The 130,796-nt window shown below is 34.3% G+C and overlaps 7 protein-coding genes across 10 annotated transcripts in view; 4 read left to right on the top strand and 3 right to left on the bottom strand.

The window, feature by feature from the left end:
• The window catches only part of LOC128233878 (uncharacterized), a 21,449-nt gene extending 14,996 nt beyond the window's left edge, over positions 1 to 6,453 (bottom strand). For both annotated transcript variants that reach the window (XM_052947746.1, XM_052947747.1), the window contains exon 1: positions 6,325 to 6,453. The gene's annotated coding sequence lies outside the window, so the exon portion shown is untranslated. The remainder of the gene's footprint in view (positions 1 to 6,324) is intronic.
• An 8,508-nt stretch (positions 6,454 to 14,961) lies between these two features.
• On the top strand, positions 14,962 to 29,890 carry LOC128233527 (uncharacterized). Of its 3 annotated transcripts, XR_008260715.1 has the most exons (11): positions 14,962 to 15,153; positions 22,892 to 23,006; positions 23,217 to 23,264; positions 23,746 to 23,880; positions 26,811 to 26,835; positions 27,514 to 27,599; positions 28,344 to 28,420; positions 28,595 to 28,624; positions 29,159 to 29,220; positions 29,624 to 29,648; positions 29,861 to 29,890. XR_008260715.1 is itself a non-coding variant. In XM_052947235.1 (8 exons), the coding sequence occupies exons 2-8, from the start codon at positions 22,955 to 22,957 to the stop codon at positions 28,616 to 28,618; spliced, it is 447 nt and encodes a 148-aa protein (XP_052803195.1). In that variant the 5' UTR covers positions 14,962 to 15,153; positions 22,950 to 22,954; the 3' UTR covers positions 28,619 to 29,359. The 3 variants fall into 3 exon arrangements, 2 of the variants coding, with proteins under 2 accessions (XP_052803195.1, XP_052803194.1); XM_052947235.1 differs by lacking the exons at positions 29,624 to 29,648; positions 29,861 to 29,890 and having other exon boundaries at positions 22,950 to 23,006; positions 28,595 to 29,359; XM_052947234.1 differs by lacking the exons at positions 29,624 to 29,648; positions 29,861 to 29,890 and having other exon boundaries at positions 27,517 to 27,599; positions 28,595 to 29,359.
• Positions 29,891 to 33,326: 3,436 nt separating this feature from the next.
• Positions 33,327 to 39,484, top strand: LOC128235731 (uncharacterized). Its single transcript, XM_052950533.1, has 3 exons — positions 33,327 to 33,482; positions 36,567 to 37,034; positions 39,342 to 39,484. Exons 1-3 carry the CDS (start codon positions 33,377 to 33,379, stop codon positions 39,482 to 39,484), a joined length of 717 nt encoding a protein of 238 aa, XP_052806493.1. The 5' UTR covers positions 33,327 to 33,376.
• An 11,261-nt stretch (positions 39,485 to 50,745) lies between these two features.
• On the bottom strand, positions 50,746 to 52,401 carry LOC128235730 (putative nuclease HARBI1). The gene is made up of 4 exons (XM_052950532.1): positions 52,295 to 52,401; positions 51,935 to 52,042; positions 51,619 to 51,791; positions 50,746 to 50,753 (listed from the first exon to the last, which is right to left on the bottom strand). The coding sequence occupies exons 1-4, from the start codon at positions 52,399 to 52,401 to the stop codon at positions 50,746 to 50,748; spliced, it is 396 nt and encodes a 131-aa protein (XP_052806492.1).
• Positions 52,402 to 57,921: 5,520 nt separating this feature from the next.
• On the top strand, positions 57,922 to 80,276 carry LOC128235729 (uncharacterized). The gene is made up of 16 exons (XM_052950531.1): positions 57,922 to 57,985; positions 58,914 to 59,015; positions 64,893 to 65,360; positions 67,783 to 68,193; positions 68,666 to 68,707; positions 69,694 to 70,161; positions 70,869 to 71,282; positions 71,569 to 71,622; positions 71,954 to 72,088; positions 73,273 to 73,297; positions 74,013 to 74,095; positions 74,622 to 74,646; positions 74,983 to 75,059; positions 75,232 to 75,259; positions 75,758 to 75,819; positions 76,457 to 80,276. The coding sequence occupies exons 1-16, from the start codon at positions 57,922 to 57,924 to the stop codon at positions 76,468 to 76,470; spliced, it is 2,472 nt and encodes an 823-aa protein (XP_052806491.1). The 3' UTR covers positions 76,471 to 80,276.
• Positions 80,277 to 81,456: 1,180 nt separating this feature from the next.
• Positions 81,457 to 91,059, top strand: LOC128233449 (uncharacterized). The gene is made up of 9 exons (XM_052947128.1): positions 81,457 to 81,519; positions 85,755 to 86,222; positions 86,406 to 86,822; positions 87,170 to 87,232; positions 87,480 to 87,617; positions 88,447 to 88,474; positions 88,950 to 89,047; positions 90,300 to 90,324; positions 90,725 to 91,059. Exons 2-9 carry the CDS (start codon positions 85,961 to 85,963, stop codon positions 90,756 to 90,758), a joined length of 1,065 nt encoding a protein of 354 aa, XP_052803088.1. The 5' UTR covers positions 81,457 to 81,519; positions 85,755 to 85,960; the 3' UTR covers positions 90,759 to 91,059.
• Positions 91,060 to 100,509: 9,450 nt separating this feature from the next.
• On the bottom strand, positions 100,510 to 117,808 carry LOC128235178 (uncharacterized). Its single transcript, XM_052949923.1, has 17 exons — positions 117,795 to 117,808; positions 116,733 to 116,852; positions 116,257 to 116,319; positions 114,831 to 114,863; positions 114,231 to 114,418; positions 113,131 to 113,290; positions 112,564 to 112,672; positions 111,558 to 111,643; positions 111,166 to 111,330; positions 110,345 to 110,423; positions 108,865 to 109,022; positions 108,394 to 108,556; positions 106,402 to 106,628; positions 104,580 to 104,688; positions 103,671 to 103,800; positions 102,125 to 102,257; positions 100,510 to 100,802 (listed from the first exon to the last, which is right to left on the bottom strand). Exons 2-17 carry the CDS (start codon positions 116,843 to 116,845, stop codon positions 100,676 to 100,678), a joined length of 2,043 nt encoding a protein of 680 aa, XP_052805883.1. The 5' UTR covers positions 116,846 to 116,852; positions 117,795 to 117,808; the 3' UTR covers positions 100,510 to 100,675.
• Between the last annotated feature and the right edge of the window lie 12,988 nt (positions 117,809 to 130,796).

Below are 130,796 nucleotides of genomic sequence, written 5' to 3'. Positions count from 1 at the left end.
CGATAATCAGTTTTGCGGCTCGGGCCTATTATCGATTATCATATTCGGGCCGTAGAACGTTCGCACTTGAATCTTAAAATCAAATTTTATAGACTTTAAAATAATGTTTTAACTAAATAATTTCAATTTATTGATCTGCTTGAACAGATTAATCATTAAAATTGTAATGGGAGGCAAACACGAACGCAGTTTAGGAAAATATCCTAGTGTTTCATAACCAGTGTTGACAATTAAGGCGGCTTTTTTATTCAGCGTTGACATTCTAAATACAAAACAAAGGAAGCGACAAAATTGAATTAACTTGAAAAACAACAAACATGTTTTATCAATTATACGAGGAATTCGTTTATTTAAGTACAAAGGGTCGTTCTACTTGCTACATGTTCATTTTTAATTAAATTGATTTGTGACATTCAGAACAAGAAAAGATAGATAACAATGATTCGTACAAAATTTCGAATAGACTTGCTGTAGAATTTTAAAGTTCAACAATTGAAATTGATGGTAACATGAAATGCCAACAAAATGTTGTTTGCCTTTTTGGCTTACTTTCAAAAACTAGATTTAATTTGAGAGTGAGTTTATTCGTCGTAGTAAAGCCAGAAAAAAATAGGAATGCACAACTGGAGTGGACGTAAACTTTAAAGCGTAGTCATTAAACGTATAAAATAAGAAAAACAAATATATGTATTAAAGAGGTTAATACACGGCGTAGCCGGGCCGTTCAGTGATTATTGGCCCTCGTGCTCATAATTTACCTCGACTACGTCTCGGGCCGTAATGAGTCACTCGGGTCAATTATCACTCAACGGCCCGGCTACGCCTTTATTTACTTTTGATTAATATTTTATTTTGGTAATATGTTTTTGCTGTTAATAGTTATTTTATACAATTAAAAGAGGACTTTACTCCCTTGTGTTCACCTTTTTCATTAAGGAGTCCTTTGTTTTTATCCATGGGCGAGGATTCCATCTCTATATTTAAGATTGAGAATGCTACTTCAGATTGATATGTTGTTTATGTCCTAGTGATGCACATACTCTTTAGTTGTTATCCTTTAAATACTTCCAATACCTGCACCCAGAGAGACAAAAAAGGCACAAATACCTCAGAGATTAAATATGTTTTGCTGGACCAGAACATGTCTGTCTTCCGGCCTGAAGCAACATGAATACCTTGAATTATATACGGTGCTATAATAATAAGTGAGTAAATTTTCCTAGGAGAAACGCTACATTACTTATTCTAGTAAAATCAATTAACTATGAACTGAATTTAAATGAAATGTGCGGTTGTCATTGAAATGTATTGGGAAATAAATTAGTGGTGTATAACCATAATGCAATGTATCACCGTGAGCAGGAGTCTGCTACTGCATTTCCACCTGACAACTTCTTTAAGATATCAGAGTATATTCAATATGAACTTCTTTTACAGAACTTGCTGACAGTATCAACAACTCAAAAATACTATATTAACCAGAAGACCAGAATACCTTACCAGAAGAGGATCAACTAACCAGAAGACCAGATAAAAAAATGCCTTACCAGAAAAATATCATCTTAACCAGAAGATCAGAAAAAGAAGATATCTACACCAGATAATAAGAAGGAGATAGCTTTACCAAAAACATGTATACAACGGCTTTCTGCTTCCAAGAAAATATTATTTTAGTCGGTCCTGTTGACCCCTTTAGTAAACGGTGGTATACGACCGATAATTGTAGCCTAAATAGTTTAACACTCAACATCAGTATCACTTCACTTTCACGAAGTTTTAAAACTGTATGAGCTTGAGACACTTTGGTGTTGTCCTGCAATCACTTAATTCACTCTAGTTATATTTGGCTTTCCCACCTCCGACTCGTTTTGAAAATATCATCACATATTCATGTCTTAGTTTCATTTGCTGTTATGATCACTTATATTTTGATTCAGAGTTTTTACTATTTTGAATGAACAATAACCTTAATTTAATACATTGTGGTTCACCTTTACCTTGCTGGTTGTGTTTAGCGTGTGACTCCAGCCTGTCATATTTAATTCGGTCAGTAGGTTGCATTTATAAGCAATTCATAAATTAAATAGTATTAAATCATATTTATTGTAACTCTTTCTGCGGCGTCTCATTTTTAACAGAAACTGGATACTTTATTACACTACGCCTTCTTATCGAAAATAATAAAGTGTTTCACTGTAGTCATTTGGTCGTTGGGTCCATTTTTCAAAAATGATTAATCATTTCACTTCGATATTTTCTCTAAAAACTAAGGAGTGAAAATATCAACTTTAAGAACAACTTTTAAAATCAGCTGAAGTAAATACTTCACTTTTATTAAACTGAGTACCTCAGTTCTGAAAACAGCAAATATAAGCGAATTTGTCATTTACATTTTTGCTTATGCTTATGTACGTCACTTTTTTCTTTCTTACTCTTTCCTCTGTGGTACAGGTCAGTTCATATGTCAAATTCCTTCATATAATGTTGAATCTAAGTATTACCAGATTTTAAATGTCTATTGAAATATAATTATTTTTTTTCAAATGAGAGTTTAATTGTTCTGTCCCTGTTAACACGCACAAAATTGGTTAAACCGCTAAATCACTTTGAACTGATTTGTTTGCTTTCGATGCTTTAACTTTTTTCGGATGACCATCATGAAAATCCACGTCCCCCATCATCTTTACCGATCCCCTATTCTTATATTTCTACTGTTATTGATGGTATTTTAACTATTGTTCGTACTATCTGCAGAGAGTTTTCAGTAAAATAGAACATTTTGTGTGCAAATCTATGTAACCTTGACATTCTAGCTATCACAGAAATATCGTTGACGCCTTATATTTGAATCATCCCCAATGGTATTTCCCACATTTCACATTCCTTACAGATTAGATTCCTTATAGATTAGATTTGATGCGCATAGAGGTAACATAGTTCGTATTTCAAAAGTCTGATATATATGTTTTGGAACGACGGGATATAAAAGTGTACGATATAGAATGCATTTGGCTAGAATTTCGAAAAGACGTCTTCCATTGGGTATCGTTTACAGTCATCCATATTCTAAACCGTGTGCTCTTGAATGCATCAACACCATCAATAGAATTGGTGAATAAAACTAGTATAAATGATATTATTCTCAGACGATCTCAGCCTTGACATGAACAAACCTTCAACTTGTCATAAGGTAGAGTCTGTTTGTAAGAATTTTAATCTGTCACAAGTAGTTTCTTACTCAACTCATTTTACTAACATATCGGAGTCTCTTGTGGATGTATTTCTTTGTTTCATCGCCAGATATTGTCTTGGTGTGGTGTTGGTGAACCATTTCTGGACCAGTTTATTCTTTATCATTGTCCTATTTATTGCATACTTTAATTAATAATGGCTATCGGACCACTATTGAAACGCAAAATCTTGATATTTCCACACAAAAAATATGACGATCTGTGCTTGCTTGCTTCATCTTTTGTGTTGAATTCATGTTTTCATGCCAACATATTTATGCGGACAAATTTACTAATCACTTGATGAACTTGTGAAATATGTATACCTTCAAAGGCAGTCAAGATTCGCACTTAGGACCCACTATTGTTTCATACAGCAATTCAAAAACTACTCTGACAGGGAAATAGGGCAAACGTTAGTGCTAAACATTCGAACAATGAACATCTGTGGCGCATATCTGACAGATACGTAACAATATTACCTATCTTGTTAGAACTGCTAAACAAAGAAATTTGACCAGACTTATGGAAAACTATTAAGAGTTTGGCTAATCAAAATAATGCATCTAAAGACCTCCCCCTTTCATGCACTGTTTATGAATCAAACACTGATAAGAGAAACCTTCTGAAAAGCTTCTTCAAAGCTCATACTCATTTAAATGTACCGAACAGATCTCTTCTAAATTCTAGTTATTCTAATATTCCTACATTGCAGGACAGTTATATATACCACCTAGACGTTTTCGTCTCCATAAACTTACTAAAAACCTGCTCATGTCTGCGCTATTTATAAGTAGTCTGATCTCAAAAACGCTGGTAATTACCGTGCAAATTCATTCATGAGTAATCAAAGCAAGGTTTTAAAATGAATTTTGCAAAAATATATTACATAATATAACTTCTTACATAGTTATTAATTTCCTAACTTCTTTCAAGCTTGGCTTTATTCCAAAAGACTCAACGGACAGTCAGCTTGAATCGATCTTTCAATCGATCTGTCTTGCTTAAGATGAGGGAAAAGAATGTAATTTTTGACATCTCGAAAGCCTTTGATTGGCGATGGTACGAAGTCCTTTTTTCGAACTTCGTGAAAGTGGCATTTCCGGATCCTTATTGTTGGGATTACGCAGTGCGTCATTCTGTCTAGTACTAAGCCAGAAACCTTAATAATCTCTGCTGGGGTACCTCAAGGCTCAATTTAAGGGCCCTTGCTTTTCATTATTGACACCAATGATGTTCGTGAAATACAATTACCCCTTCGTCTTAAGCGGATGACATTCTCTTATAAAGTGTTGTCGATTACCCTTTCATTGCTGCCTAGCAACTCAGTGATGAAATGGAACGGATTTATGCATGGTCTGAAAGGTGACTTGTATCATTACATCAATCTAAAACAGAGACACTGCTTTTTCCACCTATATTCATAAATGACGTTAAGTTAGCAGAAGTTTCAACTCACAAACATTTAGGTGTCACACTTTCTAGTAACTGCTCATGACATGAACATATCTAGTCAGTCAAACAGAAGGCCGGGGAGTGTATCATGCAATCATTCATAGACGTCCTTGATCTAAAATATGAAGTGCTTTACATTCGGAAAATAACATGTAAATCACAATTACTATATACCTCTTTTTAACTATCTACAATATCTACTTGAAAATCTCTATCAGAAACACTTCGTTCTTCTCCATCGGTACTGTACCCCAGTTATATCGTGATACTTATTACAAATCGAGTGTTTATCACGCGGGCGTATTAACTGGAACAGTCCTATGAATGATATGTAGCACTTCTTTCGACAAACTAAATGATTCTGATATCTTACCTAATTTGGAACTAACTTGAATCCATTGACTTGCACCGTTTTCTACGTTTCTTCGAATGTATTATATTGTTGTTATTACTAACTCTACTTCCATATTATTCATCATATTATCTCATTTGGTCAATATTTATTTAAACATAACAGTCTCTATACCATTATACGAAGCTTGACAGGATGGCAGAAGCATACTGTGTACATTTGAAATTGTAATTATACCTAAATAAATCGCGTTTAAACAAAACAGCCAATTATGCCAATACAATTAATCTGATATTAGTAAAAGATTATATAAGATTAAATCAAGATTTTTTTTCAAATATAACCGTTTGTAGAAAAATGGTGATCCTATTTGTTATTTTTTTTATTGGAGCTGAATGATCAAACCTTTGCTTTCGTACCCGAGCGCTCTAGTGAATAAATATTCGGCTTTTATAAAACATAAAAAATATTGTACTAGACTTATGGCGGATGGTTACACATTTGACTGTCAATCCAGGGATCGCAGGTTCGATTCCCCGCCGCACCTCTAAAAATACTTAATGTCCTCCTGGAGGTATGTTAAATGGGGGTCCCGTGTGAACCAGGGAAGCTCTAACCAGGTTAACATTATATCTGTGCACTATGCTCTAAAATATAAAATGGCTAACAATTTTATCAGAACACTTGCCGAATGGACAAGGCCCGAGTGCAAATATAAATAAGCTTACAATAACACTCTAGACTTACTATAATTCTTATTATTCAGTTCTCATAGAACACAGAAACAATCAAAATTTCTGAACTTCAAGTATTGTTATTGTTATGATTCATTCAATATCATTGGAGTACAAAAATACACCAAATTTGCTGTATTAGAATTATTAATCTAAGTATTATTCAATCCTCATAGTTTATAGAAAGTCCAAATTTGCTGTAAAATAATTATTAACCAAAAATTATTATATCCTCAAAGTCTATAATAACACCAAACCTGCTGTACTAGAAGTATTTTGATTCTTATGATTCAATCATCGGAGTATAAAGAAAGATCAAAATTTCTGTATTGAAATTATAAAACAAAGTTTGATTCAATCCTCAAAGTTTGTAGAAACACCAAACCATCTGTACTAGAATTAATGCAATTCTTATGATTCAATTATCATAGTATAACACCAAACATAATACATAAAGTCGTCGTATATAAAAACACCGACACTGTTGTATTTTACTTATTGTTTTTCTTATTATATAAGCCCCAGTGTTAAAAGAAACACAATGGTTACTTACCCTGAGCATCAACAGCAACAACGACAAGGAAACATTACTTTAGCGGAAATAATAAGGAATCCATATTCGAATAAACGTATGTGTGAGACATATTATGAACACTGTATACAGCATATTGAAAGCTTGTTCTTTCAATCAGGCAGATACGGATGCACTTGTACAAGGAAATCCGTAGCAATTATCAAAAATAATTGCAATTACATAATTGTGCTAGCTCAAGTCAAGTGTGATGAATGAATAAAATATATTAAAATATCAACCGGATCTTACACTTGTCTAGTTAAAGTTAACACCAATACAATGACCTACATTAAGGTATTCCCTTATCATTCTATTGTCACCTGCTTCCACAAAACACATTTTCATGCACACAAAATAAAAGCAGTTCGATAAAATAAACGAAACAGTACTTAAGTTTAAGTTTTTTTTTAAAGCTGTCATTGCGGTTAATCATTATTGTAACTCCGTTTGAATTAGTGTCTTACATCGAATTTTGTTTTAATTTCACATACTATATAACATTGTTACATATACATATTAAATATTAATAGCAATGGATTACAACTAAAAGAAAGAATTTCTGTTCCTATTTTTATTTTCAGCTTTGTCTCGTTATCATGTACAAAGCTGAAAATGTTCAATTATTACAAATGAACAGTAATCTAATTTGTTCCATCTCGCATGTGTACGTTTAGACGTTTTACATGGAAAAAAACAGACGCATTTTATCATCTCAGAGCAGTGCAGCTGGGTCATAAATGAATTGTGACTTAGATTCTACCGTTTATACAAACTTGTATACAACAATTTTAACGAATCCTTTACTAATGAGCAATAGCAGTCCGATAATTGTGATGTATATGGTATTTTAAATAACTACAAGGTGTATTTAAGGTATTTCAACCAACTTTTTAAAAATAATAGTCAGCACAGAGCGTACAATTCAGATGTATGTAAGCTTGGAGGGAAATAATATAAAATATACTTTTAAAATAAGAACACTTGAGATTTTGCTTCCAATTAATTATTTTAGACGGTTTCCTGTTAGTGTTCGTTCTCAAGGGTCTCAATTTTCTCAAAACAGTGCAGCTGAGTCATTAATAAATTTTTGACTTAGATTCTACCGTTTTTACAAAATTGTATACAACAATTTTAATGAATCCTTTACTAATGAGCATAAGCAGTCGGATAAGTGTTTGGTATATGGCATTTGAAATAACTACAAGGTGTATTTAAGGTATTTCAACCAACTTTTTAAAATAATAGTCAGCACAGAGCGTACAATTCAGATGTATGTAAGCTTGCGGGATTCAATTAAAATCTACGTAAAAATATACTTTTGAAATAAGAACACTTGAGACATTGCTTCCAATTAATTATTTTAGACGGTTTCCTGTTATTGTGCATTCTCAAGGGTTTCGTTTATGTTAAATAATTAAGACTTAATGAGGAAAACATGTGAAGATGATAATGATTAAACACCATCTAAAGTAAAAAATAGAGCTATGTTGTCAATTATTATTTCAAACATGTAAAAGGAAAAGATCTATTTTGCTGAAAAGACTTTGATTTATCAACTTTTGTTTAAATGAATGTCTTTCAGTTGCTGTTTTGTTTTACTTCATAAATTACAAAACAGAAATGTAAAAAAAAATATCTATCAGTAGGGAAATATCTCTTATTCTTTATCAGTAAGGAAACCGTTCTTGGTGCATCCAGCATTGGTATGCATGTCTTTTTGAAGTATAGTAGGAGCACTTCTGAAAGAAAGTAGTTCTATTGTGATACACGTTTATAACTTGAATAGGACACGGCCGAGCTTTGCATGGTTTTGTGTCCGTTTTATTTAGAAATACGTGCAAGACCAATGTTGTCCACTGGTTCACACTTAATAACGATGCTTCATATCAGAGTTATATGTAAAAGCGAGCGGTTTTCAATAAGACGTTTAAACAGAAAAGATAAGTCCATCCGATAGACTAACATTTACCCAAGGGGTACAGTGGCATAAGCTTGGCATAACAACTATAGCTGCATCTAACATGTTATAATTATACGAGTGTATCTACGCAAGGAAGCTTTACGCCAAGGTTAGAAGAAATCGGGCTCGGAGTTCGAGAAGAGGGGTAATAAAAGAAAACGCAACAATTTGACGGAGAACTACACACAAAGGTAACGTAACTTTTGAGTTCACGATAGAAAAGCAAGCACTTTAACCACAAATGGTGTAATGAAATAATACAGTTAAACAAAACATAACATATCTTTGACATTTTAATAAATATTTTTTTTATAAATAAACCCTCATTGACCGCGAGTATATATCTTCTGAAAGTCACAAGCAAATAATACTTATACAAGATAGAGGCAAATGTATCCTACATTAGTAACTTACAATTGTATCTTGTACTTTATGTCACCTGATATGAAAGAATAAAACACATAAATTCAAATATTTTTATTTTTTTATAACAATACAAATGCAATACAGTTCATATTGTTTGTATTTGTTTATGTGGTATTTAAACATTTTGTGTCTCTAGTTCATTATCATTTGGGTTCTTGCCCTGTGTCTCTAGTTCATTATCATTTGGGTTCTTGCCCTGTGCCTCGAGTTCATTATCATTAAGGTTATTGCCCTGTGTCTCTAGTTTATTATCATTTGGGTTCTTGCCCTGTGTCTCTAATTCATTATCATTTGTGTTCTTGCCCTGTGTCTCTAGTTCATTATCATTTGTGTTCTTGCCCTGTGTCTCTAGTTCATTATCATTTGTGTTCTTGCCCTGTGTCTCTAGTTCATTATCATTTGTGTTCTTGCCCTGTTTCTCTAGTTCATTATCAATTGTTTTCTTGCCCTCTGTCTCTAGTTCATTATCATTTTGGTTCTTGCCCTGTGTCTTTAGTTCATTATCATTTGGGTTCTTGCCCTGTGTCTCTAAACAGGGTTTATTTATGAACTTTCGACTGGTTGGTTTGTACCTGTTTTAATTGAATTATTGAGTTGGGCACGTTAATCTTTATTGAAAACTATTTACATTTCAATATTTTATTTCCCAAATACATTCGTCCACAACTATTCGTTATTATGAAATACACATATCAGCGATTAGCCATATCCCACTTACGATGGAGTTGCGCAACAACAACTACTAGCACGGTACTCTAACACGGGTAAGCGATGTTAACCCGAGGCAATAATAGCATACAACGTTGATATCTCTACTGGTAATATATTTCCCTGCATCCCGGATCTATTAGCATGGAAAGACCTTATTAATGCACATTTGGATAAGTACTTAGTAAAGTAGTTTGTAATGTATTCCACAAAGTTATTCAGCATAGATATTTGTTCAGTTGTTGAAAAGCATAATAACGGTCCGTTTTTTGGCACACTTCGGCTTGATGTCTATTTGTTGTTTTCAAAATGTCATTATGCAATTGCTACTCATGGTTTGCTATCAATAACGCTTTTTTTTGTGAATGGGAAAATCATTAAAACTACAAGCATATGCTATGCGTTGTTTATTTTATGTTTACGTTCACTTTCCCAAACAGAAAACCAACAATGCCGATTGATTGAATGGTATTCGGTCACCTTAAATATTAAAGTTAAAACCAGCAACCAGTCTTTGCTATTTTTCAATTTTTGAAATTGCCATGTCGCTGATGTTTTTTAAAGAAAAAAATGAGCTGAAAATATCAAACATTCATTGATGAAACATGTTATTTTGCAGACGAAGATGGCATACGGTCGTATGATATGGAAACATTTTCTAAATTGTGTGTCATAAATATGAGATATTTAATAGTATGTTAACTGCATATGGCTATGTTCTGTTTTGTATAGGTACCATAGTGACCGTTGGTATCGATTTATTTCCAACCCTTTAGGGATATTCTTAATTAGCAATCGTACATTATTAATTTTTTACTACACAGACACTCGCACATTAAGCATACTATTGTTTATAAAGATACTTTGCAGTGCTTAATATAGTGTATATGAACACTACAGAAACAAGCCCAGTAGCTTAACTTTTGAATTTTAATGTGTGCATTTTCGTTTAAAGAACTGAGAATAATTAATAAGTTTTGTGGGCTTTTTTTTATAAATTCAATTTCTATAATATTTAATCAACAAAAGTATACTATATTCTGCTGTAGACATTTGTTAAAAAAATAGTATTATAATGTTACAGCAGGTGACATTGCTTGTATTGCTTGCATATGCATATTATCTATTATACTTCAATTTCATATTATACAAACATATTGCCACCAAATGATCATTTATATGTAATTATTACTAAATATTTCATTTGATTTGTGCTGGTCTACGGAGTATTTCACGGAGCTCTTTAAAGCTTTATGTCAATGGCTTTCTTGTGCAAATAGAACTGATCTCTTAACTGATGCAAATAAGAACAAGCTTAGTACACTACTCTGTATAACACAATCTGCATGACTTGTTACATAACAAGTTATCTGTGTGTGACCTTAATGAACTAAAACAATATAACATATACATAATGACGTGAATTAATTAAATTATTATATTTTACTTATATGCATTATTTGTCCTAATTTTCAATTTAAAAAAAAACAAACAAAGATATAAACAACTATTGTACAATGTTGTTAACGAAGATCCTCGATTATGAAACAATATCCTAATTATGTTTTTATTTACCTGTTTTCATAGATAATACACAGATCAAGGAAGTTACCTTACATTTGAGTGTCACACTTTGAATATATTCAGTCGGTCGAACAAAGGCCTTGAACATATAATGAAGTCTCACCAATTCCTGCTTAAACGAAGATGATTAGAAATATTTTATATCTAACCTTTTGCAGACCCTTAGTCGCGTACGCTGATGTCGCCTTGGACAATATCTCGCAAGTGGAAGAAGAAGAACTATAAAACAATTCAACACGAAGCCGCTAGAATTATTTCCGATGCAACATGTCTTATGTTCTGAAACAATCCTTACATGGAAACTACCCTAGAACCATTAAAAGACAGAAGACGCAAACAGAAGCTCATCATATTTAACAAGATGTTTAATTGAATGGCTCCACCCTACATGGCAGCCATGATACCCTTCCGTGCTAGAAATACAACCACTTATCACCTTCGTAACTTGGGAAATATCCACAACATCCCATGCAGATCTCAGCTATTGTCCAACTCTTTTCATATTTCTGCTATATCTTCGTGACAAAAATCGAGCATTCCCATCCCTTCAAGATTTCAAACATAACTTGAACAAAACCAACAATATCGATAAAATATATAACTCAGTTACTGAGAGGTAAACATGTAAATTTTAAGTATCGGTGACCTTTACCTTAATCTTACATACCCGAAATGCTTTAGCAAAGCATTCCTCCGCGCATGTGGCCTTGAAACATACTAAGCTTTATTCCTAGACGTCAACCATTCCTACTGTTAATGAGTGGACAAAGTACGTTGGCTTACAAACACACACCCTGCCATGTCAACGACATCTTTAGTGTTATTACCTGCTTTCGTTGGGAAATCAATTTGATTCGTTTCTCTCGGTGTTCAGTTTTGAATATTGTCAGAAAAAAACAAGTTAATCCGATTCTAGTTGCTTTCAAAAGACTGCTTTGTTCGCATATATTTCCGTGCTTTGTTTTTAAACTTTAATTATCTGTGATCATGAATCCTTTAAGGCAATAGGTAAAACAAACTTTTTTGGTTCACTCTAAGAATGCAACAATTTTCGAGGTGAACACCAAAAGTGAGTGAACATTTCACATGTTGTATATCTATTGATCGCAAATGAAAAATAAAAAATAGCAATTTTTTTCAGAAAAAAAATGTTTATAAAAGTTAAAAAAAATATTGTCAGTAGAAACGACTTAATTAAACAGAGGATTGGTTTCAGTTTTTTTTCCAAATAATACCGCTATTTTACAATGGAAGCAGGTTATATTTACAATGTAATCCGATTTATTAAAATTACATGCAACTAATTAGATTACAGACACTGGTTTAATAAAAAATGATACAGATTGTTAAAGTGTACTTTGACAGACTAACATTCATCCTTAATATCACTGTACAGATCAAATGATGTTGAAGTTCATAAAGCAATAAAGCAATAAAACAGCCAGCGGTTTAAAAGCAGCTTTTTCCGCCATTTCAACTCTTTTGTTCAAAGCATCTGAAACAGAAGTGTATAAAAATATCGTTAAAAAACAAAATGCGTAATTAACGGACTGATATTTTGGTTACAAATATCTATAATTCGTTTAAATAATGATACTTTCTTTAAGCATCAAGTCATATTTAGTTTAAAAAAAAACTGATTTTTTTTTCCTGAAATCCAACATTTCTGTTAATAATCATTAACAAAAAACTGCCTTTAAAGGTGAAGGCTTATTAACAATTGAATATAATTTCTTACAGGATTACGACAAGATTTATTTACTTACCAGAACAGAAATGCTCGTCATCGACATCACAGCAAAAAAGTTAGCTGAAATCTAAAGACAACTCAGGAATTGGACAGATAAATAAAGCATTTTACAACAGTATATGTATACATATCAGGTATCCATACGATGTGTGTATTGAATACAATTAATTTAACTTAACTTTCCGGCCTTTTCCTCAACTTCGTTCATGAGAGTTCGGTTATTTTATAGGGAACCATTACGCAATAAAATGACTGTGATATGAGTATATGGCAGCAACATTATCAGCTTTAAAAAACAGGTTAACATTCGGCCTCTTGATACGGTTTATATTTGATTTTTAGACTGCTGAATTCGTCGCTGCAGTTTTCATGCTCTTATTAATAACAAATAAAGTACAAATAAAATGCTAAATAAATATCAATCGAATTATCAATCTGGAAAAATTAAATGTATGTCGCAATGCATAAATTGAAATGAAAAGATCTTTGAATAGTTATCACAGCTGCGTTATCACACCATCTGTAGTTTTTTTCAAACCAGTATCTGAAAAATGTAAAATGTGGTCATTATATTGAGGATTATATGATTATCGAACGTTATAATCATTCAAAAGCATAAAAATAGCAGTATCGTTTGATAGCCACTATGCATAAACTTTAATTGAAATGTTACAGTCCCATGCAACCGACCAGGACCAGTGCGTCATTGAAATTATAAGTTCTCATTTAAATCTAAGTGTTTACTCTATCATCTAGGCACGCCGTTTTATATACCACGATGCCAAGAAAGAATTCATATACGATTGCCATTTTGATATATTATTTCTAAAATAATAGTGTGATGTTTTATATGTTGAGCAGTTGATATCTATACGAAGTTGCTTGTTTTTGTTTAGTTGTTGTTGATTGTATGTTGTTGTTTTTTGTTGTTGTTGTGTTGTTGTTGTTGTTGTTGTTGTTGTTGTTGTTGTTTTTTTTTGGGGGGGTCTCAAATGAGATTTAAGGGTCTAACAGAAATGAACTTTGATTAACTATTCAAATAACGAGAGATATAAAGATTTACACGAGCCAAATGGAAAGCATTGATGTTCATTTTTTTTAATAATGCGCTTGTATATTGACCGAACAGAACGTCTAATGACGTCATTTCAAATTGAGAGCGTTTGCTAAATTATGAAAGTTGTTAATGTCGACTATTGACTCCATCTTGTCCAAAATATGCCAAAATAGGGGTCATATCTGGTATGAGGGCCGACCAAGGTATTGATATTAATCAACTGATTCACATTGTTCGCCCTACTCAAGACCTGGAATTTGTCAGTACTTGAACTGTCAACCTATAATTGTTTTATTTCTTCCATCCGGAAGTGTCCTTTGAAATTCAATCTGAGGGCCACTGTCTAAAATGAGTTAAAGAAGAACATACTGTTATTATTCCTCTTATAAACAGTTCTTATGTGCATAAAACCACCATGAGTCTCTATTTGTTTGGGGGGGGGGGGATTTAATCTGCAAAGAAAGCGGACATAAACAAAACAAGTGCCGTATTTTCGTGGATATTTTTACCTGATAGGTGATGTTCACAGACTATTTCAACAATATTTCATAACGCCCGTTTGATCCTCCTGTGTTTATCCGTCACTCGGTATTGATACCAACTCGATAAGTCTCAGAATAAAGAAATGGTGTGATGTAGGTGTCCTTTTCTCTAACAATACATGCTATGTTTAATAGGGAATATTATGTCAGTCGGTTGAACCGTGGTGTTGTACCTAGAGCTGCTTGTGAAAGAATCTCGTGCAATACGGATTCTTCCACAAACAGCTCGAAGTGATACAACACCATGGATCAACCGACTAACAAAGTTTTCCTTTTATATACCTTCAAACTATTTCTGAATATGAACAGCAAACTATGTTTACGTTATAGTTTCATCGAATCAATAAAAATGTCAGCAACTAGTCAAAATAGTACCAAAATTACATGTACAATACAAAATATGAATGTCACAGTAATATAAATAATTCACGCGACTCTGTCGTCACTTATGAATTGACTAAAACGCCAGTAAACGTCCGCAATCTTAAAACAAGTAAACGGTCGAACTGTTGAACTGGTAAATGTGAGTTTTATTCATGGAACGAATAACTTTAAGGACACTCGGTCACTGTCACTGGAGTGACGAGATTACACGAACCCTTCACAATTGTTTTTCTGTGGCGATCTGTTTATATTGATGTTACAGTTGCGTAGCCGAGCATTTTGAATGATACGTCCCGAGAAAGTGTTTCAGGAAATTTATTCGGACATGTAGTTTGCGATATTGGATTGTATTTGGGCGGCGATGTCATCCGATCGAGCCGGTACTGCCAACGACGAGGTGTGTCTGGCTATATTTGTTTTTTGTTTGTTTGGATTGTCTGATAGAATGTCTGACATTTCTTTCTGCATTTCCAGTGTTGCAATGAATGGCGGAATTGCGGAAACATGTATGATCGAAAAATGTAGTCCCGGTCTAGTGTGTACATGGAAACAGAAAGCTGCATTGTGTGATGCAGGACTTTTTGACCGATCATTTGTATTTTTCAGTTAAAAAATACAGTATTTTTTACAGAATATTTAGGTATATAATAAATTCATCTATCATATAATGTTGTGAAATATTCGTTTTGTTATGATGGACACCAGCATTTATTAACAAAACATGACATTCATCGAAGGCTTTTCTTTAATTATATGTTGTTCATCTGCCTAGAAATGTGAAATACAAATATAGATTTTAATTCAAAACAACATACTAGGTGATAATAACCATAGAAATTGTCTTAATATTTTTTATTTGATCGTAATGTTTCTACTCATTTGACTTTATAGATTAAAATAAAAGCATATAATTCATGTACAGTTAAAAGATATATGCCTCTATAAAATAGTTTTTTTTATAAATGGCCACGTGGCCACGTATTTGAGCATCTGTAAACAAATTATACCCCGTTCTGTGATGACGCGATCATGACAGTCAAATGAGTTAAATACAACAATGCATAATTATCAAAACCTTTAGTTTTTCATCAACCTATAGTGTGTCTCATTTAGTGCTACAGTTAGAAATATAGATAATGCTGTCTGCAGTACATATCATAAACGTCTTGAAGTACCAAATAATTGAAACTTAGTATAACTTGTTTACAAAATTTGGCACAATACGAGCACTCCACGGCACATAACAAAAAGAAAGACATGAACTAGTAGATCTAATATTTTATGATTGTCTCATTTTTACTTCGCTGTAAAAATGGGGATCATTGTATTGTCGTTTTAATTCATTTTAAACCTTATTGATAGCAAAACATTATAACTGTCTTTTACACGATTGCAAGGGATTACATAACCCAATCCTACATATAAGCATTTACCTTCTGTTGTCGCACTATCAGAACCGCCTTCCCTTGTCATATCTGTCAGAACATAATGTAAATTAGGCGGATAATGACACATACATATTACCGTTTTGTCAAACATTAATTCAAAGTCAATCCAACTGATAACATACCTAAAATAATTTGATCAATAACTGCGTGCCACAAAGATTTATGATGTTTACCATTTTTATTCAATTTTACTTGTCTAATATTTTCGGTTCCATTTCGAGTTTTTTTTTCTGCAAATGAAGCATCTTGCATTGAATCTAATTACACTTCGAAGCTTACCTACCATTGAAATATAAATTCATTAGGTTACGCAGTCACATGTCATTAAGCTTGATGTACTAGTCTCTTTTTCTTAACTTTACAAAAAAACATCTGCTGTTTATATTTATTTATTTAAGCAAACGTTACTTGGTTATATCTTAAGTAATGAAAACTGTACCACTGGTATTCAGGAAGGTAAAAACAGGGTTGACAGGTTCGACCTAAACCACATCAAGCTAAGCGTACTTACAGACAATGAACTTTTAATTCGGTCGTCGGTCTACATGTGTTTCCCAGTTCATGCTAGGAATGTACACTGAAAATGAAGTCGGCCGTTCTAGATGCATTTTGAGGTGTTATATTATATGTCACAGAGTCCGTCTGCTGATAAATACAGCTGCCTGTGGTATGTGGATCACCTAGATCTGTATCAGGACTATATAACGGAGCGAGGGGACTTACAGAAACAAGGTTGCTTTTTAGCCTGGATATCTGGGCGCTACTGTTGTAGCTGATGTTCCCACGTAGAACGGCTCTATGGGTCAGTGAGGTTATTTGGGAAGGCGCAACTGAATCGACTGATGTTGAAAGCTTGCAATGTGAGACCATTCGGTAAAACTAAAATAAACATGATGCTAGGATTAAAATATATTTCACTTTTAAGACAAAGTTATATTAGGGATATACTTTATTTCAAAACAAAGTTTCATAGTCTGCACCGAATATAATACAATTTGAAAAAATAATACAGGTGAAATATACGTAAAAAATATAACAGAATGTTGAAGCAATCTCTCCTCGTTCTATGAACTCATTGTTAATTCATTTAATAACCCCAGTGTCACATAGTTGCTTCTTAACAAAACAGTTACTTCCCCTGCTCCGCGTGCGCGTTCGATGATCAGGGACAGTCATAGTTTATATAGCCTTCAAATCAACGAATTCTCCATCCGCGGTCTGCCACGTTTCGCAAAATCCTACAATGTCATATGTGGTACAAAAAGCAAGAAACTCTTTGTTTCCGCCAAATTTTCTAAAACTTATATAGTATATTTAATTAACATGTGTATACTTATATCATAAATAGTATTACGTAAACCATGTCAATGATTCTTCAGTTTTTATACTGCAAAATTGAATCATTAAAGTACTTTCCAAAGTCAAGAGAGCTCTTACAAACAGGATGTTTACTGCTAAGTTTCCTCTTATCTCAACAATGCGATCGCAAGAACAGCTTGAAAAAGGAAATATAACATATAATTATTGAAGTGGCATTTTTAATCAGGAAATTAAATAACTGAAGTGTACACGTGATTTGGAGTTAACTTTAAATTGGGGGTTAGCTCAAAGTTGCAAATGCAAATAATAGCAAATATTTTGACACAAAAGTCATAGCCTTATGGATTTTTACCGACAAAATTAGCACAGATATGTAAATAACTATAAGACGTGTTCATGATTCAAATTAGTTTCGTTTGAGTCAATTAACAAGGAAGTTAATCACAGCTGTTTCGTCATGGTCCCCTGTACACATTCTTTTCCTGATCTGTTGGTTGAAATAGTATAAATAATGTATTCAAAGCGATCGATGAAAGAGACAAAACTCAAATTTATCCAATAATTTCGGAAAAACTACAGCCATAATGTTCAACACGCACGATGACAGTATAGTGCATGCCGGCTATGTACCTTTCCGGGCATTGCCAGATACGTTTAGGGGTCAATTGTCTTCTTTCTTTAGTCCTTTGATAAATACATCTGTTACAATTTCAAAATTTCGGGCTAAGGTGTATCAGTCATGTTTCAGCGATGTACAAACTTATTATGTCAGTCAATGCCACACCTCAGACATAGAGACGGACGGTCAGTGTCGTAAATAAAAATGGTAATATTTCGAATTAAATTTTGCATCAATGTACATAACCATGCCATTTAGTCTTTCCCAACCATGTATCTTATAGATCATTGTCTTATATCACGCATTATCATTAGTTAAAAGGTAGAATCAAGTCTCGGCGTAATCATAGTCTAATAATGCATTATAGCACACCGGATAGGCATTTCCGGTGAATTCAGCCGTGCTGGAAAACTCCATCTGGCATCCCCCCATGCCAGATGAGTCAGGCGCTGTGACGTATTAATTTCAATTTCTTTTATAATACACGTTATGTAATCATAATTATGAAATTTAAATAGATGAGTTCCATTAACATTAACTTTACAAAAATTAACTTTAAAAAAACAAAACAAAAAAAAAACCCTTCAAAGACGTAATGTAGAAGGAACTTATTGACGTATGCAGTGAACACAAATCACTGCGCGTCATGACGTCAGTAAACATCATCGCACGCGCTTTTTGGTGGTATGTACAAAAATGCACATTTTTTATATTTTCTTCACAAAATATGTTATTTAATGCATGCTAGAAAAAATATCTATCATGTGTGTCCGTTTCGGATAGAAAAATCCGACCCGAGGGCACCTGAGTTGCCAAGTTACGAGGCGGAAACACATGACATATATTGTTAGTGTAGGTAGGTTGATTAAGTTTTAATTTTAGGCTTTAAATATTCTTAATGTTGTTAATTAACTGATCAGTATTTCCAGAACTCACTGTCTTTTTTCCAGAAGAAGACTGTTTACTTATTTATGTCCCTTGATCGGTTAAAACAATCAAGCGAGCTTGCGGTGCTTTTGATGGAGGTCATATTAAGATCACCTGCTTTCGCCGGTGACAATGCTGACTCTACAAGTACAAACATATACACAGAAACCAGGTTTTACTCTAAATGCACCGTACATGTACGCGAACATAGAACATAACATTTGAGCAGATAAAAATACATCATGCGAAACTAAGGAATTCTAACGATCCCATTTAGTTTATGTTTTGTTCCATTTCAAAATTTGGCAGTAACGTTCTTTTATTGTATTCTATTGGACAAATCATAACACGAAGAACCCACTTTACTGGCTTAGTGACCATAAACCAACCAAACATAAGCTTATGCCGGGAATCGAATCCTAATGCGCTAAACACTTCAGAAAATGCGCAACAAATCACGTTTAATTATAATATAACGTAGTTCAGTCTTCCAAGTGCTACGATATGAATTTTTTTCATAGTCTATTGAAATAAGTTATTTCAAAGAGACACACTTCATCATAAAATAACGAAAATAAACTACCCTTCATCATAATTAATAAAAACAACAAAAAAAAAACTATCCATACATCAAAACATTTATTTCAGAGAGACACCAAACGCTGTAAAACAACGACGAAAAGCTATCCATAAAATAATTCAAAGATACACACAACGTTATAGAACAACGAAGAATATTAACGAGTAATGCCAAATGTGTCTCAAAACCACACACGATCGAACATTAGCGTTCGCTCTACGGCACTCAATTAAATAACTGGCTCTCGAATCGAAGAAAAATAACACCATTAAGAGCGTCGCAGGCGAGCCCATTAAGCACGTTATTTACAGTGTCTCAAAGGGCATAACTAAATAAATAGTTTATCAAGATCTTCTGGATACGAAACTTGCTGTCTTGTTTCAAAATATATAACAATATTATCGTTAATTTCCATTTTGTATCTTACTGTCTGTCTAACTGAAGATTCTGAAGTAATTTACTACTTGTAACAAGAACATTAAATACAAACGCCTTTTTGATAGCATACATAAATTCGACATATCTTGATGTTTGAAACACAGCAAATGATAGAGAAATCATTAATACAAGGCTATGTTCTAGTTTAAGTTTGGCGATTTACAGAAAATAGAGCAGTTGTATTTAGTAGTAGTATCAGAGAATCAGCTTAATTGTAGGTAGGATACCTTACGTTCGTGTTTATTTTCTTTAATTCCGAAATCAAAGATGGCGGACAAAAGGGTGCAAACGCATGGTTTCTGATGACATTACCACTATGTATGTTATGAGGCATTACAATTTATATTTGATAAATATGCACTATGTAAGTCCTTGCTCGTTTTCTAAAGAAAATAGTTAAAATGTATTAAATTCCTGAATCGTGTTTATATTAACGAAAGTGCACTAAATCATTCATGCGATTGATCTAAGACGTATTTTCCGGAATTGTTTTCGGAATATATGCAGTCTCGTTAGTTTAAACTTAATGCAGTGCGTTTAATCATGGACTGATCAAAGGAGTCATACAATACAATAAAACATGTAAAGACAGGAAACGTTTCTGACAACCTATTTCCTGTGGTTGTCGGTGTATTAACATCATATAAGCATAGTTCCGTCTAGACCGCTACGCGGTCTTGTTACGCGATTACAAACGGAACTCGACGTCATACAGAACTTTAGAAATGCGTCCTATCGTATTATCTTCTATATATACGAGTAGTGTCACAAAATATCGTAGACAAGTTTAAGACATTAATCTCAAAAACTCACTTTAAAATGCATCAGTATACAAAAGCCAGGGACACGCCTAAGTAAACTCACGAGTCAACGTGACCATTTCAAATATTTTTTGTGCACTTGTATTTAACTACAATTATTTAACTTCACCAACGACGCATGAAATGTATATAGTACTCTTTGGAACAAGGGGTTGTTCCTATATAAAGTAAAAGATTGATATGTAAGGGTCAAATTTCTGCTGTTGTCAATTAAGGTGTTTTATATTTCCTTATATTGGTTTTTGTGTCCTCAGAATCCGTTAAATATGAATGCTTTTTATACTTTCATCCACCCAAAAATACTGCAAGGCTGATGAAAAGGTGAAATAACAATGAAACATTTGTGCTGCCATTAATTTAATAACAGCATTGAATCATGGCATTTTGCATACATTTAAATTAAAAGGAAAATTTCACGTGGGCGCCGTGACCTGATCACTTTTAACGTTGTTTTATTTGTTGTTGTTGTTGTTGTGTTTATTTTAACTTCTGTAAATGCAATCATTTTAGAATTCTTATTTATAAATTAAATTTTGTGTTATTACTTTCTTATTAATGACGCAAACCTCTATCAAATATACTGCCGAAGTACCAACCATTTGCCGAAATCAAATAATTGGATACAAATGCAGACTTTACGGAGTGCACATGTCCACATTACTTGCTTTTAATGATTTTTCATATATAATAACAACTTTGAAACTTATCACCTTTATTTAATTACACATGATAATTCAATATCCAGTTAATGGTCTGTAGCAATCGGACGTCAACAATTTAAAACATCGCATTTGTCCAAGCTTTTTGGGTCACTGTTAATGAAAGAAAGTATTGCAATTTTTTGTATTCAAGTCTTTTCAGATAATGGCTTACATATAGAATTCCAGAGGGTACTGGATGCTGCAACTGAAACAGTTACACAAATACGGGTTGACAGTACAAGCACTCACACGTTCCAGATTACGTGTTAGGTTAACAATGTGAATGAGTTGTTAAAAATCACATCTTTGAAGGTTCAATATAATGCAAGTGCAAATGACAAAGACTTTACAGACCTAGCTATACTACATAATATTAATGAAAACAATGCAAACACGTACCGTTAGCCTGTACTGGCACAGGGTGCAGGCTCAGGTTGGACTCCGGTGGGAAGTTTTGATACAGCAAGCAATAATGAAAGAGATACAACCTTGGGTGTGTCTCGAGCAGTGTCGACTGTAACCTGTAGTAATGCAGTGGAGTACATGTGTAATCTGGCGTACACAAACCCTGATTCTTCAAATCATGACAGTGTTGCAAGTGACATGTCTAAAGAGCGTGATTTCAAAGGTGAATTCATCCAATTAAGCACTTATCAATTTGGCATTAACTTAATTTATGATGAGAATCATAACACTCTATGGACTGACGCAACTTCAACGAATTAGGAAGATAAATATGTAACATCTGTTTCTCTTTTAGTGTTGCATCCAGTATCACATCGTGTAAAGTTACCACAATCTGAAAAGCTTTAGAAATATACAATGCTTGAACTCTTTTAAAGAGTGTATGGGCATCTGTATACGATACTCCTTGATATGAACCATATATTTATTCTAAATACCAACTTCTCTTATAGATTGTACTTTAACAATAGCATATATCTTATGATCTACCGCTATCTATGCATCTTTTCCACTTCAGTTTTGCTCACTACTATAACAAGCCAAGTTTTCAACATAAGTGGCTTCAGTACCTTTCCGATAATTCTCTATGACCGAATTGAGCCCTTCTACGTGGGTCAAACAGTCAAGATGGAGTGCTCGGCCGACATTGGCTCCTACAACGGTACCGCCCAGATCCGCTGGTTAAAGAACAACATTGTTGCAGGCAGTCCCCTTGCTCAGTACTACAGTTCTGAAACAGTCTTAGACGATCCCCGTGCCACGAGCAATTGCGTATATCAAAAAACGGACTCTATGACTTACAATATTACTTTACAGGATGCTTTCAGAACGGCCGACAACAGACTTCATTTTCAGTGTTATGTGTACATTCCAGGGAGCATGGATTGGGAATCACCGGAAAACCAACGTCAAAATTTTGTATTCATCGTCTGTAAGTATTCTTTCTAGTCAAAATGCGAGTTGACAGTCGTAATTATAGATACTTAATAAATAATGACTTTGCCGTTTGCATTGTTTCAAGTGTGTTTCATTTTTAAAATTAATCTTCTCTCTTATCCATTACAGACTAAAATATAATGAGTTTGTGTATTTCTAAAAAACAATAATCCTACCCAAGGATTATCTAAACCTGTATTCACAGATTCTGTGGGCGATTCCTCTGCTGATGACACAGATGGTGTAAATAAAGGTTAGTAGTAATAACTCAACTGTTCCCCTTCACAATGGTGTCCCAACTGGTAGGAATGCGGTGCGCGTTGAGTAATGCTACGATATTCCTGTTAATGCGGTTCCCCTTCACAATGGTGTCCCAACTGGTACGAATGCGGTGCGCGTTAAGTAATACAACGATAATCCTGTTAATGCGGTTACTCATCATCCACTGCACCATCCTTTCCATTGCCCTTCGATTATAAAATTAGATATACAGTATGATGCGGTAACCCTATTTTTTAATAAAGATATCTTCAAGAATATTATATGTATGTGTTGTAATGTGACGTCGTACGTCTCTCGTTAAGTGTCTGCTAGACCTTAAAAAGGGTGCCTCTAAATGGGGTTATGGTTTTAAAATCCTATGTATACTGATCTTTGCATTGTAGTTTCCAGTGCTTTAGTAGCGGATTACTTTGTCATGACTTTTGACGTTTGTATTTTAATTAATATTACAGATATTAAGTCAACGGGAACAGTGACAATCGAAGTCTTTTGGGGAGCTGCTGGTGGAGTTGTTGCTCTAGCTGTCGTTATTGTAGCTATTGTTTTCATTAACAGAAGATATCGGTTGCCTGGTAGGCACACCTCAGGTATGATAGTCATCTTACTAAATTCGGTGTTGCCATTAATGCTATTACAATAAAAGAAAGAAGAAAACGCAGTTTTGAGTATTTAGTCTTTCACTCAGACCAAGACGTTAGTGAATTTAGACCCCGTTTGTATAGTATACAAACGTTCATATTTCATACCAAAACAGATGTGAATGCATTTTTTTTTCAATCGACTTGACTAATGTATTGGCTGCTTTTTGAGATAGGCACACGCATATGCATCGATAATCCTTAAAAGAAATACCTGGTCGCTAGCAAGTGTCCATTATGTGAGATTGATTAAAACAACACTAATGTTTAAATTCAATGAATAAAAATGGCAGTCTTAGTTCGTTTGGAAATTCTACACAGTTACTAAAGAGCAACACTGCTGACGTCCCCTATACCTACAGTGAGCCTACGACCCTATGCCCAAAGTAATAGTGCCAATGGCTTTTAGGACTACATAAATACTACAAACGTCACCTAGGTTTACGTTGAGCAACACTGCCAATGCTCCCTAATCTCAATGTAAGCAACATTGCCCCTATGCTTACTGTTAGCCAAACTGGCAACGCCTACTAGGCCCACTGTTAGCGAGAATGCCAAGCCTCGAATGCCCATTATGAGTACACCTCCACCGCCTCCTAGGCCCACTTTATGCAACTCTGCCAACGATCCTAGCCAACTCTTAGCAACAATGCCAACGCCTCTTAGGATCCACTGTGAGCAATTCCTCCCTCACCCCCTTGCCCTTCGTATAGCAAAACTTACTTCGCCCTATTTTCTCAACGGTCCAATCTGTTAAACACTGCCGACGGTCTCCAAGGCCATTGTGAGCAGCAATTCCAACGTCATCTAAGCTCATTATTAGCAACACTTACAGCGCTCCCTATGCTCACTGTTAGCAATACTGCCAGCGCTTACTCGACACAATTTCAGCAACACTACCACCTGCCCTTTGGCCAATTGTAAGTAATATTGCCAACAATTGCATAAAATGAGCAGCACTGCCAACGTCTCCTATGCCCACTGTAAGCAACTCTGCCAACGCTCACATACGCCTTATATGAGCAACACTGCCAACTGCTCTAAAACTCATTGTAATAAAAAAATGATAATGCCATATTCGCCCACTTTTAGCAACACTGCCAACACATCCTTTAACCCACTATGAGCAATTCTGTTGATATGTTTTATTACAATGGTATTCAAAGAAACAAAAACGGGGCGGTAGTTGAAATTTAATTTATCATTTTCTTAAAATAATTTGCGGTGTCAAAATTGGCTTAGTCATTCAATGGTATTCAATTGCTTTCCACCACTTTGGCACATTTCAGAAATATGTGCATTAAAATTAAATTAACCATCTACCTCAACGCCTAAAAATAAATTTGCTCTTTATAAACAATAGTGGAAATGGACCTTGGAGCCAACATAAATTGCTTCAAATTTGTCAGGGTAGGCCTGCATTAGAATCGAGGTAAACCAGTTTATCTGAAGCTTACTTCCTTCTTCAAGAGTGGTCTTAACAACATCAGATTTTTTTTATCACACACGGAAAGAGTATTGTCATCTGCTTAATTATACAAGACTGCCTTATAAATGAAGTAAAATATGTCATTGAGAAACATGTTAAGGGCCAGAGGCACGCCTTTATGATGGAGTCCCACTCACTGGTCCAAGATTGACCCGTTGTTTGCTATTTGTAACATAGCTATGCATTAGTTTGCATGCCTGAGAAAATATATGCATTAAGCTTGTCTTAGATAAGGGTATGGGGCAAGCAGTAGAATGCTTGTAAAAGATCCACAGATCCCTTAGAACTGCACCTACATATTCGTTCTCATTTAGGGGTTTTCCAGTCTTCTACCAGCCTGAACAGGGTAGTATGACATTTATGAGCTGTTCTGAAAGCTGCTGGCTTAAAACATGTTCAAATCATTTTGACATTGATGGTTAATTACTGACCGGTCTATAGTTCTTTTCTATGAATGGTTTATATTTATTGACAATAGGGGTAAGATGTGATAGCTTATGGCTCTTTAGAAATGATCCTTGGCTTATGATTCCATTGGCCATGTTTCGGATGATAACTTTTAAAGTATCTTTGCCAGCAATGATGATTAAGGAAAGAATCAGTTATTTTCCAGTTGTTTTTACTCATCAATATATTTTCCTATATCTTTATCGGTTACCGGATTGAAATGAAAATCAGATGACATTTGGCAATGTTCCTGTTTTGTCAATACTAGGGTGTTTATCTTCAAATTTAGTTCCAGATATTCCGAAATTTTCCGCTATACTGATGTACAAGTTTATTTTATTTGCCACCAGCTTTGGATTAGAAACTAAATTTGCTATGTTGTCTTTGAGTATTATTGGGTTATCATATTAATGTGTAGGTTTCTGTGAGAGAAGATAATCAGTTGATGGCTAGCTGTCTTTAGATTTCAGTCCTCCACTAGGCATCAAGAGTTTGGATTAAATATTCAGAGTGTAACGAAAATGGTATGCAGTTATAATATAATAAAAATAGGGATCTTAGCTTCATCCTGCTGATTTGAAGAAGTGGATAACTTGGGGTCATCTTTGAAGTTAAATAAATAAAATCATTTAGGTGGAACAGAAAATAATAATTACTTTTTGAACGTCAATGAGCGAAGGTTTTACAATTGACAATGGTATTTGCCAAAATGTTGTCTACTTTATACGTTCCTGTATGATACCTTGTATTATTGAGAAAAGAAATAAATTATTCATAAATGCGATTTACTAGTTTTAAATAATATTCCGTAGGAAAACTATTGCGAACTTCTATATTTCAAATAGAGTATAAACATAAATTGATGTCATCGATAATCGATTACCATTTACTGTAAAATTCAAATTTGAAAATGTGATACGATAGATGTTTTCTCTTTTTTCAGATAAAACAAAACATACCAAAATTATGTAAGTATGAGTATCCAACTCAAGCAATGACTATGATTAAATTTTATTATTTTAAGTTTGTGTTTCATGCGTGAACATAAACTTAATAATAGCGCAACGGACTCTTATAAAAGTCGGAGATATGCCCCTTACAGCACATGTTCATACTGGCTCTGGTAAGATGTCTACCAATGCAAAGTTTAAAGGTGTTGCAATATATTAGGTTGAAAAGGGAACATTTCTCAATGTTGTCCGGTTAGCGCAGGGTAGTCATCAAACCGGACTGGTGGGTTTTCCTCGGGTTCTCCGCTTTCCCAAACCACTCGATGACAAACCCCTCACCCAGCATTGTGCCAACGGGAGTGAATTTAATTATTATAACTTTATTTACAATCGTTACAATATAGATTAAGTTTAAACACAACAAGCCCGAGTGACATGTGGCATTATCTCTGCCAATTTCTTTTGAATATCTTGAACGGTTCTCGTGTTATTGCCATGGTTTAAGTTTTTGCACGACGCCGACGAGAACGACGATATCATGGCTTTCACAATACCATTGAAGCTCAGCATTTTGCAAATGTGAATATTTTTTTTGTATATCAGTTTATGAAATAATAAAAATGGAACAGAACAGTTTATTAAGATTTATATAACAGATGCAGCGAGGTATGATGATTATAGCCTTTATGTGTTAAGTAGATCAAACCCAGTGTTTGTGAGACAGACAGCGCCAACTTACGACCACCTGACTTCTAGAGAGCAGACGGAATACACAGAAATAGGTAATGTATCTAACAAGCAGAAATGCTAAACACAATTTCTTATACCATACAAAACATAAGCCTGTTTATTGGGTTTTCCAATTACACTACCAACTAGAATGTTTGTTTAAACAGTTTGAATGTCAACATTTTGCACCAGTTTATTTATATGTATGCATGAAATGTAATTATTTGGTTGAATCAGGCCTTTTGTACCTTACTTCCTGAAACCAAGACAAAAAGCTTGAAGAATTCACCTACAACAATGTCAAACATTTAAAACGAATGCTGCTTTGCTGAAAGGTTCACATTTATGAATTTCATTTATCACGTATTAATTTTGTTGGATATTACCCCTTGAACGCAAATGCCCCAGTAAATCAGCGGTAACAGCTAGGCTTTCATATCCAAAAGAGCATGGTACAAATCTAGCTGTCGACGGCAAGCCGTTCAGTATAGTTTTCATCTTTGATATGAACTTTTTGTATCTACATTGTTCTGTTCAGGCATGACGGCTGTTGGAAATTCTGGGTAACTAATTAATATATGTATCTGTTGTTATATATCATACATTGCCGAAGTTTATGGTGAACATTTCATTGTTATGCTTTCCTTTTGCCATTATAGCACAAATATCTAAACTTATTAGTTAGCATTTTATGCCATTCACGATTCTATATCATGCTGATACCTGAATGAAATCATTAATCATAATTCACGGAGAAAGGTGAACCTTTCTTTTAATCCTCTATTAAACATTTTCAGTGCTGGCAGTCTACAAAACCAAAGCACCTCGTATGAGCGTCTTCACACCAGAGAAAAAGCCGTATACACAGAGTTGGGTAAATGTACTTTCATATCTCTGTTTATCCGAAATTGATTTATCAAAGTTGCACGAGTAAACATATGTACATATTAACAGTAACACTATAAAAGAATGTTCATATGATCAATAATATCAAAACATTGACCTCGTTGTATTCTGTCCTTATAAACATTGCTTGTCTTTTCTTCAGGAAGTGTTTTTTTCCAGAGAGTAAGACGCAGTGAGTATACATCGTCGTCACAAAAACTAAATATGCACTTATCATCTTAAACGTGGATTAGTTTTTGCATTTACTGATTGTTCCAACGTGATTACATTTGTTTAACAGAAAAGACTTAATGTTGCATAGGTATTGAACGTTTGTGTTTCGTCATGTTTAAATATCATACAAACTGTGTCAATGTATCATACCCTCTTCGTGTCATATTCTTGTGGCCTTGTGGTCCTGATCTTACAATGGAGACGAACCTAGAAGCTAATCAACTAGCGATGATAATGAATAGAGGAAGGATATTCAAGGCCAAACACACTAACACACAACATCAGAATGCAACAAACATATAAAAACTATTCATACCTTAAAATATCTGTATTGCTAATAGTTGGGGTTACTGCCTCGAAACGGCCATGGTTCTATGTTTATTGCCATGATGCCTCTTCAATGTAGGATATATTTTGCTACTTTTCATGTAAACAAATATCATGAAACCTTTGGAATTGTCTGAGCCCTTTTGTGTGTATCATATATATTTAGATATGTGAATCAACAGACAAACTCGTCCGCAGCAGGCACTAATTATGAAGTTCCTGAAAACCGTAAGTCTTCCAATATGTTTCATTCAATCGAATGCGAATAACTGTGGACTATACTTGCGGACAAAAGAAATTGTACGTGTTTAGAAATTTGTTTTTTTAACCAGAAGTAAATCATCTCAAAAGGTACAATATCTGGAGTGTTTTTAGAACTGCTATATTTGCATGCATAGTTTCTTTTTTCATGTTTTATATATCGAAATGATTCAATAGTGTTTCATGTATTGAATTTGGGAAATTATATTTATAAAAAAGACTGAACTATTAAGACTATACTATTAATGCATTTAACAAGACTTGTGATTCAGGTTTATAAAATTAATATCAAGATGATTATTTTATTTCTCCAATGTGATGAAATAAATTACAAAAAAAATATCCTTTTATTGTACCATTTTGTTTTCAGAAGAATCGTCAAATGAACCAAGAGAGTAAGCAATTTATTGTTCTTGAATAAATGAAAATATATGTACAACTAATGCACTGTAAATACTAAATTCAAACATATATGCCGTTCTTTTTTCATAGGGCCGGAATACACATTTCACATTTGTCTCAAGGGCATAAAGTTGTTTGCATCTAGGAACACACAAATATATTTTTCGATTACAAAATGTAATACGCTATTGTAATTGTGTTTTAGTTATGAAAACGAAACAAACCAGAAAAATACTCAAGCCAGTACGTATGAGCATGTATATACAGCGCTTTTGGTATGCATATGTTCATAATTAATTGGATCAAAGTTGTTAGTATTACTGTTAAATAGTGTCAATGAGAGCCAATTAAACATCATTGACGTCATTGTGCTTATTTAATATCTTATTTGTTTATCGAAGTTCCACGCATGTGACTTGTAAAACAAATTGCGCTAAAGTGGATAAGCATTAACTTCACATGTCCCTACACATTTTAGATCTAAACACATTCACTTCACAGTCAAAAAAATTTAATAACTCATATTTATTTTATGTGTAGTCTGTAATAGGAGTGTTTTTTCGAAAGGCAATATAAGATTATGTTGTATGTTTAAGAAATGTATTTGTATTTCCTTTTCAAAAAACGAATTTCAGATGAGTAACATCATTTCTTTCAAATGTGTAAAAATAAGCATTGTTTTGTTGTTGTTGTTTTTTCAGTGTATGTTTACCTATTTTAAGCGAAACATTAATTTGAATCGAAATGACTTTGTTTTAAATAAAAAAAATAATACAGCGATAAAGGTGTTTGAAAAACTAAAGATTAAAATTGACATTTTAGAAGGAATTTGTTTATATATCAAGTTTAATTCGTGAGCAGAGGGTGTGTAATAGATTCTTGGCAATGGATTGTATCTCATGCATAGGAAATTATTGTATTATTTAATATCATTAGCACATTTTGAGATCCACAGAAGATTGGAAGACGTTTATTTCAAAAGACTTTAGTTTTATCATAACAAAATCTTATCCCAAATTACATGTATAAAAACATCCGTTCGTTCGGTTTTGATGTCTTTTTATGGACATATAATGCTCATTACTAATGTTAATTTATACATAAATTACACATTTGCTTTCAATTACCCCAATCGAGTTTCCTTAGTTCGCATTATTTTAGTATAATTTTCCTTTATTTATTTATTTATTTATTTATATACTATAACTGGCACTTTGTTATTTTGGCCTATGAAAATAGGTGCTTAATTTCCCATCCTGGTTAGCAAAGAACAATTAGAGGTTATTAAAATATATCTTCTTTACATTTAATGTATTCTCATGATAAAACACTGCTGAGAAGTATATGCATGAATAACATTAAAAAATTACGATAATTAGAGTACAAATAGTACACTGGATAAATGCCATAAGTGAGTGTGAAATGCCAAAATCTGTATATTATGTTAAAAAACACACAGTGACATAATCGCCATAATTTAGACGTTTCATTTACTTAAAACGTGTATTCACATCGCAGATGGCATACTCCATTGTCCATTCAATGGACACTGAACAAAGGAAAGAAGGTAAAAATAAATTATATACATTCTATTTTACGTTTACGTTTTAAGTCTATTTTACAGATTTCAAGGAAATACACTTTTATAAAAGGGCCCAAATGATTTATAGAATTAGACTGAACACATCAAATGTTTGTAAATCTGACAGTTGATGATTGCTCTTCATACAAATAAATGAAAGCATAACTCCATTTTAAAACTTCTCAAGAAAAGGGAAAGATCACGATACAGAAGAAAACGTATGACTTATACCGTTATTACAAACCTTAGGGCACATAATGGGTAATAAATAACTTGTCCCAAATCGTAGGCTACGTTTTTGTTAGCTTGGTTTACGTACCCTGGGGCCCAATTCATCAAAGGTCAGAAAAAAGTTTTGGAGATTGTTTTGTTTATTTTTATTAATCTGATTTTTGATAAATGTATACATTTGTAAAGTCAATAGCAACTCATTGCGGTAACATATATCAGTATCAATGTTACCCAACAATTACAAAGGCTCACGCCGTAACCCGTCCGCCAATCAAATTGTAGGATTTTCAAATAAGAAACTTCCGAATCGAGATAACCCAAACAGAACTGGTGATGAAAGTGCTGAATATTGGCATAATCCATGAAATACATTTCGAACAATGGTGTAAATGTGTATTCGGGGATGTGTAACGCAGATGAATGGTAACCGAAAAGACTGAAAGATTGAAAATTGGTTCGTTTTCCAACGCCTAAACGGAACATTGAGTGTAAGCCTTGGATCAAATCTTGCTGAAGACAACAGGAACAGCTAAATATTTGTCGGGTGAATTAACATAAAGCTGTCTGTACGAAGGTAACCCATGTATTTGGTTATTGTGTGTAACATTTATATAATCATTTTTTTTCTATGACAACAAAATTGCAGGCGGTTTCAAGGGTTGCAAACCCACGCCGGTAAAGTAAAGAAAAGATCTGTAATCATTTGATAATTAGCGTTGTTAAAAGTATGATCTTCAAAGAATATATTTGAGCCATTATCAACATTTGCTGAAGGGTTCCATTTTTACCATTTTGGTATTTTAGGTTTAACACTCCTCACGATTTGCCACACATGTTTTTGTAATTAAAAAAGTGCGTTCTACAAATCATACCTTTAACTGGCATGAACCATAACATAAATCGTATTGTACACTCGGTTGTTTCTATCATGATCACGAACCGGAAACCCTAATATAATATAAAAGACATTGTGCCCAAATAATAATATTGTATTACTGTTTGTGACAAATTGATTAACAATTTCTGGCTACATTTCATTTGTATGCAGTATGTTTAAAACCACATTATTTTATTGTTCACATAGTGACAATACTCGAAATGTTAACTAAGTCGTTATAAACCTCTATTAACTTTCAAATCGTGTTGACGCAAATAATAATGAATCCTGAATTCCATGCACAGTTTCATTTTGAAGCTTTAAATTATGTTGCAGCATTTTGTTGGTGGTAGTGGCTCAACAGAGAGCCATCCGGGTAATTCCTCATAATAAATTTGATTAACTTCTATTCGTATCAATAATTTTCGTAAAAGAGAAACTTGGTTGAGAAATTTTGTACTTTATTACAGCCAGGATATCTTATAAGAGGAAGGCGGATAGGAATCTAGGGTTTCCACACACCCTGAAAATTCATGTTACTACATTAAGATGAATATTGAACTTTAACAGTTTTTACTTTTGAGAACACAAGTGAGGTACAGCATGGTTAACATACATATATAATTCTGCTAATCTGCTCAACTTATTAGACATAAATGAAATATCTGCCAGAATTCTTTAAACATGTGCGTCTTTACTTTTTTACGCAATGAATTCGCAGAAATTGCATCAAGTTATCATCAGTTTATCTTGAACCTGTGCATAGTACAAGTGTGTTTCTTTAAATTGGGAAAATAAATATAACTCTGGAATTTTCATAACATTCCTTAGCTAGTGTCATATTTCTTCTTGCTGAATATGGACATTTTCTTTACAATGCCGCTTTCACCATTGTCACAAACGATCGCATCTGGTGTGGCACCGATAAAAGAAAATTGTTTTGTTTACCACAGTTTCAGCCGGGTGGACAGATACAGTATACTCAATGTTTCATATATCGGTGTATACCGTCTATCGATGTAATCCGAAACATGCCGAATATCGATCACGTGAACGGGTACCTGCACTTCGTATTGTTTATATTCATTCGAGAGAACTGTCAGCTACAAACATATAAAGATCATGTCGTTTCTACGCGTAAGTATTCCCCCAAAATCAAAAACAAATATACGTAATTACATTTTTTCTATATTCTAATTCAACTTTCTAAATGTAAGCCATTGCTATTGCTAGAATCTCGCAAAACCCAGATCGGATTTTCCCGATTTCATCTATTTATATATGCTGATGACGTCACTGACAGGTGCTTCTTAACAATGTGCATATTCGCGGTCACGTTACCTCCATGTTTGGTATTGTTATCTACTGAAAATGTCATATACACCGGTTGATTGTACAAACGTCACAAAACAAAATGGCCGACCCCTATGTCAACAAATAGGTCAGAAATTGTTATAGAAATATGCCACATCTTTGTACAAAAACTGACACAGGTGTCTTCTTTATTCTTATTTTTTTTAATATTTAAACTTTTCAAGTAATTTTCGTCTTTTGTATAGGTACCACTTGATATTTTTGGTCGACAGTAGAGAACGCCCAGCTAAAACAAATGGTGGCAACTAAGGGTGAACAGCTGACACACCTAAGTATAAATGTTTTATCTAAAGACGTTTAAGAAAGCAGATAAAGTCACATTCATGTAGAAAGCAAGCTTTTAAAGAAAACTTTGTTATGAATAAGGATATCACAGTAAAAACTTGTTAAAATATCACACTGGGAAAACATACCCTCCTCAACTTCCTAGTTTCTCCAAATTATAAGAGCCTTATGAAGTAGAAACTTGAAATCATTGAAACCGGAGAATGGCCTTTTTCTAACTTTTTGTCAACTAAGGCATGACTTTTGAATTATTGAATGTCAGTAAGATTTTGATAAGGCCTACAGTCAACAGATGTTGTTTTTACATATGGATTGATATCATATACATTCAATTGTGCAAACTTAAATTCCTCAAATAGAGACAATATTATAAAAGACATGCCATCAAAGTATAAAAACTAATTCCTCACATCATTGATAATTATTGAATGGACAGAAGTAAAAACCCAAGGTCCATGTGATCTAAATGTGGTTCAATGTTTGTTTCAAAAATTTTCACAGGTTCAATTTTATATAAAGCGTTAACAATCTGTTGTGTTTTTTACAAAATTCATGGTTGGGTTAAACATGGACATGCTGGAATCGCTGATGAAGGATTTACTTTTGTTCGATACCATTTCTGTTCTTGGTTTAAAACAGAACACTTCACCTTTTGCATTAGCTAACATTCATATGCCTGCATCATATTGAACTTTTAATATGTAAAGTTACAACATACAAGCTGTTAAGTCATTGTATAAAAACTTCTCTGTTGCAAAACAATAATATAATTTGTTCCGTTTGTTGTTACCTGACACTTTTCAGGATGTTTTTGTAAAGAACAAAGTAAATACAAATAGCAAATAAAGAATAAAACAATGTTTATTCAAGTATCTAAACAATATTGGATCAATATTTCTTAAGTTAAACAATAATACCCATTTCTTTAGCATACTTGTTTGTACTTTATTCATTTTAGTGAATAGTAACTTTAAGATAGCAAAATGTTCCATAATGTTCCATAATGTTCTATATGATTGAGTAATGACTTGGTATGACAATATCGATCCGATTTGAACGTCACCCAGTGGAATCGATACTGTTGGTAAGTTGTGGATGACCATCTTTCAATGGGGTGCTTTTTAGTTCTGAGACATGTCCCAATTCATCTCCATTTTTGTTTACGTTAAAATGGTATGCAGTGTACGAGCCTTTCGATTTCAGATCTCATGATATTGACTGTGGCAATCGCCTGTGTGAAAGTATTGTTTACTCCATCGACGAAGTTTATGGTGTGACGCAATGCTATCAACTGTAAATGGTCCCTATTTTGTGTATTAAAAATTATCATCCCTAATTGAAAGCTCAGCTTAAATGATCAGCTGCAGCTTCTGACCAAAGACTTTACTCAGTCGTTTTGTCATATACCAAGCACTTTCTTTCTGTGTATAATCATCTGACATTTTCCGGTTGGCGATACGGCCAGTTCTTACGCGGCCGCTTCTTGTCTGACTTTGCTTTCTTGCGCGAGCTTCGGCTTTTTTGCGCTTCTCCTCCCCACTGTCGTCGGCAATGGGAGTTGCCTCGCACTCGGAAACGTCACGCCAACCCAAGTGTAACGTGTCTGCCAAAAGCACCAGTTTTGGGGCAGTGTTTCAGCAATTCAGCACATATCATAACTGCCATATTAAAAGGTTTCCATGTGCAAAAATACACAAAATTTTGAATGATTAGAAAGACTGCAAGATAAGTCATTTTAAGCCCGATTTCAGCTGAAATTAAGTGAAATTATAAAAACCGTAATAACTAATGTTTCCTGTAATTTAAATCAATTCATGTTAACTTATTCGTTATGAACGAGTTATACCCTTTGCAATGGTACAAGCATTGTATAGCGTCACCATGGATGATAATTTAATATTATGTTTAGTGGTAGCTTCAGATAATCATTTCATATGTGTGTCCTATACTTAAAGTAAGTATGATTAAAATTCCAAAGCCAGTTGATGTTGGACAAACGTATGAAACAAGTTTCTGTCGGTTTTAACACATAGATGTTGTTTTGAATTAAGGTTTAAAACTGAAAGGTTTGCAATTAAAAGCGTTTTTTTATATGTTTAAACAAAATGAAATTGAAGGAAAGCCTTCGACGAATATCTAGTGTTGTTAACAAATGCTGATGTCAACTACATTTAAACCAATATTTTATGAGCATTATATAATAACTTAATACTTCTAAATAGCATGACATTTTGAGACAATGACACTAAAACCACACAAATCCATTCAACCGCAATTGTAACCATAATAACGACTGTAGACTTTTTTTGATTTGTTTATATTCAGAGAGTTATCGATTTCGTATAATTACCGAGACGGGTAAACATATGTGAACCAAACAGACTTAAATTGTTATCGATGAAAATAACATCTAACTTTCCAAGAAAATAAGGCATGTAGTATTGTTCGCTATCCGTGGTTGCAGACTAAAAACCTTATCTCAAACATGCTCTTCTTTCATGTTCATAACGTATGTTTAGGATAGGAATAATTGAAATATGTTCGTATTTTTACGAATTTTAGACAATGGCCTGCAGATTGACTTCCAGAGGATATTGGAGGCTGGCGGAAGTCAAGCAATTGATCAAATTCAGGTTGACAGTTCAAGTACTGATACATTCCAGGTTATGTGTAGGGTGAACAATGTGAACCAGTTGTTTAAAATCGCTACATTGAAGGTTCAATATAAGACAAGTGCAAATGCCCAAGACTTTACGGACCTAGCCTTACTGCAGAATATTGATGACACCAATGTAGACACACACCAGAAACCTGTGTTAGCATCTGGTGCAGGTTCAGGCTGGACTGCAGAGGGAAGTTTTGATACAACAAATGGTAACGGAAGGGATAGTACCTTGGGCGTGTCTCGTCCTGTTTCTTCTATAACCTGTAGTAATGCCGTCGAGTACAGATGTTATATTTCTTACACAAAGCCTGGGCCTGATTATATTTCAGCCGTTGGCATTATATCAAAAGAGCTTGATGTTCAAGGTAAGTTATATTATAATATATTATAATTATTTAAAAATGTTTCATTAGTCTGACACTATGGACTGCTTTGAACAGACAGAATTCACATTTTGGGAAACAGAAAGAAAAATGTCTCGTACTTGTAAAAACAAAGAGTACGTATAATTTTGCAAATATTGAGGCCGGGTAGTATTAGACATGAATACCAACGTTTAGAACATGAAGAGCATTTAGGAATAAAATGTATAGGAAATGTTAATTACCATTTTTACAAGTTAAGACCAAATTTATCTAGCCTGACAAAATCCCTCTCTTTTTCTTTCTCTCTCTCGCTGTTCGCCCTCTTCTATAATTATCTGCGTTCCACCGCGTCGAGTCAACGCTATATGCTGCGTTGCCAATTGCTCATTAAGGAAAATTAAGGTTATTAAGGTTGCTGACAACTTTATGAAGGCTATTTCTTTGTTGCCGTCCTATACATATAATTCTAGTTAGTTTTTATGAAAACTCGACCCGCAGTCTACAAATCACATTTTCCGTACTCAAAACGTAGTTTGGTCCCTGAAATGTATGCTTTAAAACAGTCTTGTTGTTTTTCAGACGCTATTGTCACTTATTCGCAGTAATCTGATTTTAGAATAACCTCGTTAAACTTGTGTGAATGTGAATAAATAAGATATGAAATACAGTGAAGCGTATAATAATATGATGTTAAATATTCGTGGTTAAAATCGCTGTTTAGTGGAATTTTCCACATGAAAATTATACGAGATGGCCTCCAACCATGCACTGTGAACTTTGAACGCGTGTTTAATCCCATTCATTTTCAATCGTGATTTTTCGAAAATTATTTTAATAGTAACATACAAAACCAATCACTTCAAAAAACACCTTGTGCAATCAGGGTGAGGAAGCACTTGACTTGAAAGGGCTTCTTACACGGGTCACCTCCGGTCACAACCGATATTAACATGCAAGTAAATAATGTTAGTTTCTAAACACATTTAAGTAAAAAAAACATGAAAATGTTTATTAGCCTATAATAGACTATGCTTTTTTGTGGTTGCCGATGCGAGAACTCTTTCAAGTCACATGATCCTGAAAATGATAACTGGTGAAAACAAAATTAAAATTTGTTTCATTAGTTTTGACAATTATTCCTGCTCTTTCATCAAAGACACTTGGGAAACGAACGGAGCTACGTGTGCATTTTTTTCTTAAAGGCTTGAACGCCCTTACGCAGGTTTATTTTAGTATAAATTAAGTTATTTCCAAGAATGCTTTAACAAACACTCAATGTTCCAGCGACCTTATTTTCATGTTTTGGGTATAAAATTGTTTACTCTCGCAGAGGGGAACAAAGTTGTAAGTTTTTTTAGGCCATATGTCTACTATGTCCAACATTGAATATATTCGAATACCCTCTAAATTGCGATTCATAATAGATACACTCTATCAAAATCCATTTTATTTGCTAAACATATAAGAGAGGCTGATATGAATTGATTTAGAAATCATAGGATTTACTAGAATTTAATAATGCACAAGACAATTGTTATAATCATTTAAGGTCCGTACCATAATAGGATATTATAACATTGCAACCATTAGCTCCAAAGAAGCATCGCGGCAATATGCCGCGTGCATGTTTATGGAATTTGTCCGCGATAGTAACAGAAGAATGCGGTAATTAGCGCACCACCGCGTTGGCTACCGCGGAATATATACACGCGCTTTACCTCGAAAACACAATATCTCATGCGAGGCAACACGTTTAAGCAAAAACTGCTCGGTTGGTTGTGTAGTTAGTAAATGTGTAACGTTTGTGCCGCCTTTGTTCAAATTAAAAAAGCGAACTACCACCAAATGAACAAATGAACGTCAGTTGTAAATAATATCTTATCGGCTGAGTTATAAATTTATAGCAAATTTGGAATTCCAGATCGTGTAGAACAATATATATCAAGATGTTTTCATTATATCTTAACCTAAGTAAGATTCGGCACTTATGTCAGGTTGTGTATTGAGTATGATCAATACTTGAAAGTCTGAAGCATTTCATTTCAGGACTTGGCATGAACAATATTTTTTTTCAACTTTTCCATATATTCTATTTAATCACAGCTTCCTTTTCCTTCAGTTTAACCAATTACAATCACTATCACAAGGAATGTCTACAACATGAGCGGCTTTAGCTCATTCTCAATAACTCTGGTTTGACACCATTGAACCCTTCTACGTTGGACATGAACAATACTCCTTCTTTCTTTTCAATGTCATAACTTTCTTCATACACTGCTTTATAATCACAGCATCCTTGTCATTCAGTTTTACCTACTACCATCACAAAGAATGTCTACAACATGAGTAGCTTGAGTGGCTCGCTCCAAGTAACTCTGTTTGACACGATTGAACCCTTCTATGTGGGACAAACTGTCAGGATGGAGTGCTCGGCCAACATTGGCTCCTAAAACGGTACTGCCCAGATCCGCTGGTTAAAGAGCAACATCGTTCCTGGCAGCCCCCTGGCTCCTTACTATAGTCCTGATACAGAAATAGGTGATCCCCAGTCCACGGGCAAATGCGTGTATCAACAGACAGACTCTGTGACCTATAATATGACGGCACAGGATGCTGGAAGAACAGCCGATAACAGACTTCATTTTCAGTGCTACGTGTACATTCCTAGCATGAACTGGGAATCACCTGAAGACGATCGAGGAAATTTCAAATTCATTGTCTGTAAGTGTAATTGACTAATTGTACTCTACCTTTTTAGCATGCGGTGATTTTTAAGGTACTATTTACCGACGTTAAACGTTTGAATTCCACGAATGAAAAGTGTTTGTTTCCTACCCAAAACCAAGACAATAGTTTCCCTATGTGCAATTTGTTTCTGTGAACAAATTCAAAATAATTGTTTTCTCTAATGCATTACAGACTCAAAAAATGAGCTTATTACAAGCATGAAAAAGCACATACTTTTATTTTTTACGCTTAAACATGTAAACATGTCTTCACAGATTCTAGAGGCAAAACTTCTCATGATGACACAAATGTAGGTACGTAGTAATGATTTAGTTGTTCCCATTTTTTCTCTCTTTATTGCATTTGATCTATTGGTTTAGACAGTAATGCAATAATTACTAGGCTGATGCGGTAACCCGATCATCTATTATTTAAAATATCAGAACAAATGTTAAACTCCAGTTGTTGTATTGTGATGTCGTGAGTCTCTCGTTTAGTGTCTATAAGGACTTGTTAATTTTTAAACGTAATCTGATTCTCGTTTATTTTATTGAGACCGAGATTGTCCCTGTAGTTTCCAGTGTTATACAAGAGGTTTACATTACCATGACCTTTGACATTTTTACTTTTCCTTACATTCCAGAATCTAGTTCAACTGGAACAGTTATCGGCGGAGTATTTGGTGTAGTTGTTGCCCTAGCTGTTATTGTTGTGGCTGTCTTAATAATTTCCAGAAGATATCAGTTTCCTTTTATGCAAACCCCAGGTACGATCGTCGTTTTACGAAGGATTATGACCATGGCACATATTCACTATTGGCTTGAATCTCAGAAAAACAAATAATGAGATTTTAACAAGGAGTTTAGATCTGAAAGGAATTGCAAAAATGCTTTTCGAGCCGTTTCTATCCACTGTTACCAATATTGCTATTTCAATGTTAAAGAGAAAACGCAGATTTGAGTGTTGAGTGTCAAAGTCATTTTTATAACATTAGTGAATATGGACTCGTGATGACCGTATACAACTGTTTACATTTTGTACCAAAACAGATGCATTTCGTTTTACTTTCAACTGACCTACATAATGCGTATGCATCAATAATTTGAGAAAACATACCAGGTACTTTGCAAGTGGCCCTTATTTTAGATATTGTAGACTAATGTATAATTCCAATGAATTAACATAGCAGGCTCAGTTTGATTGGAACGTTAAACAGTAACTGCAAGAGCGACGCTGCTTGAATGTTAGAAACACTGCCAACGCTCCACTTAATGCAGCACTGCCTCCTGTAGTCAAAACTGCCAATGCCCTAAAGTAAGCAACTCTGTCAAAGCCCCCATACCCACTGTTAGCAACACTTCCAACGCCCCATTCTATTCAACACTGCTACAGAACTCCAATGCCTACTGTTGTCATCACTGCCAATATCCTTAGGCATAATGAGGGGAACACTGCCAACGCCCAACTGTATGCAACACTACCAATTACCTCCAATGCCTACTGTTGTCAACACTGCTAATGCCCTTAGGTCCATTGTTAGTAAAACTGTCCAATGTTAACAGTAAGCAACAACTCAACAGCCAGCTATTACCACTGTTAGCAACCCTGCATTAACCTATGTAAATTATAAGCAACACTGATTATCCCAGACTAATCATAAACAAAACTGCCTACGCCTCTAGAACTCAAGTAAGCAACACTGTCAACGCCGCCTATAACAGTGTTACTTACATTGCCATAATCCCTAAGACCCCAAGTTAGCATCACTGTCTATGTCCCCTATGCTCACTGATAGCAACACTGCCACCTCAACCATTGGTCCACCGAGAGCAACACTGCTAACACCCCCTATGCCCGCTGTAAGAAACACATCAAACACCAATTAGGACCACTGTTATCAGAATTTCAAACACCACATGGGTTTTTTGTACGCAAAACTGCCAACGACCCAATCGCTTACTTTAAGCAACACTTCCAACGCCCCCAGGCCCATTGTTAGCAACACTACCAATGTCTCATTGGCTCACAGTAAGCAACGCTGCCAACACCACTATGCAAACTGTGAGCAACTCTCCCAGCGACCCAAAGCCCACTGTTAGCAACACTGCGAACGCCTCCATGCCCAAAGTTAGCAACACTGTGGATTATTAACTGTTGGTGCTAATCAACGGTCTCTATAGAACAGCGGTAGTAAAATAAACATGCATTTCAGGAGAACGATCCTTACGTAAGACAGAATACAAACACTAGGCCCCGATTTCTCGAAACTTCTTATGCGTAACAAGGGTAAACATCTTTTTAATCCCACTAAATTGTTTTCTCAAACTTATTTGTTTTCAGCAAAATGTTGGCTTCTACGCTTTTTCCTATATTGGTCATTGTTTTATTGAAAAACAACAACACTTATTACTGCAAATAACTAGTCAAGATTGCGTTACGAAATATGCTTATTTTACTTTCAGATGATGCAGAAAATACCAATGTCCAGTAAGTAACATTACATAATTCAAACAATGTCTATTGGCAAAAGCTTGTGTGTCATGCGTGAGCAAAGATATAACAAGAGTGCCGCTCGTTGGTTTTTATGTTGTTAAAACGAGGCATAACTGGACAATGATTGAAGTCAGAGATACGAGCCTTACTACCCATGTGCATATTGTCCCTGGCACCATATGTACAATGGCCAAAGTAAAATAGTTTGCCCTTTATTTTGACGAAAAGTAGGCAAAGTTCTAGCTTTTTTAGGAAGTGCAGTGGTTTTAGCACTCGCTCCTCATAGGGCGAACTGGTTTCTCGTGCCTGGGAGTCTGTGAGGTTGTTTGATTGTCGCCAAGCTTGGCAAGTGTGTTTTCTACGTGATCTCCAGTTTCTCTCACAACACAATACCACACTCTCGTGCAACTTGCTTCCGGCCGGTATATAGTATATTACGTTTAAACTTATTATCAAAGTCTGAGATATAAGTATTGTTATGCATGTGTGTATTATCACCAAGTTTCATTTAAATATATTGAACGTTCCTTTAGAAATGACCATGATTAAAATATACAATGATGCCGCCGACGCTGCAAAAGACGAAGACGACGATATCAAGGCTTTCACTACATCTCGACGATTTCCTTTGAAAGGCAATAGTTATTGGATGAAATGATATGGAATACAGCTTGGTTTCTTGAATTTTCCCCCTTGGTTTCCATTTCATAATTAATCAATTTTGAGCCCATTAATTTTCCTTATGCAAATCCTTACGTTCCATAGTAGACGTATGATGACGTACGCAACCTGACATGATTCCTTTGTTTTCCGAATAACAAATAAATGTGAATGCTGATATTACATAAAATTTCACAAAATTTTAGTATATCGGGAAAGGGTATTCAATTTTGTTAATCATTCAAGGAAATAATACACTAAACAGAACATTTAGTTTTATTAAAAATGATATAACAGATACAACAAACTATGATAATAATAGCCTTTTTTAACAAATAGATCAAATCAAGTGACTGAGACACAGACAGCGTCACCTTATGAACACCTGACTACAAGAGAGCAAACGGAATACACTGAAATAGGTGATTTGTTTTACAGACATACATCACAATACCATATACCAAACAAACACAAATAAGCCTGTTTATTGGTTATTCCAAAGCACTAATTACTTTTAAGAATGGTATTTTTTATTTATTTTTTGAAAATGGTTACTTGTAAATATATTCCAACAATAAAATGGTTTAAGCAGTATATTGTTAGTATTTACGAATGAAAGCAATTAATTAAAAGTTTCGACAATAATGATAGCCTAGACTTAAAGATTTAAATAAAACATTTTGAACTTCTGCTGCAACGTTGAAAAATCATAATTATTAATTAAATTAATATTTAACACGTAATATAAAACAAATCAAAGGCATACGCTTAATTCCCAAAGCAAGCTGGTCCGAATCCTTTTGTTGGCGGCAAGCCATTCAGTATCGCTATCCAAAAATACATCACCTTATATAAATATGCATTGATCTTTTCAGGCATGACTGCTGCTGGACAATCTGGGTACATAAATAATTTATATCTAATTATCTATTATAGTATATAAAAAATTTCAAAACAAAGATGAGGAACATCATGATATAATGTGTTTGCTTTTGCCATTATTAAACACATATCTTAAAATTGTAGTTAGCCTTCTATGCCACGCATAAGTCTATATTATGTTGAGTCCCATAAAAATCGTTCTAAATGCACGGAGTAAAGTTGAATTTTCTGTCATCATTACATTAACCATTATAAGTGCTGGCAGCCCCAACAACGAAACCTCCTCTTATGAGCGTCTTCACGCCAGAGAAAATGCCGCCTATACAGAGCTGGGTAAATATTCATTCACATCTTCACATCGACATTGATCATGACTTGCATGAATAAAAATGAAATAGGACATGTTAAAATTATTAAGACGGTTTAAGATTACATTGTGCGCCTACTTGTTCAGTTTGATTACATAAATACTCAGTTTATTTTTTATGTATTTAATAAATGAAGGTATCTAAATGAATTATCGATGGGTCTTTCGTATTTGGACCTTTATTTTTCAAGAAAATATTATTCTGGTTTTCAATTGTATATTGAGGTTAATTGCAAAACGGATATTGACAAATCTATCATTGAAAAACAACTAATATTGCCTTGAAATGAAATATAACTATCTTAAAAGCGTACCTGTTTGTTTCCAGAAGAACCTTCAAAGGAACCAAAGGAGTAAGTTACATTTATTATTCTTGGAATAATGTAAAATGAATACCAAAAACCATATAAATACTTAATGCAATACTTATGTGAAAAACTACAGAAACAACCTCAGTAGCAAAAAGTTTAAACCAATAATCATTTTTAGCTCACATTCGAATGATAGTGTTTTTAATAATATGCATTATCTATAATTTATTTGAAATGCACAAATGTCATTTGAAAGCTTGAAAGAATCGTATACCAATCAATCAGATAGACACATAGCTGCAAAACATAGCCACACCATACGTTGCACAACCCATTCCTATCTTATATTACATCGGGCCGTAATATATAGACACATTGTAAGAACACATAGCCACAACAGACGTGGATCTACCCGGGCTGTTCTTATATTACATGTGGCCGAAATACACAGACACATGGCAAGAAAACATAGCCACACCAGACGTGGATCTACCCGGGCCGTTCTTATATTACATGGGGCCGGAATACACAGACACATGACAAGAAAACATAGCCACACCAGACGTGGATCTACCCCGGCCGTTCTTATATTACATGGGGCCGGAATACACAGACACATGGCAAGAAAACATAGCCACACCAGACGTGGATCTACCCCGGCCGTTCTTATATTACATGTGGCTGGAATACACAGACACATGACAAGAAAACATAGCCACACCAGACGTGGATCTACCCGGGCTGTTCTTATATTACATGTGGCCGGAATACACAGACACATGACAAGAAAACATAGCCACACCAGACGTGGATCTACCCGGGCTGTTCTTATATTACATGTGGCCGGAACACATAGCCACACCAGACGTGGATCTACCCGGGCCGTTCTTATATTACATGTGGCCGAAATACACAGACACATGGCAAGAAAACATAGCCACACCAGACGTGGATCTACCCGGGCCGTTCTTATATTACATGTGGCCGAAATACACAGACACATGGCAAGAAAACATAGCCACACCAGACGTGGATCTACCCCGGCCGTTCTTATATTACATGTGGCCGAAATACACAGACACATGACAAGAACACAGAGCCACACCAGACGTGGATCTACCCGGGCTGTTCTTATATTACATGTGGCCGAAATACACAGACACATGGCAAGAAAACATAGCCACACCAGACGTGGATCTACCCCGGCCGTTCTTATATTACATGTGGCCGAAATACACAGACACATGACAAGAAAACATAGCCACAACAGACGTGGATCTACCCGGGCTGTTCTTATATTACATGTGGCCGAAATACACAGACACATGGCAAGAAAACATAGCCACACCAGACGTGGATCTACCCCGGCCGTTCTTATATTACATGTGGCCGAAATACACAGACACATGACAAGAACACATAGCCACACCAGACGTGGATCTACCCGGGCCGTTCTTATATTACATGTGGCCGAAATACACAGACACATGACAAGAACACAGAGCCACACCAGACGTGGATCTACCAGGGCTGTTCTTATATTACATGTGGCCGGAACACATAGCCACACCAGACGTGGATCTACCCGGGCCGTTCTTATATTACATGGGGCCGAAATACACAGACACATGACAAGAACACAGAGCCACACCAGACGTGGATCTACCAGGGCTGTTCTTATATTACATGGGGCCGAAATACACAGACACATGACAAGAACACAGAGCCACACCAGACGTGGATCTACCCGGGCCGTTCTTATATTACATGTGGCCGAAATACACAGACACATGACAAGAACACAGAGCCACACCAGACGTGGATCTACCCGGGCCGTTCTTATATTACATGTGGCCGAAATACACAGACACATGACAAGAACACAGAGCCACACCAGACGTGGATCTACCAGGGCTGTTCTTATATTACATGTGGCCTGAATACACAGACACATAGCAAGAACACAGAGCCACACCAGACGTGGATCTACCCGGGCCGTTCTTATATTACATGTGGCCGAAATACACAGACACATGACAAGAACACATAGCCACACCAGACGTGGATCTACCCGAGCCGTTCTTATATTACATGGGGCCGAAATACACAGACACATAGCAAGAACACATAGCCACACCAGACGTGGATCTACCCGGGCCGTTCTTATATTACATGTGGCCTGAATACACAGACACATGACAAGAACACAGAGCCACACCAGACGTGGATCTACCAGGGCTGTTCTTATATTACATGTGGCCTGAATACACAGACACATAGCAAGAACACATAGCCACACCAGACGTGGATCTACCCGGGCCGTTCTTATATTACATGGGGCCGGAATACACAGACACATGGCAAGAACACATAACCACACCAGACGTGGATCTACCCCGGCCGTTCTTATATTACATGTGGCCTGAATACACAGACACATAGCAAGAACACATAGCCACACCAGACGTGGATCTACCCCGGCCGTTCTTATATTACATGTGGCCTGAATACACAGACACATGACAAGAACACAGAGCCACACCAGACGTGGATCTACCAGGGCTGTTCTTATATTACATGTGGCCTGAATACACAGACACATGGCAAGAACACATAGCCACACCATACGTGGATCAACCCGGGCCGTTCTTATATTACATGTGGCCTGAATACACAGACACATAGCAAGAACACATAGCCACACCAGACGTGGATCTACCCGGGCCGTTCTTATATTACATGGGGCCGGAATACACAGACACATGGCAAGAACACATAACCGCACCAGACGTGGATCTACCCGGGCCGTTCTTATATTACATGTGGCCGGAATACATAGCCACACCAGACATGGATCAGCCCGGGCCTCTTTATTATTCCTTGCTTGCCACTTTATTTAACATTTTCCTCAAGGGCATACAGTTTTTTTTTGCATTTAGGAACACACATGGAGATATATTGATTACAAAATGTAATACGCTATTGTAATTGTGTTTTAGTTATGAAAACGAAACAAACCAGAAGAAACCTCAAGCCAGTACATATGAGCATGTATATACAGCGCCTTTGGAACATCAGTATACTGCCCTTGGTATGTATATGTTCATAGTGAATTGGATCAAAGTTCAGGCTTAACATAATCGAGTTATTTCGTTCACAATAAAATAAAATGGCTGGAGGTTTATTTTTAGTATAACTGTTAAAGGGTGTCAATGAGAACCAATAATTCATCATTGACGTAATTTTGTTTATGTAGCATATTATTAGTGTATCGAAGTTTCATGCAGATGACTTGAAAAAAATATTGCGCTTAAGTTGTTAACAATAACTTCACATGTCTTAACTGGAATTAATTAAGGGATCAGTTTTAATTATACAAGAAAGTCATTGATACAAATCCTCGAAAGTTGCCGTGAAAAAGTTTGCAATCCAGTATGATTCAAATGGAATACTTCGCAAGAAATACCAATGAATGACACAAATGTTTTTAGCTGTTTTTATAACATAATAATGTAAACTAACTATAAGTGTGCGTATGCAGCCCGATATAGTACATTTGTCGATAAAATATCATAGCAATAGCATTTGATAAACAAAAATAATTAAACAGATTCTCAGTACTGTGAAACGAAGTGCACAAACTTACGAACTGCGCGTAGTTTGTGAACAATAGTATTATTCAATATGACTCAAGTCCCCATATTTGGCTGTTCATTGATAAAGTATTACATTGTGATTTCGTTCGTCATTTACATGTTTACGAACAGTTGCCTGTTGGTGAACCATAAACAGTCACGTGTGCAATTAGATAGAACTGAGATAAAAGACAAAAAAGTCAATAGTTTCCAATGTAAAGGTAACGTATGTGGACATGGATAAGTCAAACGATGAATTATTTTGCATGCATCATCCCTATTTCATTTGTAATGTAAACATGAATGTTCATTGTTTGTCCTTCCCTTTCAGGTGCCAAGAGTTAGAAGGTACAGTTATTTGAGACTTCTATAGAAGTAGAAGCATTTGCATTGCTCCGCGAACTTGCTACTGATTCTTATTACTAATGTATACAAGAAAACAGAACACAAAAATATGCAACATAATGTTACAAGATAGATTGGCTAGTGAATTATATTTTTGGAATAAACATTTGCATGTGACTTATGAAAGTCGATAATACATGTGCGTGTGAACTTTATGAGTAAACTACTGTTTTGTACGCTTTGTGCATTCGTTAAGTGTCTGTAAGCCTATAGAATTGCGCTTTTACAGTCGTCTTTGAAAGCTAAGCTATTTGGCTTGACCCTGTAATTTTGATTATACTGTTATATATTTGCGAACATGCCTGTAAGGAGTACAGTGTCAGACTCCTTTCCTGCTGTTAAATATATCTCTACCTATAGAAATACATTGAATTTGTACCCAATTTTCCAAAAGTAATCTACTTTGAATATATTCAAGATATGGACGTACTAGTGTTTAATATATACGAGGGAAATGTTAATATTTTATGGAGTGATATATATTTATGATATAATTATAATATTTTAATGAATATATAACATATTTAAATTGCAAGTGATTACCGCTTATATCAATAATAAAAAGTATCATGGGCCGTATTCATAAAGCATCTTAAAATTTAAATCCCTAATTTAATTTCTAATTTTTCATAGTCAAATCAAAAGAAATGTATAAGTGTTTCTTACATAAAATTATGGGTTCTTTCACTAACGTCAATGAAAATTAACTATTTTGGAGATCCTTTATTTTAGTAACAACCGACTAAAGAGATGCTAAAATTAGGAATGTGACTTAAGTAACGCTCGACTATTCCGCCGCTTTTCAATGTAAGGATTGAAACGTTTTGGCGAAACATGCATGGATCACTGTTAGATTAGATTTCAATGCAATACATGGTGTGCTGAGCATAAGAAAGGGGCAAAAAATATATATTTTAAAAGATAGGGTTATCTTACTTGATTAAATAAGAGGGTTAAATATATGGGAGCCTGTGTGTAAAGTTTCAATGTAATACATGATGTATTCGCTGAGGTATTGACTTCAAACTGGTTACATGCAAAACCGTAACCACAATTTCTATGTTGAATAAAAAAGGGGCCATTATTTTAATTTAATGCAAACTTGAGTAATCTTACTTGGTTATTTAAGTATATTGGATGGTTGAGTACCATTGTATAAAGTCTCAATGCAATCCATCAAGTAATTGCTGAGATATTAACCTATGTGTGCTTACATGCAAAACCTTAACCAGAATGTCTAAGTCACATAATAAAGGCCCATAATTTGCATTAGATTAAAACAAGTGTTATCTGGGAATACATATCTAATGTTTCAATGCAATACATGATATATTTGCTGAGATATTGACTTAAATGTAGTTACATGCAAAATCTTAACCAGAATTTCTAAGTCTAATAATAAAGGGCAATTATTTTGCATTAAATGCAAACAAGAGTTATCTAACTTGGTTAATTAAGTAGGTTGGATGGTTTACTATCATTGTATAAAGTCTCAATGCAATACCTCAAGTAATTGCCGAGATATTAACCTATGTGTGCTTACACGCAAACCCTTAACCAGAATTTCTAAGTCAAATAATAAAGGGCAATTATTTGCATTAAATGCAAACTAGAGTTATCTAACTTGGTTAATTAAGTAGGTTGGATGGTTGAGTACCACTGTATCAAGTAGCAATGCAATACCTCAAGTAGTTGCTGAGATATTGACCTATGTGTGCTTACACGCAAAACCTTAACCAGAATTTCTAAGTTGAATAATAAAGGCCTATTATTTGCATTATATTCAAATAATTGTAATCTAACTTCATTGATTTAGTATCTTAAATAGTTGGGAATATATATCCAAAGTTTCAAATGCAATAACTGATGTATTTACTGAGAAAATGACTTAAAGGTGCTTACATGCAAAACCTTAACCAAGGTGTGACGCCAACGCCGACGCCACCGCCGACGCCAGGGGGAGTAGTATAGCTCTCCTTATTCTTCGAACAGTCGAGCTAAAAAACATTCTAAACAAGTCATAGCATAGTGACTGTTTTACAAGATTTGCAAAAAAATGATAGCACATTTTAGAATTAGAGTTTGTAATTCCAGGACATATCAGCCAGTGCTGGAGGCAGAGGAGGTTCCTGCCACGTTTCATCTTTCAAGACCTGAGGCTAGCACGACTTCCAAAGTGTTCACAAACTCTACAGCATGCAATCGATGTTGCTGTCAGGAGTGTAAAGCAATCAGGCAGCTGGAAAAAAGAAAATTAGAATAAGAAGTGGCTATTTTAGCAAAGCAATTAAAAAAAAAACAATAAAGATCAATATGCACATTGAGTGCTGATGCCAAATTTTATAAAAATTACATACAAATATTTAAATTAAATTTTGTGGCATTGACAGGTTAATTTTGGAAAGAGATTACAGTAAAGGACCTCTAACTACATTCTTAATATCCGATATATGTCTGTTGCCAATTATCAGCACATTTTAGTACACTTTTATTATAGAACATAGTTATGTATGTTGGTACTCTTTAAAGTCTTTGATTAAAACTACTGTTAACTTGCAGGTACCGAGTATTTGGTAATCCACATTGTTGTTCATTGATGGCATTTCAGAAATTATGCAACTTGTGTTCTGCACAACAGTGTTTTACCCATACCTAAAGTTATGTGTCAAGAGTAAGGCTCCAAATTTGATTAGTCTATGTACATTTTACTCAAGGGATATCCATTTTTAACTTATATGGGGTAAAGCCCTTAAAACTACATGTAATACCACTCCCCTACAGAATCAAATTTACCCTATTGGGGTCCAAATTAGCAAAAAGACACACTCGACCATATACTGAAAAAAATATTTGCCTTTCCCCATGTGGGTTATATATTTAACTGAAAAAGCCATAAGAATAAGTGTTCATGAGCAGAATTTGTATTTTGTTCAATAGCATTTTGCGTTGAAAACAAATTCTTAGATACATTAATGAATGTGCCATTGATACTTTATTTACTATTACTTTTAACAAAAGAATACATTTTATAGACATTGCCATAACATGACAAAAGATGCTAAAGCGTACTTGGAAAGGTTAATGTTGAAATAAAATTAGTTTACCAAAGTATGTTGAAACAAAGTGGTCTCTGTATCTTAGCCCAACAAGATTGTTAGCTTGATGCTGCACCCTGCCATCATCACCATTTCCACCATCATTGTTGTCTTCTATAGCTGCCATGGGAATGGCTCGCTGCTTGCAAATGTTGTGCAAAACACAACAAGCAATGACTAGCCTTTTAAATAGAAGTTATATATACATTTAATGTAATTGTATTCTATATTCTGTAACATATTATTATCGTGATAGTTTTATTTGAAGTTAAATTTCAAATAAACTAGGTTACACTTATATTGTTCATCTTATATTATAATTCACCTGCACACTTTAACTGGCTGGAGGATTATTTCCCTATGAAGAATGCCAAATCTCCTCTTTAACTGACCTATCCCTCTCTCAACCAAAGCTCGAGTGACTTTGTGGCTCCTGCAATAAATATTATTGATGAAACAGCCTTTGTGTGTATGAAACAAAAATTGAGCTGCTAACGTAATGTTTATCTAAAAGTTGCATAAAAAAAAATTTTGATTCCAATTACATCTAGCAGATCAGACAACAGAATAAAATAATTTGGGCTCTCAATTTAATTTATTCAAAATTTAATCAACCACAATGTTACAATACATGTAGGGCTATGCATTTCAGATTATGCAGAGTTAAATTAATTTTGAAACATACCTGTTATAGGCTTGTTCGGCCTGGGTTTGTGGAGCTAGGAAAGGGGTAAGCAGCCATCTTTTGGCTGGATAGCCGCTGTCCCCAAGCAGATGGAAACCGTGTGGCATGTGGCCATTCTCAAAAAGGTTGTTTAACGAGCTTTCTCTTAAAACTCTACTGTCATGCACGGATTCAGGCCAGCGTGCAACAACATCAATTATATTGTACCATCCGTCAAAAACAACTTGAACATTACACTATGTTTTCCTTTTCTGTTGACATAAATTTCTTCATGTTGATTGGGCAATGTTAATATGGGTTCCGTCTATGGCCCCAATGACTTTCGGAAACCGTGCAATCCTCTGCATTTGCACGGCATTCCGTCTGAATTCTTCAACACTACCTAATAAATTGCCTAATCAACGCAGGTGATGACAGAGCATTAATAACTTCAGTCAACACACATGACACTGTTGGCTGACTGACACCATGTATGTCCGCATCATTTAACTGTATTAAGCCAGTTGCTAAATATCGTAATGTAATCAAGATTTTTTGTTCAGCATTTAAGGCGTTATTTCTGACTGCTTTAGGTGAAATGTTAGCCCCGATCAGCTGTGTTAAATAATTGATTCCAGCTCTGTCAAATCTGTATCTATTTATAATATCCATTTCCAGTAGAGTATCAAGATTCGGGGCACGATCCATGATCTGAAATAATAGCCTGACATGTTATTTAATCATAATTTAAATTAAGAAATAACATCATGACAAATACTTTGAACATTTATCAATTTTGGCCGATGGTTTGCATTAAACTTACATGTAGCTTTTTAGTAAAGAAGTACTCATATTACCTGGTTGCAGCTGCACATTTTTACGAGATGTATTAACATTCAGGAACTTACCGTAGAAATCTTTTCTTTACACAATTTTAAAGATTTCTTTACTAAGCTTATATGAAATTTGATGGGGCAACATGACGATTCATGGGATTATGATTCTATTTTTTTATAGTAAATATATATGCTATCTCAGTTCACATGAATGGTTTCCTTTTAATTTATAAGAGATGTATTCTTATGAATCCAATCATTGATATTTTCACTATCATTACTTACAGTTGACTTTATTTCAGTAATATTTTCAACATTGTTTCTTTCTGTTCCGAGATTAACCTTTGGAGAACCAGAAGATATTGAAGGGGGTAACATATGACAAGAATTTGATTGTGATATAAACAACACAAAACAAAACCCTCTTTAAATCACCCCCTTCAAATTGGAATCCAATCTCTATTACATCCAGATAATGATTTTTTTTGGCATGTTATGATTTTAATTCGAGGTAACATTCTCCTTTCGAATTCTAAACATGTCTGACTGCTTTAACTATTTTATCACTGACAGTTGACATTTGAACATAACACACAGTCAAACAAATAAATTGACATAATTGTTTATTGACATGTGTCTAAGGTGGTAAACGAATATCTTTCATGTTATTAATCATCAAATGCCACATAAAAAAAGGTTATCGACATGACATAAAAAATACCCATTGAAGAAATGTGAAACGGTTGAAATGAAACATTTCCGGAATATCGCGAAATTATATGATGTAGTTAAGGCGTTCGCTAATGTAATATGCATTATTTTTGCCGTTGGTAGCGAATCAATCAACACAAAAGAATGACAAATCAGACGAATAATACTGTAATATTTCCATGAGTTTACAACTCTTGCATGTGTTTTAAGGTGAGATATGTGTTCGACCTTCACATTTCCATTCCCACTCCCTATTGTATAGTAGGCTACAGAAAGCCATAAAAACGAAAAAAGGTACTGCTGAGCGACAGGAGCAGACTTTTTTTAAAATTCAACCAAAATCCCCGTAAAATACCGTGATCTTATTATGTTATGAAATATTTAAGGAAGGTAAACACTTCCTTAACTTCTTCAAACGATCTTAGTTGAAATCTCAGATTCTTGAACTTACTAAGTCCAAATCTTAGAATCTGGTAGAAATGAGGACCAATCTAAGAAAAAAACGACCAATCTAAAGATGAAACCAATCTAAGATACATATTGAATACGGCCCAAGAAGTTTTATAACTTGAGCCCCAGGAATACTGTTTACTGAGTGACCCTCGTAATGCAATGTTTGATTTGTCGTATGCTTGTTGATATATACGAGCTGAATGAGCCATAGGTAAATATGCTGTTTTGATAACCTAACATATATTAAAAAGATATGATGGTGAATGTGTAGTTCTTCTTTGCAGATTTCTGAATGTGTGTGTCTCTCACGAAATGTATATGTGAGCTTAACCGTGCCTCTTAATATGGTATTCGTAATTGCTTTCCAATTTGGAGTTCAATTCAAGTCAGGTACAACTATGTACTGGTATAAAAGTAAAAGTAAAGTGTTTGTTTACCATATTGTCAACCCTCCTAGTTTAGAGCAAGCTCGTTGGGCTTATGAGACAACTACATTCATGAACATCTTTACCCCGACTCCTTCTCCTTATGACAGGCGGCTAATACGCTTGATTTAACTTGTTGCTGGGTCGGCCCCCGGCCATGTCAGAACAAGCCCCGTGTGACACTCGAACCTTCGACATCCCGTTCCGTTGGTGGACGCCTTAACCACTACACCACATAGTAATATATTTTAATCATAATCAAGCAGCGAGTGCTTGAAGAAGCTCATACTAGAAATTCAGAAAGTTTTTGTTTGGTCTACAATATTTCCTTATTATTGAGTTAGACTCATTGGTTTATGATGGATGTGTTAAATATACTCATGATACATAACTTTTTATGCTCACTTGGTAAAAATATTGTTAATTAATAATTATTTGTACGAAAAACCCACGTCGTCCACATTTAAAAGGGTAACTTTAACTTTCTATTTTAATAGATCGTTTTAGTTTAAGTGGGGTTTCAATGCTATGAGGCGTATTTACACATATTACTTTGAAGAGAGTACACACTTTGAGGGAAAATATAATTGGTCATATACTTTTATCATTGCATGTTGCAAACTTGGTAAATGGTTGCTCAATATAAGCTGAAACGAATGCACATTTTTTTCAACGTGTCGCCCTATCATAATGGATATTGTTGTTTCTATATAAAGGTTTAAGATATCTCAGCAGTTTAAAACATACATGTTGTTTTTTAACTCGAAGACGATTAAGCCAAGCTACCTCTTACAATATAATGCTTGATTAGAAGGAATAATGTTTATTATAACTTTGTTGTTATTTCTAATATGATATGGATCTTGTCAGATTTGTTTGCATAATGAAATCTTCTTCTTCTATATTCCTAACAGTATCAGACATGTTTAAAAACATCCACTGTAAAAGTCTGATGCTATATCTCGCCTATAACAACAACCTGATGAACATATTGCAAATTGAGTAATTCGATTCGATATCATATTTTTTTCTATACGTAAGTTCCAACAATTGTCTTCAGCAAAAAAAGAGATACAAATCAAACATTAGTGTTTCATTAGAGCTTGAATTGGAGACGAACAAAACCCTTTACCAATTTTGCCGAAGGCGGTTATAGAAGTTGATTTACGCTATATATTGTATAATATTTAATTTTATTACATTTAAAAACTTTTTTTACAAAAACAAAGTAAGATAAGTTACAAACTTAATAGAACATTTGTCTATCTTTGCACTTTCATTCGTCAAAGGGATTGCAGGAAAACAAGTGTATGTACTTCGATTTTAAAAAAAGGCACAAGAGACGTCAACATAATTTTATATTTGAACGACAACCCCATACATTCTTATTGTTTTGTTACATACCCAAAAACTTGAAAACATATATGGATAAGTAAATCTGTTTGAAATGAATTATAAATTACACCCTCAGAACTCGCCCTTTGGGACATAATGTGACAGCTCGATGCTTCAAGAATATCTCTGAAAACGCGTTAGTTGTCAAATTAATTTCTTTAGTATATTAGCTACAAAATGCACACGGACACCCTTCGATAAAACCATAGTGTTAAAACGTTACGAAGTGAATACCAAAGACGTTTTTGTGAATTGTTGGCAACTCTTGACATTGTTTTGTATTGAGATGTACTTGGTGGAAACTTGTTATTTTTACGGGTCGGAACAGGGATGAAAAACTAGCAAATATACAAGGATTTCTTACTTATGCCCTCCGAAAGAGACTTTGACATCTGATAAATCTATATTGGTTGACAGGTCGTATTCTCATGATGACCATTTGTGCCACGTTATTAAAAAGTGTGCATTTTTACAATGAATTTTGAGAAATGATGATATATGGCAGAGCAACAGGCCGAACATGCTTTATTTCACGAAATTATGTACAGTGACACTGAATTGTGACCTTAATCTTTGACCAACTAACAAGGTAATTGTTCTCGACATGAGCGCTTAAATGGTCTTGAGAATTAATTATCATTTTGAATATTGTGCTGAACATAAATAAAAATATACAAGCTGAACTGAAAACATTTAATAAATAATTTGCTAGTTTTTCTTATTGAATATTTTTCTTTAGGTTAAATAGCACTTAACACTTGAAGGTAACACTTATGCTCTTCTTTAAAAGTGTGTTTATATTTGTAGTAAAAATAACATTTCTGAAATATCAGTTGTTTATTTTTTGGTATCGCAAGTATATATTCAAGTAACAACTAGCATATGCAATACATCAATTTGCCTCATTTTACTCTGATTGGAAATAGGAACGAGCACATGCAAAATCACGGTTGCGACGAAATAAGCTCCAGAGATGGTTCCGGAATTTTGTGAAAAGTATTAGTGTTTAATACAGGTCCATTGCCACTAAACCGGGTTTATGTTTAAACTTTTTGCTACTGAGCATGTTTCTGTAGATTTTTGCATATATATTGTGTAATTTGCTGTACATGAAGCATGTGGTCCGGTGTATAAAAGCCCAATAAAATCATGTTTCCTAATCGTTTTTCGCTCGTCTGTTTTTTGTTGTTTTATATTTGATGTGGGGTGGTCTAGAAAGAACATCGAAGCTTAAGCATAGCTTTGATGCCGCCGTCGTTGTTTGAGGCGTTGGAGCTGTTGTCTTTGGGAACACAAACTTGGCCACATCCTGTCAAAACCCATGTTATATATTCGAGTGAGGTTAGGCAGACATGTTGCGAGAAACAAAACGCACAGTTTTCAAGGCTCATAACTCGCACTTAAATAGTTGTCGAGTTTAAAAAAATGTGTCAAAATTCAGAGGATTTTTAGCGTGCGTTTCACAGCTCTCGTGCTCTATATTATTGTACAGGATGTCAAAACGAAGAAAATAAACACCACTCAGATCGTCCCAGGCGAACCCATTGCACTCGTTTTTAATAGCCGATATAGGCGCATAACTAAATAAGCATGTTATAAAGCTCTTCCGGATACGATTTATCATGTTAAGGATAAAACTTCCGTTTTCTCAGTGTAAACTCAATCGGTGTTAAATAAAGTATAGAAGTTTTATATATCAAGTTTGTCACGGTATATGGCTCGGTAAACACTTTAAAAACAGTTAATATACTGAAACGAATCGCATGCTTTGCAGGCATACAAAGGAAGTTAAATATTGAATATGTTTAAGTTTGTACTTAATATCAAAATGGACTTACCGGTGTCTGTTATCATTTTCGTTTTGTGCTGTGGTATGCTCATATATGGCCAAGGTAGGAAACATTTTGATGCCAGTTTTAACCGATCTTGTACTTCTAGATATTAGGTTATTCAAGACGACTTATTAATGAATTGAATATACAATGTATTTTTGTGATGGTATAATTATTTGAAGCAAAATGAATGTATACTTATCTAAAGCACTTAATTCAGTTGAAACATACAGAGTACAGAGGGGTTACACGTAAAGTGGGACGGCGTTTAAGGTGACCGGATCCCAAATCCTTATGAAACTATTTATCCGATCCTTATATGAGTTTTTGGGCTGCCATGTGACAATATCTTATATTGGAATCATTTGAAAATGTTAAATCTGAAAACAAATACACAAAAAGGATTGCAAAATAAGTCATTTAAGCCCGATTGCAGCTGAAATAAGGTGTAATTATACAAACCGATATGACTATATTGTTATTGTACTTATAATCAGGTTATGTTTTCTTATTAGAAATAAGCAAGTTATACCCTTTCAAAAGATACAAACATTGTATGGGGATACCTTGCATCAGCATTCATAATTATGTTTAGTGGTTTCATAAGCAAACCATTTTATTTACGGATCGTAAACCTTAAAGACCTAGATCGGTTGTCCTGGAGAACAAATACGTATATAACACTAGTTGTAGTATAACTGAGGTTATTGAGACTGTAATAATTATGCACATATATTTGGCTGTTCAATATAAATGAAATGTTCGAGAAAAATAGTATAAATAATATACTTATAAATATTAATCATTGCGATAACGTTGTATCACAAGTAGGTACAAAATATTTAAATTTCCTCATCATAATGATCAAAATTATCTACATTTTGGTCATTTGCTTTTTGTATGATCTGTTCGTCTTCTTTCACACAAGGAGAGACCAGATGTCATTTACAATTTGTACGTTTTTTTTCTTATATGCTTTTCCCCCAAGGTTTCTACGAATCTGCTGAAGATTTTGTCGATTGGACCGAGACGTGTATTGTCCATCAACATGCTAGTTCCAGCTTAACGTTGCTAGATCTATCCTGGTTTGGTAGCTTGAAATTTTATAGTGTATTCGTTTGTTCAAGTAAATTGAAACACTTGTTGAAACTTTCAACATATAATGTGTCTTTAGACAATGCATAGTCTGCAGCAGTTTTATAAAGAGTGAGACTATGGAGGAAATTCTGCAAAAGTCTTACAGCCACTGGGTCTCGTAACACAATATAGTCCGGAACAAAGTTTGGTGTTTTGCATTGTGACTCTGCAGGACAATTTTCATGAATATTTTGAAAATGAGGTATACAGTTGTCTATTATAGCACGTAATTCGTCAGGGTTGTTTCTGCAATTGTCAATGACAAAGTACAAGTGGTTACGTACTCTGGTTGCTTTGTCAGACAATTGTGGGTGCCATGTTATTGCAATATTTTTTTTGTGCACCAGATATGTTTTGTTTCATTCCTTTTGATACCGACTTTGTCGCGTGCGATTTTTCGTTACAGTTTTTTACATTTTCTTTGGTTCGTATAGTCTTATTTACTGAAATATTGCACTCATGAGCATGTATATTTACGTGCACATTTTGTGTTTCAAAATCATGATACATTTTCTGGCATCCAATTGTTTCATGTTATTGTGTGCAACGTTCTTGCTCTTTTGTGATGTGTTGAATATTTATTACTTTATGAGAATGATTAACAAGGGCAACATGGTCAGTGTGATAGCTGTTTTTCCGACAGTGGTGGCGTGCATCTGTCAGGGCGGTGATTCCTTGCTCACCTTTATCCTTGGATAACTGTACTTCATCTAGCAGTGCAAACTGTACAGACTCTCTAGCTAGAACTCTAATCATAGCAGCTTATGTTAGAGCAGATGGCAGTCGAAAGTGATCTGTTAGCATTCCAAACTCAGCAAATTCTGCAAATCTTTCGTACTGAATTTGAGAAAAACCAGAGCACAAATATGCCATCATCATTCGATAATTAATGGTGTAATGCTTCCTAATGGTAGAAGAGGAACACCATCTTAGTATGTGTCCATTTGGGCAGTCCCATGTTAGTTCTACAAACATCATTATGGTCACATATTCTGTCCACCAATTCAAATACGCATTTATATTCACATTCCATTTTTAGAGTTACTCAGTATTCCATCAGTTTTATTTTGCGCACTTTTATTTTTCAGCTGTTGTTTTTTCAACTTTGTGCTTTCGGTATCCATAAAATGGTCGAATGCATCCTTTGTTGTTTTCAGATTATTTGCCTTTTTTAGTTTCTCTAATTTCTGTTCAAATATCAGTCTTTCATTTTCTGTAGTAAATTTAATTTCGAATTGTTTTCTCGGTTTTGCATATGTGTAATGCTTTATATTTTCATTCCTAAGTCGTTTCCGTTCTTTTTTTATTAATTTAACATCCTTTTCACCCACATCAATGTTTATAATATCATCCAAACACATTTTGTATGATTGCATGTATGTTATGAAATTAGCGATTTGTAAAATATCAATGAAAGTTCCGACAAGAAAATAAAGCGCACTGCTGACACACATTTGCTGGTAATATAGTTTAATAGTGAATGTAATCCTTCACTTATTATCTTTAATATTTTTTTATAAATGAATTCTGCTTCAGTCATTGTAAGTTAAAGTTTAGAATGTTTTGAATTTCAAATATTCTGCCAAATTCGTTACAAATCATTGGCTGAGGAACCATACATGTGTAACAGACCCCATTAAATTATCCCAGCATCCCTGGATAAAGGTTCATCCTGTGAATGGAGGTCAATCTTGGCTAATTACTTCACTACAAACTGTTAACAAAACTAGTTACACTGGAACTAACCATAGAACAGGAAGAAACGATAAAAGCTGTGTTCTGTCATAACGGATTGTATTATATTGGAAAGAAACCAAGAAAAGGTAAGAATACTGATTTTTTTTTTGTTATATTGTATAATTATAAACAACAATGTTTATGTTCTTACACAGCCTAACACACAAATAACTGATAGTAAGCGCAAAATAACATTAGTATATGCTTCATTGTACTTCGTTGGGGAAAGTAGTTGGTGGATAAGTGCATATCAAATATAATCTTATTATTTCTATTCTAGTTGCAAAGCGAGTGAAATCCGATTATATGGTAGCTACATGTACATGGGGTTCATCAGGACAAGGACATCCCAATGACCAGGGAGGTGCTGAGCCCAATGATAGTGAAGAGTGTGGTAATGATCAACGATGTTCAAAGTGTTTTATGACACCATGTGTCACAGCGTCACAACGTCATCTTGGGGGCGTTGGACAGGAACCGTCAGAGTATAACCCATCGATACGAAAAGCAATTTATAAACAGTTTTGGAACGTTATTGACAATTTGAGAGGATGGCAACTGGATTCATATTTGTTCAAGAAAATGGATGAGGCACAGCGTCATAGTATTGTGTACATGAAGAGGGAAATCATGCCGGAGTGTATTCTAGCATTTGGGAGAGACTTTTATCCCAATCCAGCTGGGCAACCGTACATGGGCCACAAGTGGGAATAGCACGTACATTACATGCATATATACTATTCCGTTTGAATAAAAATAAGATTACTTATACAGGTTTATCTTAATATAAATATAACAATGTTCTTTCTATGTAAAGTCGTTATTACATGATTACCTCAATATTATTAAATGAAACGGTTGGCTTCACTTGAATAAGGTGACTCAGACATTGGATATTATAAAATAAAATAAAAAAGCATAGGAACATTTCTTTTGTTGTGATAACTAAATTAATATAATAATAACGAAATTATGATAGTATCGTATTGAGAAATAGAGATTATAGCTGTGGCTTAATTACATTTATCATGTGAAATGTTAAATGTATGTTGGTGTAATAAGCCTGGAAGGTACGATCAAGTAAATATATTCAAGTTGTAGTTGATAGCTAGTTTCTGTATAAATCTGAGTAAAATCTGGAATTTTCACTTGTGTTTGAAATTTGTGGAAAACCTGGTGAAAACAGTCCGACCATACTGATGTTATAAATTGCCCTCAGTTGCCCAGGTCAGCGATATTTTATAGCTTTAGACTCCCTAACCTAAATTTATAGCTTTAGACTCCCGCTATCCTTTTTGTTTCCTTTTCCAATTTTATCCAACACATATACTAAAACAACAATGTTATAATACATGAAATGCACTAAATCATTATATGATGCCAAAATATTCGTCAAAACTATTCAAACATCTGTTTGTGACTCTATGCTTTTTATAGAATGAGTATAGAATGAAAAAAAAAAACATTTTTTAAAGATATGCATAATATCGACATGTTCTCGTCTACTATCGCAGATAAAATATGCTTTATATATACTATAACCTTGAGTGGCAAATATTAGGTTTAAAAAAATATTCAGGATTATTAATACTATATCCAAGTACAATACAGTCAATCCCCGTATTTTGAAAAGGCATTTAACAATGATCTGCCAAACAGAGTTGACTGCCAAACAATCTATGAAAACATGTTCAAATGTCTCACAAGTGTTGCAAATATCGCAGTTTGGTGAGTTAATCATACCCCACTTATGCTTTTTAACGTTGCACATGTTGTTTAAAATCTTATATTTGAATTGTATTAGTATGCTGTCTGGTTTGGTATAAATAGTTTTATAAAATGAAATCCAAGCTATTTGTTTATCAACGTAATGTTTCCAAAAGCGATGGACATGAGGTTTGATAACCTTGTCTTTAATCAAATACGAATATATATCCTTGTTTGTCAGCAGTATAAGTGATTTATTATTGATAGTAATATTTTTATTTATTGGCACTCTTGATGTTTTTAATATTTCGCTAGAGGTTATTCGTAACCAATTTTTGAGGAAAGCATGTTTTAAAATAGTTATTTCTGATATACAATTTTGCCTATAGCGTAATTTATGATATATTTTTTCCCCACAAATTTAACCGTCTTCATTCAATATTTAATTTACATAACGTATGTCAGAATTAATCCAGTTAAAAAATGAGTAATTTGTTATGAAATTTAAAAAATGTGTTGCCCCAAAGAACTTGGTTCCTGATGTTATAAAAACTCTTTGGAGATTCGGGTTTATCATTTTTTAGCCTTATCCAAAGAGTAATTAAATCTCTATAAAAGGCAGATAAGTGATTTGTTGCAATGCTTTTAGAATATTCCTGATTTTTCTGTGTAGCTAAGCTCTTTTTTGAAGAATCCCTTATTTAGAACATCACACAGGAAAGGGCCTATCAATTTGTAAAACATTCTGTAGAATTTAACTGATAAGCCATCGGATCCGGGGCTTTTATGAATTTTCATTGAAAATAGAGCATTTTCGCATTCCTCATTAGTGAAATTAGCTTATTTTCTAAAGGAGCATCGTTTATATTTTTTTCAATATCGTTTTCATCTATTTTTATCCTATTTAAATTATTTGCTACAAAAACTTTACTTATTCATTCATAAAATCACTTATTTCTGAAAATGAATGACCATCCACATTTAGTTTTGTCAGATTTTTCCTCGTTTGTCTTGATTTTTCAAGGGACAAAACATAATTTGTGTTTTTCTCACCTTCTTCTAAATATTGAATGCGGGATCTTATTTGAGCGCCTCTAGCTAGTTTGTTTGCATATATATATATATATATATATATAAAACAAATGGATTTAAATATATTTATCCATTTGTTTTTTATTATTTTTCTCCCTATTTATACCATTGACTACTAGATAGTTTAGTGTTTTTCCAATGCTGTTATTTTATCTCGGACATCTTTTGATTTATTTTTGGCAAATTCAATGGATTTTTCATTGATTTCAATTTTAATCTATTCCCATTTTGTTTGTATGTTCATGTTTTCTTTTAATGTTAAACTAATTTTAAGGTATTAACGTTGCATCTATAAAATTTGAATCATCTTAATATGTATTGTTGAATTTCCAGTAACCTCTATATGTTTATGATTTTTGAAATTGCCATGTGATCCGTGTATTTAATACAGACTGGTCGGACATTAGTACTTTCGATAAAGGGAACAAATGTCTTATCTATTAACCAGTACCCAATTCTACTTTTTCCGTGACTGTTTTTCCTTCTCCATGTGTAATGCTTTGTATCTGGGTTTCTTTCACGCCATACATCATATAACCTTTTTTTAGAAACTCTATCTTTATTATATATTGATGCGTTAAAATCTCCTCCAATCACTTTATTACCTTAAACATTGTTATATTTATATTTAAGCATTTGCCTTTTAACATGTTATTAAAATTTCAACATGTCTATGTATAGTATTATGTCACTTGACTTTGAAGAAGAATTTAGGGTTACGGGATTCTGAGTTGCTCTAAACATTGAAGGGTGGGGTATCACTTCCGAAATCATCAAGCCTTTTTCTGCCTTTTTTGAGAAAAAACATTGCTTTACATAAAAAAATGGAAATTTTACAGTTATTTAAAGAACTTTTGTTCTGTCTCTTGAAAATTAAGAAATAATTTAAATATAGGTTTCTTTGTCTTTTCAATATAGATGTAATGTAATGGCTGTAATATCAACCTGTGTGGGTGTATTTTATAAATCTTATAATAAATCATTACATGTAACATTTCACATTGATCTCTTGTGATGCAAAACCAAGATTTTTGCATTCATGCAATTCCCCAAAACTTCATCAAACAATTCATGAAGATGCTGAATGAACAAATACAAGTCAAAAGACTGTCATATTTTTTTTATTTGACTTTTGCATGGGAACATTTCTCCAGATTGGGAAAAATATGATATATTTTGTTAGGGGAATGGGTTTGATAGTCAACTATAAAACTGGGAACTAAAGATAAAGGCCTGATCATAATCATATAATTGAACATACTAAAGCATTTTCTTCATCTTGTTTAAATTTCAGACAATGGCCTGCAGATTGACTTCCAGAGGATATTAGAGGCTGGCGGAAGTCAATCAATTGATCACATTCAGGTTGACAGCTCAAGTACTGACACATTCCAGGTTATGTGTAGGGTGAACAGTGTGAATCAGTTGTTTAGAATCAATACATTAAGGACCCAATATAAGACAAGTGCAAATACCCCAGACTTTACAGACCTAACCATACTGCAGAATGTTGACAATGCCAATGCAGACACATACCAGAAGCCTGTGTTAGCATCTGGTGCAGGTTCAGGCTGGACTGTAGAGGGAAGTTTTGATACAACAAACAGTAATGGAAGGGATAGTACCTTAGGCGTGTCTCGTCCTGTTTCTTCTATAGCCTGTAGTAATGCGGTTGAGTACAGATGCCATCTTACGTACACAAAGCCTGGGCCTGATTATAATACAGCCACTGGCATGAAATTAAAAGAGCTTGATGTCAAAGGTAACTTCATTATAATTATTTCAAAATGTTTCATTACTCTGACACTATGGACTGTTTTGAACAGACAGAATTCACATTTTGGGAAACAGAGAGAAAAATATCTAGTACTTGAAAAACAAAGATTACGTATATGTTTTCAAATATTGGGGCCGGGTAGTATAATACATGTATACCAACATTTAGAAACTGAAAAGCATTTAGAAATAAAATCTATTGTAAATATTTTTTACCATTTTGAGCCTAACAAAATCCCTCTCTCTCTGGCTCTCGCTCTGTCTATCTAAGGTTCACCAATTGAAGGTCTGGAATGCTTGCTGTCAGCTGATCAGTCTCTAGGCCTACTTACACAAACTTTGTGTCTACAATGAAGTCAGGATTAGTTGACACTTCGTTGGGATTCCAAATTTGTTCATAGAACAAATGAATCTCTACCAAGTTTGAATCACACAAACACCTTTTGTCAATTATTTTTCAAATAAATCATTAAAATGTCAGTCAGTTTGTTAATTACACTACTAACCACGCGTTGTTTTGGAGATTTTCCTTACCGCAGACTATACATTTTTTCTAATTTTCACTACACTCCGCAATGTAAGCGCCGACTTCTATAATTATCTCCATTCCACCGCATCGAGTCAACGCTACACGCGGCGTTGACAATTGCTCATTAATCAATGTTTTTAAGGTTGCTGAAAATTTTATTAAGGCTATTTCTTTGTTGCCGTACTATACATATAATTCTAGTCAGTTTATGAAATGTGTGCTAACTCGACCTGTAGTCTACAAATCACATTGTCAGTAATCAAAACGTAGTTTGGTCCCTGAAATCTATGCTTTAAAACAGTGTGTGTGTGTGTGTGTGTGTGTGTGTGTGTGTGTGTGTGTGTGTGTGTTTCAGACGCTTTTGTCACCTATTCGCTGCTATCGAATTTTTGAATGACCTCGTTAAACTTGTGTGAATGTGAATAAATAAAATATGAAATACAGTAAAGTTATAATAGTATGATATTAATTATTAGTTGCTCAAAATAGCTATTGTTGATGTTTAGGGGAATTTTCCACATGAAAACTAGACGTGATGGCCTCCAACCATGCACTAAGAACGCGTGTTTAAACCTAGTCATATTCAATCGTGATTTTCCGAAAAAAAGATACTAGCATAACTAACCAATCACTTTAAAAAAAAAATTGTGCTATCAAGGTGAGGAAGCACTTGACTTCAAAGAGGTTCTCATATGGGTATCCTCGGGTCACAACCGATGTTAACATGCAAATATGTGATGTAAGTTTCTACACACAGTTTTTGACAGAAAATATATAAACATATTTATAAGCCTTTGATAGAATATGCTATTTTTGTGGTGGCACATGTGAAACCCGTTAAAGTCACATATTTCCTAACCCTGAAAATGATAATTAGTGAAAACAAAATTAAAATTTGTTTAATTAGTTTTGACAATTATATCTTCCATCAAAGACACGTGTGAAACGAATGGAGTTTCGTGTGCAAATTCTTCTTAAAGTCTTGAACGCCCTTAAGCAGGTATATTTTAGTATAAATGAAGTTATTTCCAAGAATGCTTTAACAAACACTCAATATTCCAGCGACCATATTATCGTGTTTTGGGTCTGAGATTGTTTACCCTCGCAGTAGGGAACAAAGTTTTAAGTTGTTAAGCCATAAATCTGCTGAGGCCAACATTGAATAAATTCGAAACCCTCTAAATTGCGTTTTAAAAACGATACAATTTACCAAAATCTATTTTATTTGCTTAACAGATAAGACAGGCTGATATGAATATTTAGAAATCATATTATTCACTAGAATATTTAATAATGCATAAGACAATTGTTATAATCATTTAAAGTCCGTACCATAATAGGATGTTATAACATTGCAACCATTAGCTCCAAAAAAACATCGCAGCGATATGCCGCGTGCATGTTTATGGAATTCGTACGCCGTAGTAACAGAAGAATGCGGTGTTTGAGCGCAGCACTTCATTGGCTAGCGCGAAATATATCCACGCGCTTTACCTCGAAAACACAACATCTCATGCGATGGCAACACGTTTAAACTAGACAAGCCCGGTTGGTTGTTTAGTTAGAAAATGTGTAGCGTTGGTGCCGCCTTTGTTCAATTTAAAAAAGGAACTATCACCAAATAAACTCGGACTGTCAGTTGAAAATAACAACTTTGGGATTCCAGATTGTGTAGAACTATATATATCAAGTTGTTTTCATCAGACCTTAACGTAAGTAAGATTCGGCACTTACGTAAGGTTGTGTATTGAGCATAAACAATAGTTGAAAGTCTGAAGCATTTCATTTCAGGACTTAGTATGACCCATACTCATACAGGTATTTTCTTTTTCAACTTTTTCATACACTGTCCTTTAATCACAGCATCTTTGTCTTTCAGTTTTACCCACTACTATCACAAGGAATGTCTACAACATGAGTGGCTTGGGCTCATTCCCAATAACTTTTGTTAACATGATTGAACCCTTCTACGTGGGACAAACAGTCAAGATGGAGTGCTCGGCCAACATTGGCTCCTACAACGGTACTGCCCAGATCCGCTGGCTTAAGAGTAACCTTGTTGCTGGCAGTCCTCTCGCTCCGTACTACAGCCCTGATGCAGTCGTAGGCGATGCACAGGCTATGGGCAACTGTGTGTATCAACAGGCGGACTCTGTCACATACAATATGACAGCCAAGGATGCAGGAAGAACAGCCGAGAGTAGACTTCAGTTTCAGTGCTATGTGTTCATTCCGAGCGTGAACTGGGAAACACCGGAAGAGCAGCGACAAAATTTCAGCTTTTATGTATGTGAGTACGCTCAGCTTTGATGCGGTTACCTTCTAGCATTCAAGTGGTTGAATGTCCATTTCTTAAGATACAACTATGCTACTTTTCATTTTCCATATATGTTATTAAATAAATCTAAATAAATGAATGCAAATAGCAGATATTTTTGTAAAAGTAAAAAAGAGACATACATATACATTTTTATGGTATATGATTGCGTAATCTAATGAACGTCTAGTTAAAACTAGGTAAGCTTTGAAGTTTAATTAAACTCCATTAAAAATGCTCCATTTGCTGGGAATAACTCGAAATAAAACCGAAAATGTTAAAATTGTAAGCTTGAATTAATGGTTAACATCATAAACTTTTGCTGCACGCAGTACTTCTTAAAGAAATAAACGTGTGTTATCAATTGGAGTTATTTCAAAATATTGAAAGACCAAAAAGCATATAGTATATGTCATAATCCGCCTTATTAACGATATTTTGACAGATACAACAGAGGAAGGTGGTTCTGATAGTGCGACAACAGCAGGTAAATGCTATTTAGGATTTGGTTATGGCATCCATTGCCAGGGTCTTGAAGAAAGTTATAGTATTTAACATTTAATCCGGTTGAATATAGATAAAAAACACAATGTGATGATCCCTCTTTTTCAAGCGAAGTAAAATATAAAATACGGGATTTTAATACATTGAATAGCTGACATTGAGTTTAAATCTAAAATAAATTCAATCTTAAAAATCTATGTATAAAAAGGATCCACTAGTTTAAGTCACTATTTGTGTTGTGTGCCGTGGAGTGCTCTTATTATGCCATAGTTTGTAAACAATTTATGCTTATTTACAAGTAAAAGGCTCTTTTATGATACGAACTGAAGACAGCTTTAGATCTATTCCTACCTAAGTGTAGCATTAAATGGGACGCACTATAGGTTGATTCAAAACTAATATTTTTAATGATAGTGCATTTTTATTTTTAACTCATTTTATTGTCATGATTCCGTCATCCCAAAAAGGCGTATCATTTGTTTACATATAACATATGTTAGTGACATTCGGCCACGAGGCTATCTATTAAACGATAACATTTCTATAGAGGCATATATCTTAAACTGTACACAAATTAATGTTTGCTCTGTTGATCGATAAAGTCAAATAAATAGAAAATAATAATGCATTCAACTCGAAATAAATCGTTTGGCATAAAGCTTTAGTGTGTCCCTTTAAATCATATTTAGCGTAAAACTTGAATTTGACGATCAATTATAAAAAAAATATACTTCAAACCTTGTGTTCAACTACTGTAAGGTTTGATCAATTTAGACAATTTCTGTGGATATTATCAACTAGTTTGTCGTTCCGAGATAAAGATTAAATTTGTATTTCACATCTCTAGGTAGATGAACAAAATGTAATTGAAGAAAGGTCTTCGACAAATATCACGTTTTGTTAAATGACACATAAGAGTTGTTAATGATTGGAATAATTAAATTATGTTCCTTTTGTAACTCTATTTAGACAATGGCCTGCAGATTGACTTCCAGAGGATTCTTGAGGCTGGAGGAAGTCAAACAATAGAACAAATTCAAGTTGACAATTCAAGTACTGACACAATCCAGGTTATGTGTAAGGTAAACAATGTGGATCAGTTGTTTAAAATCAATAATTTAAGACTACAGTATAAGACAAGTGCAAATGCCCCAGACTTTACAGACCTAGCATTTTTGCAAAATGTTGATGACACAAATGGAGACACTTACCAGAAACCTGTGTTAGCATCTGGTGCAGATTCTAGTTGGACTGTAGAGGGAAGATTTGATACAACAAGCAGTAACGGAAGGGAAAGTACCTTGGGCGTGTCTCGTCTTGTTTCTTCCATTACCTGTAGTAATGCAGTGGAGTACAGATGCGATCTTTCCTACACAATGCCTGGGCCTGAATATAGTTCTGAAACTGGCATTATTTCAAATGAGCTTGATGTCCAAGGTGAGTACATTCCAATTATATCAGCAATTGATGTTTTGTCTAAGACTAGAGGGCTTTTGATAAGATAGATGCATGCAAACGTTCGTTACTAAAAACATAAATATAAATATAGCCCTGCAGATCTTTAGGCCATGTTGATTCTTCTAAGACATCTAGTCTTACCATAAATATCAGAACCTTGGTACAAAAATAAATGTTAATGTTATTCACAATTTGATTTTTATATTATTTAAATACACAAGTATGTAAAACACTCAAAACATTATTTTTGGTATTTGTCAATAAAATCAATTAAAAGGATTTCTTGTTATTGCCTGTTTTTCATCTGAGACAAATCCGATTAACATTATCAACATTGTCAAGAAGATATTCCTGAAAACGCCATACACATTCACTAAAGTTTATTATTAGTTTCGTGGAGTTCAGCTGAGAGTAATTAGAACTTTCAGACATGAGTCGTTCTTTTTATAACTATTTATATAAAAATATATGGTTAAGATCATAAGTACGTCGGATGTTCATAAATAGAGAAAGTCTTCAAAATACTAAAGAGCGTTTTTTTATTTAGCATACCTTCACTCTGATTGGATTGTTTATGATACAAATATTAATCAATGATATCACAGTATGTTTTAGATGCCTAGTAGGTCTCGAAGTTGACTTTCCCTATTCACTGTATTGTAAACAACACATATTTTCCTCTTCAGTTTTACCCACTACTATCACAAGGAATGTCTACAACATGAGTAGCTTGAGTAGCTCACTCCCAATAGCTCTTTCTGACTTAATTGGACCCTTCTACGTGGGACAATCTGTCAAGATGGAGTGCTCTGCCAACATCGGCTCATACAACGGTACTGCCCAGATCCGCTGGTTAAAGAGCAACATTGTTCCTGGCAGCCCGCTGGCTCCTTACTATATACCAGATGCAGTCATAGGTGATCCCCAGTCCACGGGCAACTGTATATATCAACAGACGGACTCTGTTACATACAATATGACGGCACAGGATGCTGCAAGAACAGCCGAGAACAGACTTCATTTTCAGTGCTACGTGTACATTCCTAGCATGAACTGGGAAACACCTGAAGACCATCGGCAAAATTTTAAATTCATTGTCTGTAAGTGAAATTGACTAATTGTACTCAACCTATTAGTATGCATTGATTTTTAAGGTACAATTTAATGACGTTAAAAGTTTGAATTCCACGAATGAAAAGTGTTTGTTTTTTACCGAAAACCAAGAAAATATTTTCAGTATATGCAATTTATTTTTGTGAACAAATTCAAAATAAAATTTTTCTCTAATCCATTTCAGACTAAAAAAAATGAGTTTGCTTATTACAAGTACGATGAAGCACATAATGCAAAGATTTTATGTTTTAATATTTAAACATGTCTTCACAGATTCTAGAGGCAAAACTTCTCATGATGACACAAATGATACAGATTTTGATAAAGGTACGTAGTAAGGACTTAGCTGTTCCCATTTTCCCTATCTTCATTGCATTTGATCTACTGGTTTATACAATAATGCAATTATTACTAGACTGTTTGGCGCGGTAACCCGATCATCTATTATTTAAGATATCAGAAAGAATATTAATTCCAGTGTTGTATTATGACGTTGTAAGTCTCTCGTTTAGTGTCTGTAAGGATTTGTTTATTGTGTATCTAACGGGATTTTCGTTTATTTTATTGAGACTGAGATTGTCACTGTAGTTTCCATATTATGTTATATAAGAGGTTATACTTTAACCTGTCTTTTGACGTTTGTATTTATATATTCTAGAATCTAGCTCAACGGGAACCGTAACCGGCGGAGTATTTGGTGGAGTTGTTGGTGGAGTTGTTGTTGTAGCTGCCGTTGTTGTAGCTGTTTTAATCATTTCCAGAAGATATCAGTTTCCTTGTATGCAAACCCCAGGTACGAAAGTCACCTTACGAAGGCCATGACACAAATTTCCTAATGGCTTGATCTCAGATAACAAATTCTGAGAAGTAAACAAAGAGTACATGTAGTTATTTCTGACAAAAGATGTGCAAATGTTTGCAAAAATGTTATTCAAGCCCTATATATCTCATGTAACTAATATTGCTGTTTCAATAATAAAAGAACAAACACACATTTTTGAGTCCTGAGTCTGAAACTCAGACTCAATACGGTAGTGAATATAGACTCAGGTGTGCATCACATGTTTACAGTTCGTACCTTAACGGATGCTAATGCATTTTGAACGTTTTGTATTTCTTCCGTGTGACCTAAATATTGCATATGCATCAATAATTTGAGAAAAAATATTAGGTACTTAAAACGTTTCCCTTATATTAGATATTGAAGACTGATGTATAACTCCCATGAATTAGCATAGCATACTCAGTTTGTTTAGAATGTTAAGACCGTAACTATAAGAGCAATGCTGTCAAAGCCTCCTAGGCGAACTGTTAGCAACACTGTTAACGCCACAGTGTATGCAACACTGCCGAAGACCTCCAAGGCCTACTGTTTTCGTGCCCATTGTTAGCAGCTCTGTCAACACCTCCTATGTCAACAGTAAGCTACATTGCAACTGTCAACTGTTCCCACGGTAAGCAACGCTGCCGTTACTCCTAAGTTAACTGTTAGCAACACCGATACTGTCTAAGGACATAATATAAGCAAGACTACCAACGCCCATAGATCTACGGTAAGCAACACTGTCAGTGCCACCTATACCCACTGTTACCAACATAATCCCTTAGGCCCTCTGTTAGCATCACCGGCTATGCCCCCTATGCCAACTGGTAGCAACACTGCCACACCCGCCCCTTGGCCCACTGAGAACAACACTGCCAACACCTCAAACACAAGTTCTCGAAACTTTATTATCTTATGCCTAACAAGCTTAACCATAGTTTTATCAGCAAAATGTTGGATAATACGTTTGATCCAGTACGGTACATAGTATTATTGAAAATAAACTTTTAACTGCAAATAACTAGTCTTAATTAATAGTAAAACTAGTGCATACTTATATTTGAACTAGTACATGCCCATGAATGCCATTGTCCATAATTTTCAATACATTGTGCAATCTAAAATTAAAATGTGTTACGAAATTTTGCTTTCAGACAATGCAAAAAATACCAAAATCCAGTAAGTATTCAAACCATGTATTTTGGCAAATTTTGGCAAAAGTTTGTGTTTCATGCGTGATCAAAGATATAACAAAAGTGCCGTTGGTCTGTTTTTATTATGACTAAAAGTGGGCATAGTTCTAGCTTGTCTAGGAAGTGAATTGGTTTCAGCACTCGCTACTCACATTGCGAACCGGTTTCTCGGGCCTGGGCGTAAAGGAGTTTGGTTGATGGTCACCAAGCTGAACAAGTGTGTTTTCTGCGTGGTTTCCGGTTTCTCTCACAATTCAATACCACACTCTTGTTCAACTCTTTTCCGTTCGTTTTAAAGTAAAGTAACATTTCAACTAATTATTAATGTCTGAGTTTTACAACGACGTTCACAATACGTCGACGGTTTGCTTTGAAAAACATAGTAATTGGGTGCAATGGTATGGCTTACGGCTTGGTATCTTGACTTGTCCCTGTAGTTTCAATTTCATAATCAATCAAGCCTACGTTCGTTCCATAGTAGACGATTGATGACGTTCGCAAACTAACACGATTCCTTTGTTTTTCGAATGCAATATCAAAGTGAACGCTGGTATTAAATAAATTTTACAAAATCTCAGTGTGTCGGGAAAGGGTACTAAATTTTGTGAATCAGTAAACGAAATAATAAACTGAACATAACATATGGTTGTATTAAGACGCATACAATTAGTCATGATAATAATAACCTTTTTAACACATAGAGCAAATCCAGTGTTTGAGACTCAGGCAGCGTCACCTTACGAACACCTGACTACAGGAGAGCAAACGGAATACACAGAGATAGGTGATATGTTTACAGACAGATATGCTTCACGAGATATTCCAAAAAAACCCACAAATAAACCTATGTATTGGTTGTTCCATAGCCTTACTAACTATTTACAGTAATGACTTGTTTGTTTTGATAGAGGTGATTTGTAAAGGTTTTCGAACACCAAAATGGTTTAACCAGTTTATATTTAATATTTAAGAATAAAACGTAATTAATTGATTTCAATTAGTCTTGGATCTTACAACCTGGTTACAAAAATATCGACAAGGACGATAGCCTTGACCTGAAGTATGGCCAATTTACCTATAACAATATACAAATACAACATTTTGAATTTCACTTGCAACGTTGAAAAATCAGACTTATTCATTAATTTTAACCTTTACTTTAACTCTGAGGCTTACGCTGAATTAGATCAGTGGTAACTTCTAGGCTCTAATACAAACGCTGTTTCGAATCATTCTGCCGACTGGCAAGCCATCCAGTATCGCTTTAAAAAACAACACCACCTTATATAAATTTACATTTTTCTTTTCAGGCATGACTGCTGTTGGACAATCTGGGTACACAGTTAATATATATATATATATATATATATATATATATATATATATATATATATATATATATATATATATATATATATATATATATATATATATATATATATATATATATATATATCTATTGTATTATATTTAACATTTCAGAACAAAGATGTGGAACATCTTAATATAATGTGTTTGCTTTTGCCTATATTAAACACATATCTTAAAACAGTATTAAGCCTTCTATACCAAACTTAATTCTATATTATGCTGATACCGATAAAAAATCATTTCACGTAATGAACGGCGTAAAGTTGACTTTTCTGTCATACTTCCATTAACCATTATTAGGGCTGGCAGTCCCAACAACGAAACCTCTTCTTATGAGCGTCTTCACACCGGAGAAAATGCCGCTTATACAGAGCTGGGTAAATATTCTTTCACATCTTCACATCGACATTGAGCATTAAGTTGCATGAGAAAATATCTAGATATAAACAAGAACACTATTAAAAGTTAATAAATGTGTGAATTAACATTACATTGACCTCGTCGTATTCAATCGGATCTTATAAGCATTGATTACCCTCTTGTTTTCAGGAGTTTATTCTCCAGTGAGTCAGACACAGTGAGTAAACATCGTCACACTAATTCTCAATTATACATTAAACATCTTCAAAATTAAATCTTCAAAAGGTTTCACTGATCGTTCCAATACGGTTACAGGTTTTATTGCCAGAATAGACAGAAATAAGCACTGGTATTGAACGTTTCTGTTTCGTCGTGTTTAGATATTATACAAATGATTGTGTCAAAGTATGGTGTCCTCTTAATGTCATCTTATTTTGGTATTATGTTCGTGATAAAAGACATCGCCAGAAGCTTAACGAAAAGCGATGACCCTGTTTAGGGACATTGGATTATAGGCCTAACACACATACAACGAGAAACACACGTATTCAATTTTAAAATATCTTTATTGATAATAGTTGAGATAACTGCCTTGAAACGGTCATGGAACTAAGGTTAATGCCATGACACCTTGTCAGGTAAGGATAAATGCGGATTATTATGAAATGTTTGCGATAAATTATCTGAGCCTTAATGTGTGTTTTATATATGTTAGATTTAAGAGTCAACAGACAGACTCGCATACAGCAAGCAGTAATTATGAAGTTCCAGACAACCGTAAGTTTTCCAATATCCTTCATTCAATCGAATGCGAATTACTCTGAACTGTACTAGCGGATAAAATAAATTGGACATGATTAGAAATTCGTCTTCAGATGTTCGATGATAACATGTTTCGCCTATTTCTTAAATATTGCTATGATTGTCAGTTATAGCAGGATACCTCCTCTGACTTTGAGCCATATTCCAAAAGTACATATACCCCAAAACGGCCTTTTTACTTATTTTAGAACTGGTGTATTTTCCGTACACAATTAATTCTTTGAAGCAAAACAACGATTTTCCGTTCTAAAAAACGCAATGCACATAGGCATTCCTAGTATCACTCGAAGAAAAATGGTTTTTGTGCGTTTGTTAGTAATTTTATAAAACGGTAGACATCAGTTAATAATTGTTCATTAAGAACATATCTAAAAGGCTAACTATGAATTGATACAAAAGAGTACTATGGTACCTATGCAAAAGGATACATAGGAGGATAGAACTAACCCGTTATCTTCAAAACACACGTGCAAGAAAAAGAATGATGTGTTGCTGGCAGATATTCTGGCAGGATACTAACAGAAAAAAACGACTACTATGAATGAAAACATTAACTACGTTGATGTTTAAGTGTTTTGTTCTTCCCTTTCAGGTGTCATGATGTAGAACCCACATTTCTGTGTAGAATATGCATTCCCTTGAGACTCAGAGACGAAGAAGATGTATTTTCTTTTGACTGACATAGTATACATTTACTCGTGACGAATAGCAGAAGATGATACATTGTCTTGCGACTCATGTAGTATACATTTACTCGTGACGAATAGCAGAAAAAGATACATTTGATTATAAAGTAATAATTAGTGCATCCACAATCCATGTAATTGGAATTATACACGAGCGCTTGTCGGAATGTTTAACTTCAATGACCAGAGTATTGGGTTGTACCATGTTGTCAAGGAGGTTGTCCAATAGCTCGTGTGCGTAGAAATGAAATAATTGCAATTAATTTAAAGATAGGATGATACATTTGTGCTATGTTTGTTTTTGTTAAAAAAAGTTTTGAGCATTATATTTAGTGTACGGATATTGCATCGGGGTTTTAAAGTCGTCTTTGAACGTTTAACTATTCAGCTTGTCCCCGTATTTCCAATTGCATTATTAAAGATGTGGATAAAGCCTGAAAGGACAGAGTCTGACTCCTTTCCTGCTGTTGAATATATCTCAACCTATCAATATACGATATAATATAATTTACCTACTAATACCAAAAACCAAACTTCTTTGCACATTAACAGTAACAGGTATAATTTTGTTTAAAATAAGACGGGCATTCAATATGTAATGCATCAAATGCGTTGATGTTTTGCTGTAGAAATAATATGTTGTGTACATGCCATTAAAGCATCTTAGTGATAACTTGGTTTATAACTTTAAGGACTTAGCAGGAAATAACAAAAACATTTCATAACTCTAAGGCAAGATCACTGAAGAACCTGTATCTTTTAGTTACTGCTTGTTTCAAATGTAAAAAGACTCAACTTCCTTAACGTTTATTTGGAAAACTTAACTATTTTCATATTAATGAGATTTGATACGTTAAGTTGTCATTTTTCGTGCAGCATCATACATCTAACAAAATGTTAATATAAAATGTTTACATCAATAAATATTTGCTGGTAACTAGCCATCGTTTGATAAAACATATGCATTTAACTCTCACTGCGAAACACTAAACCTTGACAAATATTGAAGCATTTCAAAATATGATTATATTTATCTGCAGTAAAACACAAACCACTCAATTAGTGTATAAATAAAGTTAAGATCTACGTTTACTTTATAATTCGTTTAGAGATTTATTTCATTTTCTTACCTCACTATGAAACTGAAAAAACACATTTACTCCATTCGCAAAAATCTAATCAACCATATTTATCCAGAATAACATTGTTTGGGAGAACTAAGTTTGAGGAAATATTTTGATATTAGACACATAAATTCGTTTTGAATTATGCAAAAAAATATATTCACTTGTTCAGTATGATTTTACCTATCTTAAGCGCATACATTATTTGAACTGAAAATATTGTTTTTAAATCATAATACAAATTACGCTTCCTTCGACTTTCTTGCAAAACTTGCAATTTGCTGAAAGACTGTAACATGAAAAATTGTATTAGCTACGCCATTAAACATCTTGAAAGTACTTCACTTCTTATATTTGTTATATTCGCGAGCTAGAGATTCTTTTCATACAATTATAAGATGCTTTTTACCACAGCACAGCATTGTCTCATTAGGAAATGTACATTTGGAGTTCTTAAGTGGCTCATTTCACGAATCGCCCAATTCGTATCAACGGGTGTTTCTGTACAAAACAATATCTGAAATACACGTACTATATAACATCACCCGATTTGTTCGATATTTATGTTTTTTACAGTCTTTAAGAAATTTCAATTTTAAATATTATTGTTCATTTTTTCATTAATAACACATAAACTGCTACGTTAAGTAAGAACATAATTTAGTTTTAAAACTGTTAACAGTTTGTAACGAACACCTTTCTTTTACCTTTAATTTGGTCTATTATACTCTTGTAAACAAAGAATCAGAATGTGTTGAGCTTAAGTTTAAGTGTGCTTTGTTGTTGAAATATATTTTCTTTACATAAAGGTATTCTCACGAAGAACGAATGTTTTGTTTAAAAAAACAGAGAAATATGTAAATTATGCACTTTCCAAAAATGACAAAGGTGGTCAGATTTCACTCGTACATCTGTCAAATGCACTATAAGTTAAACATTGCAATCAATATTCAGATTTTATCGAAATATCGGTCGGTTTAAAGCAAGGTGATATTTGTTCTCCTCTTTTCTGGTCCATCTTTATAGAAGACCTGGAACTATATTTACAGTCAAACATTGATAGTGGAATTACAATTGAGGAAATCAGTCTTATTTTAATGTTGTATGCTGACGATATGGTGATTTTAGCCGAAACAGTAGAAGACATGCAGCGCAGCTTGGACAATCTTAAGGCATACTGTGATAGATGGGGACTAAGAGTAAATGTTGATAAGACAAATATTATTGTGTTTAGACGTCGCGGTCGTTTACGAAATGATGAACACTGGATGTATGGTGTCACTTCTCTAGAGATTGTAGACAACGTTAATTATTTAGGAACGATTTTTAACTGTTATGGGTCATTCAATTCAAATGTACATCTATTGTGTGGAAAGGCCTTAAAGGCATTAAACGTGCTGTTGTTCAATTTAAAAGAGTTTAGTTTTACAGCGAAGACAAAATACCAATTGTTTGATGCGTTTGTAGTGTCTATACTCAACTATTCATCAGAAGTTTGGGGCTTTACAAAATCCAAAGAAATTGAGCGTATACATTTGCGTTTCTGTAAACAAATTTTAGGTGTTAAATTGTCTGCAAGTAATGCTGCTATCTATGGTGAACTGGGAAGACGCCCGCTATTCATAAATAGATATTATAGAATAATAAAGTACTGGTTTAAGTTCCTGTGTTCAGAGAATTGCATAATGAAAACATTATATGTATGTTCCTTGAATGATTTACTGAATAACAAAAATAACTGGTTGTCAAATGTGAAAAACTTGTTGTATATATATATGGTTTTGGTGAGGTGTGGGAACAGCCATATTTAGTTGATAAAGCTATATTTTTACTAAGCTTTAAACAAAGATTATATGATTGTTATATGCAAAACTGGAGAGATGATATAATGAAAAAATCAGTATTAAACGTGTATAAGGAAATTAAGGTTAGCTTTGAATACGAAATTTATCTTAATAGTAATATTCCCCACTATTTGTTAAAATTATTTACACAAATGAGAATATCATGTCACAGTCTAAGAATCGAAACTGAGCGATATGGAAGAAATCGCATTGACAGAAATCAAAGATACTGTGAACTATGTGATACTGTGGACATAGAAGATGAGTATCACTTCTTGTGCATTTGCAATAAATATAAAGTTATACGCAAGCGATATTTACCCAAATATTATATTGAAAGACCTAACATGATAAAAAATTTAGAGTTGATAAACACAAGAAATGAGACACTAATTCTGAAAATAGTGACTTTCATAAATTGTGCGCGTAAAATACGAACTAATTTGTTAACTTAATGATGTGTTGTTGTTGTTTCGTTGATATTGCTTTTTTGTATCATGTATGTTTCATAAAAATAAGACTTAAAACTATGCTATATGCTCATAAATTGAATATTTGTTATCATTGATACAAGTATAATATTTCCTTTGATAATATGTTTTGATGCATGTTCTCCTTAGTAATAGTATATATTTGATATGTTTGTAATGTATTCTAAATGTAATACTAAATGGTATATTGACTAATGTATATATGTATGATCATGTTGATGGATAATGAACTGTATGTTTAAATCCAAATAAACTATTCTTCTTCTTCTTCTTCTTTAAATTGTTTGAGCTTTTAAATGAATGTGTTTACTATTTGTGAGAATTTACGTTACAAAAGTGATGCAGCGGCATTGGAGAAAGACGGCGCATGCAAAAATCTGAAATTTTAATACTATATGGAGTTGTATATGAGGTCGAATATAAATCACATGAATCTGTAACAATAACAGTCTTTGTCAGTCATCACCTTTAATATGAATCATAAACTAGCTTCAGTTGTAGTATATACTGAATGATGCTTGGTGTGCAGTTTTTTTTCTTCTTTTTTTTGCTTACTGATTGAAAAATATGCATGCAGAATGAGCCATGTTTGATACACAGCTTATACCTGTAGTGTATTATTGTTACCCAAAAACATATGTGTGTGTCTCTCGTAAAATGTATATTAGGCCATAACCGTGCGCCTCTCAACTGCCTGACTATTGGGCTTATACCTGTAGTTTATTATTAATAGCCAAACATACATTAATGAATATATATATATAGTTATATTATACCTCACATAAATTTGTCCCTTCTTAGTATATATAATCTCGATCGGTTCGTATATCACTGTATATTGATGAAAATCTAGTTTAATGACGAGCGGTCCATATTATATTTTTGGCCGGTCCGGACCTCGCCAAAAATGTAATATGGACCGCTGACGTCATACGATTGGTAAGTGCGGCTTGCTATTTTCACAACGGCAAAAACTTGTCGCAAGTAACCATTATTAGCTTTGTTCAATAAAACACATTTAAATTGTAATGAAAAGTGTTCGGTATAATATAAGAAATATAACACACCACTTCGGGTCATATGGCATTATAAGGACCGGCCAGTCAGCCCCCGAACGCCTCGGTCCATATACACCTTTGGTGGCTTACTGGCCGGTCCTTATAATGTCATATGACCCTCAGTGGTGTGTTATATTTCTTAAGTGTATAGCTGGTGTAATGTATATTAGGCCTTAGACCGTGTGCCTCTGAACTGTTAGACTATTGGGCGTATACTCAAAAGTAGAGTCAGGTTTTACCATGTACTATTAAAACAAGATAAAATCAAAGGAAAACCATTTTTCAATGAGCATGAGTTTTAAAGCGATCATATTACAACATGCGGAAGTTTTTGTTACAATATATTTACAAAATTTCATTTTTAGTGAGAAAGAGTCATTGATTAATCATGGATGTGTTAAATATATGTGTGATTGTTTTCATTGGATTTGAACTTCTGGTGCTTTGCAAGGGTGAGTTACGAAAATGTTGAACATCATATTTTTATGGCTAGGAAGAATGTTAAGTTTTAAAAATTAATTTGTTGTGAGTTGTGACCTCGTAACGAGCTGGAAACCACTTGCGCCTGAGGCTTGAGTATACGGTTAGCATGTATGCTAGATAAATAAGTACTAATTAGTTTCATGTTTTAATATCATATGTGGGAAGCAAATAGTAAAATAAAAATGAAGCGCATCTGATTGTTTAATAAAACATTAATCGACAATACATTCATTCTAGCCGGAATTCCAACTGAATTCTAGAAATGCTTAACAGCTTTAGATGAAGAAGTAAACATAATAAAACAACGGTAATGGTCGTCGGTGCAATACTGAGGTTTAAGAGACTAAACATATACTGTTTACAATGAAGAACTTACAGCGGGAGTTCAACCTTATGCTTGTACGATCAGTATAGCAAAGCAGTATACGAAATTGATGTATGCGTTCTTTAGACTCAAAGGTAGTTTACAGTTGGCGGTCCCCAATAATTCCTTTCTTTAAATTCTTTATTTCATCATGGAAGGGCTATAGAGGCTTAAGTTCACAAAGTATTGAGTGGAGATGTTGGGCCGGCTGACCCGCCATAGTTACATACCGTATGGATTAATAATACCGAGAACCAATTCAAATGTCCTTTTAGATTCATTAAGCTGCAACAATAACATGTACCAGAATACAAATTAATACCAGAATGCTTGCTTATGATATTGAACATCAGTATGATGCATGCAAAAATAAGTGAACGATAGGTAAAAGTCATATTTCCTTTTAATGGTCGCATTGTTTTTTACATCTACATATACAAGCATTTGACATACAACCATTTGATATGCCATCATGCAGTAGGCTTTATCTAATTATTTCAATTCAATGTTGGAAAAAGATTCAAATTCAGCAAAGACAAATTTATAAGTTTTATTATTTTATCTTCATATTATTATGTGTTTTGTCTTTTGACAATATGTTCTGCCTTTGGTCCGCATCCACGACCATTCGCTCACTGCTCGATTTCGTAAGGATGCACTTGTGGATGCAGACACATGGAATAGACACACGATATTTATTCATGTTTCAACTTGCAATTACTTGGACGGAGTTCATGGACAGCGTGCACATCAAATAGTGGGTCTTATAATTATTCTTGAATAGGTTTACCAACTTTCAATAAGGCAAATGTTGAATCATGGAATGAGGTTTCCTTGTTTATCAGCTCATTCTGTACTTATTTAATGATTCTTGATTCAAAACGATCAAATTATGATGGTGGAGATTAAATAAGTTTCCTCAATTAAGTTAACAATACATTGCGATATATTGCAATGCATTGGCTCTTGAAGGTATTGTAGACACTTTCAACATTAAAACAACTGTCAAGTGTGTTATCTAAAGTTACTTTAACTTTAGTATTAGGCTTACATTAAGTATGATACTTACGCATAAGACTTATAATCCCTCCTGAATGGAGTAAAGCTCAAGCTAATGAACATATAATAGTAATACATTTTCCAAGTCTCCATAATGTAGTGTTATATTTATAACTATAAAAACTTCTTACAATAGAATGTTAAAAGAAATGCAAAATATTGCAAGCTTAAATGGGAAATGGAAATATTAAAATATTAAGCATACAGTCAAACCCCGTTGGCTCGAGCTCCCAACGACAAGCGAAAGTACCTCGAACATTGGGGAATTCGAGCGAAGCGGAAATGCGTAGCTTCAGTATAAATAAATCAGTCCTTTACATCCAGTTCAAGCCAATGAGAAAATTAAGCCTTAGAACATATTTCAAAGTTGTAGTTTCAACATTGTTTCAGCATTTGATGCTACGACAAACAACTGCCAAGTGTGTTATCAAAAGTTACTTAAACTTTAGTCTTAGGCTAACATCAAGTATAACTACTTGCAGATAATCTCTTCTGAATGAAGTAAAGCTCAAGCATATTAACATATCATACTTAACCAATTTCCAATCTTCAAGTGCCCATGATGAAGTATTAAGTTTATATTTATAAAAAAAGTCTTACAATAGAATGTTAAAAGAAAAGCAAAATATTGCAAACTTAAATGGGAAGTGGAATTGTCAAAATATTAAACATTCAGTCGAACACCGTTGGCTCGAGCTCCTTCGACCGGTGTCAGAAATGGTACACGATAAAGCTGAAGTCACAGTAGTCTTCCGCAAATAATATTTGGAAACTTCAATATCGGTTATATCCATGTCATTTTAGCAACAAAAACTGTTAAATTGGTCGTATTATTTGATATCCGAACAGAATCAATCACATAACGTTTGAACGGTGAATGTCTCGACATTGTCTATTTGGATATATTTTATATATATTTTCGGGCGGATTCACAATTCATTGTCCAAAATTGTTCGGCTTTTGATATAGGCATGAAGTGATACATTCATTTTTATTTGTATATAACTTAGTACGTTAAATTTTAGAAAAAAAGTAGAAGTAGATCATTCAATATTTATTGATGAAAAACACTGCCGATAATAACAAGATCAACCCTAACGTATCTAGATTTTCCTTCGAGAGTTCGAGAGCTACTTGGCCTTGTACTGAGATACGTGAAGTGGCGTTTTTAGCCTGCTCAAATTCAATGTAGTCATTACAAAAGCAATAAAACCGCTAAAATGATGTTCGAAGTAGAGTTTGTTTCTGTATGTTTGCATATAGATATTGCTGCTCTACCTGAGAATTAGTTCAAATAAAGGCGAACTATTCATTCTGATGGCAAATTGTCTTTTTTTCTGTTGTTGTAAAAATAGGTCTTGGAGAAACTTATCAACTATTGATTCATTTAAGTCAAGCAAGTCAGTATTCTAATTTTTCTTGTAGGATGTCATATGTACAACAAATAGAATAACTTTTGCCATACGAAAATTACACTTCGTTCGTCGGATTAACCACAAACAGTTTTTCTTCGAAAATGTTATTTCGAATAAGGCTAAAATTAAAGGCCAAACATACTGCTTTTTTGGAAAACAATGTTGCTTCAATGATGCTAAAACTCTCTTTACTGATGTTTGATGAGTTTTGAAAGTCCTTCAAGAGTTATCTAAAATGTCCGTCGCAGTATTTCATGGCGGTATTTCCTTGAAAATAAACTTTCAATGAAAGAAGAGAATGACCCCATAGTTATATGAAATAATATATGTCGAAGTAATTCATAGCGAAAATTCCACCTAAAGGAAAGTAAGTGTAAAGTTGATGAAACTTTTATTCAAAATAATTTCTTAATATAACCGGTTTAAACTTATTGAGAAAATGTTTTTTTATCCTTATTTAGCTCACTTCACCTCTTTATTTTGACCAAAATAGATCTTTACCGACAAAATGCTTACAGGTTTGTAAATTGTATTGGCACTGAAGGAAGTAATAAAATGTAATTACTTTAATGACATGTGCACCAAAATGAAACAATTTTAATTTGTGAATTTCAATTTGTTATTATTTCCCTGTTCTAAATTTCGAGCTCATTCTGTTTTCTAAAGCATAAATGTCACGGCACACACAAACATCCACATTAATAGAAAAAATGTTAAAGCTAAAGATTAGGGTTGAAGTGTGTACGATAAAAATTAATTTGGAATTAATTTATTTAAATGTTTTTCAAGTACATTAAATGAAGATTAATAATAGCATTATTGTTTGAATGATTAACGACATTATCATAAAACATAGTTCATTGACATGGTTGAGTTAAAGTTTTATAAATAAACGCTTCTACCCCCCCCCCCCCCCCACCGATGGGGGCAGCACTTGAATTAACTATTTAAAGCACACACAACCATTATCATATTGTCGATATATTGTGTTTGGATGTAACCTATTTTTATTAATTATGTAATCGTCCTACGTATAACATAATCCTTAACAAACCAAAATAATAAGTTAAGCTAACTCATTTGTTTTATCCTTAAAAAGCTGTAACTTGTGTATTTGAGAGAAAAAAATATGTAAACGTACAAACATCAACAACTTTATGAACGATGTGTTGGACATTTATTTTATATACTAGTGTATCACCAACAAGCACTACCCACAACATTTTAAAGCACGGAAATCATATTGGGTCACAATATATCAAGATGTAAGAATGTAACCGATGGCCTTGGGCGAATTTTTACATCGACTATCTTAAAAGTATTAGTACACAATGTCATGTAGGTCATTGTTTTTTTTTCGTTTCAGACAACGGCCTCAATATTGAGTTTCAGGCGGTAGATGAAAGTAACGCATGGTCATCCGAACCAATCACAGAACTTAATGTTGATCAGGAAGCCAATTCTACCTTTCAAATAATTTGTAGAGTAGAAAATGTCACAGAACTTAACAGAATTACAGTTTTAAGACTGCAATGGGAAAGTGACAATACGAACAACGATTCCTACACAGACATGGCATTTATTCAAAGTGTTGATCCGGGAAATAATAACTCATACAGACAGGCTTCATTGGTAGATGGGGTCACGGAATGGCTGGTGGTTGGAAGTTATGACTTTAACAATACTAAGAACACGACTGTCGGAGTAGCCAAACCTGTCGAGGAAATGACATGCAGGGAAAGTGTGGGATACAGGTGTCACCTGGCTTACACAAAACCTGCTCCATCTTACGATTCAGTTACCGCAGTTGTTTCCAAACGGCTTTCCGTTACAAGTAAGGTCAACTGTATTGATGTTCATCCCTTGTTTTCATAGTTTACTTTATCTAAATAATTTTATATCTATGGATTCCTGCAATTTTGATTTTATTTAATGAGTATACAACGTTGTTGGGTTTTTTATATTTTCCTTACATAGTTATGAAGTGTGTATAGTTTGTCGTTATAAATCATTTCAGTGCGACCATCATTGTTAGTGTCGCGATTATATAACGAAAGTATCAATAGGGAGGAGATTCTAAACGGAAACAATTCGGAATACGTCAGACTTAAAAAGGGACAAAAGGTTATGATGGAATGTCATGCGAACATCGGTTCATATAACAACACAGCTGAAATTCACTGGTATAGAATAACCATCACTACGAGCAGTCGATTGGTTTATATCACAACATCCCAAAATTCATCAAGTTTAGCAATAAAGAATGGTACTATTTGTCAGTATGAAATGACAAGCAGATTGGCGTACGAATTGACAGGGGATGAAATGTTAGAAGCTCCAAACAACTCAGTACATTTTCAATGTGTAGTTACCATTCCTACCATTGACTGGAAAACTCCGGAAAAGTATCGTGGGAACTTCTACTTTGTTTGGGGTAAATATTTGTTTAAACATACAACAGCCAATTGTATAAGTCTCTTATAAGTTGTTCATATGTTATATTTAGACTTGTTTGCACATGTTTATGTTTGAATATTAATAATTGGATAAAAATTTGACCAATAAATAAACATAAAGAAAATAAACCAGCTGTATACTAATTGGCTGCTGATATTTATCAATATAATAAAGTAGGACACAGTCTTCGATTTTAGCCTATTAAACAGTGTTTTCACTTAATGATTTGTTTATTTATTTGTACACCGAAAACTGTAGTAAAAATGTTCATTGTTTTATGTAAGATCGATTGTCAACATTCATTTTTAATTTATTTTGCTCCAGACAACGATAATGAAACGAGCGCTTTCAACACAACTACAGCGGTCGACCCATCGGTTGAAAAGGGTATCTATCAATTGCATAATGTTTTATTGAAAACCAAAAGAAAAGATTGTGTTTTTTTCGCTCGCTCGCTCGCTCCTACTTTTTTGGGCAAAATCCGTAGAACAAATGATCAATTTGTTGTGGCCTTATGTTAATGTTTCATACAATGATTTCATCGATATGATCTATGACAATATCTGTAAATTAGTATAGTAATAGTTTCAATACATACATAGTCATTACACTAATGTTAATAATTTTGATACAGATTCAGATTCAACATCATCCACTCTGTTGATAGCTGGTGCTGTCGGTGGTACATTTGTTGCTGTTGTTACTTGTCTCGTTGTTTTGATTTGGCTAAAAAGGAAATACAACGGTGGGTGTAACTGTCGCCAAAATGCAGGTATTGATAAATATGTACTTCATAAAATACTTATATTAGATTTATACCGCATTTTGTGAAAATATGACATACACATGCTTACATACTATATACATTTACTACTATGACTTACAGTACTTAACTTCATTGACAACTTTGACAAGGTTATTTCTAAATATGCATAAGGCGTAGGCTACGTAACGGCATATTTAGCACAAGTAAAAATACAAGATATAAACCATTGTTATCCAAATATTCTAATGTAATTACTTCAAAGCAAGAAGACTTTAAAAGATTATTTTATATATTGTATATCATAGAACAATTAGTTATACATGTCATTGTTTTGATATCATTTATAAGCAGATTTAGCGTATTTTAACTTGTCATGTTTAACATATAGTAAAATTTTGGATGCCTGATGACCACATATTTTATTGACAGCATTTGAAAGGTTTTTGATTGTAGGGAGAGAAAAGTTTTTTTCTGACCTAAGAACACAGCAAAAGAAAGGTCCTTTTAATTCTGCTTTCTGTTATTAAAATGAAGAACAAAAATAAAAATAACAATAGCTTTATCTATAGGGTTTATTGGGTAATATATTTAACATATTATTTATCAGCAAGTAAGACTCCATCTAATATTATCATAATAATAGAGTCAACAGGCATCAGAATTTAGAATTATTATCAATGGCTTAATGCAATAGGAAGCTTTATCATACATCGGCCACCTTAAGATTAAGCTTACAGACATAGTTGAAATAATAGATCATGCTATTGTACTATCTCATATACTAGCTAGGCAGTACTAGTTGTTGTGAACATTTACAACTACTATTTGTTTGCAGTTGAACTCAGACAAAGCGCTAAAAACAAGTAAGCAACCCTTTATTATGAACATTAAGTTGCGACCACAAAGAGCTAAAACATGTCGACTATGAATAATTAAGTAAGGGCCAATTTAAAGAGCAATGCATAGATATTGATTTTGCAATTCCAATCTGTTTTAATTATGTCTCTGTAGCTAATTCCATAAACTAAGTGCTTGTTTGTTTGAATATTGTAATAATTTCATATTGTTATGATCCCAAAGTGGTGCTTTTTTGGCACTACCAGGTAAATTTCACAATATATTTTGGAATGAAAACGTAAATAATACTAATGATAAGCAATGGCATTCGACAAAAGCACGATTATTTAAATTGTAATTAAAAATGATTAAGTGTCCTCAGGATAACATGACAACGTGCGAAAGGACACATTACTTTCAAATCTCAACTATAAACATGTTTGTTTGAAACCACACAATGTTATTTCTAAACCGTTTTCCAATTTCAAAACGCTGCGACAGAGGAGACAATGATATCACAGAGCCGGATAATCAAGCATACGATCAATACGAGAACCTCAGTGATGCTGGACGCAGTCATTATTCACATCTGGATGCAGGTAACGTTCCTAAAAAGGTTAAAAATAATCCGGTTAAGTACATATTGTACAGGGAAGAGGGAAGTATGCTATAGTTAATATGCTACCTCATTATTCACATCTGGATGCAGGTTACGTTTTCGAAAGGTTAAAAATAATCCGGTAAATTACATATTGTACAGGGAGATATGCATAATTGATATGTTACTTAATTATTCACATCTGGATGCGTGTAACGTTTTTAAAAAAGTTAAACAATAATCCGGTTAATTACATATTGTACAGGGAGATACGCCTAAGTTGATATGCTAACTCATTATTCACATCTGGATGCAGGTTACGTTTTTAAAAAAGGTAAATAATAATCCGGTTACTTACAAATTGTACAGGGAGATATGCTACCTCCATCTAATTTAAAACAGTGAATTTATAGTTTGATATCAGCCAATGTTTTGAAAAAATGTTTTATTCTCCATTTCAAATATCAATTCTTTAGTAAAAACACGTTAATTAAATGGTTCGTGTGAGCTATGCATCTCGGTGCTCACTCGATTAAATATTGTCGATATCTAATCGACAGAAACAATTAACGCGAAATAATTTCTGTATGTATGTCAGTCGTATAATACCATATGCCATAACATACCCCACAGACTTAACATTGATATACACTCAGCTAAATAATTTAAGGGCCAATTATGTGTTCACATACAGATTCCATTAAAACGTTCCCATATACACCATGAACTCCTGAACTGTAATGCACTATTGTTTAAGCAGTCTGTCAAGTTGGCTTTTATCACGCAACATCCTTAAGTAGCTTATTTTATTTAGTCAATATTGTCATTATCAAGAAGATGCTGTCCTTTTAAATTTTAAAAGCGCTAAAGGATGTAAATATTACATAAATTATACCAAAGCATAAATAGTGAGTGTTATAAAGAGCCAGAAATCAGCTGTTCTATATCAGTATACCAACCAGTCTAAAATGTTTCTTGTTGTTGGTATAACGTTAAATATTGCGCGTCCAAGCTTAAGGAAGGAATCAAGTATATTTTGTTGTTTGTACAATGCAATGTTCATTATTGCCCATCAAAACCTATGGAAGACAATATTGTAAATAAGCACATGTTGTTGTTTGTATAACGTTAATTAATTCGCAAACAAGCTTGCTTTTGGTAGTGTAAGAATACTGTATACTAGCACATTGAGCTGTTAATGTATGTAAATTGATTGATAACTATGATTTTCCTCGTCTTTTTTGCATTTTCAGCTCAACTAGCTAGCCACGCTTCAAAGTAAGAAAGTCAGCAAAAATTAACTAATTACAGAAGTTTTGTCTTAGAAATAGATCTATCGTACTACATTTTTATATCGTATACGTATATCGTATAATATATCATGATTATTATATTTTACAACAGCTATACTGAAAAATAATTTATCATTTAAAAACATGGAAGAATTTAGTCCATCTTTGCAAAAATGGTGTTGATTTTGTCCGATGGTTGGATGTCCTACATTCTTTCAGAGATTTGCAGAAGTTCAAGTATATATGTTCCTCTATATCAAAATAAACAGTAAAAGATGCCTGCCAGCATAGTTGTATATTTGAGCGACATCTTTTGTTAAATAGAATAATATTATCCTGTCATGTTCATGGTACAAATTCAACTCATTGTAATTGTTTTGTTACAGGTGCAATGACTTGACAATGTACATGGATAAGTAAATTTGGTGGAAAAAGAAATGTGAACTTCTCTTTCGGAACAAGACCTTTTGTACAAAATGTAAAAACTTTGATTCTACTTTAACATTTCGGATTGCGCGTTACCCGTCAAATTAATTTGTTTGGATGCAGAACATGACTGCCGGATTTTACCTCAATACAAAAGTGCAATACACACGGATAGCCCCTGATGAAACAGTAATGTGAAAGTTTGATGAATTAAATGCCTTTTAGGTTTTTAAGTGTTTTATTAATATGAATCATATTTATTGTTTCGTCAGCATTGTATTTTATTACAGAATGTAATTGATGGAAAATTGTTAGCAGGGATTACAAACTAGCGAAAATACAAAGAAATGTTACCAATGTCCTCCAAAGGAAACCTCCACCTATGGCCCATCCATTTTGTTCAACTAGTCGTCTTCTCGCGGTGAACCTTTGTGTCACGTTATTTAAAACAAATGCATAATTACAAGGATTTTTTTTATAAAAGACCCTTAACTGTGATCTTGGCCTCCTAACATTGCTCTTGCATGCGACAAATGAGTAATTTTCACATTTTTTTTAATTCCTCTCATGCATGGTTAAGTTACAGGCCGGACATGCCAAAATACACGAAAATTTGAACAATGACACTGATGTGTTGAGCTTTTTCTTTTGTCTACTACAACCGGTATTTTACGCGACATGCTGGTTTCTCATTGTGAGCATGCGTGCCAAGTAATTAGAAAATCCCCAAATGCCTGTCATAGTTACAGCCCGGACAAGACAAAAAGGGTTTTACACAAATGACCCTGAAGTGCGTTGATGAACTTTACCTGCTTACATGAGTTCTGCATGCAACATATTAATTTAAAAATCCTGATGTATTTCCAAGCTTCAGCCCGGACCAGCCAAAAGGATTTTGGCCATTGACCTATATCCGTGACATTGACTTTTGTCCGACTGGCACGGATGTTTCACGCGATACGTTTTCTTGTCATGGGAAACACCTGTGCCAAGTTATTTAAATCCCCGAAGCCAATTTACATCCATGATAAACCAAAACACAAGGAACTATGACAAATGATCCTTTACTTTGACCTCATGAACTTTGACATACTGACATGGGTCATGCATGCGACATGTCTGTTTCTCACGGTTAACAATAATACCAAGTCACTCAATTCAAAAGAAAACAAGAGCCGTCGTAAGACAGCGCGCTCGACTACGCCGCTTTGACTTAGAATACAATAACGATGTAATAATACCAATTTGGTCTCTTTATGTCAAACCTAACTAAAATTATTCGATGCATAAGGTGACTTTGATGCTGCCCTCCCACCAGCCCGCCCAAACAATGACGCAAGTCATTCAAATAACTTGATTTCCCATTATGAAAATATGGTTAAGAATATACAAATATGCCTTTCAATGGAAATAAAAAAGGGGCCATAATTTGTATTTAGGCTTAAAACGGAGTTATGTTTCTTGTTGTAAGATGGTCGTAAATAATTTTGAATTTTATTAAGTGCACTTAATGAACAGTATAGAATTTTTTTTTATTAAAATCCCAACTTGCCCTTAACTTTTACTTGCCTAAAACTTTAACCTAAGTCAATCAGGGGCCATAACTTGTATTTAGGATAATATGGAGTTATGTAACCTCATTGGGTGATGGTCCTGAACAACTGTGTGAAGTATTAAGTCAATTGAAAAAAGAATATAGAAGTTATTAAACAGTATCCCAACCTGCCCTAAAACGTTAACCTAAGTTCCATAGTCAATCAGGGGCCATAATCTGTGTAAAGAATGATATGGAGTTATCTAACCTCATCATGCGATGGCCCTTAACAACTGCGTGAAGTATTAAGTCAATTGAATGTAGGGTATTGGACTTATAAGTGAAAATCCCAACTTGCCCTAAAACTTTTACCGAACGCCGACGCCGACGCTGGGGCGAGTAGTATAGCCTACCTATTCTTCGAATAGTCGAGCTAATAAATGCATTATGCATTACTTAGTTACAGCCCGGGACAGCCGAAAACCAAGGAATGTTGACCAACGGCCAATTAGTTTGACCTTGTTCATTGAACCTTCTGACATAAAGGTCTTGCACGCGAAATGCCGGCTTCACATGACGAACTATTGTGCCAAGTTAGTTTAAAATCATCAAAATGCATGGCCAAGTTACAGCACGGATAAGTGCAAGAACGATTAAAATTGCATTTATCCTTTCTATTACGTTGGGATACAAGAACAGTTCTATTTGTCTAAGGCTAAGGCTTGAGGTAAATGTATATGTACGTTGTTGTTTTGTGCAAAACGTGCTAATATTTGCAATAATAAATAAAATGTTGTTTATTTTAGGGCGAGCTATACAGTTTTTCTTTAATTCTCCCAGGTGATAAAGTTGTATTCATTTGGCTGCAGGTGTCTGTTTAGATGCCAGTGGATATGAGTTGATAGTTATAGTGCATATTTTCTGCATCGACGTACTAAGGTTTCATATCCGTGTCAGAGATCCACTTCGAGAAAGACCTGGAGGTTTTGCACAGTGTTGTGCATATATCAACATTCATGAGAGAAATGCGAGGTATTCATAAATTATACGTCAACACTAAGAAATTAAGACATATAACAAGATGAGATTCTTGTAAAATTTATTTTCAAGCTTTCAAACAGAAACAATTTGTGTTGTCAGTGGGAAAAAAGAAACGCCCTAATACTTTTTTCGGAACAGAGATTCCCTATCAAGTTGAATTTATTATGTTTGAATGGGCAGAATATAGGTTTATCCACAAAACAAAAATTTAAGTTTAAATACTTTATTAATTTTTTTCTTCGTCTTCCAGTTTCGATATGGGGCCACTTTTGCGACATTCTAGTAGTCGCACTGTTGTGACTGCTGTACAATATGCAAGAGCAAATTTCAAAACATGATAAAAAAGATTGTGTAAATGTATGTGGTGCAATCCAAGCCAATGGGGGGCTGCATCTATGCTCTGCATGAGGCGGTTGAAAGGACAAAGAGGAAGGGAAAATGACTCTTTCAGTTTTGGAGTCCTGTAGTAGTGTGTACATGATATCTTGTTGACACACCCTGTATTTGTTTGCCTTGACTAGGCAAAGCAATGGGTTTGTTAAAGATAATGTAGAGCTTGAAAGATTTTGCCCCTTTCCTCCTCTACTGTTACAGGTGTTTGTATCCAACAAGATGCCCACTGTGTACGGAATGGTTTGAAACATTAAGGTGCTTCAAGGAGAAATGCTTTATAAACTATTTAATGACCTTTTCATCCAGGACGTCTTCAAATAATTGTTTTGACTTCAGATCTTATGTTTACCCATATCCAATCATATTGAACAATACAGTCACATTAAATCTGCTATTTAAAGTGTTGCAATACAGAAACTGACTATCAGGTAAAAACTTGGAATGAAAGTCTAGCCGGCTTAATTTATTTCTATATGATAAGAAAGCATAACCAGTATTTTTAAAGCTGGTTAAGAAGATGTTAGGGATCGACATACATATATGCGCCTCACTAGTGATTTTAGGTGTATAGCTCAAGACACTTAAGGGACACTCAAAGTCGTGATACTAAAAAGACAGCTAACAAGTATTTATCATTGCTTAATGGACGAACCAATAGCGTTTGAAAGTTGGAAGTAATGGTACACATTATGTCTGATTATTAATGGTTTGGTGTTTGTGTGTTGTCCATGACGGAATGTGAATGGCACAAAGTAAGTTATGTCCTTGACTCTTTCACAAACCTTTTAGCATGATCAACCCAAAGTCATGACAAGATACACTGACTTAACAATTTGGTTAATACTGTTATCACAGTTGCCCGTTGATAATGCGAAATTACAATTCAAACATCATTTTGTGATTTAGTTTCATCATTATTGCATTAACTCTCCATTTAAAGACGATTTGTACCAAAACTATGTTGTTATTAAATATGCTTTTTTGAATACAATGACACTATCAGCGGAAAGCCATGACAGGATTGTCTGAAACATTTACATTCAATATTTCACTTACTTTCTTAATATAACTTTTGACTTTTTATCTTGTTTTATTGCCACTGGATCAAATTTAGCCAATAGCTCGGTGTATTCATGTGAGCGATGTATATATAAGGCAATCATGGATCTCTTGTTTTAGTGAGCACAAATGTCAGGTCAGGGGGTGGGGGTATTAAAGTCAAAGGGCTGAACACTTGGTCTTTAATATTAGTTAGCATAGATGTCAAGTCAGGGGGATATTAAAGTCAGAGGGCTGAACACTTGGTCTTTAATATTAGTTAGCATAGATGTCAAGTCAAGGGGATATTAAAGTCAAAGGGCTAAACACTTGGTCTTTAATATTAGTTAGCATAGATGCCAAGTCAGGGGGATATTTAAGTCAAAGGGCTGAACACTTGGTCTTTAATATTAGTTAGCATAGTTGTCAAGTCAGGGGGTATTAAAGTCAGAGTACTGAACACTAGTTCTTTAATATTATTCAGCATAGTTGTCAAATCAGGGGGTATTAAAGTCAGAGTACTGAACACTTGGTCTTTAATATTATTCAGCATAGTTGTCAAATCAGGGGGTATTAAAGTCAGAGTACTGAACACTTGGTCTTTAATATTATTCAGCATAGTTGTCAAATCAGGGGGTATTAAAGTCAGAGTACAGAACACTTGGTCTTCAATATTATTCAGCATAGTTGTCAAATCAGGGGGTATTAAAGTCAGAGTACTGAACACTTGGTCTTTAATATTATTCAGCATAGTTGTCAAATCAGGGGGTATTAAAGTCAGAGTACTGAACACTTGGTCTTTAATATTATTCAGCATAGTTGTCAAATCAGGGGGTATTAAAATCAGAGTACTGAACACTTAGTCTTTAATATTATTCAGCATAGTTGTCAAATCAGGGGTATTAAAATCAGAGTACTGAACACTAGTTCTTTAATATTATTCAGCATAGTTGTCAAATCAGGGGGTATTAAAGTCAGAGTACTGAACACTAGTTCTTTAATATTATTCAGCATAGTTGTCAAATCGGGGGGTATTTAAGTCAGAGTACAGAACACTTGGTCTTTAATATTATTCAGCATAGTTGTCAAATCAGGGGGTATTAAAGTCAGAGTGCTGAACACTAGTTCTTTAATATTATTTAGCATAGTTGTCAAATCAGGGGGTATTAAAGTCAGAGTACTGAACACTTGGTCATTAATATTAGTTAATATAGTTGACAAATCGGGGGGTATTAAAGTCAGAGTGCTGAACACTTGGTCTTTAATATTATTTAGCATAGTTGTCAAATCAGGGGGTATTAAAGTCAGAGTACTGAACACTTGGTCATTAATATTAGTTAATATAGTTGACAAATCAGGGGGTATTAAAGTCAGAGTGCTGAACACTTGGTCTTTAATATTATTTAGCATAGTTGTCAAATCAGGGGGTATTAAAGTCAGAGTACTGAACACTTGGTCATTAATATTAGTTAATATAGTTGACAAATCGGGGGGTATTAAAGTCAGAGTACTGAACACTTGGTCTTTAATATTATTCAGCATAGTTGTCAAATCAGGGGGTATTAAAATCAGAGTGCTGAACACTTGGTCTTTAATATTATTCAGCATAGTTGTCAAATCAGGGGGTATTAAAGTCAGAGTACTGAACACTTGGTCTTTAATATTATTCAGCATAGTTGTCAAATCAGGGGGTATTAAAGTCAGAGTACTGAACACTAGTTCTTTAATATTATTCAGCATAGTTGTCAAATCGGGGGGTATTAAAGTCAGAGAACTGAACACTTGGTCTTTAATATTATTCAGCATAGTTGTCAAATCGGGGGGTATTAAAGTCAGAGTACAGAACACTTGGTCTTTAATATTATTCAGTTTGGTTGTCCGGTTAGCGCACTCGCTTCTCACCTAGGCGGTTCGATTCCCGGCTTGGGCGCATGTGAGTTTGGTTTGTGGTCACCAAGCCGGACAAGTGGGTTTCCTCCGGGTTCTCCGGTTTCCCCCCACAACACAAGACCACACTCTCGCGTAAAATCGTGTCAACGAGAGTAATCAATATAAATGTTGTAATAACTTGTTTCACAATCGTTGTAAAATAAATATGTTTAAACTAATATTATTCAGCATAGTTGTCAAATCAGGGGGTATTAAAGTCAGAGTACACAACACTTGGTCTTTAATATTATTCAGCATAGTTGTCAAATCAGGGGGTATTAAAGTCAGAGTACTGAACACTTGGTCTTTAATATTATTTAGCATAGTTGTCAAATCAGGGGGTATTAAAGTCAGAGTACTGAACACTTGGTCATTAATATTATTTAATATAGTTGTCAAGTCAGGGGGTATTAAAGTCAGAGTACTGAACACTCGGTCTTTAATATTATTCAGCATAGTTGTCAAATCGGGGGGTGTCAGAGTACTGAACACTTGGTCATTAATATTAGTTAATATAGTTGTCAAGTCAGGGGGTATTAAAGTCAGAGTACAGAACACTCGGTCTTTAATATAATTCAGCATAGTTGTAAAATCAGGGGGTATCAAAGTCAGAGTACTGAACACTTGGTCATTAATATTAGTTAATATAGTTGTCAAGTCAGGGGGTATTACAGTCAGAGTACAGAACACTTGGTCTTTAATATAATTCAGCATAGTTGTCAAGTCAGGGGGTATTACAGTCAGAGTACAGAACACTTGGTCTTTAATATAATTCAGCATAGTTGTCAAATTAGGGGGTATTACAGTCAGAGTACAGAACACTTGGTCTTTAATATAATTCAGCATAGTTGTCAAATTAGGGGGTATTAAAGTCAGAGTACTGAACACTTGGTCTTTAATATTATTGAGCATATATGTCAAATCAGGGGGTATTAAAGTCAGAGTACTGAACACTTGGTCTTTTAAATTATTGAGCATATATGTCAAGTCAGAGGGTGTCAAAGTCAGAGTGCTGAACTCTAGGGTCTTTAATATTAGTTTGCATAGCTGTCAAGTCAGGGGGTTAATAAAGTCAGAGTACTGAACACTTGGTCTTTAATATTATTGAGCATATATGTCAAGTCAGGGGGTATCAAAGTCAGAGTGCTGAACACTCGGTCTTTAATATATCATGTGGAAATATTTCTTTTAAAGGTTGGGAAGACAGCTGGCATTGCAAAACGACATTATTATTGGAGAAGTGCAAGCTTCCTTACCTGCAGACAACAGTGATGACGATGGTGAATCATTTACACTGGACAATGAAGCCAAAACGGGTTGTTCGTTCAATGAGGGGGAATTCTGGCAGATATTGGCAGAGACAATTACTTATTCCTTTTTGAAGAATAATGAGAATAAAGATGTCACTTTGATTTCTTCTATCGCTATTAGCAAAAACTCCTTCAGGTGTTTTTTTATGATTCTGAAGAAGATGTCTTGCTTCAGTCTGTTGGAGCAGATGGCATTGCTTGCAGAGGACAGTGGTGGCAACATTGTAAAATATTTCAGTCATTGCAGTTTGGTTGACATTGAATAACACGATTTTTGCACGGGTGGCATTGACGAGATGTGCAAATCAGGGTTTCATAAACTGATTGATTTGGATAAATGCAAAACAACTGTCAAATTTCCTTGCAATGGAAGAAAAAGCCCAGATCTCACGTGGTACTTAAGGGAAGAATGGGGAAGCATATGGTAAAAGACGATAGGATTTAGATATCAAAAGTGAGTTGCCTGTCAGCACCACATTACATTCGGCTTCGGTGACATCGGGTGTTACTGGCAGCAGTGGCATTTGCAGAACTTTTTGCAATTAAGTTGAAATTGATAATGGTGTGGGCATAATCCCAATATTTTATTATAATATTATGTCGCCCTTTCATTAAAAAATAGTAGTAGCAAAGCTTATTAAATATTTTTTTAGTAATTCTCTTTCAACTGAAATTTGGCGAAGCTCTTGCAAGACTATCGTTTTGGTTTTTAGCATAAAGTTTAACTTCCAAAGATGATAAAAGGTGTAAAATATTGTAAAAAAAAGCAACAGCATTGGTGTTAAACAGTTATTTGATTAAATCTCTCCGGTTTTCTTATGTAAAAAAAATCAGAAAAAATGAATTTGTCGGAATATTTGTTTATTTTAAAGCAGCTCAAATTGTAACACTCACAGTCCTGTAACGAAATTAATTATGTATACCTACATGTACCAAATGATATTCCTACCCATAACAAAATTGTAATTTAAAACTTCTAAATTTTCCTGCACAGTCTGTTTTGAAGTGTTTTCGGAGAATTAAAGCTAAATAAAGCATTCATCATGACATGGTTTAGTATGTAAAAACACTTTATACAAAAATCTATCAATGCATATGAAGCGAGACATTGATTTGTTAAATTTTTATGTCATAGATTTGCAAGTGTTTGTATTCAAATAATTATTTTGCAAACATTAGGGGAAAATGAAAGTTACAACATAAATGAAAAGAATGTAAACTTGACAGCAACTCCTCCATGATATTTCTAGTAAGATTAAATAAGAAACAATGTCTGAACTGCACGGTCAAGTGCATACAAACAGTGTCATCACTATCCAGCAATTCTGGCTCCAGTTATCAGTGGATACCATTTTGTATTTTAAATAACAGCTACTTTGACACTCTCAGTGTATGCAAAAACACGTCAAACAGTAGGACATTGTCAGTAGATTTTTAAACTGTCCGTTGTATCTTCAAAGAATGGAGGACGTAATTGTCAAAATTGAAATGTCCAATGTGTAATGAAGCCTTTTGACAACTGATTTTTACCGGACATTAATATCATGCGCTCACAGATTGAACTAAAATGCTGCTACGCAGCTACCCAGTATTTCCTGAAAAGATGTCAGTTCCATGTAATTTGCATCATAAACAAGTACGGTAATGCCAAAATCATTTTAAATTATGGCACTTCCATAGATATCAGGTAAATGTCATAAAATGTGTTTAAATGTGACTGATGACAGAGCTGAGTTATCTAATTACGGTCAAGTGGAGATGGAGCACATTTGTAAAGCAGCCAATATGCAAAAGGACCACACCAATGGCGAATGATGAAGACTCTGAATGTGATTCAGATATTGACTCTGACTTAGAAGTTTCAGCGAGGAAGATTACGCCACCAATTGTTCAATTATTGGTTGTTATCTAACTGATGTCTAATTGATTATGTGACAAGTCAAAATTGTATGTCAATGGCAATGAACAAATTATGTTGAAGTCATATCCTGGTATACATTTATATCATATAATTCAACTAAATTGAGCTCTTCCATATTTACTGAAAAATGTCCTGCGTAATCCATAAAGACGTCAGACAAAATGTCCAGCATGTTCAAAACATTTGTGCACTCACTGCACTCAAAAGCAATCTCTATGTAGATAATCTTCACATAACTTTCCTGACCACAATATATCAAGTAAAAGTACAATCTCAACATTATCTACCACATGAAAGCATAGTATGATTCAAAATCTTTACCGTTTTTTATACTTTTTGAAAATGTATTTTTTCATAGAATGTGTTTATGAAAAGATTTTGTCATTTTTCCAAAGTATATAAACATATATGATTTTTAATAACCTTTGATGCAGTTAGGTGAAATGAGTTGAGAGACTGAGATTGATTTTTGTGATAGCCTGTACAACACATTTACTTACATCAAGTGAATGGTAAAATTGACATCCCTTATTATTTAAAAGGAATTGGAGAGATATGTAAAAGAAAACAAGTTTCTAAAACATGAATACTTTTATTTTTTTATGAAATAAATACTGAAAACATTTCATATACATGTACCACAAACTGTTCATGACTCCGATGTAAATATAACTCAGCAAAGAGAAATGTACATGGAAAAGCAAAAAGGTGCAAAACAAGATCTTCTGATGAAAGATGTTCCTCCTCACTGGTTGTGAAGAAGCTGTTGTCTAAGGCTGGTCACTAGGACTGTCCATCTGTCTATGTACTGTTGTAAGGTATGGTCATCGACAGTCACCCAGGGGACACACTTCTGACTAGGCTCCAACCACCTGGAATAAAAAATAACTTTGACTAACAAAAGGAATCAACTATGAGGGCCTCAAGCATTTTTATCATTGATGGGTGACATACAGCTTATCCAGGAGGCTGTCCTCAATCCTTGTAACAACAGGGAGCTTTTACCTATAAAGTGTGTTAAGCAAGAATACAGAACTCAGTCTCAGTAATATTTGCAGGACAGCTCCTCCAACCAGAAGTATTCAACCACCCCGATAACTCAGTGGTGGAGCGTTCAATTAGGGTGTGGAAGGTCAGGGGGTTCAATACCTAGCCGCATCAAACTGAAAGCCGTAAAAATATAGTACCAGTAGCTCCATTGCCTAGTGCTCTGCATTTAAAGGGTTATACTAGAAACATGGTGTACTCAGTAGTGGTTCAACCCAGAAAAGTTGTATCCCGTCTATCAGTCAGGGCCAAGCCATAATGCACCCAATGGATCCAGGTAGACCTTGATAAACACAAATAAACAAAAACAAACCAACAGTATTCTGTCAAGGATGATAACAGAGAAAATGCTAATCCTGAAAATTGAATTTGAGCATAAAGCCGTCATACTCAAATGTGGGTTAAAAGCTGATAATTCATTTTGAAATTGAGTCCAACACAATTGATACTCATTTCAAATTTTTCTTACCATTTTAAATGCAAAGTCCAGAATAAAACTAATTGTACGATTGTCTCAAATTGAAAGCTTTTAATCCTGATTTCAGGATTAATTTTAAACAGTATCATCCCTGTCTATTGATTCCAGCAAGCGAATTTGACAGTGCAACGGGATCACTCCTAATAAAGCTTTTCTTTGTTTTATAGTCAACTACTGGAGAACTAGTCTAGTTAATAACAGTTTCTTTTTAGCTTGATTGTGACAGAAGCTAGTCACTAATAAATCAATTGACTCAGTTACCTGGGTAGAAACTAGTACTGGTGTCCAAACAGGCAAGTACCCTGTTGGGGATCGAATCCACAATCTCTTGGGTGAGAGGTGGACAACTAGGTGGATATCACTAGACCACTCGCAACCTGTGAGAGATAGACACCTATAATGTAGAGTGTCTGCCTCTCACAGACTGGGAGTGTTTTCGTTGTATAGACTTCAACTAGTGTGTCCCTTATCTTGGTGGAAGCTAGTATTGGTGTCAATATAGGCCTTAAGAAAGTACCCCTGTTGGGGATTGTATGTCTTGGGTGAAAGGTGGACACCTTAACTAGACCACTTTCAACCTGTTAGTGGATACCTATACCACTAGACCACCCTCATAATCTAATCTTGTTCTGACACAATACTTGGCCTGTATATATATATATTCTTTACCAGTCATCTGCTGCCTGCCTGGCATGTGTACAGTTGTCTAGGGCTTGGTTAGTGCGGGAAATCTTCTCCTGTAACCGTGGTAACGTCTGTCGGAGCTGTTGACTGTCACTCTCGCCTGCACGCTCACATAACTCTGCAGGAGAAGTATTATTGTAATCACTCATATCTTACGTTCATAAAACTTTGTTAACAAACAAGAGCACCACAATGCATCAAGATACAACAGATAATCATTTATTACAGAGACCATTTTTATCTCAATATCGGTTAATAACTTAATATGTATATTCAGTTTTTGTCATAATTACAATGCTGTATCTAATCTGTTCACCTGGATGCCTTTTATTGCTCCTCTCACCAGACAGAATATCTTACCTATTCCCAATGCAAAATAATCTTTAATACAGAATTTTTTTTACGGAGTTGTGGACTGGAAATTTGATATAATCACAGGTGCACTACAAACCATGCTGATCAACATATTATGTAATTTTTTTCCCAATTTCAAGAAAAAAATCCCAAACGAGATGAAAATGCTGTAACGAAAAAAGCCTACGACCCCAATTTTTCCAATTTGTCTAGGGTCTTTTTCCCAAAATGGACAGAAAAAGCCCTGGTCTCCCTCGTTACATACTTTAAACATACTGTACAAATGAATGCTAACATTCTCTTTTTTTTAATTATTGTTCCTCATACAAAAACATAAACCTGTCAGAATGAAAAGTATTATTAAAATCACTTTCTTTCATCTTATGGTCAGCTTACTGACTTGGCTGGCGAATGAGCCCACCACAAGTAACTTTGTTGTTACCTAGAAATAATGCCAGCGGTGATTCCAAAGACTGGCCATACAAAGAAACACTATTTTAGTATTACATTGCGGAGCCTAAATTGCAGACAGTGAATATTCTATCTGTATTCTGTAATATTTGTGACTACACCATCATCATTTCTTCTAGGACTATATTGGCTTCCCTTCCTAGCCTGTAGAATGTCAACTATATCCTCCCTTATAACATCTCTGTCACAACTTGTTAACATTACTTGTGATATTTGTGATCAAAACATCATCAGTTATTGTAGAGGCTATATCAGCTCCCACACCTAGCCTGTGCAGAATGTCAACTATATCTTCCCTCAGTTGTACAGACTAAATATTATCAGTTATTGTAGAGGCTATATCAGCTCCCACACCTAGCCTGTGCAGAATGTCAGCTATATCTTCCCTTAGTTGTACAGACTAAATATTATCAGTTATTTTAGAGGCTATATCAGCTCCCACACCTAGCCTGTGCAGAATGTCAACTATATCTTCCCTTAGTTGTACAGACTAAATATTATCAGTTATTTTAGAGGCTATATCAGCTCCCATACCTAGCCTGTGTAGAATGTCAACTATATCTTCCCTTAGTTGTACAGACTAAATATTATCAATTATTTTAGAGGCTATATCAGATTCTATAAATACTATATCAACTATATCTGACCTCAGTTGTACAGATTATTTAATTAAATATCATTACCCAGACAATGTGCGAACATTTACCTGTGATATTGACGACCACATCATCTTCCGTTCTTCTAGATGCTATACTGGCTTCCCTATCAAGCCTGTGTAGAATGTCACCTATATCTTCCCGTAGTTGTACACATTGGGACAAAATACACTCTGGAGCCTAAGAAATGTATCACATATATATATACATATCATGTTTCAGGTAAGAGGATATATGATGATATATGTATAAGACCGATGCCTGTTACACAGAAAGATAAAGAAAATATTTTCACAAATAGAGTGATGAGTTTCCCTAATGCTAGAATTTACATTTAATATATTGTAAATTGGAAACCGAGAGACAAACAAAACTTTAAGATGTCATGGCTGCAACATCAGTTTATGTATGCGAATTAACATTGATCTCTAAGTGCCTGAAGAACCTCTTAGTCTCCACTTAGATTTCAGCATAAGGTACATTCAAACCTTTGCTGGAAACATTTGTACTAAGTTTCATGTGAACATCTTGAACAGTTTTTGAGTTGTTGTTAAGGTTAAAAGATTTGCAAAACACCACCGCTGACAACCGCAAGGCTATCACAACAACTCCAAAACAAGAGCACCGCGGAGTGGGTGCCAACGCTCGTCTGATGAAATTCCAAGTCGAAAAGGGGGGATAACTCAATATTAATTAAAGGCAAAATTATATGACCTGCTATAAACATGCATAGTGTTAATAGGAACACGTGTAGCAAGTTTAATGTGAAAATGTTGAACGGTTTTTGAGTTATGAGGTAAGGTTAAAGTTTTTGGACGACGACGACGACGCAGACGCAGACGCAGACGACGCCGACGACGCCAAGGCTATCACAATAACTCGACTTTTTTTCTTCGAAAAACAGACGAGCTAAAAAGACAAGCTTATAAACCCCATATCATTTTATCTGTATATGATACCTGGAACATTTTGAAGTTCAGGCAAACTAGCACAGTGGAGAGAGCAGGTCTGATATGGACATGTGAGGTCTGGTGTATAGACAGGTCCATAACAGCTGTCTTCAGGGCACTGTAACAGAAGAACATGGTATAAACATGTACAAGGAATATGTCAAGTTGAAGCTTTCTAGCACAGTGGAGACAGCAGGTCTGATATGGACAGGAGAGGTCTGGTGTATGGGCAGGTCCATAACAGCCAAGATGGTACATGACAGCTGTTTTCAGGCAGGTCACGAGGTGTAAGAGAGTGGAGACAGTAAATATCATGACTAATCATTATGACAAAAGTAAATGATATATGTATGATTGTAAGTATGATTGTAATAGCATGAACCATATAGAATGATATTCACCAAGACCAAGTCCAAAAAAGTTATATACACTGATATCATAAGTCTGTGTTTTATCATATGCTTTTAGTAATAATCTTCCTAGAACTACTTTCAACATAATTAACACAAAACCTGTATGAGTGGCCACCTTTGGAAATTGTCAAATTGGCTGCTTAAGACAATATAATAGAAATAGAAATCTGTTCACTTTGAAAACATAAAATTGAAATGAATAAGAATCATAACTTGTTTTGTCTCTTCAAGTGTAAATCTATATACATCAGTGTTGTTTGTCAGTATTATTTTGATCATTAATTTATTATCTATTTCAGTATTTATTCATAAATTGTGTAAATTCTGATATAAACATTCGCCAACATATTAAAAACATGATTCCCGGATCAGTAAACATGAGGTGCAAATGTGAAATGTTATATGCATTTTGATTGGATGTCTGGGTTTTCCAAGGCCGTTAACTTTGTGCACAATAGTTGTCTATTGGAAAATTTATTAGTGGAAGTGTCGGTGACATGGGATAAGAGGCCAGTATTTGGAGTCTATAATGGCTTCATGGGATCAAAGATTAGTTGCTGCTGCCAAATTAGACGGGTGGCCACTAAATGCATGTACCTGATATAGTAAAAACATACAAGAGAATACATGTGTGACTGTCCTACTTACTCAGTTAATAAATTTTAATGATACGATTTGTCAACCTTTAGGTACAAATTGATGTATTGTTCGGCATTGATCTTATAATTAATGTATTATATTCATGTTTCTTTATGTTTTCGTATAACATTTTAATACGTACCCTTTTGAAATAACATAAATTTATGCTTGCGTTTTCATTCTAAGCATTTATGTGTGTGTGCGTGTGTATGTTCTTTCAGAAGTCCACATTGTAAATAAGTCGTGTGTTATGTTTGTTTATAATATGATGCCTATGTCTTAATGTGTTACCTTCTTTAAATAAAGTTATTATTATTATTATTATTATTATTATTAGAAGTTTGGAGAGGCTGAAAATACAAGTGGCCATTTGTAATAGGTGGCCTTACAACCAGGTTTGACTGTAAGCCCCAAAAAACCCTATGCTTTGAAAATGATGTCACTAAGGTAAATTCTACCTAGTTGTTTGGATTTCATATAGCATATCACCCATTACCAAAATGACTTCATATTCTGTTTAGCATGCAGTTTGGTTACAAAAATATCACTTTTTGCCAGTATATTTAACTTTCTCTTGAAAATGAAAATGGGAGGAACTATTCTAAGTTTTCATAAGGAAATGATAACTGTTAACATAAATAGATGGATATTGAGTAAATATTGCTGTCTGCAATAACTATGTAGAAATTCCCCTCAATATAAAGGAAACCCATAACTAACATAACCCATAACTAACATAACCCATAACTAACATGAGCAGTAAATCTTCGAACACTTACCTATCAATCTGTGAGAACATCAAATACGGCAGTACAAGGTTAGCAAAGCCATCCACCTCCTGTGAGACTGTTCCTGCAAGTTTCCCCGTAAGCCCAGTGAGATGAGAGGGCTGGGAGACAAACGAGCGACCGATGTAATCGGATATCTCCGCTAGCTGTTCTTCAAGTCGTGACTGGGCATTCATGTTCTGTTTGACAAGTACATGGATAACACCCTGCTTCTGATCCTGAAAGGTATAATAATCATACGTTTATATTACATCTCTAAAAGATCAATCAGTGCAAAATATAGTTGAATATGTCAGCTAGCTCCTCGTCTCGTCCAGTTTGGGCATTCATGTTCTGTATCACCCTTACTGAAATAACTCCTTGCTTCTGGTCCTTGAGGGAACAATGCATATTGATAAGTTTGCTAAAAGACAAAATAGAGCAAAATAAAGTCAGATATTTCTGCTAGTTACTAGTTATTCCACTAAGTGTGATTAATAATCTAGAAGATTAAACTCAGCTCATGTAGCTGAATATCTAAATGAGTTCTAAATGGCCCAAAGAGTTCACAATTTGTTTAATAACAACTTTAATATTACTAGTTAAAGAGGTAATAAGGTTTTTTGGGCACAAAAATGCTGAAGAAAATATCTTTGCACATTCTGCTAGTCTGAGCTTTCATTGACGAATGTATGTATGTATGTGCACTCTGCTTTCTGCCTGAAGTGAAAATTTGATATTTAAGTTTTGCAATATGACAAATAAACACAAGCTCTGTGCTGCAAATTATGGCAACCACTTGTCTCTTTTGTTCAGTGACAAACATGGGGCATAACTTAACAATTGTTAAAGCCAGAGATATGGGCCTTGCTACATTGTCTTAACTCTGGTATTGTAATGTCCAGTTTGCATTCAATTGAAACTAGAAATGTGTCCATAGGACACGGATGCCCCCACTTCGATTTTTTGTCACAGAAAATAAGCCATAATGATTATTCAGGATAATCTCAAGTCTTTTTTTGCAAATAAAGGGCCGTAACTCCTAAATGACAAAAGCGATTTCCATGGCTATCGAACTTGATCAAGATATTATGGTCACAATCATGTATGTAAAGTTTGGTGAGGATTGGACACATACTTTTCAAGAATTAGATTGGAAACATATATTTTTTAAGTTTTTTTGGCAAAAAAGGGCCGTAACTCCTAAATGACTAAAGCGATTTCCATGACTATCGAACTTGATCAAGATATTATGGTCACAAACATGTGTTTAAAGTTTGGTGAGGATTGGACAAACAGTTTTCAAGAATTAGATCGGAAACAATCTTCGGGACGTACGTACGTACGTACAGACAGACAGACAGACGTACGTACGGACAAGGGCAACCCTATATGCCGCCACTTTGTGGGGGCATAAAAACAAGGACAAATGACAGACATAAAACATGGTAAAGTAACATTTGTACAAAACATTTTTTTCAAGTCTTGAACACTTTTATTCACGGTCAAATTAAAAGGTTTTAAACTATGATGCATCCAGCTATGCCGACAACAACACTTATGACATAAACAAATAGAAAGGGTCAAGATTAAGGTTTTTATTCCTTAGTATCCACGTCTTGTATTCATTTTTAAGCAAAAGTGTTCAAACTTAAGCAGGAGCACTCTTTACTTAAACTGACAAGACATTAAACACCTATTCAATTCATCTATATAACTATTAAACTCAAACTTATTGAAAATGCAAGCAAGATATATCTGATCATATTTAGGGCTATTCCATTTAAACATATAACCCCCAGGGGGCAAAGCACTTTTAAAATATACCACCCCCGCTACATGAGCAAATTTACCCTTTCAGGGTCCAAAATACCAAATTAGCGAAAAAAGACACCTGCCCTTATACTATTTAATTATTTGCCTTCCCCCATGGGCTATATGTTTTACTGGAATAGCCCTTACAGGGCTACTGCAAGTATACTGTGAGGGCTACTGCAAGTTTACCGTGATATCCTGGAACTCCTGTATGCGGTGGTGTTTGGCAAAAATTTCTTGCCGCTGCTGGATGCTTTTTTCCACGACCACTTTCAGTGCCTCTGTCTCCTGTGTGAGGCTGTGCAAAGCAGCTCTCTGGCCGTCAACTTCAACTTCTACATCTACTAGGGTCCTGAAAAAATTCTACATTGGCTTCAAATAGAACTGGTATGAATGTTGTTTACATCAAGGTACAATGATTGATAAGTCGACTGATAATTGAACTTAGCGCACCACCAGTGAAGATGGTAATTTGATCCACCATCTTGGCGTTTGTCTAATACAAACATAAATGAAACTATTTCAAAGAATGGAAAATTGCAATAATATTAACATTGTCATTAGGCTTGAAGTAAAATTTGAAAGTTGATGACTGCATCCTCAACGGAAACATCATTCAAATTAAATTATGTGAACAAGACATTTTTTATCATGACCTACCTGGCAAGTTTCAGGTCTGTGGACTTCTGTGAGAAAAGCTTGTGGAGTTTTTTCTCAATGCGTGACTTCACCATGGATACAGACTGCTCTAAATTCCGGGCATCGTTGACAGACTTCTGACACTGGACAAAACTGAGGAAGTGTTCCTTGTTCCTCTCCTGAATATGTACATAGTGAGTGAACTAGATTAATGCCATTCATGAGCTACTAAAGATGACATACACAGAATTCTATTTGTCTAAATCACAGATGCAAAACAACTAAACAACCTAAAGCATTTTTCCTTACTCACTCACTCACACAAGCGCAGATACACACGCTCAACACAATCACACAGCAAGTCATGTTTGAGAACACATCCTGCATACCAATTCAACCTCCTCTACTAACCAAGTCCTATCACTCCAAACCATCCTCACACTGAAACACCCCTTATGGAATCACCTCTCGCACCCATCACACCAATACCATTCCCTCCTAATTTCCACCTCATCCACACATAAGCTGCCGCACAGATAATGGCCAGTAGCTAATTGTATAACATTGACAAGATGTTCGGAGTTTTTTTTTATTAATTTTAGTTTAATACAGCCAAAGTTAATTTTTGGATGACATTTTAAAACTATCAAGGGGCTTAACTTGACAATAATTAAAGTAAAGGTTAAGGGCCTTGCTACACGTTTATCACTAGTAACATGTATACAAAGTTTCATATGAATATCTAATTAAGTTATGGCTTAAAAATATTGTAACTTACCATCAAATATAATTTCAAATAAAAAAGGAGTGGGGGCTATTTGACCAATTTGGGGGCGTTTTGACCAATTTGGGGGCGTTTTAACCAATGTTTTCCAAGTGGGAGCTATTTGACCAAAAATGTGGGGGCTATTTGACCAAAATGGGGGCTATTTGACTTGGGGGCTATTTGACCAGGTTCCATATCAATAACTGGATCATAAATAAGTTTGTACAAATTATTAAAAAAATAGTTGTAATAATTTCAAATCATCAAAAACGATTGGTATGGTCAAAGGGAAATCACTGAGATTTGCATTTTACCCTTTTCTCATGCTAGATTTGCCTCCCTTGCCAAAATGTTAAAAAATCTCAATAATGTTTGTGCATGCACCCTGTGACACAAATACCCAATATGGTGATTTTTACATGTTCAAGGTGATCAGTTCATGGCCTATTAAAGGAAGTTAAGCATTATAATTCTCCCCCCCCCCCCAAAAAAATAGGCTTAAATCCTTGAATGAGAAAATCTTGTTTGAAAAGGACCTTATACATTCGAGTACAGTTGAATCCCGTTGGCTCGAACTCCCAGGAAATACCTCGAGCCTCGGGAAGTTCGAGCCAAGCAGAAATTCTTATCTTGAGTAGTGAGAAATCAGTCCTTTACATCCAGTTCAAGCCAACGAGGAAATCATGCCAACGGGGTTTGACTGTATTTGTAACTTTATTAGTGTATTATAGATACCTGTAATAATTGATGTACACTCTTGTACAAGGATGGCTGTCTGGACAGATCCCTCACTTCTCCACCATCATACTTGAATCTGTAGACACAATATTACAATTACCAACATTCGATGACAATTGTTACAAAAATTTGCCCGTGGAATTGGATTAACCATAGTACAGTTAAAAAAATATATAATATAGCGGACACAGCCCAGTAGAAGAGTTGTATGGTTCAGTTGTCTGGTCACTATCTGGTTATCAACCTGAGTTCAAGAAGACAACATATCAACTACCCGGTACTATCATTATGTTGTGAGGTGATAACCATCAGCGAATAACTAACATTTTTCTAATATCAGTAACAGTTGCTAGTTCACAAAGCTCATTACTTGTGTATTCTCAGCTGAACAAGAAATATCAGACTGGGTTATATTTATTCATCACTTTAAGTTGCTCTCAACATGATAACTAAATGTGTTAACCATGACAAAGTTGTACCAAGATCACCAATATTAAATGTCCTACAATTATCTCCAACTGGAGACTGTGCAACCCTCCTATGTCCACGCCAGTCAGTGAGTTAAGGGAGGCTGTAGTGTCCAGATATGGATCCATAGACAGGTCACCTACCCCATTTCTGGACGTCCCTTCTGATGCCCACTTTCCTGGTCAGTGAGCAGAGAGTGGCTGAAGTGTCCACTGTATGGGTCAGATGACTGGTCATTATCTGGTCACCTACCTGAGTTTCTGGGCGTCCCTTCTGATGTCCACTTTCTGTTTAGTGAGCAGAGGGTGGTTGTAGAGTCCACTGTATGGGTCCGTAGACCAGTCACCTACCTGAGTTTCTGGGCGTCCCTCCTGATGTCCACTTTACTGGTCAGTGAGCGGAGGGCAGCTGTAGTGTCCACTGTATGGGTTAGTAGACCGGTCAGTATCTGGTCAGCGGAGAATGTGCCACACACTTGCTCAACCTTCTGCCAGAGTGGCTCCTTTTGCTTTGAGCTGGAATTGATAAGTAGCTGACACATATAAACACAGTCGCTAATGGCTGGTATATCTGCCTTTAACAGTGTTGTAAACCTTTAATGACCAGAGCTGCTTCCTTCTTACGGAGGATTAGGTTGAAAGCTGCCTATTGCATCTTCAACCAAATTAGAACCAAAGTTTAGAAAAGAACCCAGCAATAGGACTAAGGGGTATCTATAACAATAAGCAGGAAATTTACTTACAACAAGGCTTTATCATTAGTGAACGCTCCATTCAATGTGTCTTGTAGAAATGTGCCAATCTCTGAACAGCTCTCTCGTACATGTTTCTACATGAAACAAATTACAATATTTCAAATTACCATCCTCTCTTACAAGCTTGATCTGTGTTCATCAGTTGATTCATATTGGGGCATAACTCATTAAATATGATAGTCAGAATGACAGTACATGGTTTTGGTATACACATACACACCACACTAGTGATCCAAGTGCATCACATTAATTATTTCCTCAGTGGAAACCAGTACTAGTTCCCATTGTGTGGCTCCAACAGTCCAACTCAAATCCTCCTTGGTGAGGTAAGTATAAAGATTTAGAACCTATATTTACAAAATCAAAGTTATAATCAACACATAAAAACTTTAAATAAACCAAAACTACGTTTTCTCCCAACCCACTGTGGATGCAGCTTCCAGTGTAGATATTTTTCCTTCTATGTTTCCTTCTTTTCTTCCTCACTATCCCTAACCTACCTAGTCATCTGTCCACTACAATTCAACCACCAGCAGGTTGTACGGTTAGCACAGTGGTTAGCTCACTAGCTTCTCACCAAGGTGACTCGGGTTTGATTCCCAGCCAGGGCTCATGTGAGTTTGGTTTGAGGTCACCAAGCAAGAAAAGTGGATATTCTACAGTTTCCCTAACATAATCTAATTCATTCAACCCACAACCTGCTTCACCAGATTTAAAATCTTCCCACTCACAATGAAAGCAATCTTTAATGGGCGGTCTGTGCCTCAGTCTCTAGCTCCCAATCTTTAACTCCATTCATCCCATCAACTGTCCACTTTAATACTATAATAGAAACATCTTCACCCTGTTCTTCCCCAATCACTGTGGAAGCGATCTCCAGTGCAGTTGTCTTTCCCTCAATCTCCAGTTCCCATCTTTATTGCCACTCAATCCCGCCAACTGTCCACTATAATACTATAGTATACACCCTTTTACCCTGCTTCTCCCTACTCACCGCGGAGGCAATCTCCAGGGCAGGTGTCTTTCCCTCTGTTTCTTCTTCCTCATCACTTTCTCCACCTGCTGCCTCTCGACTATAATACTCTTCTGTCTCCAAGCCTTTCCTGATAAAACAATATCACTTGTGCACAAGCATAATGATAAAGCTTCATTTAAGTTTGATTCATAAACTGAGATTTAAATTCAATCTTAGGCTCTTTAAAGTTAATTTTAAACCCAGATGATTCAAGGGTGCTCTACCCTCTTCAGAGCCAATAACAGTGCTGCCCAAAACCCCTAAATGGACTAATCTTGGCTTCTTGAGCATTAAGTGGCGACAACTTTGAATTACCCAAAGATTGCTTTGATTTAGGTTTGATTCAATAACTGAGGTATAAAGCACTTGGGTCCATGACATTAGACCCATATGAGTTATTTCATACCTTTGAAATGTTCACCAGTAGAAATGCACTGTCTGATAAACACTTATACGTATGCAATTGTCTCGAAGCTGTTGTCTCATTGTGGAGATACCACACATATTAAGAAATTTTAACATGCGCAATGTGCCAAACATACATACTGTGCCCTGGATTTGATGGTAGCTGTCCTGGTTTGGAGACACCGCACATATTCCTTATACTGTGCTGCGTTGTCAGCTGATTTCACACAGAACGCAGTCAGGAGGGCGGCCTTCCGGCGGGAGTTGTTGATGGCTTCTTTAACCTGCTGGTACTTTTGCTCTGTAACGTGAAAGGAGAATAATATAAGTACAGTAGATAATTCAACTACAAAGTATTTAAATGTGGATACTATCCTTAGATATATATTACACTAAGACAGATAATACATCATAATACTCTAGAATCAAGATATTCTGCACAAACACATTTTGACCAAATTTGGTGATGATTGGACAACGTCTTTTAAAGTTATCAGACTGCACAAGAACAATTTAAGGGAAAAAATATTATGAAAGGGTGATAACTTGTGAGTGAATTGAGTAATATGGCTGGTTATTAAACTTGTCTGATATATTATACCAGAAATGTTCTGACCAAATTTGGTGATGATTGGACAAAGGCTTCATAAGTTATTGATCGGGAAGGCCAATTTCAGGTAACTTCTATAATGGAAGGGCAATTACTCTTGAGTGACTAGAGCGATATGGCTGGCTGTCCAAGATATTATGCCCATACACATTCTGACCAAATTTGGTGACGATTGGACAAAGGCTTCTAAATTGATTGAATGGACAACATAATGGATGCTGAGATCCGCCAACCCATCCGCTGTAGGTAAAGCTATAAAAAAATATTTTATTAAAGTGGACGAATAAAAACATTGAGGACCATGCACTTCTAAAAATTACGGAAACAACATGGTGTTATTATACTGACATCCTGGGAACGCAACAGCTCCCATATTAATTGTATTATTTAATTACTAATACTATGCACTGATGGTGAAAATTGCTGTATATGTAAAGCATAACATTTTTAGTAATATTTACACCCTTTGTAATAAAGAATGAAATGAAAAAAATGTTGTATTTAAAAAATTGCATTTTTGAGATTATGTTTCAAACTCAGGCTTAAGACATATTAAGTGATGTTGGGCCTGGAGGTCATCATTATCAAAGCAAATGTATAAGTTTGCCGTATATCATTTCTTGTCACTGACCTGTCTCAGCAACCTCTGCTGTGATTCTCTCCACCTCATGCTCAAAATGGCCGACATCTCTCAATGTTGTAGTTATCTCCCCAGTGAGAGCAGCTCTTCGCTCCAGTAAGGCTTGTTTGGTGTCCTCAAACTGTTCCCCACCCACATCATAGTTTACTTTGTAACTGGGGGCAGATGTCTTGCTTTTACTAGCATTAGTTAAGGAAATATTAAGCAAATGTGAATAATAATGTGAAATTATCAAAAAAAATGACAGATTAACACACAATGACTTTTCTGGCTTGCAAATCAATTGTCATTCAAAGAAGATTTTAATAGCAGAGAAAACAATTGCCAGTTCTGAACATTCTCCATGGCAAACATTATCTGAAATAGTTCTTTATCACAAACTTGAATTCTGCGGATTTTGATGTGCCCCTGTTTAGAGTGCCCATCATAGGAAGGGGCGTACCTAGCCAAAAGCCAGTACATTTTCTGCCAAAGAAACATGGAATTCCGTTAGGAAACCAGACTTGGATTTTCTGGAATCCATCCAAGAAATTTGGTGGTCTTGGGATCCTGAGATGACGTAAGTATCAGCACTGGTTTAGTAAAGGGTACAATGCCAGGTTGCCATTTACTGTCTTCACTGTTCTGTAAAAGTAATAACAAATAAATACATGTAGAATGCACAAATATCTCTTTAAATGTGTTCCTCTGCCAAAACACACTACTTTATCTTCATTCTTGTTTCAGAAGTCAAGTGTGTTTGATTCCAGAAATGTATATCTGGGGATCCTGTGACCCATATACTGGACAAATAAGGGGTCTTTGGTTGTTATATTGGGTCCCAATATAATGGTTTACACTCAATGAATGTTTGTTTTTTGGGTTTCCAGGATGAACAATACGTCTTAAATTGGAAGTCTCTATATTGAAAACTGAGTTGGGAAAATCCTAGGTACATATTGACACAATTCTTACTAACAACTGTATGCAAGACCCGATTTTTGCCAGGGTTCAAGGTAGAAACCTAAAAGGGGACTTAGGAGAAAAAGATCATAAAACCTGACAAAATTAATTCTTTTTGGACCTAATGAAATGTTTCACTATATCGACCACAGAAGAAATGGTACAATGAAAATTAGCAATGCCTTTCTGACCTAAATATCACCCCTATTAATCATCACAAGTGAGACTGTTTAAAGATATAACATGTTTATAATGTAGACTAAAAGATTAAATGGTGGATTTGCTACCCATTTCCAGGATTAAAAGTCACCATCTTAAATACTTTGTCTTTTAGTTCCATCATCCACTTACAGACAGTTAAAAGAGAAACTCATACCAACACAAACTCGTACCAGTCCATATACTGTGAAATCATTTATATTTGTTGGCATGAAAAAAATCGAGTACCAACACTCAACACGCACCTCTTGAAAAGATGGAGATATTCATGAACAGCACATGTTAAGGCACGTGTATGTCATTCGGTTAAAAAACACAATGAATTGATTTGTTTTGTTATATGTTGAAGGAAGATGAAATATATTAACAAAACAAAAAAAGTATATAGAGAGTTCAGTATTTACGCTGTATATCGCTGTATACTGCGATCTCTGTTAAGAAGATACTAGAGTATGTGTATAACATGGCAATTGAAAAAGTGAATAAAGGGTCTTTATTTCGTGTGATCTTGAATTTGTGGATCACCCAACCCACGAAAACCACGAACATTAATGCCCCACGAACATTAATGATTTCACAGTATGAAAAGTATTGTTTAGATTCCAATATTATATCATGAAATCAGGCAATTTGTCCTATTCCAGGACTTTCAGTCGATATGTTAACACTACATGTTCTCAACTTTAAAAACCATTGGCCATACAGAATATTCTTATCTTTTGTAATGTTAAAGTATCTAATATCTATCTATATATATATATATATGGGAGAACTTCTGCAAATATGGTATGGCCTTCTATTTGTTTGACTTAGTGCTGGTACATGTACAAGTGTTCTTCTAATTTGCAGAACTTACTCTGTGGACTTAATATGCTGTGTCACCCATTGCCAGATTGCAGCTCCTGGCCCTTTACACAGCCTGAAAAGCAGGGAAATTACAATCAAACACACTTAAATGAACAACTAAAATAGGCAACAAAAAGAGATTAAAGAACAACAGAATTATTTAATATGTTCATGAAATTCTCAAAATACCTGGTACATGATTGCTCAAACACATTATTGCATTTTTGTGTTGAAAGAATTTGTACTACCATTAAATCTTATATAAATACATGTAAAAATATCCTTTATTTCTTTGTTCGTTAATAACTGTCACAATCGCATACAACATATATTCTTTTTTATTTTAAAGCATTTCAGTTATTATCTTATAATATAATATGAACATGTACTGGTCATCAGGAACTTGGGTATATTCAACCTTAATTTTATACCTAAAATTAAACTACAGAAATTATTACAAACATCATAACAGCAAATGGAACATACACTTTTAACTTCTCAGGATCTAATGCTGCTGAATGATATGACTGTAAGTTGAAGTGCATTTCTTGTGTCGTCCATTCTTGCAACTGCCTCGCTAACTCACTTTCTCTGTTCATCTTGGTGCTGAAAGCATACTTAAATACTTATAAATTATGTTAACTCAAACTGTTTAATGCTAAAATAAGTATCAGACGTTTAATGTTAGTTGTTACTAAAATATTAATATCATCAGTAGGTTAACACTTATTGGAGGTCTTTTGATGACTCATTCACTTAAAATTGGGGATGTAGATGTGAAAAATTGTGATCACTTTTAATGAATAAAAGTGAACGATATATGTAGTTGATCAATTAATCAACAAAGTTACAATTTATTTGTTGTAACTTTTACAGATGCTATAAATGTATTTATTTACAATTGCTATAAATTTATAAGCATCAGATTTAGTAAAAAAATGGTTAAATTGAACAATTTTTTATCCAAAAGATTCAAATTAGGAAAAATATCTATTCTCTGGCATTGATAGTATCTAGCATAATGGCTAAAACACAGCCGAATAAAGTCCCTGGTTTATGACAATCAATAATATTGTGCATACACCTACAAATAAATAATAACTTTACGACTTATATCAAATGGTTGAAAACAGTTCTGTTTACTGAATTAGCATATTGTGCCTCATTGAATTTTATTGCTGCTACCTCTACGTGTAAGCATAATATATCTATGACAACTAAATCAATAAGATTTAGAATTCAAGTATTTTTATATTATTACAAGTATTTGTAGACACAACAGTTCTATATTTTGTTATTGTTATAATTAAAAATGCTTTAAAATGGGAATTAAATTCCAGCTATAAATTGTCTTTAAGATTTGGACAATTGTTCATTTGTTGAATAATAAACCTGGTAGGATTTCATTACTGTTTAACATTCTGACACCACACACAAAGACATCTGTCATAATATATAAATTATTATTTGATTTTAGCGCTTTTGAATATACAATTTATGGGTGTTTTCATACTGTTGAGAAATATGTCAATAAATAATAAGGTGTACTCTATTTGTCCGAATTTGCCGCCGGAAGTTTTCAATATTTTAACTCAAAGAAAATTGGTAAAAATAGCCTCAGGAAGGGGTGGTGCTGAAACCCGGTATCCGGTATCGATATTGAGAAAATCCGGTATCACGGTTTATGGTTTTGGCACCGTTTTTCTCGGTAAGTAAAGTGTTTAAGGCTTTATATGCATGCAAAATCGTATAAAAGAAAAAAATTGTCATAAAGAGATTAGTCATCTGATAACATCACGGTAGCACTTAATCCGGTATCGAAAAGTGGTGCCGGATACCGGCTTTTAGCACCACCCCTCAGGAAGTTTTCACTTTTTAACCCAAAGAAAAATGGTAAAAATATCCTTAAGGAGGTTTTCATTCTTTAACCCAAAGAAAATGGTAAAAAATAGCCAGAGTCAGAAAGTTTTCAATATTTAAATGTTGAAAACTTTCTGACTCTGTGGCTATTTTTTATTACTGTTATGACATGTGCTATTTTGAATGTGGCTGAGGACTATTTCCTCCCGTGTCTATAGGAGGGATTTCTAATCAGCCAATATGCTAAAAATAAATTTACTGATAAGCACAGTTCATAGCAACTGTAACAGGTAGTACAAACTTTGTACGACCTGTCCTCTGTTTAACATAGATTTGCACTGGAGTGGGTATGGGCTTAGAGCCTATGTCTTTTAAAAACAGCTCTCTGTTATAACACAAAATAAATATTTTTTTCATACCTTTCCCTTAACCTAAAACGAATGAAATGTAAGTGCAAATGGTTAATATGCGCGTGTGGGCAAGAGGATTTCACAGTTGCTAAATTAAAAAGTGGACATACAAATGCAGTAAACATTTTGATAGAGAAAAAGGACCTTCTGAGGATCATCCAGACCCTAAGCTTGCAACAAATACACATACATCAGTTTGAAAAATAAATGTAATATAGCCAAGCTAAATAGATTTGTTTTTCAAAACAAAAATATTTTCGTTTTTATGCTTCAATTTATAGAAACCTTATAACAGAATACGTATTGATATTGCATACTATTGTGGTATTAGATAACATTGTTTTTTACTAAAACTATTGAAGGTGATTACAATATATTGAAGATTTTACGACAGGTTGATAAATATTCCCAAAATAGAAAGCTCTTAAACTCTAAGAGCTACATCTGTATCAGAGAATACATTGAAGTTTCAAAGGCTCTCTTGCAGTATGACAAACAACCGCTCAACAGAAACACACAATATTCAGATTGATCAAGTCTTGCAGGAAATGTGCCATATGTTTGCATGCATATACATGATAACTTATATAATTAAGGACGACCATTACGTGTGAACATTCTTACTCATGTGTTTCATTAATTCAAATTAAATTAAATTGAAATGCAGTGACCAGCTGTGAACCTGATTCCACTCAAGGGAGTCCAAAACATGGAAATAGAGTATACATACTGTAAAAGAAAGAAAATATGTGTCGCTTGAACAGCTTCTGAATGATATTAATCTATATAAATCTTACACTGGCACTCCCTAACACAGAGTTTACATTTTTCGGTGAAGGAATCTGTATTCTTTGTACACAAATAAAGCAACTTTGAAATGTATTATGGGCATTCCAGTTCTGGTGCTATAATATTTCTGTTGGGTGTGGATAAAGGGAGCAAGCGTGAGTGACATGGTCATAGACTCACAGTTTGCGCACATCTTAGAGCCTGGCGAATTAGTAATTGCTTTTGGGGGATTTAAAACATCCTTCAGTAAAACAAAGTGCAATTGCACATTTTACCATTTTTAAGCATGCAGAGACATATTGAAACTAAATAAATACACTATAACGAAACACAAGAATGTATTTAGTATTATATTTTAATATCTGTATTGACAACATCGATGTATATATATGTATATATATATATATATATTTGTACTATGTGTGTACCAGCTATGTTACACACTTTTCTGTATAAATCATGACATTGTGGACTGTTTTTCATTGATTCATTTAAAGGTCAACTGGCATAATCCGTCATCAACCGGCACTATAATGACCTTGTCTTCCCCAGGTTTAATACAGGCACTGCATCTGAAAAAAATAAATGCAATTGATTTCTTAATCATAAAACATCGAAACCTATTTCATACATTGAGTATCTTGTTATATATCATCTATTCACAAATACACATTAGGACACACCGGCAAGATCAGCTGTTTGATAAGACAGAGAAAGTGTACCTGTTTCTGACCAACTGATATATATATATTAGGGATGCAAACGAATGGCAAAACTGATATTCGAATATTCGGTAATTCTTTCGATCGAATATTCGATTATCAAAATACATATTTTAGAGGATGTTGTTTACTACTATAATAATTCGCTAAAGTAATAGCCGGGGCATTTTTACCCTACTTTGTCGTAGCCAGTACGCGCGGCGGATTACGATTTTCCCCAAATGACCCTTAGATTTATTTTTCATTTTTAGGAAGAAAAAAGCAATACTTTATGAAATAAACAAACAAGAAAATCGAATTATTTCAATTCCGTAGCCTTTACTTTTCTTAACAATGTAAATTTAAATGGATTCCTAGTCAAATAGCGTTTTGCACCAATGGAGGGCCTTTCCATAGGACGAGCAGCCTCGTTCTGCGATTGACCTCTTATTGAAGTAAATATAACTATGGTAAACCCAAACAAAATCGGGAAATAGTAAAAAAATATATAAAACAAAAAACAAATGTGCTCATCTATTGTACAACAATAGCGGACATGTATCCTAAAACGCTTTATTATACATTTACATTTCAATGCACGGAAACTATAACAAATTTGAGCTATGTTGCACATCTTAATTTGCCTTAAAGCCGATTCCTAGCCAGTATTGTAACATTGGGGGGACTCTTTATAGTACCCGACGATATGTCCCTAAATAACTTATGACGGGTGTTTAGCGTATTGCCATCACATTCACACCTCTGGCATTAGGGGCCAGTCGTTGTAAAAACAAGACAAACTAATTTTTTTTTTAAAAACAGTGTTGTAGGCAAAAGCTTTTTTATTCTCTTTTTTTTGCATTAATTTTTCGAATATTCGAATACCGTTTTTGACATTCGAATACCAAACGTTTGATCGAATATTCGAATATTCGTTTGCATCCCTAATATATATCCATTTCATATGCATGTTTACCTAAATTCTGGGCTAGAAACAGTATTATAATATCATGCATTGACCATGATGACTCAAATATGAAAATGTAGAATTACCTACCATATGTTGTTCTGGTCAAAGGGATGTTAGAAAAGAAAAAAAACAGCATTTCGCTGACAACATACACAAATATTTACAGTTTTGCTAACCATCACACTGTGATTGGCTTTCGTCTAAAGACGAATAACTGCGTACAATTTACATTATGTGTATTTTTACTTAACTGTGCAACTGCAAGTACTTTAATAGAAATACAGTTAACACAATCATAACATGTAAAATTTTGTCATCCTGTACGTACCCTACTGTCAGTGTAAATGTTATCATGTGCTTTTATTTTACGGATCATGTAATATTATTTTGCCATACTATTTTGGCCTATTTTAACATGAGAATGTCGTGCCTTTACTTAATTATTATGTTTATTGACATGTATATTGATATACAAGCACTAATTAGTTAGATCTAAATTACAATGTATCTGTCACTCAGTATTCATTTAATAAGAGACCTTTGCAAATGTCATCATTTCCTTGTTAAATATGAGTGCAAGTGTTTATATCACAATAATTTTGTACCAATGGTCTTAAAACATTCTAACCAATGTTTCTTCTTCCTGGCCCTAACGGTCATCCGCCCTATTAATATTTACCCGATGTATACTTCCAGATATATTAGACTTACGACCTGGATTGATTTTAGGGCTAGTAGGTCAGGTGTTAATGTCAGTATCAATGTTTTTTACTTCTTTATTGGCACAAAAGCTTAAAACTGTTTAATCAAGGACCATGAAACTTGAGTGATAGTTTGCCGTTAACAGGAGATGACCTATATTGTGTTGTAAGTAGATCAAGGTCACAGTCAACATTGTAATGATAACTTGGTCTGCATGATAACTTGAGAATAGCTTGACATATTGCTTTGAAACTGCAGTGTTAAGTTGCTCTTCACAAGTTTATGATTACAACTGTTTCAAGTCCACATAACATGCTGAGAAATGATTGACACAGCACAATTTAAACCATATTAGTCAAAGGTCACTGTCAATAGTGTAATTGTCTTCGAACGAACATGTATTGAGTGGTAGATGGTTCTTGACCAGTACATGATTACCCCAAAAGTAGGTTACCCTTTACAGTACAGGCCTCCCACATACTTGGGTTAATAAAATATATGGAGACCTTGGACAAAGACACTGTCATTGGTATGTTGTATGTATTAAACACTGTTTAAATGGAAACTAGAATTCTTGTTGTTATATATATATATATTTAAGTGTACTAAAAGACACAAATAAAAATGTTGAAATTAATTGGTTGTTTTATATTAAATAGCTTGCAAAATGCTTTCGTTTAAACTTTAAAGTATCCAATTGAAAATTAGCCGATACTTCTAAGAGTGTTTTGAATGGAAAGTAGAATCTTGTTGTTGCTTATATATATTAGTGTAATAAAGGTAATTAATAAAACTGTTGATACTAATTGGTCTGATCTCTTGTTTTATACATGTTGTATTACATAGCAAGACTCCAATTGAAAATTAGCCGAGACTTCTAAGAGCTATTGTAGGAGTGAGACTGCTAAACCATGTTCGCTGTACTGGTGCTATTCAGAAAATAATACAAACACTACATTTTATATGTAAAGCTTTGGTTTATTCTGATTAAATACAAATGCAATTAATCAACATGTATCATGATATACATATGCTCAGTAACTGTTACATCAAGCATATGACATTTTGAACATTCATTATATTGTCATATTATTTTCTGTCATACAATGTAATTTAGTAAGTAAACAATTCATTGTCCTCGGGCATTAACATGAAAAACCAGAATACTCTACCCTTGAGTGCATGTAAACTGCAAGCATGTCATAGTTTCAATAGTGAACGCTACTTAAAAACAGGTTGATTTCTTTTAAAAAATAGAAAGGTAACCAATTGATTGTCTGACAATAAAAACAGGCTACATAATTCGATAAATTAAAACATGGATGAGTATAATTTATGTGAGATTATGTAATAATAATAAAAAAAACAATATTAATTGATATATTTTGCAACTAAAACCTTATCCTTAATCAAATTTACCTTGTCACATTAGAGGTTCTGTCACTTTCAAGAGAAGGGTATATATCAGTCCTGGAAACCAATGACCCAGCACTACAAAACAAAGACACAGCAACCATTCAAATTCCGCAACAAAAACAAGAGCTGTCTTAGGACAGCATGTTCGACTATATGCCACTGTGTCTTAAAAATGAATACAATATATAATGTAAGATGTGCCTGTCAAAAGCAATTTAAAAACAAAGACAAATAAAAAAAGTAAACAAGAAACGCTGCAATGCGTGAAACCAGGTTTTCAATGATTGACAAAACAAATTCAGCCTTCGTTTTGAGATTCAGTTTTAACTGTTTTTTTTTTCTTTCTATTTTTTAGTAACAGTAACCTTGATTTTCTTCCTATGGGCCTCAATTGCAATCCCATGCAAGTCCTCCATAAACTCTGCATACATACTAAGTTTGGTCACATTATGTCAACCCTAACTAAAGTTATTCAGTACCAAACAGTTCATCTATTTTTACTGACCTTAACCTTGACCATAAGGGCCCAAAACACAATCCCATGAAAGCTCTCTATATATCAAGTTTGGTCGTAATATAGTAAACCTTACTAAAGTTATCCACTAACAGCTTTTTCTTTATCTATTAACAGTTTTTCTTTGTAACATTGACCCTAGGGGCTCCTTTTGCAATGCTATGAAAGGTCTCCATAAACTCCTCCTATATACCAAGTTTGGTCACAACATGTCAACCCTAACTTAAGTTATTCAGTACCAACAATTTTTCTATTTTTAGTAACAGTGACCTTGACCTTGACCATGGCTCTCAGAGCCCAAAACACAATCCCATGAAAGATCTCTATTAACTTTTCCTGTATACTAAGTTTGGTTGCAATATGTCAACCCTAACTTAAGTTATTTAGTAGACTCATTTTTTCTATTTGTTTGTATCAGTGACCTTGTCTTTCTATATACCAAGTTTGATCACCATATGTCAAAGCTTACTAAAATTATTCGATACCATAGGCGAGTTTGACACCGCCCTAATGCTGGGTTGCCCAAAATAACGGTGTTAGTCATCCTAATCACCAGTTTTAACTTTGGTTAAAATATATAAAAAAACATGCCTGTCAATATCAATAAAAAATCAAACGGCCATAGTTTGTATTTAGGGTTAATATGGAGTTATGTAACCTAATTGTGTGATGGCCGTTACCAACTTGTAAATTATTATGTAAATCGAATAAAAGATAAAGAAGTTAACTAGTGAAAATCCCAACTTGCCCTTATACTAAAACCGGACACAATGTGCCTGAAATTTCTAACTTAAGTTCCTACGTCAACCAGGGGTCACTAATTGTATTTAGGATGAAATAGTGTTTTGTAACCTAATTGTATGATGGTGTGAAGTATAAAGTCACTTCAATGAAGGGTATAAAAGTTAGTAAAAATCCCAACTTCCCTTATACTTTATCCTGACTCAACGTACCCTAAAACTTTAACCTTAGTTCCTAAATCAATCAGGGGCCATACTTAGTATAGAGGATAATATGGAGTAATGTTACCTAATTGTATGATGGTGCTAAACAATTGTGTGAAGTATTAAGTGAAATTAATTAAAGGTATAAGAGTTCTAAGTGAAAATGCCAGCTTGCCTTAAAACTTTAACCGGACGCCGACATCGGGGCGAGTAGTAAAACCTCCTTATTTTTCGAAGTCGAGCTAAAAACAAGTGCCTTTTTTTGGTTGCCATAAAAAGGTAGTTTTTGCTGTGTTCACAAGTAATCTTGACATCAGTTTACAAAAATATCAAACCAGTCCTGATGATCACGATGATGCCCTTTTATTAGCTATCAGAGAAAACAATTTTCTCCTCGAATAGACAAGATAGATGCCAAATACATACCGGTAAAATTATTTAGCTTATAACACTGATCTCCCAAATAAGGTTCAAATTGTTTTGGGAACATATACAAGACGTAACTTGTATCAGTCTAATTATAACACTTCCATTATCAATGCTTTTTAATTGTACAGGTACTGTGCTCTGGATATTTATTCATTTGATCTTGCCCCACTAGGAAACATACCTGTGGTTTAACTGTCAGTGATGGAGGTTACATTGCTAAAGCCATTCATGTTTGTGCGCCTTTTAAACAAACAAGAGAAATGCAAAGAGAATGCCAGCACTCGTGTGTTTATTAGTAGAAAGGGCAAAACTTGAGAATTATTAAAGCCAGAATTATGAACCTTGCCATATAAGTGTAAATCGTCTCTGGCAACATGTCTACCAAGTTCCACATAAATATCTTATTTTTTATGACGGCAAAGGCAAAATGAGGCAGACAATGACTGCATAAAGGCCTTATAATTACTATACCCAGACAGTGCCCAACTTTTTTCGTTAAGAAATAGAAAAGCTAAAGCTAATAAATATGAACTAGACACATTTACTGAAAATTCATACAACATAGTGATATTAAGCATACCTATGTGTGTCGTTTGGTGGATTGTTTGGAACACTGACTCCCGCACCTCTGGAATGCCTCTCAGGACCTGTCTGTTCCCTGTTGTCATGGTTATGTTTTACATACATTATTATTATTATTATTATTATTATTATTATTAAAAAGAAAGGAAGGCCACGTTATCCTATCTGCAAGCTTTATAAGCTATTTTAAAAAAGAACAATACCAATTTGTATCAGATGGATCAAATGCAGTTTAATTTGGTCTAAAATGTTTAAACATGTCAATGTTTTCAAATAAGTTAAAATAAGTTACAACTTGTAAATTGAAACTAGTTGTCCAGTACAAGCGGTAGGTTGATAGTATTTAGATCAAAGTTAAATATTTATTTCAATCAAATTTGAAAATGTTATAAACAATACTTACATATGAAATTTGTTTTCCGAAGAAAAAGGTTCTCATGTTAACTGTTTGAAAAGGATTACTTTGAATTGCTGTAAAATATGTTTGTCAGAATACAGCCAGCTGTGGTGCCTGGGTGCCTGAGAATGGTGTTGGATCTTCACTTTCCATCTTAATTCACACTTTCAGTAAGTTTTTTAAATTTATTTATTTTTGGCATCATGTTTGTTAAATATCATTTTTTTACTAATTGACAGTAGGTCGGACTTTATGACATTAGTTCCCTAATCATGTAGACTAATATTTGGTTTTGCAGATAGCAGTTACATATTTTTACTTTAGTGAATGGCATTTATTAAGTCTCTTTATAATAAAGTTATAAACGTAATTATTCATTGTACTATTTACAAAGTGATATTATCAACATACCATTTATTCATTGAAATACAAAGTACAAGAAATAGAAATAGCACTTACAGAATCAATACAAAAGCTGCACACTAGTATATTTTTAAAATTAAAAATAAATAAATAAAAAACAACAAGCAAGCCTATATGTTTCCAATACAAACAATTCAGCAACAAAACTGAACATTTTTACTTCCTTTCTAAATCTTGTATCTGCTTGTTACTGGGCAAAACATTATGACTGTTCTATGCATATTGAATTAAATTAGCTGTTTAATTGTCCTTAAATGTACACCATATTCTGTTTCCTTTGTAATAAAACAAGGACAATAGGGCGAGCAAAAAACATACATGGTGGTTTACTTTATGGTTTATGCGTTTTAGAACTGCCCTCATAAGTAATGTACAGAATTAGTTAAACCAATAACAGAAATATTGTTGCCAAACATACACAAGTTCTCACACATATTCTTTTTTGTATTAAAATCTTTTAAAAACATGTGTTGTACCATACAATCTTACAGCAAAAATATACACAAGCTACACTTCAAAACAGAAATGAAAGTTCACACCATCAAGAGTTGTATGATACTGAGGTAATATTAGGGAAACAAAATACAAGAATTCAGCAAATTGGATGTGTTGCTTGTCCAGAGCAGCCACGATCTTTCTAGTAAAGTCACCATGACTTTTAGTAACCTTTGATCTACTGAGCGCCAAAATCAATAGGTCATTTACTGACCATGACTCTACACCAGGTTGTTAAAAATGACTGATCAGAAACAACCATACTTTTTCTAGTCAAGGTCATCCTGACCATGATGTTTGATGTGTATACCCAAAGTCAATTACGGTCATCTATTAACCAATATACATGCCAAGTTTAAAGAGGTTAAAAACAGGTTCAAAAGTAATTTATTGAACACGAAAGTGACCACATTTTTTTTCTATGTCCCCATGACCTTGACCTATTGACACTTAAAACTACTAAACCAATGTGTGTATAAAATTTGAATACACTAAACAAAACTGTTTAATTGCTTTTGATTGTTAACAAAATTGTGAAGCTTAAGACAAAGCAAATCCCTATGCAGGTTTATAAAAAAAAATCATTATAAAAACGCAAATATTTTAATGTGTTTGTTTCATATTTCAAAAAACCCTGTCACAATTGGTTAGTTAACTGTCAAATTTGCTGACTGTTGCAATACCTCAGTATCTTACATCTTACATAAAAATATATACAATTTGTAAAATAAGCAAGAATTCTGCAATCGGATATATCATAATGTTGTTGTATTTCATGCACCATAGCGAATGCAGATATTTTCATATAAATTCAATACCTTTTCAAAGTTAATGTGGTCAAATATTGACAATTCAATGCTATGCAAGAGACATAACAACATTTTAACATAACTTAATAATTCAAATTGTGATTAGGGCCTGATCATACATCATTGATTGTAAAACTTAGAACTTTAAGAGAAGCAAAAGGATGGAATTGTTACAATGGCTAATCCCTAAGTTGTATAAGGAGTAACTTAATCCTTACATTCCATTATTAATTATTACTACTAAATGTCAAGGCCTCCGACCATGAGCATCCACAATCAAACAAAAATAACAAATACAAAATTCGTGTCACCGTTTTCAACAGACAATATTTAATGATCTTATTATATAAGATCAACAGAACATAAAATAGAATAAAAGTAAAAAATGAAGATAATATATATAATGGCACACACTTTTGTAAGGCCCTAATCACAGTTGTTTTAAAGCCTATATCATCAATACTTATACAGGTATTCAGTGGGAAAACACCCAACTAAAACATTATGCACCAGCCAATTGAAACCACGCCCCCACAGGTCCAGGTGTACCGGGTAAAGGGTTCTTGTTTTTACCTTCCGAGTGGCCCCGCAGTGCCGGTTGAATGCAGTGGTTTTGTCTTCGCGCCAAAAATAGCGGGGAAAGGGCCTTACCGCATTTGGCGGGGATTTTACGCGCAGTTCGTCCCCGCAGGCCAGGGATTGTATCCGGGCTTGGCTGGACCGAAAGTCAAAGTCCCCGCTATTTCCCGGACCTGCGGGGGCCGTGGTTACAATTGACTGGTGCATTCATTAATGTAATATATAAATAACAACATTTTCTATAAGATTCTACAATTGGTTAACTCTTCTACAGGAATGTAATTATGGGGCATTATTGTCTTAAAAATCATAAAATATTGTGTGTTATATATTTTTTAACATAAAAAAGAATATCTCTCTGCGATAATGTTCAATACGTATTAATAAATTGTTACTTAAGGTACATGACACTTTCAGTTTTAAAAGTCTTTAAATCACATCCATACCATTTAAAAAAACTGATTGAAATTCCATATTTATTTTGCATTATATTTTGTTTAAAGCTGCACTTTCACAGATTGAACGTTTTTTGACAACGTTTTCATTGTTTGTCTTGGAAAGAGCAAATATTTGCATTGATATCTGCAAACCAATTATGTAAGACTGCTGACAAAAAATATATCGCAGATTTTTATATTTAAGTTCAAAAATTGATGTTTTATGCATTTTTCTTAAAAGCCACAAAACTTTAATTTTCGAACGGAAATATGAAAATCTACGATCTAACTTTTTGACATAAGTCTAACATAATTGGTTTGCAGATATCTATGCAAAAATTTGCTCCTTCCAAGACAAACATAAAAAAGTTGTAAAAATGGTAAATCTGTGAGAGTGCAGCTTTTAGGAACAATTAAACATATTATACTTTTACACAACACTCTGATTTAACGTCTTGATTAACTAAACACAAAAGCAAAGGTACTTCTTAACAAGCGCCAATATTTATTTTTTAATTGAACAAGGGGCATTAGTGAATTATTATTAAAGCAAGAGTTAAGGACCTTGCTTCGCTGTCACTGATAATATGTGTACAAAGTTTTATGGAATTATCTTAAACAAAACGCAGCAATCAAATCCAGAGTAGTGGGCCTTTAATTGCTATACCTATACATGTGTCATTTATCACTAGTAACATGTGTATAAAGTTTCGTATAAACTTCTTAAAAAGATACTTGCAAGGGGCATAATTTAGCATTAACAAAGTCACAGTAATGACCTTACCATACATTAGTGTATTGTCATTAGCAACATGTGTACTAAGTTTCATTTAAATATCTTAGACACATTTTGCGTTATGGCCAAGGTAAAAAAGTTTTTGCACCAAAAAACGAGCCAAGACTATATAAGCACAATAACTCAACTTATTTTCTTCGAAAAGCAGAGGAGCTAATAAAAATGCATATATATCTTACACTTACCAGATTGATATCACCTCAAAAAGGAGGATCTGCACTGTTTAACATTAAGACATTTCTTTAACAACAAGTATACATTTTGTTATGGACTTCTTGCAATCTCCAATAAATAATTTACCATTTGGTTATAATTATAAATAGTTAAAGGGTACAAAAGCAATGTACAAAAAGATATAATTAGGTCACATATCAAACAAGATTTGTACAATATATTCCTTAAACAGCTATGATTTTACTGCATGCATTCATCCACATTTTTTTTAATAATTAATGTTTCATCTAAATTGTACTTCATTTAATCTCATATAAAATTAATGCACATGATGAAATTAAAACTTTAACTAAGATAACACAATGAACGCAAGTATATAATAATAACTAGATTACTATGCAGTTTTTCCATCAAGTTAACACACAGGCAGACAAAGTTACACATCCTATCTTCAGGATTTAATGTTTTATGGAAAAAGACAATCTTGTCCAACTTTCATTTTGAGTGTTAGGATTTATTTAGTAAAAGATAACCATACAAGCAGATATAAGTGTAATAGGTACATACATATATTTTAAAAGTGAGGTTACAGAATGTTACTTGTATGTGTATTTTTGTGAGTTTTCCTTCACTTACTCAAAGTTGTGGTTATATCTTCTTGCAGTACTTTATTTGTATCAACTTATATGCTGGACAACTATTAATGTTCTAAGATGATAATTATCACTATATATTTACACCTCAACTTCCATTTCTTTAATGAACTGTCTTTCGGCAATTGCGGTTATCATCCGATGAATGCAACATCTTCGAATATGTTCGGATCGCAATTCCTTGCATACCAATATACATGAAAATTGTTGATCTTGTTATAGTTTGTATTGTGACAGAAGGCCCCGTTTAATATAAATGAACATTTTAGAAAGTGTAAATTTATGATATGTAAAATGTATTGTTGCCATAAGTGTTTCAAATTTACGTTTAAAAGTGATTTCAAGTGGTTGATCTTTTCCCGCGTTATTGTGACGTCATTTGATAAGATGTTTCCGGTTACAGTTGGGTCGTTCTATTTACAGAATGGGTAACAAAGAATTACAGAAATGTTTTCTTAAATGAAACGAAG

Source organism: Mya arenaria, chromosome 5 (genome assembly GCF_026914265.1).
Source record: "Mya arenaria isolate MELC-2E11 chromosome 5, ASM2691426v1".
Taxonomy (NCBI): domain Eukaryota; kingdom Metazoa; phylum Mollusca; class Bivalvia; order Myida; family Myidae; genus Mya; species Mya arenaria.
This window is presented reverse-complemented; position numbering and strand designations above follow the sequence as displayed.

What these genes read in the sequence shown, in the direction of transcription:
- LOC128235178 (XM_052949923.1), bottom strand. Translation starts at nt 116,845, where the DNA reads ATGAACAGAGAAAGTGAGTTAGCGAGGCAGTTGCAAGAATGGACGACA. An exon ending in GTAAATGGCAACCTGGCATT is followed by an intron (nt 114,419 to 114,830) that starts GTACCCTTTACT and finishes AACTAATGCTAG; the next exon opens with TAAAAGCAAGACATCTGCCC. An exon ending in GTGTACATCAATTATTACAG is followed by an intron (nt 109,023 to 110,344) that starts GTATCTATAATA and finishes GTACATATTCAG; the next exon opens with GAGAGGAACAAGGAACACTT.
- LOC128235731 (XM_052950533.1), top strand. Translation starts at nt 33,377, where the DNA reads ATGCCGAATATCGATCACGTGAACGGGTACCTGCACTTCGTATTGTTT. An exon ending in AGATCATGTCGTTTCTACGC is followed by an intron (nt 33,483 to 36,566) that starts GTAAGTATTCCC and finishes TACGAATTTTAG; the next exon opens with ACAATGGCCTGCAGATTGAC. An exon ending in AAAAGAGCTTGATGTTCAAG is followed by an intron (nt 37,035 to 39,341) that starts GTAAGTTATATT and finishes CTTGTCATTCAG; the next exon opens with TTTTACCTACTACCATCACA.
- LOC128235730 (XM_052950532.1), bottom strand. Translation starts at nt 52,401, where the DNA reads ATGCCACACGGTTTCCATCTGCTTGGGGACAGCGGCTATCCAGCCAAA. An exon ending in GCCGAACAAGCCTATAACAG is followed by an intron (nt 52,043 to 52,294) that starts GTATGTTTCAAA and finishes TATTTATTGCAG; the next exon opens with GAGCCACAAAGTCACTCGAG. An exon ending in CAGCCAGTTAAAGTGTGCAG is followed by an intron (nt 51,792 to 51,934) that starts GTGAATTATAAT and finishes TCTATTTAAAAG; the next exon opens with GCTAGTCATTGCTTGTTGTG.
- LOC128235729 (XM_052950531.1), top strand. Translation starts at nt 57,922, where the DNA reads ATGGACTTACCGGTGTCTGTTATCATTTTCGTTTTGTGCTGTGGTATG. An exon ending in AACGGAATACACAGAGATAG is followed by an intron (nt 74,096 to 74,621) that starts GTGATATGTTTA and finishes TTTTCTTTTCAG; the next exon opens with GCATGACTGCTGTTGGACAA. An exon ending in TCTCCAGTGAGTCAGACACA is followed by an intron (nt 75,260 to 75,757) that starts GTGAGTAAACAT and finishes TATATATGTTAG; the next exon opens with ATTTAAGAGTCAACAGACAG.
- LOC128233527 (XM_052947234.1), top strand. Translation starts at nt 15,118, where the DNA reads ATGTCATCCGATCGAGCCGGTACTGCCAACGACGAG. An exon ending in AAATTTTGTATTCATCGTCT is followed by an intron (nt 23,007 to 23,216) that starts GTAAGTATTCTT and finishes CTGTATTCACAG; the next exon opens with ATTCTGTGGGCGATTCCTCT. An exon ending in GCCTGGTAGGCACACCTCAG is followed by an intron (nt 23,881 to 26,810) that starts GTATGATAGTCA and finishes CTCTTTTTTCAG; the next exon opens with ATAAAACAAAACATACCAAA.
- LOC128233449 (XM_052947128.1), top strand. Translation starts at nt 85,961, where the DNA reads ATGGCATTTATTCAAAGTGTTGATCCGGGAAATAATAACTCATACAGA. An exon ending in GAACTTCTACTTTGTTTGGG is followed by an intron (nt 86,823 to 87,169) that starts GTAAATATTTGT and finishes ATTTTGCTCCAG; the next exon opens with ACAACGATAATGAAACGAGC. An exon ending in CTAGCTAGCCACGCTTCAAA is followed by an intron (nt 90,325 to 90,724) that starts GTAAGAAAGTCA and finishes GTTTTGTTACAG; the next exon opens with GTGCAATGACTTGACAATGT.